The sequence below is a fragment of the Anomaloglossus baeobatrachus genome, chromosome 2, assembly GCF_048569485.1.
Source record: "Anomaloglossus baeobatrachus isolate aAnoBae1 chromosome 2, aAnoBae1.hap1, whole genome shotgun sequence".
NCBI lineage: Eukaryota > Metazoa > Chordata > Amphibia > Anura > Aromobatidae > Anomaloglossus > Anomaloglossus baeobatrachus.
In genome coordinates, this window is record NC_134354.1 from 118,322,475 (window position 1) to 118,466,653 (window position 144,179).

At 45.7% G+C, this 144,179-nt stretch overlaps 3 protein-coding genes across 14 annotated transcripts in view; 2 read left to right on the forward strand and 1 right to left on the reverse strand.

The window, feature by feature from the left end:
• The first annotated feature begins 14,860 nt into the window (after positions 1 to 14,860).
• On the forward strand, positions 14,861 to 48,744 carry EXO5 (exonuclease 5). Its single transcript, XM_075335279.1, has 6 exons — positions 14,861 to 15,056; positions 22,415 to 22,469; positions 33,520 to 33,728; positions 38,869 to 38,973; positions 44,855 to 45,027; positions 47,345 to 48,744. The coding sequence occupies exons 1-6, from the start codon at positions 14,903 to 14,905 to the stop codon at positions 47,810 to 47,812; spliced, it is 1,164 nt and encodes a 387-aa protein (XP_075191394.1). The 5' UTR covers positions 14,861 to 14,902; the 3' UTR covers positions 47,813 to 48,744.
• Positions 48,745 to 52,054: 3,310 nt separating this feature from the next.
• On the forward strand, positions 52,055 to 112,049 carry LOC142284729 (tapasin-related protein-like). Of its 4 annotated transcripts, none has more exons than XM_075333218.1 (9): positions 52,055 to 52,485; positions 63,886 to 64,065; positions 79,349 to 79,594; positions 82,068 to 82,409; positions 86,491 to 86,820; positions 91,205 to 91,285; positions 102,493 to 102,509; positions 104,015 to 104,052; positions 110,363 to 112,049. In XM_075333218.1, exons 1-8 carry the CDS (start codon positions 52,386 to 52,388, stop codon positions 104,027 to 104,029), a joined length of 1,311 nt encoding a protein of 436 aa, XP_075189333.1. In that variant the 5' UTR covers positions 52,055 to 52,385; the 3' UTR covers positions 104,030 to 104,052; positions 110,363 to 112,049. The 4 variants fall into 4 exon arrangements, with proteins under 4 accessions (XP_075189333.1, XP_075189334.1, XP_075189335.1 ...); XM_075333219.1 differs by lacking the exon at positions 110,363 to 112,049 and adding an exon at positions 109,551 to 109,644; XM_075333220.1 differs by lacking the exon at positions 110,363 to 112,049 and adding an exon at positions 109,485 to 109,561.
• A 29,952-nt stretch (positions 112,050 to 142,001) lies between these two features.
• The window catches only part of RAP1GAP2 (RAP1 GTPase activating protein 2), a 1,154,914-nt gene continuing 1,152,736 nt past the window's right edge, over positions 142,002 to 144,179 (reverse strand). For all 9 annotated transcript variants that reach the window (XM_075335284.1, XM_075335285.1, XM_075335283.1 and 6 more), the window contains one exon: positions 142,002 to 143,571. In XM_075335284.1, coding sequence (XP_075191399.1) covers positions 143,569 to 143,571 — 3 coding nt within the window. In that variant the 3' untranslated portion in view covers positions 142,002 to 143,568. The remainder of the gene's footprint in view (positions 143,572 to 144,179) is intronic.

The following is a 144,179-nucleotide window of genomic DNA, read 5'->3' on the forward strand; positions in this document are numbered from 1 at the left end:
TATGAGGAAAAACAAAGAGAGGAACTAGTAAGTGACATCTTACCTTCAGTTTATTTTTACTGCCACTAGAAGGCGCTCAATGCATAGGGATTTATACATCTTCCATTGTCCTGTATAACAGATCAGTATGCAGTGAGCTCCCTCTAGTGGTGGCAATAAGAATGGTCCTATTTAACCCTTCTTGCATAAAATGTTCCAGGGGTGGTGGACGGGGATGTTGCAGGCACTAGGATCTCCTCCTCTGTTCCTCTTGCACTGAGTTGAGTAACAAAACAAAACAATCACTGATCTCGGGGAGACCAGCCAGAGAAAACACTGCCGGCAGCCAGCGAGGGCGCTCAAGACAGTGAAATCCTAGGTACATTGCCCCCTGGGAAATATGCAAATCAAAAAGGTCCGTGGAGCCTCTGTTATGAGTCTCAACACAGAAACCAGCCAGATATATCTCCTGGAAGGGCCCAGCCAAGGGTTGACTCTTTTTAGGAGACCACCATAACCACCATATTAAGTGGCCCTTATAGTCAATATCCAACTTTTTGACAAGTTTAAAGATATGACAAGGGAAATATCGCTGGCTGCCGGCAGTGTTTTCTCTGGCTGGTCTCAATGAAATCAGTGATTGTTTTGTTTTGTTGGTCTACTAGGCATTGCTCCCACCCAGCCAGAATCCTACTCCACACTGATGAGGGGCAATACCCCGAAACAGCTGTCTGTGGATGGATACCTGGCCTTGGTATTTCCCTTGTCATATCTTTAAACTTGTCAAAAAGTTGGATATTGACTATAAGGGCCACTTAATATGGTGGTTATGGTGGTCTCCTAAAAAGAGTCACCGCTTGGCTGGGCCCTTCCCGGAGGGATATCTGGCTGGTTTCTGTGTTGAGATTCAATGAGTTGAGTAATAATACGTTCTTATCTTTTTCTAGCAGTAGAAACAACAAATAGAGAACACAACCTGTAAAGTAAGTATGAAAATTTTATTAAAGAAATAGAGGTAAAAGAAGAGCGTTCTCCCATCAGGACCCCACAGTATTACTGATAGCAAAGATACTCAAAGCTTCAGTTGGTCATTTACCCTTCTGCAGTAAACATTTCCCTCCTGTAATACCAGCTGATTGTGAGAGGACTCATGTGCAGGAATCACCAAAATCATCTGGTGTCTCCAAGATCTGTATGAAGACTATACATAAGCGATTCCCCCAGTAATCCCCTGGTCCTCCCCAGTCTAGACCTTTCTCAGCAGACACTTATATCACCACTAGACCTGTTTCTTCTCATGAAATTCTCACCCTGGTCTTATCTCCTGCAGATTCTTCAGATGCCTCATACAGTGCCTACAAGTAGTCTTCAACCCCCTGCAGGTTTAGCAGGTTTGATAAGATGCAAATAAGTTAGAGCCTGCAAACTTCAAACAAGAGCAGGATTTATGAACAGATGCATAAATCTTACAAACCAACAAGTTATGTTGCTCAGTTAAATTTTAATACATTTTCAACATAAAAGTGTGGGTCAATTATTATTCAACCCCTAGGTTTAATATTTTGTGCAATAACCCTTGTTTGCAATTACAGCTAATAATCGTCTTTTATAAGACCTGATCAGGCCAGCACATGTCTCTGGAGTTATCTTGGCCCACTCCTCCATGCAGATCTTCTCCAAGTTATCTAGGTTCTTTGGGTGTCTCATGTGGACTTTAATCTTGAGCTCCTTCCACAAGTTTTCAATTGGGTTAAGGTCAGGAGACTGACTAGGCCACTGCAACACCTTGATTTTTTCCCTCTTGAACCAGGCCTTGGTTTTCTTGGCTGTGTGCTTTGGGTCGTTGTCTTGTTGGAAGATGAAATGACGACCCATCTTAAGATCCTTGATGGAGGAGCGGAGGTTCTTGGCCAAAATCTCCAGGTAGGCCGTGCTATCCATCTTCCCATGGATGCGGACCAGATGCCCAGGCCCCTTGGCTGAGAAACAGCCCCACAGCATGATGCTGCCACCACCATGCTTGACTGTAGGGATGGTATTCTTGGGGTCGTATGCAGTGCCATCCAGTCTCCAAACGTCACGTGTGTGGTTGGCACCAAAGATCTCGATCTTGGTCTCATCAGACCAGAGAACCTTGAACCAGTCTGTCTCAGAGTCCTCCAAGTGATCATGAGCAAACTGTAGACGAGCCTTGACATGACGCTTTGAAAGTAAAGGTACCTTACGGGCTCGTCTGGAACGGTATTGACTGAAACCAATGTCATGAGATCTTCCCGGAGCTCCTTCCTTGTTGTCCTTGGGTTAGCCTTGACTCTTCGGACAAGCCTGGGCTCGGCACGGGTGGAAACTTTCAAAGGCTGTCCAGGCCGTGGAAGGCTAACAGTAGTTCCATAAGCCTTCCACTTCCGGATGATGCTCCCAACAGTGGAGACAGGTAGGTCCAAGTCCTTGGAAAGGGTTTTGTACCCCTTGCCAGCCTTGTGACCCTCCACGATCTTGTCTCTGATGGCCTTGGAATGCTCCTTTGTCTTTCCCATGTTGACCAAGTATGAGTGCTGTTCACAAGTTTGGGGAGGGTCTTAATTAGTCAGAAAAGGCTGGAAAAAGAGATAATTAATCCAAACATGTGAAGCTCATTGTTCTTTGTGCCTGAAATACTTCTTAATACTTTAGGGGAACCAAACAGAATTCTGGTGGTTTGAGGGGTTGAATAATAAATGACCCTCTGAATAAACTTTTCACAATTTAAAAAAAAAAAAAAAAGAAATATCATTCTTTTTTGCTGCAGTGCATTTCACACTTCCAGGCTGATCTACAGTCCAAATGTCACAATGCCAAGTTAATTCAGAATGTCTAAACCTGCTAAATCTGCAGGGGGTTGAATACTACTTGTAGGCACTGTATGTGGCCCCCAGACTGATGTCAAAGAATGAGGATGTACCATCTCTGGGATCATTACATCAGTTTTGGAGACAGGATCTCAATATCAGGGACAACATCGCGACTGGAACATTGGTGTATCATACATCATTTTTCCCAGACACAGACGTCAATTGACCTTGGGTTCCTGATCCTATCAGTGCCTGTGGTCTGAAATGATAAACTATTATTTATTAATAAAATTTGAAATCCCACCACAACCCAGTGATAAAGTGCATATGACGATACCAAAGAAAAAAAGGGGAGGAGATTGACGCTGCAATAGAGTGTCTATGGTTGAAGAAGATGGGGCTAGAAAAATAGGCCTGCATTTGCACCGACATCTCTACCTCAGCGGATGACATTAGTAGAACATAGAGCTAATTCAAATTTTTTTTTCCAGTGTATTCCGATGCACCCCTTACCACCCCAAAAAATGTGTACGTTTCATACTTTTTTATTTTTCTTGTCCTCCACCATATCCACAGAGTGATCATGTGAGTCTTGCTCATAATTTTTAGAGGGCCAACATGCAGGCCTCAATCAATTGTTAAAGGGCCAGCAGCCTGCTTGTGCTCATAATTTTTAGTGGGCCAGCAGTCGGCTCGTTTTCATAATATTAGAGGGCCAGCAGTTACTCATAGTTTTTAGAGGGCCAGCAGCCGACCCATTCTCATATTATTAGAGGGCCAGATCCCAACCCATTCTCATATTATTAGAGGGCCAGCTGCTGGACCATTCTCAAAATATTAGAGGGCCTGCAGGCAGCCTGTTCTCATAACTTTTACAAGGCCAGTGTCACTACAATGTACACTATACATTGTACACTCTGTATACACTATACATTGTACACTCTGCATATAGCACACTATACATTGTACACTCTGTATACACTATACATTGTACACTCTGTATACACTATACATTGTACATTGTACACTGTATTTACCACACACTATACATTGTACACTCTGTATACACTATACATTGCACACTCTGTATACACTATACAATGTACACTCTGTATACACTATACATTGTACACTCTGCATATAGCACACTATACATTGTACACTCTGTATACACTATACATTGTACACTCTGTATACACTATACATTGTACACTCTGTATACACTATACATTGCACACTCTGTATACACTATACAATGTACACTCTGTATACACTATACATTGTACACTCTGCATATAGCACACTATACATTGTACACTCTGTATACACTATACATTGTACACTCTGTATACACTATACATTGTACATTGTACACTGTATTTACCACACACTATACATTGTACACTCTGTATACACTATACATTGCACACTCTGTATACACTATACAATGTACATTCTGTATACACTATACATTGTACACTCTGTATACGCTATACATTGTACACTCTGTATACACTATACATTGTACACTCTGTATATACCACACACTATACATTGTACACTCTGTATACACTATACATTGTACACTCTGTATATACCACACACTATACATTGTACACTCTGTATACACTATACATTGTACACTCTGTATATACCACACACTATACATTGTACACTCTGTATACCCTATACATTGTACACTCTGTATACACTATACATTGTACATTCTGTATACACTATACATTGCACACTCTGTATACACTATACATTGGACACTCTGTATACACTATACATTGGACACTCTGTATACACTATACATTGGACACTCTGTATACACTATACATTGGACACTCTGTATACACTATACATTGGACACTCTGTATACACTATACATTGGACACTCTGTATTCACTATACATTGCACACTCTGTATACACTATACATTGTACACTCTGTATACACTATACATTGTACAGTCTGTATACACTATACATTGTACACTCTGTATACACTATACATTGCACACTCTGTATACACTATACATTGCACACTCTGTATACACTATACATTACACACTCTGTATACACTATACATTGTACACTCTGTATACACTATACATTGTACACTCTGTATATAGCACACTATACATTGTACACTCTGTATACACTATACATTGCACACTCTGTATACACTATACATTGTACACTCTGTATTCACTATACATTGCACACTCTGTATACACTATACATTGCACACTCTGTATACACTATACATTGCACACTCTGTATACACTATACATTGCACACTCTGTATACACTATACATTGTACACTCTGTATACACTATACACTGTACACTCTGTATACACTATACATTGTACACTCTGTATACACTATACATTGCACACTCTGTATACACTATACATTGCACACTCTGTATACACTATACATTGCACACTCTGTATACACTATACATTGTACACTCTGTATACACTATACACTGTACACTCTGTATACACTATACATTGTACACTCTGTATACACTATACATTGCACACTCTGTATACACTATACATTGTACACTCTGTATACACTATACATTGTACACTCTGTATACACTATACATTGCACACTCTGTATACACTATACATTGGACACTCTGTATACACTATACATTGGACACTCTGTATACACTATACATTGGACACTCTGTATACACTATACATTGGACACTCTGTATACACTATACATTGGACACTCTGTATACACTATACATTGGACACTCTGTATTCACTATACATTGCACACTCTGTATACACTATACATTGTACACTCTGTATACACTATACATTGTACAGTCTGTATACACTATACATTGTACACTCTGTATACACTATACATTGCACACTCTGTATACACTATACATTACACACTCTGTATACACTATACATTGTACACTCTGTATACACTATACATTGTACACTCTGTATATAGCACACTATACATTGTACACTCTGTATACACTATACATTGCACACTCTGTATACACTATACATTGTACACTCTGTATTCACTATACATTGCACACTCTGTATACACTATACATTGCACACTCTGTATACACTATACATTGCACACTCTGTATACACTATACATTGCACACTCTGTATACACTATACATTGTACACTCTGTATACACTATACACTGTACACTCTGTATACACTATACATTGTACACTCTGTATACACTATACATTGCACACTCTGTATACACTATACATTGCACACTCTGTATACACTATACATTGCACACTCTGTATACACTATACATTGTACACTCTGTATACACTATACACTGTACACTCTGTATACACTATACATTGTACACTCTGTATACACTATACATTGCACACTCTGTATACACTATACATTGTACACTCTGTATACACTATACATTGTACACTCTGTATACACTATACATTGCACACTCTGTATACACTATACATTGTACACTCTGTATACACTATACTTTGTACACTCGGTATACACTATACATTGTACACTCTGTATACACTATACATTGCACACTCTGTATACACTATACTTTGTACACTCGGTATACACTATACATTGTACACTCTGTATACACTATACATTGTACACTCTGTATACACTATACATTGTAAACTCTGTATACACTATACATTGCACACTCTGTATACACTATACATTGTACACTCTGTATACACTATACATTGTACACTCTGTATACACTATACATTGTACACTCTGTATACACTATACATTGTACACTCTGTATACACTATACTCCTATACTCTGTACACAGTCACACTGTCTATTAGTGATGTGTCGTTCGCGAACGAGCCGATTCTTTGAGCCGGCTCTTTGAAGTGAACGATATGAGCCGAATCATCAAAGTGAACGAGCCATAAAGAGCCGCTTTTTTTTTTTTTTTCTCTGCTTCAGGGGGAAGCAGGAGATAAGGAGAAGAGTAAAGTAAACACAAGCTCTGGGCAGGAGCTGACACTTAAAGCTATACACATGTAGTGGGTGGGCCTACCCCCTACTAGTCTAGCATAGATAACCCGGCACTGTTGTTATTAAAAATGTTTTACTGTTGTTCTATGATGTGTTAGGGCACCCCCTAGTGGCCGGGTGGGACGGCTGTTGCCACCGGGGAGGAGGAGTCGGCCGGATTGCTAGGCAAGGTCTGAATGTGTGTGAGTTAGAAAGATCCGGGTCAGCGGAGTGTGAACATCTGGAGCGGCAAGTGCGATTGTGTGAGCGGAACATCAGGGGACACCGGAGATAAGGAGGTGGACGCAACCTCAAAGCCTATTCTGCCGGTGTGGGTCCGGTGTATGCTTGGCTGAAGAGTGGGAGTCCAGTGGCGCAACCTCAAAGCCTATTCTGCCGGTGTGGGTCCGGTGTATGCTTGGCTGAAGAGTGGGAGTCCAGTGGCGCAACCTCAAAGCCTATTCTGCCGGTGTGGGTCCGGTGTATGCTTGGCTGAAGAGTGGGAGGAGTACTCTGGGCAAATCCCCATCAGAGGGTGCGTTTGGGCAGGTTGTCCCCAGCTCCACTAATATTGCCGGAATCCGCTGACCGGAGTGTTTTGTCTTTGAGAATAAATGTCGTTTTTATTGCATCTGGACTTTTGCCTGCAGCCTTTTTGTGCATCGGCCGATGAAGACACCGACATACACTCTCTCAACATTAAAGAAGTGATGAAGCCAGGGATGTGCCTTGAATACAGTGCTGCCACGACTACGCAGCCAGAGGCCTCCCTGGCTGGTCATTTCATGTGGCGTAGTCGGCAGGATCCGAGTCCCTTGCCGGAGAACCAGGAGTCTGAAGACCAAGTAATGCCTGAAGCACGGAATTCGGACTATGAAAGAAGTTTCCCAGTTCCCTGGTGGGAAGAAAACGAAGTACCCGCAGCGTTGGACCGGGTACAGGGTGACGACCAGGAAGCCGTTATCTGTGAGGAAGAAAAGGCGCGAAAAGTTGGCGCCGAAAGAAGAGCCTGGGGCTGGCCGGTGCCGAAGAGAAAGCATGGAGTACTCCGCCCAAAGAGGGGAGGCGCCAGCTCCAGGGCACGGAAGAAGAAAAAGAAGTACCTCAGCGGAGGAGTCAAGATGATGCGTGAGGCTGGGGGTGGAGTCCGTTTAAGAGCGGGAAACGAAGACCCGCCTCCACTTCCTCCAGTCTCAGCGTCGACACCACCGCCATTATCAGCGATTCTGTTGAGAACCGAGATGGAGAACTTTGGGCAACCTGCGGAGTTGGCGACGACTATGGCCCTCATCAGCCTTGGCCGAGGCCGACCCCGGTTCGCCCCTGCTAGCGAGGCCGCGATAGCGGATCTTCCCATTGGGCCGGGAGGCTCTACAAGACCGGACAAGGTCTCTTGGAAGACCTCATGGGACGCTCAAACCGGGAGCACCATTACAGAGGTGAAGGCGACCTATGCTACCCCGCCCATGCCAAGCCGTCCGGGGGTTGCTGCTTTCCCATGGGACACCCCGCAGCTTAACGCCGTCGCCACACCATTTGTCCCGGCGCCAGAGTCGGCTGAGGAGTTAGCCGGGCGTCTAGAGGAGGACCACCTGGGCTTCTTCTGGGACCCAGTCATCGCCCCGCCGGAGAAGTCGCACCCCAGGGTTCCGCCCCCGAAGCCTGACCCCGTCCAGGAACGGCTCCTGGCTGAGACCATTGTCCGGGAAATGCTGTCCGGTTCCGGTGGCGAGAAGTTAGCCCAGCAGTTTGTGACCGGGGTGGTAGTCAAGTTTAACCAGCAAGAGGGATACGGCTTCATCCGAGAAGTAGAGACCGGGGATGACTATTTTTATAACCGGGTTCATCTCGATGTCGAAGGACTCCCTAAGCGATTGCACACCCTTTGGCCGGGCGAGAAAGTCACCTTTCTGCCGGACGCCGGTAGCCGCGGCCTGTTTGCTGTCTGTGTCTCCCGCATGCCGACCTCCCGGGAAGCGGAGCAGTGGCAGGAGGAGATTGAGTGGGAGGAGCAGCAAGAGCGGCGCCGGAGTCACGCTAGGCTGAGTCTGTCTGAGCCCTCTCACCCCAGGCGCATCAAGGCTGTCATCCCAGAGGCAGTGGCTGAACCGACCCCCGATCCGGAGAGGGTTCCAGCCGTGGTAGCGGTGACGCAAAATGTCAACAACAGACCGGTTTTCATGCTGGACGCGTCGCCCGCCGCGCCACCACCGTCCCGGGCAGAAACGCCATCACCGCCAAGAGGAGCTGCAGCAGCTGTGCCGGAGGAACCGTCCTACGCCCCGGTGTCTTTCAGGCGAATCCGCCGCCAGCCGGGACAATCTCTGGGGGCCTACATCCAGGCTCAAGCGGAAGAATGGAAGAGAGCCTGGCCCCCAGAGTAAGTTGTTGACTCCAGCACCTGCCGAGACCGGTGTTGTTCAAGACCGGCAAAAAAGTTCTTTTGTTGTTGCAAAGTTTGACGGGCCTGTTGCCCTCCAGCGAAGACCGGGAGCGCTACTGAAGCCTCCGGGCACCCATCTAAGACCGGGAGCGCTGTTGAGCCTCCGGGCGCCCATCTAAGACCGGGAGCGCTGTTGAGCCTCCGGGCGCTATCCAGAGACCGGGAGCGCTGCTGCGCCATCAAGCGCCCCTCAAGACCGGGAGCGCCGCTGAACTGGTGCCGCTGTTGAGGACTGAACCGAAAGGTTTTTATGTGTTTATGTTTTTATGTGTTTAAGAGCCTTGCCGGGAGGCTCGGATTTTAAGAGGGAAGGCATGTAGTGGGTGGGCCTACCCCCTACTAGTCTAGCATAGATAACCCGGCACTGTTGTTATTAAAAATGTTTTACTGTTGTTCTATGATGTGTTAGGGCACCCCCTAGTGGCCGGGTGGGACGGCTGTTGCCACCGGGGAGGAGGAGTCGGCCGGATTGCTAGGCAAGGTCTGAATGTGTGTGAGTTAGAAAGATCCGGGTCAGCGGAGTGTGAACATCTGGAGCGGCAAGTGCGATTGTGTGAGCGGAACATCAGGGGACACCGGAGATAAGGAGGTGGACGCAACCTCAAAGCCTATTCTGCCGGTGTGGGTCCGGTGTATGCTTGGCTGAAGAGTGGGAGTCCAGTGGCGCAACCTCAAAGCCTATTCTGCCGGTGTGGGTCCGGTGTATGCTTGGCTGAAGAGTGGGAGTCCAGTGGCGCAACCTCAAAGCCTATTCTGCCGGTGTGGGTCCGGTGTATGCTTGGCTGAAGAGTGGGAGGAGTACTCTGGGCAAATCCCCATCAGAGGGTGCGTTTGGGCAGGTTGTCCCCAGCTCCACTAATATTGCCGGAATCCGCTGACCGGAGTGTTTTGTCTTTGAGAATAAATGTCGTTTTTATTGCATCTGGACTTTTGCCTGCAGCCTTTTTGTGCATCGGCCGATGAAGACACCGACATACACTCTCTCAACATTAAAGAAGTGATGAAGCCAGGGATGTGCCTTGAATACAGTGCTGCCACGACTACGCAGCCAGAGGCCTCCCTGGCTGGTCATTTCACACACATAGTGGTTCTTCCTTAGTTCAGTGGGACAATTGAGTACCAGGGAATGATGTGCTAGGGTTAAGTTTTCTGACCTCGGCTGGCACATATGGTAATGTGTAGGAGGAGAGGGCTCAGCTTGTTTGCTGATAACAATGATCATCTTCTCTAGTGTGTGCACAGAACAGATGACCCCTGACATGTTCATTTAACCCTGTAAGGTTTTCTTTCTGGCATAAAAAAGAGAAAATCATTGATAATAAGCCATGTCTCCATTCCTTCAATGTTTAGTGGAAGCTGCTGTGTGTGTGTGTGAGTGTCTGTGCATGTATGTGTGTGTGTATGTATGTGTGTGTGTGTGTATTTTTTTTGTGACCACAATTGATATTTTTTTACTAGTTTGGTGACTACATACAACATATTCATTAGCCTCTATATGCATGTCTGTGGCGTTGTGGTGTCACAATTCTCGCAGTTAAGACTTTTTTTCTATTTCTGTTAACAAATCCTGGCATTTTTAGATGTAAATAGATCTGACATCTGCACACATCTATAAAACACTTTTTTTTGTATAGCTTCCTAATTATCAGTGGCGTAACTAGAGTCTGGTGAGCCACAGTGTGAAATGTAGACCTGGGCACTCCCCCACCTGTCACACTCCGCGCACACATGTTGGTCAGATCATATGTATGGGCCCGTGTATATATGTCCCTTATCCTGGTATATATGGTGTTCTCCTCCCACCACAATAGTCATCCAATTATTATAACGCATCCCCATATTCCTCCATATATCACAATGTACCCTCATAGTCATTTATATATTATAATGCATCCCATAGTCCCCCATAGTCATCCAATTATAATAATGCACCCCCATTATCCTCCATATAGTATAATACTGCCTCACAGCCCTCCATATAGTATAATGCAGCCTCACAGCCTTCCACATAGCATAATGCAGCCTCACAACTCGCCATAGACTATAATGCACCCCCCTCCTCCCCCATAATCCTCTGGCGAGCGTGTACTCATTAAAAAATAAATCTGTACTTACCTCTCCTGGTTTCCCCGCAGCCTAATGTGACTCACGATATCGCCACAGCGATGTCACTGTGGCGATATCGTGAGTGCATCGCCACGTGTGACCCGGCAAAATCGCCCCACAATTTATCGCTGGTCGCAGTCGCGAAGTTTTCGGTCCGGACCGAAAACCACGCAACTGCAATCTAGCGACATCGCTGCATGTGACACCTTCACACCAGCGACTTCAGGAGCTGCACTATAGCTCCTGGAGACACTGGTGTGATGCTATGGCATCACACAGCGACATTGCAGGAGAAGTCGCAGGTGAGATCGTCACATATGACATCTCACCCGTGACGTTGATGCGGTGGGCGGGGTCACACGGTCATCAGCGACATGTGTGACAGGGCCCTTACTTTAATTCAGAGATGGGAAACTTCAGGTCTTGAGTGCCACACACAGTGTAGATGATTCAATTATCAACTGTGCAATACTAAAGACCCCGTCAGACAGGGAGGTATCACTGGCGATGTTGCTGCAACTTAGTAGGCATGGTCAAGTTACAATGACATCGCCCGTGTGTCGCCTCATGTGACAGGGCAATTTCCCGCTGCCATCACTCATCTCCTGAATTCGGAGGTTGCCTAGCACTGCTGGGAAACCTGGCGATGAGGAGCAGGCGATCTGAACACATTGCCGCGTGTGACGCAGCAATAGTGTTCTGACACATGACGGGAGCCATACAAAGTATAGCTCCCTGCCTCGCCTGGACTACAGGCATGTTCAGAGGCGATCCTCCACCAGTGTGAAAGTACCATAGGAAATCCTGAACACATGACCTGCACCATCCAGACCTGGAGTTCCTCACCTCTGCTTTAGTTGATCAATGTGTGATTGCTGTAGGGCCGCACCCGACACCTCGGGTCATCAGCTGTTCTTAATGTTGGCCAGATTTGCTGTTATGAAGATGCTCCGTCTTGTATGTAGTGACAGCGGCTAGATACCGCACATCCGCCCTCCAGCCATCACACATTGATTACCTATAGTAAGGCCAGGCCATCAATGTTAGTCAGGACAACCTCTATACATTTGTCTTATGTGCAATACTACCTCAATGACATTTATTGTCACTTAACTGTTAAAAAAGTTGGTATGTAACTAGTGTTGCATTGCCATATTGTGTTCCACTTGCTGGGATTTGTAGTGCTGTGCACCACCAGCAGAAGTTGGACCCATGCTATGTTAGCATTTAAACATTTCTGTTCCAGGTTGTGTTGAAATAAACTGATTTTGCTATTCAGTATCCTATGCTTCCATATTTTGGTGTGCGTACAGTGTGTGTGTACAATGTGTGTATGTACAGTGTGTACAATGTGTGTATGTACAGTGTGTGTGTACAATGTGTGTGTGCATGTGTGTCCTTTGTGTTCAGTATGTACAGTATGTGTGTACAATGTGTGTATGTATGTGTGTACAATGTGTTCAGTATGTACAATGTGTGTATGTATGTGTCCTTTGTGTTCAGTATGTACAGTATGTGTGTACAATGTGTGTATGTATGTGTGTACAATGTGTTCAGTATGTACAGTGTGTGTGTACAATGTGTGTATGTATGTGTGTACAATGTGTTCAGTATGTACAGTGTGTGTATGTATGTGTGTCCTTTGTGTTCAGTATGTACAGTATGTGTGTACAATGTGTGTATGTATGTGTGTACAATGTGTTCAGTATGTACAGTGTGTGTATGTATGTGTGTCCTTTGTGTTCAGTATGTACAGTGTGTGTGTACAATGTGTGTATGTATGTGTGTACAATGTGTTCAGTATGTACAGTGTGTGTATGTATGTGTGTCCTTTGTGTTCAGTATGTACAGTGTGTGTGTACAATGTGTGTATGTATGTGTGTACAATGTGTTCAGTATGTACAGTGTGTGTATGTATGTGTGTCCTTTGTGTTCAGTATGTACAGTGTGTGTGTACAATGTGTGTATGTATGTGTGTACAATGTGTTCAGTATGTACAGTGTGTGTATGTATGTGTGTCCTTTGTGTTCAGTATGTACAGTGTGTGTGTACAATGTGTGTATGTATGTGTGTACAATGTGTTCAGTATGTACAGTGTGTGTATGTATGTGTGTCCTTTGTGTTCAGTATGTACAGTGTGTGTGTACAATGTGTGTATGTATGTGTGTACAATGTGTTCAGTATGTACAGTGTGTGTATGTATGTGTGTCCTTTGTGTTCAGTATGTACAGTGTGTGTGTACAATGTGTGTATGTATGTGTGTACAATGTGTTCAGTATGTACAGTGTGTGTATGTATGTGTGTCCTTTGTGTTCAGTATGTACAGTGTGTGTGTACAATGTGTGTATGTATGTGTGTACAATGTGTTCAGTATGTACAGTGTGTGTATGTATGTGTGTCCTTTGTGTTCAGTATGTACAGTGTGTGTGTACAATGTGTGTATGTATGTGTGTACAATGTGTTCAGTATGTACAGTGTGTGTATGTATGTGTGTCCTTTGTGTTCAGTATGTACAGTGTGTGTGTACAATGTGTGTATGTATGTGTGTACAATGTGTTCAGTATGTACAGTGTGTGTATGTATGTGTGTCCTTTGTGTTCAGTATGTACAGTGTGTGTGTACAATGTGTGTATGTATGTGTGTACAATGTGTTCAGTATGTACAGTGTGTGTATGTATGTGTGTCCTTTGTGTTCAGTATGTACAGTGTGTGTGTACAATGTGTGTATGTATGTGTGTACAATGTGTTCAGTATGTACAGTGTGTGTATGTATGTGTGTCCTTTGTGTTCAGTATGTACAGTATGTGTGTACAATGTGTGTATGTATGTGTGTACAATGTGTTCAGTATGTACAGTGTGTGTGTACAATGTGTGTATGTATGTGTGTACAATGTGTTCAGTATGTACAGTGTGTGTATGTATGTGTGTCCTTTGTGTTCAGTATGTACAGTGTGTGTGTTGCACATATAGTGACAGGCAGCACAGTAATTGCAACTCGCCTTTATTTTCAGGAATTATAATCTTTTGTAGGAGCGACACATATCAGAGCACTGACTAATGTAGAAAGGACATGTACAAAAAACACCACATAAAAGAGGAGCGAGGGCCCTGTCCAGAAGAGCTGACAATCTGAGGAAACGGAAACAATAATGCTAAAAACTGTTTTTACTGCTTCACTAGATACATACAAGGTGTAGAATGAGGTTCCCAATGTACAGGGGAGGTTCTGTATCATCACAAGGTGTAGCAGAGGGTTTTTTTTTAAAAAAAAGAGCCGTTTTTTGAGCCGAAGGAGCCGATTCTTTTTGGTGAGCCGAGCCGAATGAGCCGGCTCATCAAAAAGAGCCGGACTGCCCATCACTACTGTCTATATACTGGAGGGTTTTCATTGGATAAACCAAGATGCGCATGATTATTATCAAAACACAGAAAATGTTTACACCACGTGACTCTGGACACGCCCACATTCGTCACACCAGGTACGCCTGCAGTCCAGGAGGGAGCGCATGATGAGTGTCTCTGGTGACTGCACAGCTTCCCCGGTACCAGAGGCGGACGCTGCAGGGCGCGCACACCGGACACCGTGTGAGGAGACGGAAGACTCTTTCTCCGACATCAGTGACTCTGAGCTCCTGCAGCTTCAGGATGCGGCGGAGGCTGGTGAGTGACGTCACCAGAGGGGCGTGGCCTAGGATCCTGCCTCGGACAAGTCTGGACTCAGTCGGCGCTGTCACGTGACCCAGATGTCGCCTTGTGCTCCTGCGGGTTCTCCTGAGCTGATTCCGCGAGCATCGTGCTTGCTGCGGTTATTTTGCGTTATTACATTAGTGTGACTGGAGCTCAGTGTCTGTGTTCCAAGGATATGTAATTTGCAAATCAGAGGACTGTGACCTCATGGAAGTGACAGTGCTTGTATTGTGCTCCACTTTTCCCTGTTGTCTCTAGACGAAAAAGCCCGGCAAATTTGCAGCTGCCTATTTGCAAGGGCTGCTAACACGGAAGCAGCTGCATCTGGGTCCCAGGGATGGAGAGGGGGCCAACATCAGCGACTGTTGGCTATGTTCACACACTGCACTTTTACTGCGTTTTTGGTGTATTTTTGACGTCACAGAGATGCACCTAAAAACGTGTGTTTCCTTCTCCCAGCAAAGTCTATGAGATTTCTAGTTTGCTGTCCACACTGCATCTTTTTTTGACTGCATCTTGGCAGCGTTTTTGAAGATGCAGCATATCAATTCTTTTTGCGTCTTGTCCCTGCGTTTCGAAGGACTGGCGGATCAATCCCCCGCTGACTCGAGGTTGGCAGGGGATTGATCCCTGGTATCTGACTAGATGCCAATTCCCATAAAGTCAATGGGAACCAGAATCTGGCACAAAGGGGTAGGAGCAAGCACTTCATACTTACAGAATCACTGGCGCGGCTGTCACTGCTCCCGCGGCCGGTCATTCACTTCCCGAGCCGCTCATTACCTTCATTGAATATGCACTGCTTCCCCCGCCCTCTGGTGGCTGTGATTGGTTGCAGTCAGATGCGCCCCCATGCTGAGTAACAGCTGTCTGACTGCAACCAATCACAGCTGCCTGTAGGCGGGTCTATATCATGCCGCACAATAAATAATTAAAAAAACCCCACAAAACTGTGTGCGGTCCCCCCAGTTTCGATACGAACCAAGATAAAGCCTCACAGCTGAGGGCTGGTATTCTCAGACTGGGAAGACCCTTGTTATTGGGAGCCCCCCAGCCTAAAAATATCAGCCAGCAGCCACCCGGAATTGCCGCATCAATTAGATGCGAAAGTCCGGGGACTTTACCCGGCTCATCCCGATTGCCGTAATGTGGTGGCAATCGAGGTAATAAGGAGTTAATGGCAGGCCCATAATTGCCACTAAGTCCTAGATTAGTAATGGCAGGTGTCTACCCGAAACACCCCCTCATCACTAATCTGTAAGTGAAATGACATAAACACAAACACTGAAATAATGCTTTATTTGGAATAAAAGACAAAAAAGCCCCCTCTTTCACCACTTTATTAACCCCAACACAACTTTCCAGGTTCGATGTAATTCACACGACGTCCCACGACGCTTCCAGCACTGCGACATCTGACAATCAGAGCGAGCGCCATAGAACAAAACTGCCTGCTGTGAACTTCAGGTTACAACTGAAGTGAGCCACGTGCTCAGCGGTGACGTCACTCAGGTTAGCCGCAGTCACAGCATGGCCACGCCCTCCACCTGGGTAAGCAAATCACCTGAGTGACGTCCCGCTGATCGCGCAGCTTACTTCAGTCGGGTGATTTGCTGTCACAGGTGGAGGACTCCAGCTGTGGCTGCGAGTAACCTGAGTGATGTCACCACTTATTGCGCGTCTCACTTCAGTTGCTGGGTGGAGCTCACAGCGGCCAGTCTTGTTCTATGGCCGCTCGCTGTGATTGTCAGATATAGCAGATTTGGAAGCAACGTATGACCTCGTCTGGATTACTCCGGACCTGGAGGTGTATTTGGGGATTAATAAAGTGGTGAAAAAGGGTGTTTTTTTGTCTTTTATTTCAAATAAAGGATTTTTTGGGTGTATGTGTTTATTTACTTTCACTTACAGATTAGTGTTGAGGGGGTGTCTCATAGTCACCTGTCATCACTAATCTAGGGCTTAGTAGCAGCTGTGGGCTGTTATTAACTCCTTATTACCCCGATTGCCACTGCACCAGGGCAATGGCAAGAGTCGGGCGGAGCACCATAATCGGCGCATCTTATGAGTGCGCCACGTCTGAGGCTGCTATTGTTACTAAAAATAGTAATTGCAGCACACTCTTCATAGAATACAAAAGTGATATTTAATGGATTTAGAACACACACACACACTATGTACAATTTCAACATGCAAACTGCGACTTAACTGTGACGTTTTGACCCAATTTGGTCTTAATCATACAGTGGCTCTGTTGTGGTAAGCGACCCCAGAAGCTGACACACACTTCCACCTTGTTTGCATCCAAGTCTCTGTATGGACAGTTGGCATTGTAGTATCCCGAGTCCACTACAAGCACCAGCTGCCTTCTTTACCTGCTAACTAGTTTTCTTCTTGTGGCATCCTATTGATTTAAAAAATAACACCTTTAAACACCCATACAACAGAGCGACTGTATGATTAACCTCTTCACGACACATTATGTACTGGGTATGTCATGGATCATGTCAGGTTAATGGCTGCTTGCTGCCGCCGGCAGCGATCGCTGCACATATCAGCTGATTTGAACAGCTGTCATGTGCAGCAATCCAGCACGAGTGGATTCGCTACCCACTCGTGCCTGTTAACCTCTTACAGCGCACTGTGAAAATGTCACAGCACAATGAAATAGCGGACATTCACTGACCCGGCCCCGTCGGAAGTCACGTGATGTGATCATGGGGATCCGATGGTTGTCATAGTAGCACAGGGTCATGTGATGACTCCTGTAGCTATCATGAGTCAGTTCCTCTGAGGTCCGTTTCACACGTCAGTGAAAAAAACAGACGTTTTTCACTGGCGTGTAAAACACGCACATGTCCCTGCGTGTGCCGTGATTCACGGCACACGTGGGTTGTCTAAGTGCAATCCGGGCTCCGTTCTCCGTGGCCCGTGATTGCACTTAGAGATTCACTCACCTGTGCCCGCTCTTGCTCTCCATGGTGCTGAATCCTCCCGCGGTGCAGCATCCGGCCGGCGCTGACCTCTGCAGCAGCTGCTTCCGGGTCGGCTGTGTCGCGCATAATGAATATGCGCGACAGTAATCAGCCGGCTTAGAAGCAGCAGGGAGGACGGGCTGCAGAGGACATCGCTGGAGCCAGGTGAGTTAAAATGTTTTTTATTTTAAAAGCACGTTTTTTTCTGGCACGTGTTTCATGGACCACACCACTGCGTGGTCCATGGGACATCAGTGATGCCAGAAAAAAATGGACAATTCTCCGTGCGGCAAACACGCAGACGCGGGTACACCGCACGGAGACACGTGCAGTGAAAAATCACTGACGTGTGAGCAGACCCATTCATTATAATGGGTCTGCGTATGTCAGTGATTCTGGTACGTGTAAAAAAAAGCACAAACGTCCCAGAATCACTGACATGTGAAAGGGGCCTTACACCCGGCAGAGAGCCGTGTGTGAGAGGAGAGCTGCTTTTCTGCAGATCTGAGCTGTGTAGCTGTGATCTGGAGAAGTGAAAGAATAAAAAAAAAAAGTTTTAAAAGATTTAGAAAAAAATTAAAAAACCTAAAAGTTCAAATCACCCTCCCATTTTCCCCATTGAAAATTAAAGGTTTAAAAAAATAAAAAATATAAATACATTTGGTATCGCCGCTTTCAGAAATGCCCGATCTATCAAAATATAAAATCAATCAATCCGATCGGTAAACGGTGTAGCGGCAAAAAAATTCTAAACTTCAAAATTACATTTTTTGATCGCTGCAAATTTTGCGCAAAATGCAATAACAGGCGATCAAAACGGCGCTTCTGCGCAAAAATGATACCATTAAAAATGTCAGTTGAAGAGGCAAAAAATAAGCTGTCACTGAGCCATATATCCCAAAAAATGAGAGCGCTACGGATCACAGAAAATGGCGTAAAAAGTGCGCCTTTTTTGGACAAATGTTTTTTAACCCCTTAGATAAAAGTAAACCTATACATGTTTGGTGTCTATGAATTAGTACTGACCTCAGGCATCACACCAACATCACTTTTACCATATAGTGAACACTGTGAATAAACTATCCCAAAACCAATCATGTATTCGCACTTTTTTTGCAAATTTTTTTGCACTTGGAATTTTTGTTGCCGTTTGCCAGTACAGTATATGGTAACATTTTTGCTTTGATTTAATAGTAGAACGTGTCCCTCAAAAACTAAGCCCTTATATGGCAAGATTAACAGAAAAATAAAAAATGTTACGGCTCTCGGAAGAAGGGGAGGGAAAAAAATAAACAAAACGGAAAATGGCCCAGGTGTGAAGGGGTTAAGACCAAATTGGGTCTTAACGTCACAGTTAAGTCACAGTTTGTCTGTTGAAATTGTACATAGTGTGTTATAAAGCCATTAAATATCACATTTGCCTTCTATAAGCGTGTGCTGGAATTACTATTTTTAGTATTCATATTGGTTTGGCACCCCCGTGTTGCATGCACCCCGTTTAATATACTATATTTGTGTTCACCATTTTCTACATCTCATACGGCTGCTATTGTTAGGCTGGAAAAAACCAAATAACGATGGCCCTTTCCACCCTAATAATATCAGCCCCTAGTTGTCTGCTGCACCTTGGCTGGTTTTAAAAAAATGGTGGCAAGAAAAAACAAACCAAAACCACAAGCATTTTTATTAGTGTGTTTCTGTTCAAGATGCAGTTTTTAGGTGCAGAAATTTTTATCAGCGTTTGTACATACTCTTAGGCTAGTTTCACATGCGTTGTTTTCCTTCAGTTGCAATCCGCCGTTTTGGAAAACAGCGGAATCCGTTAACGGATTCCGCCGCTTCCCATAGACTTGTATGAACGACGGACTGCGAGTGATGGACCTGCGTTGCTTCCGCTGGCCGACGCTGCATTGCTTCCGCCCGGCGGAAGGAACGCAGCATGTAACGTTTTTTGAGCAGCGGAATCCTTAGGATTTCGCTGCGCATGCTCTCTCTGGCTCCCTGCACACGTAACCAGGGTACACATCGGGTTACTAAGAAAAGCGCTTTGCTTAGAAACCCGACATTTACCCTGGCTACGTGTGCAAGAAGCCAACGCTAAGCGGTGTACGCTGGTGACCAAGGTAAATATCGGGTAACCAAGCAAAGTGCTTTGCTTAGTTACCCGATATTTACCCTGGCTACGTGTGCAGGGAGCCCGACACTTCCCCGCTCAGCTCCGCATGTACACGCACAGACACACACACACACACACACTCACCTGTCCACAGCGATGCAGTCTCCGCGGCACTGACGTCCTCAGCGCCATGGCCCCGCTTGGCTCCACCCACCCCGCACTCCGCCCCCCGCACACATTCTCGGCGGCCGAACGATCAGCTGATAACCCGGCGACCGGTTGCTGTGAGCGATCAGCTGATAACCCGGCGACCGGCTGCTGTGAGCGATCAGCTGATCACCCGGCGACCGGCGGCTGTGAGCGATCAGCTGATCACCCGGCGGCAGACTATTGTGAACGATCAGCTGATCGTTCACAATAGTCTGCCGCCGGTAAAACTGTAAAGAAAAAAAAAAGCAGATTGCGTTATTTTGTACGATCCGTCACACAACGCAATGCTACGGATGCCGTTCAATGCAAGTGTGAAACTAGCTGGATGTGTGTCGTCAGACAGACATTCAGTTATATTGGGGTGCAGGGACGCCACTGGTTCCATGTGCTGCAATGCACGCCATCGGCCAGTCAGAGGTCGACAAATCACGTTAGCATAACAGTGACATCAACTGCTGACTCCTGCGCCAGCTATAGAAGATGCTCGGGCTCAGAGGAAGGTGAGTAGAATCTTTTTTTTTTTCTCTAATGTGTTAGATGAAAATGGGGAATGGGTCCACGATGGAGTGCATTAAACCAGGAAGGTGACCAGGATGGGGGACATTATACCAGGGATGGACCCAGGACGGGGGACATTATACCAGGGATGGCCCCAGGATGGGGGACATTATACCAGGGATGGACCCAGGATGGGGGACATTATACCAGGGATGGCCCCAGGACGGGGGACATTATACCAGGGATGGACCCAGGATGCGGGACATTGTATCTGGGATGGACTCAGGATAGGACACACTATAGCAGGAAAGGAACCAGTATGGGGCACATTACACCAGGATGGGGCACAGTATACCAGGAGTGGGATCACATGGGGCACATTTTCCAAGGAAAGGGCCCAGTATAGGGCACATTATTACTCATAAAGATGCTCAGGATTAGGGACATTATTTTAGAATGGGGACTTCACTATATAGGGGAAACATCTGTTTTTAAAGGGTCTTGAAAGCTACAAGGGCCCATACAGACTACAATGTTGGTGTAGGTACATATATAAAATATAATCTGTAGCTCGGTCGTTTTAAAAGAAAGGGGGAGACCAAACACATTTCATGCACAGGGACCACAAGCCGTCAGTGTCAGCCCCTGCGCACTTGAACTATTGATGAAAAGCTGTTTATTGGTTGTCGCCAAACAGAGAAACATTCCTTTGTATATTTTTTGTATATTATTTACTTTTTTATTTTCTAGCTATATAACTACATTTTATTACACTACATATTACTATACAGGCAGATAAATATCATAGCCAAAAGGTAAAGCATGTGCGGAAATACCAGGCCACGCCCACTAGGTATAGCGCCACACCAAATAACTAGGTATAGCGCCACTTCAGGACCACGCCCATTTCCCCGATACTGCAATATGCCAAAAACAGATGAAAATATTGACATTTTCGTTCCATGGCCAGGAAACTCCCCAGATCTCAGTCCCATTGAGAACCTGTGGCCAAGCCTCAATAAGCAGAGGGGACAAACAAACACAGAAATTGTGATAAACTTCAAGATCTGATTAAGGAAGAAGGTTTTGTCATCAGCCTGTCATCATATTCCCGAAAAAAAATAAATCTGTGGCTCCTGGAAAGCAGGGATCAAAATAGGAAGCTAAAACATAAAAAATGGTCAGATTAGAATATGTAACCTATTTTTCAATATCTTGTGCACTGTAAAGGGTGCTTTACACGCTGCGATATCGCTAGCGATATCGTTAGCGATGTGACGCGCCAGATCGCAGATAAGATTTGCCGAGATCACACATAGGTCATTGTTTGCAGCGCCGGTCAAATGTGCGATCTCGACAAATCGTATGTGCGATCTGGCGTGTTACATCGCTAACGAGATCGCTGTTGCAGCGTGTAAAGCACCCTTTAGTCCCAGTAGTGCAGCCTCAGGCTTGATGTAGATTACAGGATCTTTAGATTTTTTTCCCTAGTAGATGATAACAATGTGCTGTAATCTTATTTCCATTTACAGGAGACAGGCGCTTACAGGATGAGACCGAAGACGGAAGGACAAGTCTGGAATCCTTGTATGACTCTATTTTTATCAAACTAATTATGATAGTGAATATTGTACACATTACCTCTTACCATTCACTCCACCTTCTCAGATATGTATGTATACACAATGCCGTCAGCACACGGGCTCTATGCACACAACACACTTCAGATCCTTAAAGGGGTTGTCCAGTGCTAAAGGTACCGTCACACTTAGCGACGCTCCAGTGATCCCACCAGCGATCTGACCTGGCAGGATTGCTGGAGAATCGCTACATGGTCGTTGGTGAGCTGTCAATCAGGCAGATCTCCACAGCAATCAGAGATCAGCCACCAGCGACCCGTGTAACGACGCTGTGCTTGCTAACCATAGCACACATCGGGTTACTAAGCAAAGCGCTTTGCTTATAGTTACCCGATGTGTACCCTGGCTACGTGTGCAGGGAACCGGCTTCTAGAAGCTGTGGACGCTGGTAACCAAGGTAAATATCGGGTAACCAAGCAAAGTGCTTTGCTTGGTTACCCGATGTGTACCTTGCTTACCAGCGTCCGCAGAAGCCGGCTCCCTGCTCCCTGCACATTCAGATCATTGCTCTCTCTCTGTCAAACACAGCGATGTGTGCTTCACAGCGGGAGAGCAACGACCAAAATATGGTCCAGGACATTCAGCAACGACCGGCGACCTTACAGCAGGGGCCAGGTTATTGTTGGATGTCACACACAGCGACATCGCTAGTAAGATCGCTGTTGCGTCACAAAAACTGTGACTCAGCAGCGACGTCGCTTAGTGAGACGTGGCCTTAAGACAAACCCTTCTCATTTCCCATGTTTGGCCCCATTAAAATAAGAAAGGCTGTATTCATCTCCCGTGTAGACATGGTTCCAGCGCTGCCGGTGCTCGCATTTCCAAGGCTTGTGACATCACGTGAGCCCCATGACCAAACACAACCTTCAGAGGTATGAGTATACCACAGGAAGAGAGAATTGTGACTGGCCAAGTAGTGGACCACTCCATTAATAGAGTGAGGGTCTGCTATGGGCCCATATTTGACCGTCCTGTGGTGCTGATAGTATGCAGTAGCATTACTTCTAGGGTAAACATGCTTTATGGCTAGAGCATTCAGCAACACAGTGCCTATGGGTTCATAATGCAAACTCGTAAGGACATTGTCACCATACAGGTGGCGTTTACATAGCTTTGTAATGAGCATGAGCCCTTATACAAAATAGCGAGTGATGCCTGCTGGTATTATTCTTGATCTCTGGCAGTGTCTGTCATCTTGTGTCACTTGTTGCCAAATAACAGTGAATATTAAAAAGCAAATCTGTAGCGTTAAAGCCATATTTCAATCTTATAAAGTGATGTTATATTTCCTGAACAATTAGCGGCATTGCATCGAAACGCCTGTTTTATCCCTTTTATTTTCAGGCTCAGTCGAGGGCCCATCTGTAAGATATGTTAGGCAGAGTTTTTGCAAATTGATCACAGGAAGATTTGCCATAATCTGTGGCTGATGAAGAAAAGCCTTGAGAACCGCATCTTAGGTCCCTTTCACCCATCCATTTTTTTGCCATCAGTCACAATCTGTTTTCTCGATGGATTAACGGATCCGTCTCAGATTGTGGCTAAACTGATGCAACGGATCCATTTTTCGACAGATCCGACTAGCTGGGGGCTAAATAATAATTGGAGCATGCTCAGTTGAAAAGAACGGAATCCGTCGCCGGATTCCGTCATTTGACGGATGACGACGGATCCTGCCCCCATAGGCTTCCATTCTACCAAACGACGGACGGCGACGGATCTGTCACTGTCTGTTTTTTCGACGAACACAAAAAACATTACTGTGGACGTCGTCTCCATCTGACGGACAAACATTTTTCAACGGATACGTTAGACCATCCTAATACAAGTCAATGAGAAAAAAACGGATCCAGCGGTATTAATCGCTGGATCCTTTTTTTTCAAAATTCGACGGATTGTGACTGATTGCAAAAAAGCGATGTGTGAAAGGGGCCTTACCTGACAGTATCCGCGGTTCTTCTTTTCATTTGCTGGCCTGGTATGACATCACGTGTGCGTTATGCTGCAAAGATGCCTGTGAGGCAAATCCCGGGATATGAAGATGAATTATGACTCCAGTCATAATCCCTCATCACTCCCTGGCAGTGCCCCCTCCCTTCTTGTTCTCAGTGTTCCACTTACACCTCCATGGCCATGTCCTGTGATATGGAAATGAGGTGATGTGGGAACAAAGGACACAGGATGACTCCCTGCCGTCACCCTGTAACAAGAGTTGTATCTCATTAGCAAGGCTATGGAACTAGCTAGACAGAACGACTCCAGTAAAAAATGGTTCATATCTCGCAAGCCATATTTCCGATAAATATGGCAACCATAAAAATGGTGTCTCCGCAGGCGGACGATGCCGGCACACCCTTTTTATGGGAGCAGGACATTGGGAAATGCCCCAGGCGTGATATCAGCCAATGGGGAACTGGCAGACAGGTCATGAGTCCCCTCGTTCTGTAGCTAAATTCATAACTGTCACAATGAGAGCATTGGCGTCTGCCTACGACGCTCCCAGGCAAAGTTATGGCCAATATCCCCTTTGCTGGATAATTCTGATCCATGCAGGGGGAGTGGCAGTGCTTCCCTGTGAGGTCACTAAGGTAGGAGGGGACCTGGATCTGCCCAGGTTGATAACCCTACTTCGGCCATTTTCCAGGGTTCTTTTCGCTGGGGGCACGTGTAGGAAACATCTGTGGGAAGGATCCTAGAAACCTGGGTACAGCGCCCCCCTGTGGCCAGACGCAACAAGGTAACTGCTGGAACTGTGTATGCCTGTTTGTAACCCATGCTTTGATTGTAACTGTACTCTGACATATGTATATTCTGTAGATTCCCTATTGTATATATTGTAGTTTCTAGTGTGCTTTAGGCTGATTAAATTATATAATTAATCTTGGGCTGTTCTGTTATCTCGATCTTGAATCCCACGTCTGTGTGTTCGGCTAATAGTTACCGTAAATCGGTTGGTGGCAGCGAATTGTGCCAAGGATTATTGTGGGGAGGCCAGTGAGATTCGGGGAGATTTTATATATTCCGCCCGCGGAGGTCGGGGGAATATATACCTTACTCTCACCGGGGACCCTTCAATAATCGGCATAAGTAGTATAGCGGCCTCCTTGCTTATGGTCGGGCAATTCCATAATTGGCCTGACTATAAGAGGGGCGCTAGAGAGCGCGTCACGTGCTCTGTCTGTCGGTCGGGAGGTATAAAGGAGGGGTGACCCCCACTTGTTACCCCCCGATTGTGACGTACTGGTAGCCAGCGCGGGGGATTTCTGAGTGACCCCCCCCGGTGGTTTGTGACATATTGGTGGCATAGCGGTGGGATCGAGATAATAGTGTGTGTGAGTGTGAGACCCATACTCCCAGACACTAAAGACTGCCTGCAGCAGCTGTGGCTGCTGGGGTCTTCAGACTAGCTCAACACTAGAGTGTCAGAGTGCAGATACTGTAAGGTGTGTGGAGGCATCAGGTGTCAGTTCTGTGTCAGTGACCAAAAGTCTGCAAGAATGGCTGATGGCACCAGGAGCAGAGCTATGCAACTGGCCAATGCTAAGGCAGGAGCCGAAGAGAGGGAGGACGGTGCTGTGGACAGCAATGAGGAGGTTGCCCACGAGTCCTCCAGGAGCTCGACGCCAGAAAACCGTTCTGCCGAGGACATTGCGCAACCTGGCACTGCTGGACAAGATGAGGAGGAGCTCACCCAAGGTTCCTCAACGAGCCAGATGCCAGCCCTCCGCTCTGAAAGGGACAGTGAATCGTCTAGCTCTGCAGCGTGCCGCAGATCACCACGTGCCATTCCACCGAGCCTGGGAGGCTCGGATAGCCTTCTTCAAATGGCTATGGCCCTTCTCCAGGCTGGAGACCAGAAGGGCTACAAGGAACTCCTGGCAGAGCGCAGGGCAGAGCGGCAGGCAGCGCGTGACGCTGAGGCTGCGGAGCGGCACGCAGAGCGTGAGGCTGCGGAGCGAGAGCGGCAGGCAGCGCGTGAAGAGCGAGAGCGACAGGCAGACCGTGACTACCAGCTGCAGCTAGCTCAGCTCCGGCCCTCATCAGCCACATGTGACCTTCGAGACACCAAACTTCCAAAGGTCCGTGTTGAGGACTTCCCAGTGCTGGAGAAGGATGGAGACTTGGACTCTTTCTTGACTGCTTTTGAACGGACTTGCTTGCAGCACCATCTGGACAAGGACCAGTGGGCCAAATACCTGACCCCCCGTTTAAGGGGCAAGGCCCTGGATGTCCTTGGGGACTTGCCTGCTGAGGCAGATCAGGGCTACGACACCATCAAGCGGGCCCTGATCCAACAGTACAACCTCACTCCAGAGTCCTACCGCAAGAAGTTCCGGAGCCTACAGAAGGGACCAAAGGACTCCTGGGCTGACCACCGGCGGGCACTTGCCCGAGCTGCCGACCACTGGACCCAAGGCCTGCAGCTTTCCACCGGACCGGAGATCCTGGACTTGTTCATCACGGAGCAACTCTTGTGGAACTGCCCTGAGGATCTCCGCCAGTTCATCCGAGACCAGAAGCCAAAGGGGTCCACGGCTACAGCTGCCCTTGCCGATGACTACACCAACAACCGGGCCCCTGAGGCCAGGAGAGCGGCCACCAGCAGCACCTGGAGAGGGGGTAAGATGAATTCTGCGACTGCCCCACCTCCCCCTAGACTGCAGGGGGTGTCCCCCTCAACTCCCCTCTCCAGGCCCGTGGCGGAACCAAGACGGTGCCACCAGTGCAACCTACCTGGACACTTCAAGGCCGTGTGCCCTCAGCGTCCCAAGGCCCCGGCTCCGTCCCCGTCCCAAGGGCCGCCCAAGGTGTATTGTGTGGGTGGGGGTGGTGGTAGGTCCCTGGACAGCTTCCAACCTGTCACCGTCGGCCGGTCTGTGACCATAGGACTGCGAGACAGCGCCTCGGAGGTGACTCTGGTGCGGCCTGAGATGGTGTCCCCCCAAGACTTGATCCCTGGAAAAACCCTCGCTGTCTCCGGGATTGGAGGCACTGACCCGGCGCTGCCTGTTGCTGACATTTATGTGGACTGGGGCGCAGGGTGAGGGAGGTGGGGGTAACTGATCGGATCCCTGCAAACGTGCTACTTGGGACAGATTTGGGGCAGATAACCTCCCAGTTTGGGCCCCCCCCAAGGGCTGAACCTTCAGCCAGTACTGACATGACTCCTGACAATGTTAATGTGTTATCTATGAATGATGTAAGGGAGGAGGGAGTGAACTCTGATATTTCTGCTTGCATAGACACCATAGACACACACACAGCTGCAGCTGTGACAGGGGAGGGGGTCAGAGAAAGGTGTGACAATGCCTCTACAAGTAATCAGCCTGTGAGCTGGGATCTGCTGCCCTCTGCAGGGATAAGCAGAGAGCAGGGTGCTGCAGGGGGAGGACCAGTGTGTGGGGTGGGGGCTACCACAGCAAATGTGGGGTCCCCAGAGATTTCACAGCGGGGTTCTGTTGCTGCAGGAGGGGAACAGGCAGGTGAGATTGGGGCCGGTCCAGGAGCGGAAGTGCTCCCAGGTAAGATCTCGGTGCATGGTTCCCCCACAACCGGGGTGTCAGGAAGCCAGGTCGGCCTGCCTGAACCGGCGACTTGGTCAGGAACGGAGGAGGAGCAGGCACGACCCACGGTCGCAGCGGCTGTGGCCGCCGTCACCCGCAGTGGGAGTGCTGGAAGCCAAGGGGCCTCCCGGAGGTCCGATAGCTCTTCCCCTTCTGACCAAGTGGCAGCCGAGTCAGGTGGAGGCCAGGACACAGGTCCCGGGGTACTGACCGAAGATGTGACAGTCTCGTCGATTCTGGCCACATCTAGTCAGGGGTTTCAGGCAGCGTTAGAAGCTGACGACAGCCTGAAAGCTCTTAAGGAGCAGGCGGCCCAGCCTCCCTCGGACTCGGACCCGGAGCGAGTGGTCTGGGACCAAGGACGGCTGTACCGGGCCACGGTCCAGCAGGGTTCACCGGAGGCGTGGCCCAGGGACCGACAGTTGGTGGTACCCTATCCGTTCCGGACGGAGTTGTTGCGGATCGCACATGAGATTCCGATGGCCGGACACCTAGGGATCGCTAAGACCAAGGCCAGGTTAAACCAGCATTTCTACTGGCCAAAAATGGGGGCCGATGTGGCTGCCTACTGCCGTTCGTGTGAAACCTGTCAGAGAGTGGGGAAGGCGGGGCCACACCCCAAAGCCCCACTAGTATCTCTGCCAATCATCGATGAGCCTTTCAGGAGGGTGGCTGTGGATCTGGTCGGCCCGCTGGCCATCCCCAGCAGCTCCGGGAAACGCTTCATACTGACGGTAGTGGACTATGCCACCCGGTACCCAGAAGCAGTGGCCTTGTCGTCCATTCGGGCTGACAAGGTGGCCACCGCATTGCTGGAGATTTTCTCCCGAGTGGGTTTTCCCCAGGAAATGCTCACTGACCGGGGGACCCAATTCATGTCCCAGCTGATGGAGGCCCTCTGTAAGCAAGTCCAGGTGCGACATCTGGTGGCCAGCCCGTACCATCCACAGACTAATGGCCTGTGCGAGCGGTTTAATGGCACCTTAAAGCAGATGCTTAAGATGTTGGTCGACTCCCATGGGCGTGACTGGGAGCGGTATCTCCCACACCTGTTATTTGCTTACCGGGAGGTTCCACAGGCCTCAACAGGATTCTCACCGTTTGAGCTCCTGTACGGGCGACGTGTGCGGGGCCCCCTGGCTCTGGTGAAAGAGGCTTGGGAAGGGGATTTGGCCACCCCTGGAGTGTCGGTTATCGAGTATGTCATGCGCTTCCGGGACAAAATGCAGGCCTTGACGCAACTGGTACACGACAATATGGCTCAAGCCCAGGCCGATCAGAAGCGTTGGTACGACCAGAACGCTTGTGAGAGGACCTACCAAGTGGGTCAAAAGGTGTGGGTACTGGTCCCCGTACCACAGGACAAGCTTCAGGCAGCCTGGGAAGGCCCATACCTCGTGTACCAGCAGCTCAACCCTGTGACGTACCTGGTCACCCTGGACCCTGCCCGTGGAAGGCGGAAGCCCTTCCATGTGAACATGATGAAGGCACATCATGAGCGGGAGGCATGTGCGCTCCCCGTGTGCAACCTGCCCGAGGAGGGAGAAGCGGAAACCCTCTTGGATATGCTAGCCCAGGTTAGGGCAGGCGGATCCATTGAGGATGTGGAGGTTGGCCACCAGCTCTTGGAGGACCAACGGTCCCAGCTGTGGGCCACCCTCCTCCCCTTCCGGGGGTTGTTTACCAACCAGCCCGGAAGGACTGACTTGGCTGTCCATCACGTGGACACTGGGGATCATCCCCCGATCCGGCGTTCAGCATATCGGGTCTCCCTGGAGGTGCAGCAACACATGCGCCAGGAGATTGACGAGATGCTGAAGCTGGGGGTGATCCAGGCATCCAACAGCGCTTGGGCCTCGCCTGTAGTCCTCGTCCCTAAGAAGGACCGAACCACTCGGTTCTGCGTGGACTACAGGGGGCTCAATGCGGTCACGGTCGCCGATGCGTACCCAATGCCACGCATCGATGACCTGCTCGATCAGTTGGCCGGGGCTCAGTACCTGACCATCATGGATCTGAGCCGGGGATATTGGCAGATCCCCCTGACTCGCAAGGCCAGGGAACGCTCTGCCTTTATTACCCCATTTGGACTGTACGAGTCCACGGTGATGCCATTCGGGATGAGGAATGCCCCTGCCACTTTCCAGCGGATGGTCAACACCCTGCTCAAGGGACTTGAAGGGTACGCGGCCGCGTACCTGGATGACATTGCCGTCTTCAGTCCCACCTGGGAGGACCACCTAGAGCATCTAGCACAGGTGCTCAGGCGGATCCACCGGGCAGGTTTGACCATCAAGCCGGGAAAGTGTCAGCTGGCCATGAGCGAGGTCCAGTACCTCGGTCACCGGGTAGGTGGGAGAACACTGAAGCCCGAGCCTGAGAAAGTGGAAGCCATCGCATCCTGGCCCACCCCCAGGACCAAGAAGCAGGTGATGTCCTTCTTGGGGACCGCTGGGTACTATAGGGGGTTTGTTCCATGCTATAGTAGCCTGGCAAAGCCCTTGACGGACCTCACCAAGAAGAAGCTGCCCTCTGCAGTCGATTGGACAATGGACTGCGAGACAGCCTTCCGGGCCCTAAAGGACGCCCTGTCCAGCCCGCCCGTGCTACAGGCAGCCGACTTCACGCGGCCGTTTGTAGTACAGACCGACGCCAGTGACTTCGGCCTCGGTGCGGTGCTCAGCCAGGTGGACTCTGCGAGCCAAGAGCACCCAGTCTTGTACCTGAGCAGGAAGCTGTTACCAAGGGAAGTTGCCTATTCCACGATGGAGAAGGAGTGCCTGGCCATAGTGTGGGCCCTGCAGCGTCTGCAACCCTATCTATACGGGCGCCACTTCATCGTGGAGACGGACCACAATCCCCTCAGCTGGTTGCACACCGTCTCTGGGACGAATGGGCGATTGTTGCGATGGAGCCTTGCGCTCCAGCAATACAACTTCACCATTCGCCACAAAAGGGGCCGTGACCACGGTAACGCAGACGGGCTGTCCCGACAAGGAGAGGTCGCGGACGGGCGCACGGGGGAACACCGGAGTGTGCTGCCCCCTAGCGCCCTCAAAAGGGGGGAGGTGTGAGGCAAATCCCGGGATATGAAGATGAATTATGACTCCAGTCATAATCCCTCATCACTCCCTGGCAGTGCCCCCTCCCTTCTTGTTCTCAGTGTTCCACTTACACCTCCATGGCCATGTCCTGTGATATGGAAATGAGGTGATGTGGGAACAAAGGACACAGGATGACTCCCTGCCGTCACCCTGTAACAAGAGTTGTATCTCATTAGCAAGGCTATGGAACTAGCTAGACAGAACGACTCCAGTAAAAAATGGTTCATATCTCGCAAGCCATATTTCCGATAAATATGGCAACCATAAAAATGGTGTCTCCGCAGGCGGACGATGCCGGCACACCCTTTTTATGGGAGCAGGACATTGGGAAATGCCCCAGGCGTGATATCAGCCAATGGGGAACTGGCAGACAGGTCATGAGTCCCCTCGTTCTGTAGCTAAATTCATAACTGTCACAATGAGAGCATTGGCGTCTGCCTACGACGCTCCCAGGCAAAGTTATGGCCAATATCCCCTTTGCTGGATAATTCTGATCCATGCAGGGGGAGTGGCAGTGCTTCCCTGTGAGGTCACTAAGGTAGGAGGGGACCTGGATCTGCCCAGGTTGATAACCCTACTTCGGCCATTTTCCAGGGTTCTTTTCGCTGGGGGCACGTGTAGGAAACATCTGTGGGAAGGATCCTAGAAACCTGGGTACAGCGCCCCCCTGTGGCCAGACGCAACAAGGTAACTGCTGGAACTGTGTATGCCTGTTTGTAACCCATGCTTTGATTGTAACTGTACTCTGACATATGTATATTCTGTAGATTCCCTATTGTATATATTGTAGTTTCTAGTGTGCTTTAGGCTGATTAAATTATATAATTAATCTTGGGCTGTTCTGTTATCTCGATCTTGAATCCCACGTCTGTGTGTTCGGCTAATAGTTACCGTAAATCGGTTGGTGGCAGCGAATTGTGCCAAGGATTATTGTGGGGAGGCCAGTGAGATTCGGGGAGATTTTATATATTCCGCCCGCGGAGGTCGGGGGAATATATACCTTACTCTCACCGGGGACCCTTCAATAATCGGCATAAGTAGTATAGCGGCCTCCTTGCTTATGGTCGGGCAATTCCATAATTGGCCTGACTATAAGAGGGGCGCTAGAGAGCGCGTCACGTGCTCTGTCTGTCGGTCGGGAGGTATAAAGGAGGGGTGACCCCCACTTGTTACCCCCCGATTGTGACGTACTGGTAGCCAGCGCGGGGGATTTCTGAGTGACCCCCCCGGTGGTTTGTGACAATGCCGTTGCACTAAACCAGGTAATTAGATGTGCTGCAGGTATCATCAGGTAAGAGGAGTTTCTCAGTGCTTCTGCCCAGTGGTCAAAGCTTACAGACGTGACCAAAGGACTTGATCTTGTAATTAATTCACATTAAAACAAATGTTAATGTACTCACTTTCTGTGAGGTGGATTTTTACCAACCCTGAGATTTTATACCATCCCATTCATTCTCAGGATTAAGGTACCGTCACACATAACGAGATCGCTAGCGAGATCGCAGCTGAGTCACCGTTTGGTGACGTAGTAGCGATCCCATTAGCGATCTCGTTATGTGTGACATCTACCAGCGATCAGGCCCCTGCTGTGAGATCTCTAGTCGTTGCAGAATGGTCCAGGCCATTTTCTTCAAAGGTGATGTCCTGCTGGGCCGGACACATCGCTGTGTTTGACACTGTGTGACAGGGTCACAGTGACTGCGGAGATCGTTATACAGGTCGCTACTGAGACCTGTATCGTTCCTGCATCGCTGGTAAGATCTGACTGTGTGACATCTCACCTGCGATCTCCCAGCGACTTACCTGCGATCCTTATCAGGTCACATCGTTTTCGGGATCGCTGGTAAGTCGTTGTGTGTGACTGGGCCTTTAGTCAAGGTCCAATGTTTGGAATATGTTAGGATATGAGAGGTGGAGGTAGGACCGCCAGAATCCTTACCAATCCTTAGAGTCAAAGGGAACGTGTCGATTCATGCTGCCCAAACCACAGGGAACATGAATCAGAGTCTGGTTGCACATTTACAGTCAGTTATATTCTGCTATATAGCGCTCCAGCTTTCCAGAGAAAATAAAGTTAGATGATCCGTCTGGAAAATAAACTAGTTCAGCGTTGCTTCTCCCTGCGCCACTCCAGATGAGGAACAGGTGTCCTACTATGGAGGTCACCTGTCAATCACCAGGACCATTGTTTGGAGAATCCAGCTGGAGTGCCGCCGGACTAGTTTTGTTTCTACCTATGGTGTTCTATTGCATCTTCTTGCTATATTTTCTCTCCAATAACCGTATTATTATATTTACATTTACTTTGCGGTTTTTTTTTTTTTTTAAGAGATGGGACAAGAATGATGCAAAAAAAAAGAAAATCAGAAGTAGAAACTCCCCTGGAGAAATATTCTCTGAGATATGTGACTGTGACGGACGTCTGTTCCCAGGTCTGGTGTGAACAGCAGATGGTATATAAAATGGAGCGGCCAGCAGAAGTAAAGCCCGAGAGAGCCGCCGCCATGAGCGAAGGATCTAGTATACATTTGGCCAGAGGTTTGCACAGTCTTATATTTGATCTGCAGGAGCTTGAGTTACTGTCTGTGGTTTATACCAGTTTGTATTGCTTGGTTTTCTCATTTCATTCCTTTATTAGCTGCTCAGTTTTTCTCTATGAATCGGCAATTTACTGTATTTTTAAGATTATACGACGCACGTTTCCTCCCAAAAATGTGGGAGGAAAGTGAGGGGTGCGTCTTATAATCTGAATATAGGGTCGCAAGAGGCCAGGGAATGCTGCGGCGGCTGTGCAAGGGGTTGCGGTGGCTGGGCTGATCCGGGGTCTGTGGTGGATGTGCTGGGGCGGCTGTACAGTGTCAGCAGCTACTGTGCGGGGTCTCTGGCTGCTGCAGCAGTTGTGCCGGGGCTGCTATGCGGGATCTCCGGCGGCTTTACTGGCACTGTGGGTCAGGCGGTGAGGACTTCAAATAATGCCGCCCGGAGTCGTCGTGTGCGCAGTTGGAGCTCTTGGGTCAAGCTCTCTTCTGCGCAGGCGCTGCCTCCGGCCCATTGATCTTCCTCCAGCGGACTTCAGGAAAATGGCTCCCGGAGGTGGCGCTTGCGCAGATGAGCTTGGCTTGCCATTGAGCCTAGAGCTCAAGCTACGTTGACTCTGGGCGCTATTTGTTGGAAGCACTCACCATCTGCAGCCACCGTAGCAGCAGCCGCCGCAGCCCGAGCCCCAGCACGGCAGCACCAGCTGCTGCTGCAGCCTGAGCCCCAGCCTCCGCCGCAGTAGTAGACACCGCAGCCCAAGCACAGCTGCCCCAGCACAGCAGCACCAGCCTCCACCGGAGCTTAAGCCCTAGTCTCTGCCGGAGCCCCAGCCTCCACCGCTGCACCAGCACAGCCTCCTCCACCACCGCTACTGCCCCCTCCAGTAAGACACCACCGTATTACAAGACGGACCCCATTTTTTTTTTCAACTTTTCTTGCTTTAAATTTGGAGTGCGTTTTATAATCCGGTGCGTCTTATAAAAGGAAAAATACGGTAAATGATTTGTCTCATCTTTGAACATGAGTAAGCTTAGCAACCTTGCGATTTACTTCTTTTTGTATTAATTAGTTTGATATCGCCACAGTCGTACTGACTGGAGAATCCTACTGCCAGGTTATTATTCCTGCCGAGTGAATGCCATAAAAACAAATCGCAATAAATTATGGCAGAATTGCATTTTTATTTCACTGCAGTTGGAATTTTTTTTCCCGTTTTTCAGCACACTATGTGGTAAAACGGATCGTATTACTCAGAACTACGTTATCCTGCAAAAAACAAGTCTTCATAGTGCTAGGTCGACAAAAAAGGTATGACTCTTGGAACAAGGGGAGGAAAAAAAAGAAAGCGCAAAACTAAAAATGTCTGAATTCTTACGCCTTGGACCCACGTGGCAATTTTTTTTGTGTTGTTTGTGTTTTTTCCTTGCTTTTTTTTTCATAAAAAAGCAAGGAAAAAGCATCCCAGCAAAGTCTATGAGAATCCTGACTTGCTGTGCATACGCTGCTTTTTTTTTTCCCTTCCTGCGTTTGTATAATCCCCTGCAATGCTTTATCACTACAGGAAATTAAAGCGCAGGACTTCTCCTCACAAACTGTGTATACAGTATGGCGTGTGAGGCTCTTCATAGCTCAGTAACCCGGGGTTGTCATGGTGACGACTCAGAGAGTTACTATGGCAGTGATCAGGTCCCTGTGATTGCATTACAGGGACCCAAGTGTCAGGGAAAGGTAAGTGATTCCCCTCCCTGCCTCCTGAATGCTGCAATTGCACTAATCACAGCATTTAGGGGGTTAAACTGCCGGGAGCAGCGTGGGCACCACTCCGGGGCAGTGAGAGCCGGCTCCCAGCTGTAACATTAGCTGGAGACTCGGCGCCAATCGCTGGGGTACAGTGCCTGAACCTCCGCAATAGCCATGACTAAGAAAAAGCACAAAAAGAAGCATGAGAAAACGCATATGAAAAAACACGCAAATGCAATAAAAAAATGCACATTTTTTTCTGCTGCATTTTTCCTGCCAAAACATGTTTTTATGTGCAGAAAAGAAGCACATAAAAAAAGCAACGTGTGCACATAGCCTTAATATTTTCTTATTTCTGTGGCCTCATGTATTACAATATTGCTGTATCTAGAAGGGATTCAACATTGTCCTTGAAGTTCATAAACTACTGTGAAAACTTACAAAGACAAAACAAATGAAGCATAATGGCATAATTGGTAAATCTTTCTTTAAGGGGCATTTAGGCTCTCTGCCCACAATTTAGTTTTTGGTGAATTTTTAGGTTGTGTATTTTCGTGTCAAAAATGCAGCGTCTTAGGCTACGAACACATATCCGGCTTTTCTCACGTTTGTCGGATCCGGCGCGCTCCCGTACAGTTTATACAGTACAGTGGCTGCGTGTCAAGCTCCAGTCACGTTCTGTCATGTGACCGGAGCATGTGGCCAGGAAGTTGCAGCGCAACCACTGTACTGTATAAACTGTACGGTAGCGCGCCGGATCCGACAAACGTGAGAAAAGCCGGATATGTGTTCTTAGCCTTACAGTTCCAGCAAAGTGGATGGGATTTTAACAAATCTCCAGTCTACTGTGCTTCTTATTTTACTCAGTGTAAACTGACCTGTTGAGGGAGTTTCATATCCTCCACTTGTCAATTTCTCTTGTGGGTACATGGAGTTTTATGTGCAGATTTTTCCCATAGACTTACATTAGGTGCGGAAAATCTGCAGGTAAAACACACACACAACAATGCATGTAAAAATGTAAGTACCGTATTTTTCGCTTTATAAGACGCACCGGATTATAAGACGCACCCCCAAATTTGGTGAAGGAATAGAGAATTTTTTTTAATAAATGGGGTCCGTCTTATAATGCCAGTGTCCGTCTAACAAATCATATAGAGTATATGTCCCTCATAGCCCCCCATCCTAAAATTAGCCCCCTTAATCGGATATGGCCACCTTATATTGAATATAGCCCCCCGTGGCTGGCACACACGGCCCCCTGTGGCTGCCACACACGGCCCCCTGTGGCTGGCACACACGGCCCCCTGTGGAAGGCACACACGGCCCCCTGTGGATGGCACACACGGCCCCCTGTGGATGGCACACACGGCCCCATGCTGCTGCTTTTAGTAAAATAAACTCTTTCCTTACCTTCTCCAGCACTGTGCTCCCTCGTGTCTCCCTCCTCGGGGCTGAGCTCCGGCCTCCTGCCTTTCCTGGTTCAGGGTCCCGGTCATGTGATCGGCACAGCAGTGTGACATCTCTGCGTGCATGATCACAGCGGGAGGAGGGAGACCGGGCAGACACGCTGGAGGAGGTGAGTAAAGAGTTTATTATTTTACTATGGGCAGCAGCATGGGGGCCATAGCTAACACAGGGGGAGGGGGCATGTGCGATCAAAGGTAAGCACAGGCAGATAATATGCGCAGCTCCCCCAGCCCATCGCCACGTTGCAGTTTCAGCACCATGGTGATGGACAGCGGCTGTGCATATTATATGAGCGGGTGCAGGAGATCAAACGCTGCCACCCGCAGCTTCACAAGCCTCTACCAGCCCCCCCAGCACCGCTCCAGAGCGGCCCCCACCTCCCCTGGACCCTGCAGTATATAATCCGTATATTTGGTTTATAAGACGCACCCCCTACTTTACCCAAATATTTGGGGGAACAAAAGTGCGTCTTATAAAGCGAAAAATACGGTAACTTAATTTACTTAATAGGCACAGAAATAGTCCAGAAATTCTGCAACATCAAAAGCTCATGTGGGAATGTAGTCTTAAGGTGTTATTTGTGCAATGATATTACTTTTCACAAAGTATCAGCATAGCTATTATTAATATACAGTACATACATGGCCAACTTTAGGTTTCCTATTTGTACCGGTTGCGTATTTTTTTTTTTGTTATCATCTTCTGCCCCTATAGGCATTCAGCTTTACAAAGTTGAATGGGGTGGTCCTAATCTTATCTGCTGAAACTACACTTTGATGCAGCACACTGCTTCTCCCAGTGCTGCATGCCCTCCTTCTGCTTGCATGTGTCACACTAATAAATGGTGTGTAGCCAGTAATATTCTATATTCATTGTATATCTTATTTGTTACATATATCAGTTCTCAGTAGATTAATGCAAAAATTGTTTTTCCTTGTACATAATAGACGTACTAGTATTAATAAATTTCATATAATGTTATATAATAGATTTGTTATTCATGTAATTTGTGAGAGTCCTATAATTATATATGTCAACATAATCATCCAAGCAAATGCCTTGTGAAAATACAGGTGGCTCATTATGAGGATAATTTATGATATTGGGAATAATCCTTTAAATACCGGATAGTTTTTACTTAACCAAAACCACTTTTGATGGATTTCAATGCACTGTTTTATATTTTTGTTTTTTTATAGTGTTCTGTACTGTATACGTTTATGACATCACCAGATATAGAAATAACCCAATGTTGATCTGTACAGTAGAAGCTGCTGAAATGATGCTCTCTACTCTGCCATCACTTCCCGCCGTGCCCCGTGCCGGCCTTCCCGCCCTGCCCCACTCCGGCCTTCCCGCCCTGCCCCACTGCGGCCTTTCCGCCCTGCCCCACTCCGGCCTTTCCGCCCTGCCCCTCGCCGGCCCTGCCCCTTGCCGGTTCTCCCACCCTGCCCCTCGCCGGCCTTCCCGCCCTGCCCCACTCCGGCCTTCCCGCCCTGCCCCACTCCGGCCTTCCTGCCCTGCCCCACTCCGGCCTTCCCGCCCTGCCCCACTCCGGCCTTCCCGCCCTGCCCCACACCGGCCTTCCCGCCCTGCCCCACACCGGCCTTCCCGCCCTGCTTCACTCCGGCCTTCTCGCCCTGCTTCACACCGGCCTTCCCGCCCTGCCCCACTCCGGCCTTCTCGCCCTGCTTCACACCGGCCTTCCCGCCCTGCCCCACTCAGGCCTTCTCGCCCTGCTTCACACCGGCCTTCCCGCCCTGCCCCACTCCGGCCTTCTTGCTATGTTTATAATGTTTTATAATACGAACTATTAATTGTCTATTGATAAATGGCTCATTTGCATCCTATTCCTATCAATGGATCACCAAATGGCTTTGACTCCAGCATATTACAATACTTTTGTCCTTTTATTTTTTTCCTTTTTCAGAGTTAGAGGTTCACGATATTGTATCGGTGACTACACAGACTCGTGAAGACTCCTGGGCTATAAAGTGTCTGAATATTTTAGCAATGATACCAGTTTTGCAGTCTGGTGAGTAACGCAGATGCACTTGAAAGTACATTAATAAATCAAACATTGCTCTGAACTGTGAGTCCATGAACATCTAGTAGTATTTGTTCTCCTTGGCATATTTTATTGAGCTGTTTGCATCTGGAAATATGAAAAAGAACAGATATAGCTTATGGTTACCTTTTTAAAGACCATCTTGGGCTATGTTCACAGCCACGTAATTATTCTTCTGTCATCTATTTTGCATGGCTCTTGCGAGAGTTTTTGCGAACATTTCATAGGATACAATTATTGTGTTGAACACAGGATATCATAAACGTGTAAAACAGCAATTCTGAGGTACAGGAGTAGTTTTTGCAAAATTCTTATGTGATCTAAGGTAATATTTCATTAATAGACAATCCTTTTAAATGCTGAAATTCTGGCTTCCTGAAAGCACCGCAAAGAAGACCTTAGAACAGTAAAGCGATATGCTCAAGCTGTCTTTTGAGCAGCTCATAGCTCTGAAGTCTCCTTTCTTCCTAGCTGCTTGAGGACAGGTGCTCCTCCTTGAGTGACACTTGTGGTAATTTAATTTTGCTACTACACACTACGTTTTAGGTTTGACAACAAAACTGCACCCTCTGGCAGACTTTGGCAACTGTAAAACTGCGTTTGACGGAAAAAGCGAGCTAAAAACACATGCGTTTTTGCCTCGTTTTTACCACATTTTTACCACGTTTTTTGTTAACGCGTTTCTTAAAGGAGAAAAAAAAAAATAGGATATTTGATAGCTAGAATAGATGGCTAAATAGAAAAATAGATAGAAAGGATAGAACATATAGAATAGATAAGAAAGAACATAATAGAAAGAAAGAAACAACAGAATAGCTTGATAGGACGATAGCTAGCCTGGCCAGCTTTTTTCAAGTCTAGCACAGGAACAGCAGCAGCTGCAGGCTGCAACCCTCAGCTGTCTTCTTTATTTTGGTTGGTTGTGAAAAATAGAGGGGATCCCATGCTTTTCTTTCAATTATTTGATTTAAAAAAAAAAAAATGGTGTGGGGTCCCCCTGTTTTTCTAAAACCAGCCAAGATGCAGCAGACAACTGGGGGTTGATATTATTAGGGAGGGTGGAAAGGGCCATCATTATTTGGCCCTTTCCAGCCTAACAGTAGCAGCTCACAGCCACTCCAGAAGTGTGGCGCATCTATTAGATACGCCAATTCTGGCGTTGGGCCCGGCTCTTCCCATTGCCCTGGTGCGGTGGCAATCAGTGTAATAAAGAGTTAATTACAGCCCACAGCTGCTACTAAGCCCTAGCTTAGTGATGGTAGGTGTCTATGAGACACCCCCCCCATCACTAATCTGTAAGTGAAAGTAAATAAACACAAACTCCCAAAAAATCCTTTATTTGAAATAAAAGACAAAAAAGCACCCTCTTTCACCACTTTATTAACCCTTAAAACACCCCTCCAGCTCCGACGTAATCCATACAATGTCCCAAGACGCTTCCAGCACTACTACATGTGACACTCACTGCGAAGGCCATAGCACAAGACTGCTCGCTGTGAGCTCCATGCAGCAACTGAAGTGAGTAGCGCTATCAGTGGTGACATCACTCAGATTAGCCACAGCTGGAGTTCTCCACCTGTGACAGCAAATCACCTGAGTGACTGAAGTGAGCCACGCGATCAGCGGTGCTGTCACTCGGGTGATTTCCGGTCACAGGTGAGTCCTCTACCTGTGACCGCAAATCAGACCGCGACTGAAGTGAGCTGTCACCCCAGCCTGCTTCTGTTGCTGCCCATCCCTCACAGAGGCGAACCCAACTTGTCACTGCCGCGACACATGCCTTACTGCCATGCCCGCAGCTGTGACATGAGAGATTCACCCGAGTTCATTCTGATAGCGCGGCTGGGTCTGCACTGACAGCTGGCAGTCATGATCTATGATTCTTGCTGTGACAGGACAAAGATGTAGCAGAGCTGAATCACCGTGGGACCTCGTGTGGATTACTTCGGACCTGGAGGGGTGTTTGGGGGTTAATAAAGTGGTGAAAGAGGGTTCTTCTTATTTTATTTCAAATAAAGGATTTTTTGGCTGCTTGTGTTTATTTACTTTCACTTACAAATTAGTAATGTGGGGTGTCTCATAGATGCCTGACATCACTAACCTAGGGCTTAGTGGCAGCCATAGGTTGCCATTAACTCCTTATTACCCTGATTACCACCGCAGTAGGGTAATCAGGAAGAGCCGGGTAAAGTCCCGAGACTGTAGCATCTAATGAATGTGGCAATTCTGAGCAGCTGCTGGCTGATATTTTTAGGCTGGGGGGGCTCCCAATAATGTGTGTCTCCCCAACCTGAGAATACTAGCCTTCAGCTGTGTGGCTTTATCTTGGCTGGGTATCAAAAGTGAGAGCCATGATTAAGAGAACTGCTGTGAAAGCTGCCACTACTGGTGTTGCTGTGATTCTACAGGACTGATATGAGCCCTGTCAGGAGCTGAAATGGAGGGGAAAGGAAGTGTGCAGCTATCTGCTATGTAGAAATCAATGGATGGGAGAAAGCTGATTGGAATTTTAGGAGTTAACTCCTCTCCTGGAATGTAACTACTGTGCACACATTGCCAAGCTTTGGTGGCCAAGCTCCTTGGAAACAAGCTGTACACTATGTAAGGCCCCCTTCACACATCCGTGTCTCCGGTACGTGTTAGGCTATGTGCGCACGTTGCGTACAAGCCCTGCAGAAATTTCTGCAGCGATCTGAAGAGCACATGTGCGCTTTAGATCGCTGCAGAAATGTCCGTAGTGAGCGCCGATTCCATGCGCTCTGCCTGCAGCTCCTGCCATAGACAGAGCAGGAGCTGCCGGCAAAGCGCAGGAAAGAAGTGACATGTCACTTCTTTTTGCGCAGCGCTTCGGCAGTAGCCGAAGCGCTGCGCTCTTAGACGCCACGTGCGCACGGCCCCTGCACAATCTCCATAGACTGTGCAGGGGACGCAGGACGCATGCAGTTACGCTGCGCTACAAAGCGCAGCGTAACTGCATGTTTTTACGCAACGTGCGCACATAGCCTTAGGTCCGTTCCTGCACGTACCAGAGACATGGACACACGTGCTCCAATGTTATTCAATGTATGGAGTTACACGTGCATTTTTCCATAAGGTGCGTGTATCCGTGTGCGTGATACGTTTGTTTGTCCGTAAAACACGGATGCATGTCCGTTTTCCTCACGGAACACGCACACACGCACCCAATGAAAGTCTATGGGTCCATTAGCACACGTACGTGACACGGATGCATCTCCGTGTGGTCCGTGTATGTTTTGTGCTTTTTTGATGCGATGTCTGTCAATCCTTTTTTTTTTTTCTGTGTATGTCAGTCAATCTCCCTCAGTCTGTCGGTCTCTCGGGGAGACGCCTGACATGATTAATCTAGGACTTATTGGCAGTTATGGGCTGCCAATAACTCCTTATTACCCCGATTTGCCAATGCACCAGGGTAAATCGGGAAGAGCCGGGTACAGTCCCAGAACTGTCGCATATAATAAATGCGGCAATTCTGGGCGGCTGCTGACTGATATTGTTAGGCTGGGGGGCTACCCATAACGTGGAGCTCCCCATCCTGAGAATACCAGCCTTCAGCCGTATGGCTTTATCTGGCTGGTATTAAAATGGGGGGGGACCGCACGCCGTTTTTTTTAATTATTTATTTATTTATTTTACTGCACAGTATAGACACGCCCACCGGCTGCTGTGATTGGGTGCAGTGAGACACCTGTCACTCAGCGTGGGGGCGTGTCTCACTGCAACCAATCATAGGCGCCTGTGGGCAGGGAAAGTAGGGAATACGAAATTGTTTAATGAGCGGCCGGTTTTTGCAAAATAGTAAAAGCCGCCGCAGCAGTGTGAATGCCGTGCAGCGCCGCGCCGGGGATCGGTGAGTATGAGAGAGGAGGGGAAAATGACCGACAGACTGTGAGAGAGGGACAGAGATAGTGACGGACCGACACAGAGAGAATAGAGACCGAGAGGGAGAGACCAACTGACAGAGAATAGTGATTGACAGATATTGTGACACATCACTCGTTTCCAGTGTTTGACTAGCTAGGTCGTTCTGCAGGTCCGGATCGCTGTTGCGTCGTTTTCCAGGTTTGCCTGTTTGACAGCTCACCAGAGACTCACCAGAGACTTTGTAGCGATCCCGGCCAGGTTGGGATCGCTGGTGGGATCGCTGAAAGTCTCAGTGTGTAAAGGGGCCTTAACAGCAGGAGCCATTGCACAACCTCACAGACCTATCTCCTCTTTACTGCATCTGCTCTCCCCTCTGATACAAGCTTTAGGCCAGAATCACACTTGCTAGTGCCTTGCGTGTAACTCGCGTGAGTCTCTCATTGAATCACCCGGCATGGCCGCACACTATGCATACAGGAGCGTCTTAGCTGCATAGAGATACATGCAACCGGCCCGTTCCTGTCAGGGGAGTGTGGGGCCAAGCCGGGCTCTACCATGAGAGACTCGCGCGAGTTACATGCGAGGCACTAGCAAATGTGATTCTGGCCTTAGAGAGTGAAGGGTGAATGGTGGAGGATCGCATTAGCGTCGCAGAGGAGAGCGAGGTCTGTGAGCATTTGTTTTGGCCACTGGTGTTACATTATGTGCATGTATCCACAGTGTACCCAAACAAGCACTTGCAATCAACACAGAGGGAAGCGGTAGTTCATGCTAATTGAAAGGGTGGGACGGTGCACCAGATCTCTTGGCCACACCCAAGGTCCAAAATTAACCCTCATTTACATAAGACAGAAAATTGTTTTTTTTAGGCACAAAAACACATTATTTAATACAATGGCATGGGTTTTATAGGGGATGAGTCCATTATATAACTGAGCTTTATTTTTGTTATATGGCTCAGAACTTAACAGCTAGTTTCTAACTACCTTCCTGTTCTGCCATGTAACAGTCTCTTAAGGCTCAGAGTGGTCATAGACCATTCCTGCTATTGATTCTCTTGCCTTCTGAGACATCACGTCTACAGAGCAGCTCCTTCTCTTCCACTCTGCTTTTTCTATAGGGCATCGCTGCTGACACATACTGGTTGACTGCAGGTCCTGTTAGGGCCGTTTCACACATCCGGTTTTTCGCCGGATTCAGCGCTCTCTAGTACAGTGTGATACAGTACAATGGCAGCACAACAAGCTCCAGTCACATGCTGTTATGTGACCGGAGCTTGTCGCGCTGCCATTGTACTGTATCACACTGTACTGGAATGCGCCGAATCCAGCGATCCGGTGAAAAGCCGGATGTATGAAACGGCCCTTAGTGATCCACTCTGAGCTGCGAGAGATCATCACAGGGCAGAACATACAGGTAGATAGCAACTACCTACTGATAAGTGCTTAGCCCCATAGTAAAAAAAAAAGTCCTGGATAACCGCTTTAAAGGGAACCTATCGGCTAATTTCATCCTGCTTAATTCAAGTCCAGCCTGTTTGTTTTATTTTGAAATGCTGCAGGGTTTCAGAGAAAACATACTTTCAAAAGTCATCAGTGGTCTGTGTGTTTCGGATGATTAGTTCATGATCCCGCACCCAGGAAGCTTTTCTACTCTCCGCTCCGACTGACAGGTCTCATCCTATGTGTATGTATAAGGAGCAGAATAAGGCAGGGAGAAGCTGATGGGGACTTACCTTGTACTTGTCATCTCGGATGCCGAGGGCCCAGAAAGCTTTTCAAAGTACCATAAGTTGATCTGAAACTGCATCTTTTCAGAGTCAAACATGCATGTCTGCAATAGCGCAGCCAGCATCTGATTCATGCTGCTTGTGATTCAAGCAGCTGTCAATTCAGCTAAATAGGGGAGCTACAGAAAACCATTTAAATGTGAATTATTTTCTATCTGTTACCGTTTTTTCTGATAGGTGGCCGAGTACGGGAATTTCCAGTTTTTAGTGAGCTTGATGGCATATTCGTGGTTGGAGTGATTGATGAATTGGGATACTCTAATAAAGGTGAACTAGAACTTAGAGAGCTAAAAACCCGAGTTAGCCCATCACTACCAACATTTGCGCAGAAGAGAAGTCATGTGATTCAGGTAATGTCACTTTCTATGTCTACACATAAGGGATTCTCTGAGAATTAGATAAAATGGCGTCTCTGGTATAATTCAAATTGCATCCCTTGCTAGTCACGTGTCAGTATGGGCTGCAGACTGAATATATATAACTCCCAAACTTTTGTGTCAACTGACGAGCTGTATCACACATATCTCTGTCAGGTTGTCATATGTGAAGAAATACACAATCTCTTCTTTGCTGAAGACAACAGGTGTTCTGTCCAGGTTCATTCTCCTCAATGTTTGTTTGTTTTCCAGTTGGGCACAGTTTGTTGGGCAGAGTGTCTGACTGACTGACGGAGAAGCTGGAGATCTCCTTGTTAAGCATAACATGAGTTAAAATATTTCTTCACACATCACAGCCAGCATCTGACTTGTGTATGTGTGATACAGCTCTTATGAGTTGAAACACAGGTCTCGGGAGCTGTACATCTTCAGTTTGTAGCCTATGCTGACACGTGACTAATACGGGCTGCAGTTTAAATTATACTAGGAAAGCCATTTTATAAAATTCTCGGAGAACCCATTTAACATTATCAACTGTTCCTTTTGATGTGTTTCTTTCCAGTTTACAAATTGAAGAAAGATAGAGGCATGCCTTCTTAACCTATTTTTTTTTTACTGACAAATTATCTGCCAGTGTAAAGGTCTCTTTTCATGACTAAAGCATGGCTTGTCTCATCAGAACAAATAAAGCTGAACAACAATACCAGCCATATACAGAAGCACCATACTGATTATTAATGTCTGACAGCTAGGTTTTGACAGCTTACTCAATGTCTCCTCTTTATCGTTAATGGCAAAAGTAATTAAAGTAATTGCCAATTTCTGATTTACGACTATGTGGCCATAACTGCCAGCTGCAGCATTTTTACAATGTACTTTAAAAGGCATCTGTACTTTTTTTTATTTTTTATGGAGGGCCATTTCTTCACTTTCACCACATACTATTTGGTACTGTACAGTTGCAAAACAAATAAGTCTTCTATTTAAAGCCAGCATTTTTGTATCATGCTGTCCCTGATGCACTAGCCCTTTGTATATACTCTAATATAACATTCTGTGGTAATAGAATAAGCCAACAGATCAGGACTTTATGCTTTGGACAGTAATGCAGATATACACTGATCATTTCAGTGTATATCTTTTTGGAATGGCACAAGTCGATCCTCGAGGTCACAGAGCCTTCCCTCCACAACATTTATGCTTTCAGATGCCTTTTGACTTCATGTTTGCGCCAAGCAATGTCCTCTTTAATAATGGTACCTTTGACACCTGGTAGGATATAACCATTGCATAGTCACAGCCCAAACTGTGTCCTCAGTGTATGTTCAGACTGACTTTGTGGCAGATCTGTGTCAAGTGTTTGTAAGCCTTGTATCATAGAATGGTAGAGTTAGAAGGGACCTTAAGGGCCATCGGGTTCAAGCCCCTGCAAGTGCAGGTTTTCCTAAATCATCCCAGCTATATGTTTATCCAGTTTCCACTTGAATATTTCCATTGATGGAGAGCTCACTACCTATAAGTGGAGAGCTGACTATCTATATCATCTGGGCCTAGTGGGCTGTCTTCTCTATTTCTCTCTATCAGCCCAAATTCTCTGTCCATTCTCTCCTTATCTTCCATCTCTGGAGCTACTGAATATTTTGAAGTGAGAATATCCATGGTGGGTGGCCTTGCATATTTCTCTAACTTAGCAGCAATCTCCATTAAGCGTTTAGCACATGATCGACACAGGCCACTGATGCAGAAGAGGTGGTGGCACTGTCTTGAACATCCCCATCGTCTTTTAAAGTGCTTTTGCGCCTGTGAGGTATCATTTCACTGAACCAGAGCTCTGTAGTCGAGGTTCCACAGGTGGCAGAGATGGGTTTCAGATGTTTTTGATGGAAGGGTGGCACTAGGTGAAGAGCTTATACAGTATTTTCGCAGGAGCTCTTGCTACATATATCTTTTCGCATCTCTTGCCTGGTCCCACCTGAACCAAAAGCATGTCTCATTTTCTAAAGCTGTTGACATCACTGAACACTGACCGATTTCAATTAGAACATATATATATGATATATCTACCCATCCAGTATAACTATAAGGCCTTGATTTACTTCCAAGGCCAACAGCAGGACCACACAATTAGATTGTTTCCAGAGGATCTGCGCACAGACCAGTTATCACATGAACATGATTCTCTGCATTTAAGTTTGCTTTGGCTTGCTCTTTGCATGGTTTGCTTTTTTATTTGAGGCTTGACACTGTATTGTGTATGATGGCTTATTACAGTGACAGACATGTCTTCTAGGTCTCTCTCTACAAGCTCCTCTTCGATGGCATGGTAAGCGGGGTTCTCCAGCCTGAAGTTTTCATTCAGCATTTGAAGCTGAGACCAGAGCAAGACTTAGGACCTCAAGTGAAGGAGCACGCCATTAAGTCTGGGCTAACTGTGTCTACCTTCAGAGATGTGTTGGAGCTGACTTGTCTGAACCTCACATATAGTGAATTACCTGTGATTGATATTCTGAAGCTTGAATATTGCTATCAAGGAGATGGCTCCTTGCTAGGATCTGATGAAGTGACGTTTGAAAAGGAGAAAATTTTGGAAGAAGTGACTTTTTACTTTTCCTATTGGAAGGGGCTTCGAGACGTCCAGGGTATAGACATTGAGGATGCCTGGAAATGCAGAAGATGTGAATATGCAAGTATCTGTGAATGGAAAGCCAAGAAAACCAAAGGTTTTGCTTTCCGGTCTCTGAACAAGCGACATAAATGATGACCATGACATTCTCTAATTTACTACAGCATCATGAATTTTCTGATACTGATTCTACAGCTATTATTGTATATTATCGTAAAAAGAAAAAAGGTTTCTGGACTGACCGCGTATGCTGGAATCTCCACTATGGAATGAATAGGTGCCACTCTACTGCCAGCTGGCAATACATAGGGAACAAAAATGAAGGAACAGAACTGGCACTTGAAAGAACATTATTTGTAGATTCATTTAAAAAGTTACATACATTGCTCCATATTGCACCTCTGACGTGTTTTAGTCATAACAGCCATTAGGCTGGCTGTTACACCGGAAACGCGTCAGAGGTGCAATATGGAGCCGCACATGTACCTTTTTAAATAAAGAAATAAAGAAAACCTCATTTTTGTTGTTATTGCGAGTGCCAGCTCGCTTTCTTCATTTTCTTTTCTATTGTATATTATAGGCTTATGCCTAACATTGAAAGTTATGATCTATCCACAGGATAGATCATCCCTTTCTGATCTGTGGGGATCCGATTCCAGGAATGGGGATCTGAAATGCTCTGATGAAATGGGACTGCAATGCTAGTGCCGGGCTGTTTGTGGCCGTTTACATCGAGCAGGCATTGAGCTGTAGTACACATTCCTGGTTGCTGATCCATTCCTACCACGCATTTCAGAGCTGTGTTTTCCCCCACCAGTGAGGACCCAACTGATTAGAAATTTACAGCTTTCACTAGTGGCCCCACAGAGAGGGTGAGAATTTTGGAAATAATGTTGGAAGAATCTTTGTGTTTCAAAAGTCATTAACGTATCTTGTCTTGTATGTTACATCAGTATTTTATATTCATATTTTTATAAACATTCTTTTTATGTATTTCCATCCTGCCTCTGATGTGCTGGCATCTTACATAGCTTTGGGTGTATTATAATAAATTTATTTCAGCTATGCTACATTTCATGATGGATAATAACTGCAGAGAATTAGAGGCACCACTATTGATTATAGAAGCTGTTCAGTGTTATGTGCATAAAGGGAACCTGCCAGGTGCAATATGCACCCAGAACCATAAGCATAAAAGTATTTCTAAAGATCCCAAATTATATGCTAATGAGCGCAGGAACTAGTCACAAGAGTGTTACTTCCCCTGGCTAATCTGCCCCCTTAGCATGTTAGTATGCCCCTGTGGGCGTGCTAACATGCTAATGAATGTGAAACATCAGAGGCATGGTCAATCTCTCCTCTTTGCTGCCATCGCGTCTGAATCCTGGATTTTGGTCCTTGTATCTAGTAGCATAGATAAATAGACCTTTAGAAAAAGTATTTCTAAAGACTGTTTATTATATGCGAATGAGGCCAGGGACAAGTCGCAAGGGTGTTTGTTCCCTTGGCTAGTCAGCCCCCTTAGCATCTTAGTATGCCCACAGGGGCGCACTGACATGCTAATGAATAGCAGCGTCAGAGGCTTGGTCGCTCTCGCCTCTGTTGTCATTACTGGTTTTTCGGCTCAGTGCGCACAATAAGAATGTCCGCAAACATCCGGTCATGCGCACTACACCAGTTTGAAGCTAAGACGCGTACACCCAGTTTCATAGAACGCATGACCGCTAGTCCAGGACTTCTGATCATGCACACTGAGCCGAAATCCAGCGTCGGGGCAGGAGCAACAGAGTGCAGTGTGATTGACCATACCTCTGATGCTGCGCATTCATTAGCATGTTAGTATGCCCACAGGGGTGTGCTTACATGTGTGACGCCCCTAAACTAGTCAGGGTGTCACAAGGGTACTGCACTCTTTATCTTTTGGTGCAGGACTCAACCCTCATGGTTCTGGGATCCTAACTTTTGGTATTGCTCAATCAGCATGCAAATCCCAGTCACACCTCACACCATACCCTGTCAGGCACTCCAGTGGATGGTCTAACGGGAACAGGGCCACCCACCTAGGGGTCAGACAGACTGGTGGGAGGGGCAGAGTCAGAACAGTAGTAGCCCTCAAAGAATGAGGAGCTAGGGGGAGTTGTAGCTCCCTGAGAGACGGCTAGGTCGCAGATGGGGTCTGGGACCGAAGGAGTCGGAGACCCGGGCGCAGGGTGTTGGAGAAAGGTGCCAGGCTTCGTTTAGGGGAACGGTCGGCACCGGAGTATCTAGTAACCGAACCGGTACCCAGCACGGCGGGGTACTGGACCCTAGATCAGGGAGTAGCTTCACGCAACCTGATAATTAACCTGCGGAGGATAGTATCTTTATGAACTTTCCCCAAGAGCTTAAAGATCAAAGGCATTAACACAACAAGGGGGATAGGGCTTTCCAGCCAATGCGGCCCACTGAAATCACAAGTGTCAGCCATCGAGAGCACAGCTCCCCTAAACAGTGGGGAGCGGGACCCCGACAGCTTCAAGCATAGGGGTCACTCAGAACGTCTAAAATACAGTGCATGGAGGCAAGGTACAGATCACTAGCAATACCAAAGGACGCGGACTCACAGGCGTGCTCCCCTGAAGTGGCAGCGGCACCCAGAGACTTGGTTTACCTCTGTGTCATAGTCTGATTTGCGGTTGCATCACTACCAACACTGCCTGAGTGAGTACGCTGTCCTCCCCTGCTTCCCACCTGCACCACGCTCCCCTACACCTCCCCCTTCCAGAGTCCCTGGGCCTCCCCTACCCGTGGAGTGAATGTCATCTGGCTGCATCACTCTATATCCCCGGGGTACTCCCATCGGCAGCGGCGGTACTCCCCTTACCGCGAACCACGGGTGGCGTCACAAACGTTTATCCCCTGTAAATACCCCCATTGCATTTGAAGTGGCTGCGAGCCCACGGGTCCGGAGACCCTCGAGCCACAGAAACCCCCGGATCCGACTGGTTCGACCGCTGCAGGGGCGGCACACATGCTAAGGGGGCCGACTAGCCAAGGGAAGTAATGCCCTTGCGCTTAGTCCCTGCGCTCATTAGCATATCATAATGGATCTTTATAAATACTTTTTTCTAAAGAGCTCTTTATGTATGCTACTAGATGCAGGGATTAGAAATATACACCCGGAACTGCTCATGGTTCTCGGTGCATATTGCACCTCACAGGTTCCCTTTAACTTGTACTCTCATCTGGATGTACAGTACCTGTCAAAAGTTCGCACACCTGTTCATGCAGTGGTTTACTTTTTTGCTATTGGAATGTGCACATTGTAGATTAAGAGAGAGGGCAGCAGAACCACAAAGTGACACATGGAAACTAAGAGTAAAAAAACACCATGAGAAATGAACCACCTTAAATTTTTAAGATTACTCCCTTTTACTCTGATGTCAGCTATACACCCCCCATGGCATTCTCTCAAGCAGGTTCATCAGGTAGTCACCAGGAATGGCTTCCAATTAACAGGTATGACTTGTCAAGACTTCATTTGTTTAATTACCTGCATTTAGAAGGTAATTAAAAGGGTTTTCCTCAATACTGATGTTTGTGATACGTCTGCAATATCAGATGTGTGGGAGCATTGCTTCTCCACGATCAGCATTTACCAGTTTCCACAGCGGTACGCCATTGCTCTGTCACAATGTCTAAAGCCCGCTTTACACGCTGCAATGTATCCTGCAATGTGTCGGCGGGGTCACGGCGTAAGTGACGCACATCCGGCATTGTAAGTACATTGCAGTGTGTGACAGGTACGTGCGATTGCGATTGAACGTTAAAAAGTTCATCGCATACACATCGTACCTTTCTCTAGAATTGCATGTCAGGTTGTTCATCGTACCCGGGGTAGCGCACATTGCAGTGTTTGACACCCCGGGAACGATGAACAGATCTTACCTACGTCCTGCGACTCCCGGCCCACAATGCGGAAGGAAGGAGGTGGGCGGGATGTTTACGTCCCGCTTAGCTCCGCCCCTCCGCTTCTATTGGCCGGCTGCCATGTAACGTCACTGGGACGCTGAACGTCCCTCCCACTCCAGGAAGTGGACGTTCGCCGCCCACATCAAAGTTGTATGGACGGGTAAGTACGTGTGACGGGGGTTACTCGTATGTGCGGCACGTTCAACAAATTGAACGTGCCACACATACGATGGGGGCGTTGCAAATCGCATACGAAATCATATGTGAAATTGCAACGTGTAAAGCAGGCTTTACTCTTGGATAATGCAGTTCAGCTCCTTTCTTGTCTTTTTTCCTGACCAATTGTCTACAAAGAAATATCAGAGAAATGGCCAAGTTTGTGGATAAAGCTCTCCTATTAAGTTGAATGAAAAAGAACAACAATGCTCGGATGCCATTCCTGTGTCATCCTAGTGATGTCTGTATATTTAGTTTAATGGGAGAGGAAAGCTTGTAATTTTGGTAAGAATGGACACACACAGCAAAAATGTATGAAAATCGGATCCAGCACATATATATAAAATGATCTGGTCTTTTTTTCCGTCATACAAAAAATACATAATTCTGATTAGGGCCCGATGTTTCCTGAAACCTACAAATTTCATTATATGTCACCCAATGTCTCTGTACATAGTTATACACAGCTGTACACTTCTGTGCTCGGCTGCTCAGACGAGGCAGCTCTTCTCTTCCCGGACACTCCCAGTCATGCAGAGAAATGAAAGTAAAAGTAATGTACAGAGGAGGAGATGGAAACACGTCTAGAATGGAGGGCAGCTGTCCCCGCTCCATTATACTGTGTGTGCTGCTAATAGCTGGTAAGGATTTGTGCATTCATTGTACAGTACTGCTGGTGTGCACCTTCCCGGAATGATCTGTTCGATTACACGTAGACATTATACTCTATTGTAAATGGACTGGGACTTTTCCTGGTTATCTGCTCTGAGCTGCGAGCCCGTTTTCTTATTTTCTGCAGTTATTCTTCCAGTTTTCAGCAGTCTGTACTAAGAGTCTGATTTATTGTCTTTAGGCTGCTGTAAAGCGGTGCTGGCCTGTCCTGAGATAACCATTGAATTATTTTAGCCACTGATGGACATAGACAGAAAAGGGTCTCTGTGCAAGAACATTATATGGGCTCTTTGCAGCCCAAAGGGCTGAGAAAAATGCAAAATTGTACCTTCTTTAGGTGTAGATATGGGCCCCTTTACCTCTTGGTCCCCTTTATGGTTGCACAGTTCGCCCCAATGATATGTCCACCCCTGATTTTAGCCACCAGCTCCGTTGTGTCTGTAGCTTTGGTGCTCATACACAGGATTTCTGTTAATAGGTATGTTCAGGGAAATTGCTAGACTAAGGCTGGTTTCACATCAGCGTTTTCCTGCCGCACTGCCAGATCCGACACAAGTACAGTACAGTTCAATACAGTTCACTGGCAAGCTCCGGGCACATGCGATCATGTGACCAGAGCAAGTGACAGCATGTCACCGGGGCTTGCCGCACTATCTGTGAACTGTATTGAACTGTACTACACTTATGCCGGATCTGGCAGTGCGGCAGGAAAACGCTGATGTGAAACCAGCGTGAGGCCTAAGACACACGGCATGAAAATCGGAGCGAGTGCAATGTGATAAAACATCGCATTCCACTCGGACCAATATTACTCTGTGTCAGCACCCATGAGCAATTATTTTCTCAGCCCTAATCGGACCGAGAAAACAATCACAGCATGCTGCGGGTGCAATGCGATCCTCTTTCTCTTGCACCCATTCAAGTCTATGGGGCGAGAGAAAAATCGTACTGCATCGGTGTACTGCGAGTGCAGAACAAAAATGGTAATAGCTGGCAACGGAGGAGAGGGGGAGATAAATCCCTCCCTCTCCTCCTCTGCGCCGGCCCTCCCCTCCTCAGTACCGGCTTGCCTCGCACAATCGGACCTCAGTTACAATGACACTCACAGGTCACTCGGCTCCTACTGTGCTGCCAGCGTGAGCCAAGTGTCATGCGAGGATCGCAGTAGTCTCTGTGTGGCCCCGGCCTAACAGTTTTCTAAATCTGAATGCACGTGTATGCATCTCCAATGACTCCTTTCCACATCAGAGACTAAAGAGGAAAAGAGATGTATGCCTTCCAATATGGAGGACATCCATACCGCCAAAAAATAGGGCATGCATACCATTAGTATTAAATCAATATACAGGTGCACAACACTATATGGACAATATATAAACATACAATGTGGGAGCACCCTGTAACCAATGATTGCCTGAACTCAAATATTACGGTAAACATTCAAAATTTAAGTTACTTACCACTTTTTAATCAAAGAGGGCAAAAGCCTCCAACCATGTCAAGGTGTACTTAAATATGGATGGCCCCTCAACACTATTGTTCTACCTCTCCATGTGCTAGGTCTCTCCTGAATGAGAAGTGAGAAGAAACCAGGTGCAGCTCGAAATTAACCCCCCAATATGTACTACCAAAAAGAGCAGAGACCATCCATATTCAGGTACATCTCTATATGGTGTGAGGGTTTTGTGCTCTTTGATAAAAAAAAAAAAAAAAAACTAAGTACCTTCCATTTTTCACATGTACAGCAATGTTGGAGTTCAGGTATTCATTGGTGGCAGTGTGCAGATGCATTGTACATCCATACTGCCGTCCAGACTAGAGTTGAGCGCGGTTCGTGGTTCTCCAGTTCGCGGTTCGAGTGATTTTGGGGGCTGTTCTAGATCGAACTAGAACTCGAGCTTTTTGCTAAAGCTCGATAGTTCTAGTTATGTTCGAGAACGGTTCTAGCAGCAAAAAGCCAAGCTAATTACTAGCTGTCTTTCCGCTGTAAGGGTATGTGCGCACGTTGCTTTTTACCTGCTTTTTACCTGCTTTTTTGCTGCTTTTTCTTCTGCGCTGTTTAATGCCAAAATGGATGTGTTCTTCTATTCAAGCAAAGTCTATGGGAATTTAGGTTTCTTGTTCACACTATGTTGTTTAAAATGCTGCCTTTTTGTGGCAGAACTTTGGTCAAAAACTCAGCTTTTCAAAGAAGCAACATGTCAATTGTTTTTGCCATTTGGGTTTTGCACTGCAAAGCTGAGTTTTTGACCAAAGTTCTGCCACAAAAAGGCAGCATTTTGAACAACATAGTGTGAACAAGAAACCCAAATTCCCATAGACTTTGCTTGAATAGAAGAACACATCCATTTTGGCATTAAACAGCGCAGAAGAAAAAGCAGCAAAAAAGCAGGTAAAAAGCAGGTAAAAAGCAACGTGCGCACATACCCTAATAGTGTAAGTCACTCTGTGACTCACACTATTATGAAATTTCAGCGTATAGTGTGCGGGAACAGCGCATTCAGATCACTGCTGCTAGGATAATGGTGATCGCCATTTTTTTTTTTTTTTCCTTGTCTTCCTTCCCTATGCGCGCGCGTGTAGTGGGGCAGGCCAGCATGTCAGCCAATCTCAGACACACACACACAGCTAAGTGGACTTTTAGCCAGAGAAGCAACGGCATGTGTGATAGGAAGTCCATGTCACATGTCCCTGCATTATAAAAACGGGTATCTGCCCGTCCGGACGCCATTATCTGCCTTCTGCGTCTGGGTGTCAGTCACCGCTGGCGTAGCTCCTGTCTCCGATACTGCTGTGTACACTCTACACACAGCGCTATACAGAATAGGGATAGAAGTTTCTATTAGCCCTTGTAAGGGCTAATAATAACAGCAGGCTCAGAGCCATAGGTGACAGTCAGGTCCGTGGAAACAGATTTGAACAGCTACAGATAACAGCATCTGTGTAGCTAAGGTCAGGGACTTCCTCGCTTCATTTTCCCATTAGGAGGGATGGAAAGTGAGGCTTCCATTCCTGTACACTGACCCACAACCCTGCCACTGTACCCTCCTGCCCTTTGCACACTCAAGCTCATTGTTACTAAACCATTATAGTAGAAAACACTGAGTAAACTTAGTGGCATCCTAAAAGTGGCTGTTGGACTTCCATTAGTGTCCCACTAGTGCAAATCTATTTGCAGCACCTCTTCATTGCACACTCAAACTCATTGTTACTAAGCCATTATACTAGCAAACACTGAGTAAACTTAATGGCATCCTAAAAGTGGCTGTTGGACTTCCATTATTGTCCCACTGGTGCAAAGCTATTTGCAGCACCACTGCATTGCACACTCAAGCTCATTGTTACTAAGCCATTATACTAGCAAACTATGCTGCCAGTTTAAGGGCCGTAGTTGCATTGTCAGGGATAGTTATTGTTGTTTATTCTGCTGTTAATAAAGATAGACCACCGCTGCAATCTACACCACCTCTCAATTTTTACTACCACATTTTAAGTGCACAATCTTGTCGCAATCAAAATGAGTGGCAAAATGACAGATGCTGGTGGAAAGGGGAAGAGGCATGTTGGAAAAGGGAAAAAAGGGTTTGTCCATGGGGAAGGTGGCAAAGCCCCATTAACATCTGCTGAAGATAGGCCATCTTCCAGCAAAAGTAAGATGTCTACTACTTACCGTGGACAATCCGATGTGCTCCCTTTTTTACGGACACGAACAACTGGAACAAAGTTAGATGATGGCCAAAAAAAGAAAATGCTTAAATGGATCTCAAGTGGTCCAACAAGTGCCCTCTCCGCCACCTCAACTACCGCATCCAAAAAACACCAGTCCTCTGAGTTGTCATCCCAATCACACTTGCTTTCTCCCAGCTCTGAAGTCTCCATCAGCCCTGCACAGTATGGTGGAACTGACATGGCTGAGTCTGCAGAGCTGTTCAGTCACACTATAGCCTGGGAATCAGAGGTCTGCTCCCAAGCTACAGTGAGTACAGACCAGGAAATGGTCTGCAGTGATGCCCAGAACCTTTGTGACTCTGATTCAGGCCGTGAGGACCAAGTTTCTGAGCATAATGTTGACCCTTATTCACAAACTGTAACACCTGTTGTTATAGACAATGAGGAACATACTGATGACGATGAGACGCAGATACCAGATTGGGATGACAACTTAACTATTCGGTCAGGGCAAGAAGAGGCTCGGTCTGAGGGTGAGGGGAGTGCAAACAACAATTGATGAGGAAGTTCTAGATCCCACCTATTGTCAACCCACAGTCAGGCACTCGAGGAGGTCAACAGAGGCGGTAGAGGAGGATGCAACCGACGACGAATTTACCTTGCGCCTTCCTGGACAGAGTCGGAGTACTGGTAGCACATCTACAACTGCATCCTCAGCCACCACTGTGCCTCTGAGCACTAGTCTGGGTGGATCAGCAGGTCGCATGCCCTCTAAGCCTTGCCTAGCCTGGTCCTTTTTTGACATAGCAAAAGATCGACCAAATTATGTGATCTGTAAAATTTGTCGTGATTCTGTTAGTAAAGGGCAAAACCTCAGCAGTTGGACAACTTCCATGAATCGTCACATGAATAAATATCATATGTCCCAGTGGGAAGCTCACCGTGCTGCAATGCGGCCTAGCGGAGCGAACCATCCACCGCCTGCCCCTTCCAGTGCATCCGCGCGCTCTTCATCTTCTAGGACTGTGGGGACAGCTGTCACACTTGGTTTTCCACGCACAACTTCCACCACTGTAACCGCAACAGGCAGTTTGCTTGGTAGGTCGTCAGTTGGTTTGGAAGGGGAAACAAGTGCGTGTGTACAGCTCTCTCAGACATCGATAGCACCAACGTTGGATGAAGGCAACATCATGGCTACGCCTGCACTTTCCTCACAAACCTGCATTTTTCCAGGGACACCCTACTCACCACCGTCTACACACAGCAGCCATATCTCTGTCCCTCAGATGTGGACCAATAAAAGGCCATTTCCTGCGACCTATGACAAAGCTAAGAGGTTGACTTTATCCCTCTGTAAGCTCTTGGCTTCCGAAATGCTGCCTTTCCGCCTGGTGGACACACAGGATTTTAGAGACCTTATGTCTGTCGCTGTGCCCCAGTACCAGATGCCCAGTCGCCACTACTTCTCTAAGAAAGGTGTGCCTGCGCTACACCAGCATGTCGTACACAACATCACCGCTTCCTTGAGAAACTCTGTGTGAACCGGTGCATTTCACCACCGATACTTGGACCAGTAAGCATGTACAGGGACGTTACATGTCGCTGACTGGGCACTGGGTAACTATGGTGATAGATGGTGAAGGGTCTGCTGCACAAGTCTTGCCGTCCCCACGACTTGTGTGTCAATCCTCTGTCTGTCCAAGTTCCGCCACTGCTTCTGCCTCCTCCACCTCGTCTGGGTCCTCCACCTCCGCCCCAAGCCTGCCCAGTCAGGCCACCAGCGTTCTAACTGCACAGAAGGAATCACGCATCCCTCATTACTATGCTGGCAGCAGAGCGCAACGGCATCAGGCGGTCTTTAGCTTGAAATGTCTTGGAAATAAGAGTCATACAGCGGCTGAGTTGTGGGCAGCTCTGGAGACTGAGTTTAATAAATGGTTGTCTCCACTCAACCTGCAGCCTGGTAAGGCCGTGTGCGACAATGCTGCAAACCTGGGTGCGGCCCTTCGCCTGGGCAAGGTGACACACGTGCCTTGTATGGCTCCCGTGTTGAACCTTGTTGTCCAGCAATTCTTAACACACTATCCCGGCCTAGATGGCCTTCTGAACAGGGCATGAAAACTGTCTGCTCACTTCCGCCGTTCAACCACCGCTGCTGAGCGACTTGCATCGCTCCAGAAGTCTTTCGGCCTGCCGGTTCATTGCCTGAAATGCGATGTGCCGACACGCTGGAATTCGACTCTCCACATGTTACAGCAACTGTGGCAGCACCGTCGAGCCCTGGTGCAATATGTCATGATGGGCCAACGAAATGCAGAGGTGGGGCAGATCACCCTGATGGAGTGGTCTCAGATCAAGGACCTATGCACCCTTCTGCACAGTTTCGACATGGTGACGAATATGTTTAGCGCTGACAATGCCATTATCAGCATGACAATTCCAGTCATTTACATGCTGGAGCACACGCTAAACACTATTCGGAGTCAGGGGGTGGGACAACAGGAAGGGGAGGAACTACAGGAGGATTCATATGCGCAAGACACAACAACATCACCAAGGTCTAGACGTTCATCATCACCAACGCGGCAGGCATGGGACCATGGGGGACAGGGATCAACAAGGGCGCATAGTAGCAGGCGAAATGTTGAGAAAGGTGCAGGAGAACATGAAGAAATGGAGGACGAACTGTCCATGGACATGAAAGACTCAGCGGATGAGGGAGACCTTGGTCAAATTTCTGTTGAAAGAGGTTGGGGGGAGATGTCAGAGGAAGAAAGAACGGTTAGCACCTCTATGCCACAAACACAGCGTGGACTTGGTCCGCATGGTTGCGCAAGACACATGAGCGCCTTCTTGCTGCACTACCTCCAACATGACCCTCGTATTGTCAAAATTAGAAGTGATGATGACTACTGGCTTGCCACACTATTAGATCCCCGGTACAAGTCCAAATTTTGTGACATAATTCCAGCCATAGAAAGGGACGCACGTATGCAGGAGTATCAGCAGAAGCTTTACACGCTACGACGTCGCTAATGCGAACTCATTGGGGTCACGGAATTGGTGACGCACATCCGGCCGCATTAGCGATGCCGTTGCGTGTGACACTGATGAGCGATTTTGCATCGTTGCAAAAACGTGCAAAATCGCTCATCGGTGACATGGGGGTCCATTCTCAAATATCGTTACTGCAGCAGTAATGAGGTTGTTCCTCGTTCCTGCGACAGCACACATCGCTCCGTGTGACACCGCAGGAACGAGGAAGCTCTCCTTACCTGCCTCCCGGCCGTAATGCGGAAGTAAGGAGGTGGGCGGGATGTTACATCCCGCTCAGCTCTGCCCCTCCGCTGCTATTGGGCGGCCGCTCAGTGACGTCGTTGTGACGCCGCACGGACAGCCCCCTTAGAAAGGAGGTGGTTCGCCGGTCACAGCGACGTCGCCGGACAGGTAAGTATGTGTGACGGGTCTGGGCGATGTTGTGCGGCACGGGCAGCGATTTGTCTGTGTCGCGCACCAGATGGGGGCGGGTACCCACACTAGCGATATCGGGACCGATATCGCAGTGTGTAAAGCTCGCTTTAGCTCGGCTTTTCCACCAAACAACCATGGTGCAGGGATTGAATCTCCCAGTTGTAACTTGACAAACATGGGACGGTCTTGTCATCTTCAACAGTCTACCCGTACCAGTAGCATTGTATCTGGTGCTGGTAACAGCAATTTTATTGAATCTTTTCATAATTTTTTTAGACCATCCTTTGCAAAGCCACCAGAAACAACAAGTCTGACACATAGTCAACGGCTGGAGAGGATGATACAGGAGTATCTCCAAATGAACATCGATGCCATGACTTTGCAAATGGAGCCTTGTTCATTTTGGGCTTCAAATGTTGAAAAATGGCCAGAGCTCTCCACTTACGCCTTGGAGATTTTGTCGTGTCCAGCTGCCAGCGTTGTCTCTGAACGTGTCTTCAGTGCTGCTGGGTGTGTGCTGACAGATAAGCGCACGCGTCTGTCCAGTGACAATGTGGACAGACTAACGTTCATCAAAATGAGCAAGTCATGGATCCACAAGGAATTTACTACCCCTGTGTCATCCTGGGGAGAGTAAATGCTTGTGGATTTTGAATGTGCTTGATGCAAATCTACCTGTGAAGTGTACAACTAGGGCACAAGTGCTGCCACTGAAGGGGTGGGTGTCTGTGTGGCCCAATTTTTGGAAAAAAGGGAGACTCCACTTGGAGTAACCCTTGCTTACATTGTTTTTAAAAATGATCCAAGATGAACAGATCTGGGATCAGCAAAGACTTTGCTACTTACCCCGGTGTCATCCTGGGGACGGTTAAGTATGGCGTATTTTTGAATGTGCTTGATGCAAATCTTCCTGTGAAGTGTACAACTGGGGCACAAGTGCTGCCACTGAAGGGGTGGGTGTGTGTGGGGCCCAATTTTTGGAAAAAAGGGAGACTCCGCTTGGAGTAACCCTTGCTTGCTGTGTTTTTAAAAATGAGCCAAGATGAACAAGTCATTTTTCACCAAAGACTTTGCTACCTACCCCGGTGTCATCCTGGGGACGGTTAAGGATGACGTATTTTTGAATGTGCTTGATGCAAATCTAGCTGTGAAGTGTACAACTGGGGCACAAGTGCTGCCACTGAAGGGGTGGGTGTGTGTGGGGCCCAATTTTTGGAAAAAAGGGAGACTCCGCTTGGAGTAACCCTTGCTGTGTTTTTAAAAAGGAGCCAAGATGAACAAGTCATGGTTCAGCAAAGACTTTTCTACCTACCCCGGTGTCATCCTGGGGACGGTTAAGGATGGTGTATTTTTGAATGTGCTTGATGCAAATCTACCTGTGAAGTGTACAACTGGGGCACAAGTGCTGCCACTGAAGGGGTGGGTGTGTGTGTGGCCCAATTTTTGGAAGAAAGGGAGACTCCGCTTTGAGTCACCTTGCGGTGTTTTACATGATTTTAGAACGGCATGCCATGCCTATATCTGTGTCTCATCCTCTTTTTCCTCGTAACGCTGTTTTGTTTTCGCATGAGTTTATGTCCTTGTCACTTTCCCATGTGTTTGTGTTGTGTTGTGAGTTGTTTGTCACCTTTTGGACACCTTTGAGGGTGTTTTCTAGGTGTTTTTATGTGTTTGTGATTGCCTCCCATTGTTTCCTATGCGGTTCGAGCGGTTCGCCGAACCAGTTCGCCGAACTCGAACGAGACCTCCGTTTGGCTAACCGAACTCGAGCCGAACCACGACCGGTTCGCTCATCTCTAGTCCAGACTCCATTGATCTCTGTATGTACAGGAATAGAAAATCCACATATGTGTTCAACAAATCATTTACTCAAAAAAGAGCCATCATACTGCTATATGTTCCTGCCCTAAGAGAAATCCTTCGGACCAGGGCTGCACTTTCCAATATTAATTATTACTGGCCACAAAGCACATACTGCGTACCAGGCTGTAAATATGTTTTTATTACTTCCATTCAAGTTTATATATGTACTATGTGTACAGACTATGCAGCCCATATACCGTCTATGATTTTATTGACAGTAGATTTGTTAGAATATCCCATTCATCTGGATTGGGATTTCCAGTACTGGACAATCCGTAACAGATAAAGTGACTATAATACATCTAAGGCTATGTGCCCACGGTACAATGTAACCGCGGATTTTGCCGCTGAAAACCTGTGAATTTTTCTGCATTTTCTAGATAAATCCGCAGGTTTGCGCAAGTACAGACACTCACCATGTTATCCTATGGGATTTGGGGAGTGCTGTATCAATGCTGCGGATACGTGCGGCTGCGGAAAATGCTGTGGATGTCTTGCAGCCGCACGTAACTGCATGTCAATTATTCATGCGGAAATATCTGCGCATGTCCCGCCTTTCCACTATGGAGATAGAAGGCGGGACATCCGCAGGTATTTCCGCACTTGTCCCGCAGGTTTACCTCAACAAAAATGCTCGAATCCCGCAGCAATGGTTAGCTGCAGATTCCGGGCAGCAGCTGCAGTAAACCTGCGGACATACCTGCAGCAGAATCTGCGGGTACGTTGTCCCTTGGGCACATGGCCTAATAGATAAAGTGACCATAATAAGTCCGCTCTAACAGAATACTGAAAGGCTGCAGTTGATCGGCGGCAGCGGTCAAATGAGATGATGCATTGTCACCGCCGAGAGACTAAGTACCGATAATGGAGGATCGGCGATGGTACAGAAGGTAAGTATTTGGTTCCCTAATTTTAATATGACAAAATATAATTTTAAAGGGTTTGACCAGTATTTGATAAGCCCTTTATTTATGTGTGATGCCCTGACAAAATCAGGGTGTCACAGATGACTGCACCCCTCCTCAAGTGCAGGAATCTCTCCTCCTTGGCACCACAACACCAAACCCACACCCTGGTACACAACATCAGCCAGCAAAGCCTAGTCACCCCCCATAACAATAGGGACACACCAGTGGGCGGGACCAAGCGGATGGTGACGCCCACCTAGGGGTCCTGAGGTGTGATGGGAGGGAACAAGACAGAACAGTGGAACAGTGAGAGTGGAAGCAGACAGAGAGTTCCAGACAGGGAGAGGAAGTGAGAGGAGTGACAGCAAAGTCAGGGGTTGGAGCCTCTGGACTACTGGACTACTGACTAGGTGGCAGTCGGCAGACAGGGCCACAGGCGACGGAGATCCGGTCGCGAGAGACCTTAAGCGGATCGGGGCAGGGTTGTAGCCCGCCGATACTGAGAGCGGGAATCCGTACACAGTCTGGATACCTGGACCCTAGAGCAAAGACAGCTCCAAGCACCTTTCTAACTGACCAGCCGGGGACAAGATTACAGGTCTTGTCCCACAGGAGGCCCAGATAGAGCGAGAGAGAAGCCCAACGAGGGGGATAGGGCTCCGCAATTGCCTGCTAATATCCCACAGGTCAGTTCTCGCGGGCCACAGCTCCCTACACACAGAAATCACCGGGAGTGGACTTCCCCGTTTCAAGCGGAGTAGTCAAACTAAGGACACAAACACTAAGTGCAGGAGGAAGGGACCCCTGTTTGCTGTACCACCAGGGTGTGGGACCCGAATACACCCACCGGAGGTCACCGATCACTGTCAATTTGGTTTACCATTTTGACTCTGTGTGAATTCTTCCAGAACTGAGAGTACACCAATACCACCCGGTCCAACCCTTCAGAATACGCTCCGCAGCATCCTCCCCCATACACCTGGGCCCCGGGACAACACCTCCCCTACCCGTGGAGGGGATACCATCCTGCTGCCCCGCTCCATCAGCCCCGGGCACCCCATACCAAGGCAGCGACGGTGTCACCAACTATCACTGCAATCCACGGGTGGCGTCACTGACAAACTCTCCCCTGTAAATAACCCCTTTTATATAGTTGTAAGGACGGCCGGCTGCACGAGCCTGGGTTCGGCTGCCACTCGAGCCACAGCAACAATCCCGGATCCGAGTGTTCTGAGCAACACCCCTGCGGTGGTCTGTCCCCCATCCGCAACATATGTCTTAACCTCTTCATCATTCATTGATCATCAAGCATTGATTTGCTGTTATCACAAAGTACTCTACTTTATTTCTGCTGCATTTTACTTGAGGCTCTGGTGGGGTTTTTTTCAGAGTAATTTGATTATAAATTATATAATCTGTAAAATAAAAAAAAATAAAATGTTTTTTTTTCTTTTGCAGGTACCTGGTCCATTAAAGAAACATCATTCATAAAATTGCCGTGTCTGTATGAACGTCCGTACCATCATCCGCTGAATGACCAGCCAGCTTCTCCACGTCCAGCCTGGGTGTTGCTGGGAGGTGGACAGGACATTCATGGGGAAAATTTAGATTTTGAGGGAGTTAAATTTCTTTTTAAAGGTAAGTTTACTGCCCTCTACCTACAGACGTCAACGGAGAGGTATCGGCACTTGGTCACTTCTCGATAAGAAGAAAATTAATTGTGATGATCGAGCAGTACCATGCTCGGGTGCTCATAACGGGTAGATGGATCTAACAAAATGGATCTAAGCTCTGGAAGACGGACAATGAAAAAATAAATCGACCCCAGCCCACTACCAATCCTTATTATACCACGAGCTCCAGACCCTTTATCCTAAATTACATGCGTAATATCTAGAAAATGCAAGATTTTAAATAGCTTTTCATATTCTATCTTTATTATATAATGTTCACTTACCGTATTTTTCAGACTATAAGACGCACTTTTTTCCCCCCAAATGTAGGGGTAAAGTGGGGGGTGCGTCTTATAGTCTGAATGTGGCTGCGGGGAATGAGGGTGCTGCGTGTCATTGGGGGCACGAGCAGGCTGTAGCAACGCCTGCCATGACCACGTGGGCCCACTCATTACATATGCACGCCCATCCTCCTGCCCATCATCCCTCAGTGCTGAAGCCAGTGCTGTCAAGTGGGCGGGAGGTGCGCGCATATTTAACAGCCGACCCGCATGATCACTCCTGGCAACTACAGCGTGGAGTGATCATGTGCGGCTGTATTCACTGCTCCCCGCGCATCATCATCAGCGCGAGGTGCAGTGAATATTACGGTATACTCACCGGTCACTTCCCTGCAGCATCCCGATCTCCTCCTGTTTGTGCCGGCCAGCTGATCTGTGTAGAGAGCGGTGAGGCCAGCGATGGCGTTATCGCTGTGCGCACTGCTGGTCTCCACGCAGGGCAGCTGACAGGCAGACAGGAGGACGAGCGATGTTGCAGACAAAGGTGACGGCTCCACACAGATCAGCGCTACTGCTCCACAGACGGGGAGGAGCGATGCTGCATGGAGCGAGGAAAGGTGATTATAAACGTTTTGGGGTTTTTTGTGTGACACAGGATACAGGCCATATAGCAGGATGGTGGTATATAGCAGGATGGATGGGGGTATATAGCAGGATGAGGGCATATTGTAGGATGGCAGTATATAGCAGGATGAGGGTATATAGCAGGATACCAGTATATAGCAGGATAAGGGCATATACCAGGATGAGGGACATATGTATACAAGGATGGGGATCATATTCAAGGCAGGAGGATCATTACCAGGATGGGGTACCTTAGTAGAGAATTTGAGGACATTACCCCCATAACAGTGTCAGCAGCAGATCCTCGCCCCATAACAATGTGTCATGATCAAATTTTTTGCTTAAAATTTTATTTTCCTATTTTCCTCCTCTAAAACCAGGGTGCGTCTTATGGTCCAGTGCGTCTTATAGTCCGAAAAATACGGTGTATGTCCATAGCCTATAAATATAACCGCAGAATGTAACACCTTTTGGTTACAGACAATTTTTGGATTTGCACTTTCATTTTTTTTTCCTCCCTCCTATAGCCATATCAAGTATTTTTTTTTGTAGATTTAAAGGGAACCTGTAGAGGGGATTTACCTCTATAATTTACTAACATTGCTTTATCAGCCTCCTAATAACATTTTTTAATGACCTCTGTATTATCCCTAAACATTGCTGCAGTTTGTATAGGAATGATGGTTAATCTCAATGTACAGTATGTGTACCTGGATTGGTCCAGGACCGCTGCCATCCATCCCTCTAGGTCACTAGTATCGTGTTCACAGCGGCATGATTGAACAGCTCACTTTAAAAGGAATCTCTCACCAGGGTTTTGCCACTTAATCTGAGATCAGCATAACGTAGGGGCAGAGACCCTGATTCCAGCGATGTGTCACTGGGCTGCTTAGTGTAGTTTTGATAAAACTGTTTAATCAGCATTAGAGGACTACTTAGCGTGCTGGCAGGTAGTCCAGCTTATTCATGACCTCTGTGTAACCCTGCTCCCACCACTGATTACAGTGCACACCGAAAAATGCCAATCACTGGTGTGGGCGGAGTTACAGAGCTCCATATTCAAATAGATATGCAGCAGAGATTACAGTAATTTTATCAAAATGACAGCAAACAGCTCAGTAAGTGACACATCACTAGAATCAGGGTCTCTGCCTCTACATTATGCTGCTCTCAGATAGGGAGCAAAAACCTGGTGACAGATTCCCTTTAAATTACACTTTTAATTTTAGCAAATAATATATGAAAAAAATCATAAAAATTTGAAATTGTCTGAAATGATGAGAGAAAAAAAGAATTCCACCTTTTTGTTTTTGCTAGTTCATTTTTCAGTAAAAATGATTTTGTCAGTAATGGCACCAGTGAGAGATGAGCAGATTCCTTTGCGGAAACACGGTCCAGGTCAGTGCTGTCTGATCATAGATAGGAGCTCCTCTAATTTCCTGAGATTTCGGTCTCCCAGGCTCGTCTTTCGATTTGCTGTGCTGGCACATTGTCACCTGTCCACCGCATGGATGACGTCACACCGGGCCGGCAGATCACACATCGCACCGAGGAGCCTGGTGGGTCTGGAAATGTGCACGCGGCCAGAGATCACTGAGCTGGACCAAATCGTGCCAAGATATCTGCTCATCTCATAAAGCTGTCCCAAAACCAGAGACCGTATGTCATACGTAGAGTGTGCGGGTTTGATTTTTTGCGTCAACACAGCTGTCTGAGAATTTGATTTTTGTGGGGCCAGATGAAGAATGGGACTTTTTGATCACTTTTTATTACATGTTTTGTCAGGTAAGGCAATTCTGTTTTTTTCCCATAGAGTAAAATTAATTTATATTTTGACAAATCAGACTTCTCCTGATGTGGCAATACGCTTATTTATTCTTCCTTTTTGATTAGAAAAAGAGGAGGTAATTTAAACTTTTGTGTTAGTTTTACACCTGCCACACCAGTGAGGCCTAAGTAATGACAGGTGTCATCTTCTGTGAAGTCTCTATAGATTTCAGTATTAACCAAAATGATTCTCCGGAATCCTTGGAAGGGGTGTAGTATTCATCTATAGCCAGCAGGTGGCAGCATAACACCATGTATTTTATCATTACCTTTTCCTCAATGATAGTGGGCAGCACTTAAAAAAAAAAAAAAAAAGCTTTCAATACATTAATTGATCATCGCTAACATTATTTGTGGACATTCATAAGAGAAATGTTTATCCTATAAGGGCAGCTACTCATGTTCCTATTATTATTATTATTATTATTATATTACTATTAATAATGATGCTAGAGATGAGGGAATTAATAAAATATGAATATAATTAGTTTCAAATTTCTCTCAAAATTCAGGTTGTAAAGGATCCATATTTTTGAGGATTTCCTCCGCAAATCCAGCAGAACGACAACCAGTTGGCCTCCATTCTACTGTTTTGTGACATCCGGGAAGGGGTTAAAAAGCAATAAACTGTTATGCTTACCTCTCTTCTACTCTCCCAATACCTATCCCACCATCACTTCCCACCCAGTTTTCCAGTTGGCTTCTATTCGATCTTCTCCATTCTCAGGGATTTCTGTGAGCACCGCTCCTTACTAAAGGCTGCTTTACACGCTGCGACATCGCTCAAGCGATCTCGTTGGGGTCACAGAATTTGTGACGCACATCCAGCCGCGTTAGTGATGTTGTTGCGTGTGACACCTATGAGCGATTTTGAATCGTCACAAAAATGTTCAAAATCGCTAATCGGTGACATGCCCCCCTATTCCCAATTATCATTGCTGCTGCAGGTACGATGTTGTTCCTCGGTCCTGCGGCAGCACACATCGCTACATGTGACACCGCAGGAACGAGGAACCTCACCTTACCTGCGGCCGCCGGCAATGAGGAAGGAAGGAGGTGGGTGGGATGTTACGGCCGCTCATCTCTGCCCCTCCGCTTCTATTGGGTGCCTGCTCAGTGACGTCGCTGTGATGCCGAACGAACCGCCAACTTAGAAAGGAGACGGTTCGCCGGTCACAGCGACATCGCTAGGCAGGTAAGTAGTGTGACGGGTCTGAGCGATGTTGTGCACCACGGGCAGCGATTTGCCCATGTCGCACAACCGATAGGGGCGGGTACCCACGCTAGCGATCTCGGTAACGATATCGCAGCTCGTAAAGCGGCCTTTAGTCATACTTCATCCTCTTGGGTGGGCTGCCTATTGACCAGCAATGTGCTTCACATGAAGGACGCATGACATTGACTTCATCACGTGTGTCAAACCAACATGCATGGGATCTAGGCAGTTGTCGTTTCCCGGAATATCCTATGACTGAAACAAAGAAAAAACAATTAACAGGGAACGGCTGTGGTGGCACTGGCACTGAGAAGGCCGCAGAGTGGGAGTATATTTATGTTTTTAACCCTTCTGGTAGATATGATGTTTACTAAATTAAAGAGCTATTCCCATCGCCAATGTCCTAACCCAATATGTAGTAGGTGAATTAATATTATCTAATAACTCCAATTAGAAATGTATAGTTCTCCTGATATAGCTATGTCTCTTACCTCATGTGCAGGGCATTGCAGCTTACTTATCCATGGTTACAACCACGAGTAACTAACTAACTTTTCCTATATTAGTGGTCGTAACTAGAGTTGAGCGCGGTTCGCGGTTCGAGGTTCTCCAGTTCTAGGCTCGAGTGATTTTGGGGCATGTTCTAGATCGAACTAGAACTCGAGCTTTTTGCAAAAGCTCGATAGTTCTAGAAACGTTCGAGAACGGTTCTAGCAGCAAAAAAACAGCTAATTCCTAGCTTGGTTTCCGCTGTAATAGTGTAAGTCCCTCTGTGACTCACACTATTATGACATTTCAGTGTATAGTGTGCGTGAACAGCGCCTTCAGATCACTGCTGTTTTTTTTCCTTGTCTTCCTTCCCTAAGCGCGCGCGTCTTGTGGGGCGGGCCATTATGTCAGCCAATCCCAGACACACACACAGCTAAGTGGACTTTTAGCCAGAGAAGCAACGGCATGTGTGATAGGATGTCCATGTCACATGTCCCTGCATTATAAAAACGAGTATCTGCCCGTCCGGACGCCATTATCTCTTCTGCGTCCTTGGTTTCAGATATCACTGGCGCAGCTCCGTCCTGAGTCCTATCGCTGATACAGCTGTATGCGCTCCATACACAGCGCTGGACAGCATAGGGATAGCACTTTCCATCAGTCCTTTTAAGGGCTCGTACCGGCAGGGTCAGAGCCATAGGTGACAGGTCCTGAAAACAGAGACAGCGTCTGTGTAGCTAAGGTCAGGGATTTCGTCGCTGCATTTCCCCATTAGGAGGGAATAGAAAGGCAGGCTTCCTTTCCTCTACCCAGAGCCCCACAACCCTGGCACTGTACCCTCCTGTCCTCTGCACACGCCAACTCATTATAACTAAGCCATTAAACTAGCAAACACTCAGTGTACCTAGTGGCATCCTAAACGTGGCTATTGGACTTTGCTATAGTCCCACTAGTGCAAAGATATTTGCAGCACGTGTGCCTGCATTGCACACTCAAACTCATTGCTACTTACTAAGACATTATAATACCAAAAATTGAGTAAACTTAGTGGCATACAAGAAGTGGCTGTTGGACTCCATTAGTGCCCCACTGGTGCCAAGCTATTTCTAGCACCTCTGCAGGACACCCTCCTGCTCTGTTTTTAATAAGCTATAATGATAGCAAAAAATACTGCCATTTAGTGGCATCATAGAACTGGATGTTGTATTCCATTAGTGCCCCACTGGTGCCAAGCTATTTCTAGCACCTGTGCAGGACACCCTCCTGCAGATTTTGCTACGCTAATGTTATAGCAAACTCAGGGAATTCATTGCTGCATTTGATAATTCGGAGGGATAGAAAGTGAGGCTTTCTTTAGCTTTTCCTTCTGTTCATAGACAGCATCTCCAAGTCCACACCCGAAGAGCAATTTCTCCTCCACGTTTAAGTGTGGAGAGGCAGCTAGTGCGCATGCGTGTGCCGATTTACCCCAGCTGCAGCCTAACTACAGTGTTTCGCCTAGTGAGTATGCTCAGCCTGACTATGCCATTCCTGACGCTAAGTCTTCATTTCGGGATACAGCGCATGCTCCCACACTTAGTGTGAAAAGCCTCTTTGCACAGGTACTTGCATTCCGTGCCGGGTCTAAGTCCTGTTTTGTGCCGAGACACCATGCTAAAGCTGATAGTCTTTTTTCAGAGACTCTATTTCATGCAACTGACCATGCTCAGGCACTTACTGCATCAGAAACTAGGTCCGGTAATGAACTCTTTGGCCCTGCCCCTGATGTGGGGGGGCCCATATAGACCACAGGGCATCAGGTGTCCTGACGATGTGGCCAGGCCACTCCCAAATGGCTTGCAGAGGCCCGCCCCTAAGACTTGTCACCTCATTATTGATGGTCAGACGATGACTGGTGAGGTGTTTGTGTCGTGGCAGCCATGAGGTCATTATTGAAGTTGCGGTTCCAAATAGGACGCTAGTTATGCCACTCATGACGTGTCACTCTGCTTTTGTCTCCAGGAAATGCATTGTGGTCCACCCTGGTTTGGGGCGGACCCAGGTTATCAAACGGGCTGGAGCCAACAAGGAGGTGCGCAGTCTTCTATTATGCTCCGAAAGAGCACACCTCCATGTGTTGAACCCATTGCGGCTTTAGGCCAGAGGTAGGCAGGGATAGGGCGTCGATGCAGGCCGCCACCACAGTTGGTAACGCAGAACGGTTAAGACCAGCTCCTGTCCTACAAGTCCTGCTTGTGCAGCCCAGTGGCATTAACAGGCCTGCTGCTGCTGATGCGCCTGCTGTCCACAGGTGTGGCCCCAATGCACTCGGTCAGCGTACTGAATGGCCCCTGTGATGTTAACAGAGAGTTCCTGGGCTGGGTGGGCGTGTGGACCCTGTGACGCTAACAGGGCTCCCAGTCTCAAGATCCGAGTGGCGTCTAACTCGGTTCAGGCAACTATTAGTTTCATAGCCACACAGCTCTGTATCCTCCACCTAACCTTCCATTTGCCAACCTCTTCTTTTCCATCTGGGAGCACGGTGGACACTGACTGCTGATGGGGATATATACCTTTCTCTTTCTTTTCTTATTCATTTTCGTTATATAGCGGTAACATAGTATATACCACATTATCCAGATCTGCCAGTCCCACCGTAACAGATGGTGTTTCTTCATCAAATGTTACGTTTGCTTAACCACCAAACCCACGGCCAAAAACTTTTTTTCCCTTTCCAACACACCTGTTCCCCTTTCCACCAGCATTTGTCCTTTTTCAACTCATTTGGTATATGACCAAAAGTGCAACTCTGCAGGGACACTGTAGTGGGTGGGCCTACCCCCTACTAGTAACAGCATAGTTTACCCGGAATTGTAATTATTAAAAATGTTGATTTTTATTATTGTATGTTGTGTTAGGGCACCCCCTAGTGGCCGGGTGGGACGGCTGTTGCCACCGGGGAAGGAGGAGTCAGCTGAATGTCTAGGGAAGGGCTGTGTGTGTGCAAGGTAGTCGGATCCGGGACAGCAGTGTGTGACCATCAGTGGCAGTGTGTCTGAGCGGAACATCAGGGGACGCCGGAGTAACGGAGGAGTACGCAACCTCAAGGTCTAATTCCGCTGGTGTGGGTCCGGTGTGTGCTTGACCTAGGAGTGGGAGCCCGGAGAAGTGGAGTACCCAGGGCATATCCCCACTAGAGGGCGCGTTTGGACAGGTTGTCCCCAGCTCCACAGGAATTGCCGTGCTGTCCGGATTGTATCTGTGAAAAATAAATGTTATCTTTTATTGGCATCAACTTCTGCCTGAGGACTGTTTGTGCACCTTTTGCTGAAGATACTGACACACATTGTCCCACCAAGTCAGTCCCCAACATTGAAGGAGTGGTGGAGCCAGGGTTGTGCCTTGAATTCACTGAGGTCACGACTACACAGCCAGAGGCCTCCCTGTCACAAATCTTCATGTGGCGTAGTCGGCAGGATTCGAGTCCCCTGCCAGGGACCCAAGAAACTGGAGATCAGGTCGTGCCTGGGACACAGGATCCCGACTACGAGGGAAGATTTCCAGTCCCCTGGTGGGAAGAGAACACAGTGCCCGTAGCGTTGGACCGGGTACAAGATGGCGGCAAGAGGGCCGTTATCTGTGAAGTGGAAGAAAAGGCGCGAAAAGTTGGCGCCGAAAGAAGAGCCTGGGGCTGGCCGGTACCAAGGAAGAGGTACAGAGTACTCCGCCCAAAGAGGGGAGGCGCCAGTTCCAGGGCATTGAAGAAAAGATACGAAGTGGGCGGTATTCGGAAGAAAAAGAAGTACCGCCGCGGAGGAGTCAAGAGGATGTATGAGGCTGGGGGAGGATTCTGTTTAAGAGCGGGAAACGAAGGTCCGCCTCCTCTTCCCTCAGTCTCAACTTTGACACAGTCGCCATTGGTCATACAGCCAACAGAGACAGATATGGAGAGGACGGGACAACCGGAAGAGCTCGCCACCACCATGGCTCTGGTCAGTCTAGGCCGTGGGCGGCCTAAGTTTGCGGCTGCAAGTGAAGCCTCCCTTGTGGACCTGCCGATTGGACCGGGAGGTTCCACGCGGCCCGAAAAAGTGTCATGGAAGACAACGTGGGATGCAAAGACCGGAGGCACGATCACGGAGGTCCGGGCAACGTATGCCACGCGCCCCCCTTGGGAGACCCTACAGCCGGGCGCCGTCGCTGCCGCACCAACTGCCTCATATGGAGTGCCGGCCGAAGAGCTAGCTGAGCAGCCGGAGGAGGATCACCTGGGCTTTGTGTGGGATCCGGTCATCGTCCCTTCCCCTGTGCAGCACCCCAGAGCTCCATCCCCGGTACCCGACCCTGTCAGAGAACGCTTGATGGCTGAAACCGTCGTCCGGGAAATGCTGTCCGGTCCCGGCGGCGAGGAGCTGGCCCTGCAGTTCACCACCGGAGTGGTGGTTAAATTTAACCAGCAGGAGGGATACGGGTTCATCCGAGAAGTAGAGACCGGGGACGACTATTTCTATAATAGAGTCCATCTGGATGTGGAGGGGCTGCCCAAGCGACTCCATACACTTTGGCCGGGCGAGAAAGTCCAATTCTTGCCGGACGCAGGAAGTCGCGGCCTGTTTGCCGTTGCCGTCAATCGGATGCCGACCGCCCGGGAAGCGGCCCAGTGGCAGGACGAGCTGGAGTGGGAGGAGCAACAGAAGCGGCGCCGGAGCCATCCAAGACCGGTCCCGTCCGCGCCCTCTCATTCCCGGCGCACCTTGTCTGCTGCCCCGGAAGCATCATCTGGCCCGACCGCTGACCCGGAGAAGGTTCCCCCAGTGGTAACCGTGAGTCAACATGTGACCAATAAACCGGTCATCGTTCTGGACGCGCCGCCACCCGCGCCACCACCATCCCGGGTAGCGACGCCATCACCCCCGCCAGGAGCTGAAGCAGCTGCGTCAGCGGAGCCACCCTTTGCCCCCGTGTCCTTCCGGAGGATCCGCCGCAAGCCGGGGCAGTCTCTGGGAGCCTATATACAGGCACAGGCAGAGGAGTGGAAGCGGTCCTGGCCTCCAGAGTAAACCTCTTCAGTCCACCTGTTTGAAGTCCGGTAGTGTTGTTTAACCGGCAGAAGTTTTTGTTACAAGTTCTTATATCTGTTGCGTCTCCGGGCGCCACCTAAGACCGGGAGCGCTGCTGAGCCTCCGGGCGCCACCTAAGACCGGGAGCGCTGCTGAGCCTCCGGGCGCCACCTAAGACCGGGAGCGCTGCTGAGCCTCCGGGCGCCATCTAAGACCGGGAGCGCTGTTGAGCCTCCGGGCGCCATCTAAGAGACCGGGAGCACTGCCGAGCCGTCGCGCCCTGGACTGGCGTCTCTTTTGTGGACGGGCCGCAGGTGATGGACTGGACTGAGTTTATCGCCATGATGTTTATGTGTTTGCAGTTAAATGTTTTAAACAGAGCCTTGCCGGGAGGCTCGGATTTTAAGAGGGGAGGCATGTAGTGGGTGGGCCTACCCCCTACTAGTAACAGCATAGTTTACCCGGCATTGTAATTATTAAAAATGTTGATTGTTATTATTGTATGTTGTGTTAGGGCACCCCCTAGTGGCCGAGTGGGACGGCTGTTGCCACCGGGGAAGGAGGAGTCGGCTGAATGTCTAGGGAAGGGCTGTGTGTGTGCAAGGTAGTCGGATCCGGGACAGCAGTGTGTGACCATCAGTGGCAGTGTGTCTGAGCGGAACATCAGGGGACGCCGGAGTAACGGAGGAGTACGCAACCTCAAGGTCTAATTCCGCTGGTGTGGGTCCGGTGTGTGCTTGACCTAGGAGTGGGAGCCCGGAGAAGTGGAGTACCCAGGGCATATCCCCACTAGAGGGCGCGTTTGGACAGGTTGTCCCCAGCTCCACAGGAATTGCCGTGCTGTCCGGATTGTATCTGTGAAAAATAAATGTTATCTTTTATTGGCATCAACTTCTGCCTGAGGACTGTTTGTGCACCTTTTGCTGAAGATACTGACACACATTGTCCCAGCAAGTCAGTCCCCAACATTGAAGGAGTGGTGGAGCCAGGGTTGTGCCTTGAATTCACTGAGGTCACGACTACACAGCCAGAGGCCTCCCTGTCACAAATCTTCAACACCGTACTCAATGCCATCGCAGCACAGCAGCCAGCCCTCGGTCCCTCAGATGTGGACAAGTAAAAGACCATTTCCTCCTATCCATGACAAAGCGTTGAGATTCACTCTGTGCAGCACTGGTGTTTAGTGGAAAAGCAGATCTAAGATTGCGTACCACCTTCTGCAGATACTCCTGTATACGTGCGTCCCTTTCTATGGCAGGAATTATTTAGCCAAATTCTGTCTTGTACCGGGGATCTAACAGTGTGGCAACCCAGTAGTTAGCATTACTTCGAATTCGTACAATCCGAGGGTCATGTTGTAGGTAGTGCAGCAAGAAGGCGCTCATGTGTCTTGTGCATCCAGGAGGGCCAAGTCCTTGGTTTGTTGGTGGCAGAGAGGTGAGAATCGTGCCTCCTTCCTCTGCCCTCTCCCCCCAACCTCGCACAACCAAAATGTGAGCAAGCGGTCACTCATCTGCTGAGTCTTCCATGCCCATCGCAAGTTCGTCCTCCATTTCTTCATGGGCTCCTGCACCTTCCTCAACAATTTTTGCTGATACTATGCGCCCTTGTTAATCCCTATCCCCCACCATGACTGCCGCCTAGGTGCCGCTCAACGTATGGAGCTTGTACATCTTATTATCCCTTCTGCATATGACTCCTCCTGTACTTCCTCCCCTTCCTCTTGGACCAACACCTGACTCCGAATAATGCTTACAGTGTGCTCCATCTTGTAGATGACCAGAATTGTCACGCTGAGAATGGCATCGCCAGTGCTAAACATCTTCGTCGACATTTGTAAACTGTGTAGAAGGGTGCATAGGTCCTTGATCTGACACCACTCCAGCAGCGTGATCTGCACCACCTCTGGATCAAGGTAGCCCAGGGTATACGTCATACCGTATTTCAGCAGGGCTCTGCGGTGCTGCCACAGACGCTGCAAAATGTGCAGATTCCAATTCCTGCGTGTCGGAACATCGCATTTCCGGCGTTTAACCGCCAGATCCTAAGACTTCAGGAGCGATGAAAGTTGTTGAGCTGCTGGGTGCGAAGGATGAAAGTGAGCACATAGCAGCGTGCCCGCTGTACAAGGCCATGTAGGCCGGGATGGTATTTTAAAAATTGCTGGAGAATCATATTCAACACGTGAGCCATACAAGGCACGTGTGTCACATTGCCCTGACGAAGGGCCGCAGACAGGTTTGCATCATTGCCGCACACGGCTGTTAAGTCACCAACGTAGTCCACTCAATCAATTTGTACTGCAGTCGCCAGGTGACAACGTGTTCCTTTCGTGCATAGTGCTGATGATGGGAAAGGAGTCGATGCCTGCGGCGCAGGTGGACGCAGGTTATGGTCACCCACTGGGTTGCGTTACCTTGACAGATACAGAACCACAGGCTGAATGTAGGTGGTGGGTATCTCACAGATGAAGTACCATCATTCAGCTACAACCAATGGGAAGACACCACACCCTTTTTTAGGCCCCTCCTGTCTGCAGACCACTGCCAGACAAAGCTATGAACCTCTTGTTACTGTTACCCCCAGTTCAGTTTTATGAGTTTGTGTGCTTGTTACCTGACTACTTTTCCTGCTTGCTGTTTATGTACCTCGTTGGCCGATCTGCATTTCACCTCTGCTTGTTTTCTGATTAAGTCCTGGCCATCCCATTCTGTTCCTCTTCCTCAATTAATGTTTTTGACCCTGCATGACTACTATTCTCTGGAACTGCAGCCTTCCACAGGTATTGATCAACTTGGGCCCTGTGTAATTCCAAATCACTGTATAGGGGTTAAAGGGTTTCAGGGTTCTGGGTGTCCAGCTTGGTGAGTGGCTTGCCTCTAGCCTATCCTTTACAGCCCATCTGAGTGTGTCGATCCAGGCAGGCGTTACACCGTGCCCTCTGCAGAAGGCCATGTAGGCCGGGATAGTGTTTTAAAAATTGCTGGACAACCAGGTTCAACACGTGAGCCATACAAGGCACGTGTGTCACATTGCCCTGAAGAAGGGTCGCAGACTGGTTTGCATCATTGTCGCACCCGACCTTCCCTGACTGCTGGTTGAGTGGAGACAACCATTGATGAAACTCGGTCTCACTCTCCAGAGCTAACCGTCCACAATTCCTCAGCGGTGTCTCACATTTCCCCTACATTTCAAAGTAAACATTTGACCGCCTGATGGCCTTGAGCTCTGCTGCCAGCATAGTAAGGAGGTGTGTGGGATTCCTTGGGCGCAGTTACAAGGAAGGGTGGCCTGACCACACAGGGTTTGGGCCGAGGTGGAGGACCCACACGAGGTTGAGGAGGCAGAAGCAGTGGAGGAACTTGTACATACAGAGGAAGGATTGACACACAAGTCGTGGGGACGGCAAGACTTGTACAGCAAACCCTTCTCCATCTCTCACCATAGTTACCCAGTGCCCAGTCAGCAACATGTAACTCCCCTGTCCATGCTTACTGGTCCAAGTATCTGTGTTGAAATGCACCCTGTCACACACAGAGTTTCTCAAGGAATTGGTGAGGTTGTGTGCGACCTACTGTGGTAGCGCAGGCACGCCTTTCTTGGAGAAGGAGTGACGACTGTCCATCGGCTCTTGGGGCACTGCAATGGGCATAAGGTCTCGAAAATCCTCGGTCTCAAAAGGGTGTAAAGGCAGCCTTTCTGTTGCCAACAAGTTGCAGATGATGAAACTCAACCTCTTAGGCATGTCATGCCCTTCGAAAATCATGTAAAACACAGCGAGGGGACTCCAACCACAGTCTCCCTCGTTGCCACTAATTGGGCCACACACACCACTTGACTGGCATCAGTTGATCCCCCTTTTCAAAATGAAAAAGATGCTTTGCACGAAGCACTTTCAAAAATACGTGTGCCTTTCGCGTCCCCTGGCTGACCCAGGGGAAGAAAAGTCCTCTGAGAGCCATGACTTGTTCATCTTGGTTCTTTTAGAAACACAGCGAGGGGACTCCAACCACAGTCTCCCTCGTTGCCACTAATTGGGCCACACACACCACTTGACTGGCATCAGTTGACCCCCCTTTTCAAAATGAAACAGATGCTTTGCATGAAGCACTCGCAAAAATACGCGTGCCTTTCCCGTCCCCTGGATGACCCAGGGGAAGAAAAGTCCTCTGAGAGCCATGACTTGTTCATTTTGGTTCTTTTAGAAACACAGCGAGGGGACTCCAACCACAGTCTCCCTCGTTGCCACTAATTGGGCCACACACACCACTTGACTGGCATCAGTTGATCCCCCTTTTCAAAATGAAAAAGATGCTTTGCACGAAGCACTTTCAAAAATACGTGTGCCTTTCGCGTCCCCTGGCTGACCCAGGGGAAGAAAAGTCCTCTGAGAGCCATGACTTGTTCATCTTGGTTCTTTTAGAAACACAGCGAGGGGACTCCAACCACAGTCTCCCTCGTTGCCACTAATTGGGCCACACACACCACTTGACTGGCATCAGTTGACCCCCCTTTTCAAAATGAAACAGATGCTTTGCATGAAGCACTCGCAAAAATACGCGTGCCTTTCCCGTCCCCTGGATGACCCAGGGGAAGAAAAGTCCTCTGAGAGCCATGACTTGTTCATTTTGGTTCTTTTAGAAACACAGCGAGGGGACTCCAACCACAGTCTCCCTCGTTGCCACTAATTGGGCCACACACACCACTTGACTGGCATCAGTTGACCCCCCTTTTCAAAATGAAACAGATGCTTTGCATGAAGCACTCTCAAAAATACGCGTGCCTTTCCTGTCCCCTGGCTGACCCAGGGTAAGAAAAGTCCTCTGAGAGCCATGTCCACATTGTCAGTGGACAGACACGTGTGCTTATCTGCCAGCAGACCCCCAGCAGCACTGAAGACATGTTCCGAGAGAACGCTGGCTGCAGGACATGACAAGACCCCCAAGGCGTACGTGGCGAGCTCAGGCAATTTATCCAGATTGGAAGCCTAAAATGAGCAGGGCTCAAGTTGCACAATAATGTAATCGATGTTTCCTTGCATATGCTCATATATCTGTGTGTCCTCCTCTTTTTCATTGTCCAGCTCTTTTGTTTTCGCATGAGTATATGTCCTTGTCACTTTCCCATGTGTTTGTGTTGTGTTGTGAGTTGTTTGTCACCTTTTGGACACCTTTGAGGGTGTTTTCTAGGTGTTTTTATGTGTTTGTGAATGCCTGCCATAGTTTCCTATGCGGTTCGAGTTCGGTTCGTCGAACGTTCGACGAACCGAACTCGAACGGGACCTCCGTTCGGCGAACCGACCTCAAGCCGAACCAGGACCGGTTCGCTCATCTCTAGTCGTAACCATGGATACCTCAGCTACTGCAATGCCCTGCACATGAGGTAAGAGGCAAGGCTATATCAGAAGAACTATATTACATTTCTAATTGAAGGTATTTCCTAATATTATTATTATTATTTATTACACCTACTTTATATTGGGATAGGATCATGAAGATGGGAATACCCATTTAATCTGATGCAGACTATAATCCTTCTGCCCAAATCGAATTTTCAGATTTGCTGAACTCTAATAATAACTTTTATTTTTCTCTTCTGTTTAAGAACCACAAATAACACAAGCATTGCCCATCAGTCGTAGTACAAAGTGGGAGCGGCTCCTGCCCATAAGAGTGTGCGGTCTACAAGATTTGTGCTGATTTATCTTTGCACTATGGTCGGTTTATTTTTCGGTCTGATTTAGTATACCGTTTTTTTTTTTTCTTTTTCCAGATTCTCCAGTAAATCTGATGCCGTTTTTGAAGGATGGTTTAGAAGACGTGAAATGTGACATTGCTCCATATTTCACAGCCAACACCCAGATTTTATGGCCCGGTGTTATAAATCCAGACAATGCAGTTGATTCCTGGTATATCTATAGGGTTCAGCACAATGGTGGCAAATTTCATACTGCAACGTTTTTCACAAAACTGCCTGAGACGCCAGAGAAGGACGAAGAGGACAGACATCTTGTGTTGGGTAAGTGCAGGCGTTAAATAATAGGACAGGGACTTCTACCAGCAGTGCGGGGAAAGTCCTAGACATTGCACTACTATGGTATTGTTTTCTGGCCGCCCCTCAATCAGACATGGCCGTACAAACAAGAAAGTTGTCTAAAGCTGGCACTATGAGGTTGGCCGATCACTTTGCATAGGGGCACACATACAGTACTATGCCTTGCAGCACATGTCTGGGTAGGGGCGATTAGACATATAGCTTTCCATATGCCTGATCTTTTATTCCTGCAGGAGATAAGACCAGGTGCCAGATATTTTACAGCAGCTTAGTAGTCTCTCCCTATTGAATGATGTAGGTGACAAGATGGCAGCAATCAGTCTAGTACTGCAGACATTCAAAGTGACTACGAAAAGCCACCCTACACAAATAGCGTAGAGCACCGTGCCTGCTATTCCTATAGCTTAGTGCAGGCCCCATCATGTTGGCGATTGCTACATGTGAAGTAAGTGTATACCTTAGGGACTTACAGCTCCCATTGAACTCACTAATAAATCTGTATATAATAAACACCCAATATTTCCCTAATGGGGGCTGCAGGTAGCCAAAATGATCATTTAGGGCCGTTTCATACATCCGGCGCACTCCAGTACAGTGTAATACAGTATAATGGCATCGCGCCAACCTCCAGTCACATGCTCTCATGTGACCGGAGCATGTGACCGGAGCTTGCCGCGATGCCATTGTACAGTATTAAGACTGTACTTGAGTATGCCGAATCCGGCGAAATGCCGAATGTGTGAAACGACCCTTAGCCACTTAAGGAATGGGCAATTTTTATTATTATTGTTATTATATATATATATATATATATATATATATATATATATAAAATATTTTTTTTTTTAGCTTTTTTCCCCCCATAATCCAGGAGCCACAACTTTTATTTATTTTTCTGTCATCATAGCAGTGTGGACATTGTTTATTTTTCCCAGAAATTACATTCTTTAATTTAATTGACACCAGTCATTTTATTACATAATGTACTAAAAAATGGGGAAAAAATCCAAGTAGGGAGAAATAGTTGAAAAAAAAATGCTTTTTTGTGTGTGTGTGCGGGGGGGGGGAGGGAGGGCAATTGTATGGCATGCAATGCACCCAAAAAATTGATTTGCCAACGTGAATTCTTTAGCAGAGTATGATTATGATGATACCATATAAGATTCATTTTATTTATTCTTTATTTCTTTTTTTTTTTTTAGTGGTTATAGTGGATCTGTCACCAGGTTTTTGTTCCTTCATCTGAGAGCAGCATAACGTAGGGGCAGAGACCCTGATTCCAGCGATGTTTCACTTACTGAGTTACTTGCCATAATTTGATAAAATCATTATTTTATCTGCTTGCTGCAGGTTTACCAGTTCTCTGAATGTGGTGCTCTATTACTCCGCCCCCTCCTGTGATTGACAGTTTTCTACACCTGTACTGTGTACACAGAAAACTGTTAGTGGTGAGGTGGAGTCATACAGAGTTCATGAATATGGAGAACTACCTGGCAGCAGGTTTTTAGTAGACCACTAATGACAATCTCTTGCTGATAAAACAATGATTGTAGCAAAACTTTACTAAGCAGCCTTTTTTTCACTTTTTATTGTATTTTTTTTGCAGAGGTGCAGTCAATAAAAAATATAAAATCCGACATTTTTCTTTAATTTTTTTATGTGAGCATTCACTTATATGATGAATATTTTTAAATGTTATTACTTTGGGCAATCACACACACTTCAATAGCAAGTATGTTTATTTTTGATGTTTTGATTTTTTCATTTGCTGAAAATGGGGTGATATAAACTTTCATATTTTTCTCCCTGAGCCCTCTCCATTTAGTGCTGGTGCGTGTACAACCACAGTTGACAAGGGGTTAAAGGGAATCTGTCACCAGGTTTTTTTCTACCGTTTCTGAGAGCAACATAATGCAGAGACCCCGATTCCAGCGATGTGTCACTTACTGAGCGGTTTGCTGTCATTTTGATAAAATCAATGTTTTCTCTGCTGCAGATCTAGCAGTTATACAGAGCTCATGAATATGTTGGACTACCTGCAGCACGCCAAGTAGTCCCCAAATGATAATCTCCTGCTGATTAAACTGTGATTTTATCAAAACTACACTAAGCAGTTCAGCAAGTGACCCATCGCTGGAATCAGCGTCTCTGCCCCTACGTATGCTGCTTTCAGATTAGGAGGTAAAAGCCTGGTGACACATTCCCTTCAAGTCTATGGGGGTGTAAAAATTGTATATTAGGAAGTTTTTCAGCAGAATGTGAACCATTTCTACTAAATAGAATAAAATGTGGATTTTCACTTTTCTGTGAATAGCTGGAGACAGATTGCGTGATATGATGGACGATGATCTGAGAAGTCCTATAAATAAAATATTCATTGTCCATAGTAAATGCTGTAATGATATTTCTGTCTCCTTTATCACATTTTTGTTTGCAGCTACTTTCATGATAAGTACCAAAACCCCAAATATCTACGCGACACTAGCGGACAGCGCGCTCCTGGATTGTGCCTTCGCGGTGGATCACCGGGCTGAAGTCTTGGTGACTTGGAGTTATCTAGGTCGGGGAAGTCTAGAAGTAAAATTACTTTCTTATAATGGAGTCACAAAAAAGCTGGAACATAAGAGGAAAGACGTTTATATGCAGGAGGAAGAGTTACAGAACGGACGCGCCTCGCTAATTGTTAATAATCTGGCGCTAACAAGTGAAGGACTTTACACCTGCTCCGTATCTGTAGCTTCTCTCTTCGCAGAGCAGCAGATCCGTCTACAAATCAGAGGTCTGTGCTTTGTGCTTTTCTCATCGGCTTTAGATAGAATTATAATAATGTGTGAAATGCAACTATATAAATATTATTATTGCTGGTATTTAAAGCACCACACCGATGTTTTGATTTTTTTTCACTGCTGGAGTGCCACTTTGAATCTAAGCCCCCTGCCGCCTGTCATATATTCATCTTCCGGCGGCTCCACCGTTTATAGATGCTGCTCCAATCCCTCGGTGCCATCTTGTAACTGTAACTTCTGATTGGCTGGAAGTCAGAGGTTATTTTACTCTTAATGCAAGTCTATTAGAGTCAGGACAAGGCTCTCATAGAGTTGTATTGAGTTTTCATCTCCGGCTCCATCAAACATTGGAGTTGGTGGCAGGTTACAAATCACAGGAGACCAACCGAAGAGGTGCTAGCCACAGATGAAGCCGCTAGAAGGTAAATATATGTAAAAGGTCAGGGGACTTAAGCGGGCTTTACACGCTGCGACATCGTTAGCCGATGCTAGCGATTTCGAGCGTGATAGTCCCTGCCCCCATCGTACGGCCGATATGTCGTGATCGCTGCCGTAGCTAACATTATTGCTACCGCAGCATCACACGCACATACCTGCTCTGCGACGTCGCTGTGACCGGCGAACCGCCTCCTTTCTAAGGGGGGCGGTTCGTTCAGTGTCACAGCGACGTCACTAAGCGGCCGCCCAATCAAAGTGGAGGGGCGGAGAAGAGCGGGACGAACATCCCGCCCACCTCCTTCCTTTCTCATTGCTGGCGGGACTCAGGTAAGGAGAGGTTCCTCGTTCCTGCGGCGTCACACATAGCGATGTGTGCTGCCGCAGGAACGAGGTACAACATCGTTACTGCAGCAACAACGATAGTTGGGAATAGGGGGGGCATGTCACCCATTAGCGATTTTGAACGTTTTTGCAACGATTCAAAATCGCTAATAGGTGTCACATGCAATGACATCGCTAAAGCGGCCGGATGTGCGTCACAAATTCCGTGACCCCAACGAGATCGCTTTAGCGATCTCGTAGCATGTAAAGCAGCCTTTAGATTTAAAGCAACAGTCCTACAGTGCAATAACAAAAACCCTGAAATGATGCCTTAAGGCTAAAATACATAGAGAATTGGAAGATTTCCAGCGATAAAATGTTATTTTGATTTATTTCCCTAACATCACGTATAAACAATTCATGGAATTTGGTTAAATGGCTTTGTCTTAATTTTGTGTAAATCTCCAAATTTCACTTCATAGAATTAAAGCTTATTTAATGCAACTTAACTCCTGTATTTTTTAACTAGAAATGTAATTTGTATATATTCTGTTATAGTGTTATTTATCCTATGTTGAAGCCTTCGTGGAGAAAATAGATGCTGATCTGTTCTGTACCAAGTGCATAGAGCCGTACTCCTTATTTAGATTATTAATCTCCCACATACAAGTGCAGGAGGAGCAGTGTGTGCACTCTAAGGCCCCCTTCACACGTCCGTGTCTCCGGTACGTGTTTGGTCCGTTTCCTCATGTGCCGGAGACACGGGCACACGTAGACCCATTAAAATCAATGGGTCTGCACTCACGTGTGTGTTCTGCCATGGAACGTGTGTCCATGTGAAGCATACGTGTGCCCGTGTGCTCCACACGTAGACATGTCCGTTTTTCTCTGGCATCACGGGTGTCACATGGAACGCAAATGGCCATATGGAGGTGTTCCGTGTGACACGCACCGGAGAAAACACACGTGTCTGAGAAAAAAATAAAAACCTTTACTCACCTTCTCCAGTTCTGCTGTCTCTGCCGCTGCTGTCACTTGCTTCCGACCGCCGCTCATTATGTTCATTGCATATTCACTTCACTGCGGCCGGAAGCAGCAGCAGCGGGGAGTCAGCAGGACCGGAGACCGAAGATCAGCACCATGGACCGCAACGTCAGGGACAGGTGAGCAGAAAGTTACCATTCTCCGTGTGTTTTCATGAATAACACACAGAGAACACACGTGTGCCATAAACACGGCTCACGGAGGGCAATACGCACCTTTGACACGTCCGTGAAAAACGTGCATGATTTTCACGGATGTGTGAAAGAGGCCTAAGGCGGTATCATTGAACTAGTGAGGATCCTGGTGAGCTTGTAGGGAAAGCAGTCGGGCAGTCTGTGGTCCAGTGACAAGAAGGATTGTCGTGTGTTCTCTCCTATACTAGGGTGTGTTGTGAAAAACAGATTCTTGTCGGTGAAAGCACAGTGCAGACCCAGTTTCGGACCTCCCCTCACTGTGACTGCTATATATGAGAGACTGCACATACTATGAAGGCTCAACCCCCTCCCTACACACTATGAAGACTCTGTTCTTCCTCACACTCAGAATTGGAACTTCTGTACTCCAGATATGGAATAAGGATCTAAGGGCTCATGCGCACGTAATTGCTGAATATTCTGCAGCGATTTGACAGCACATGTGCGCTTCAAATCGCTGCAGAAACACTGCATAATGGATGCAGTTTTTTTGTAGAAAAAAGCCGATTTCACGTACTCTAGCTGCTGTCCCCACCATAGACAGAGTGGGAGCTGTATCCATAGTGCACGGAATAATTGACATGCTCATTTTATGACTGTACGGATTTGGGCCAAAATTTTAGCACCAAAATCGCTGCGTTCATAAAAGCATTGTGAGCACGTACCATGCACAATCTTCATAGATTGTGCAGGGGACGCAGGACGCGTGCATTTCGCAGCATAAATGCATGCAATTACGCAACGTGTGCATGAGCCCTAAATCCTTGGAAAAGCACATATTAGCACCTATTTGTTCCATGAAGGCAGCAAAGTAAGATGACTAATAGTGATGAGCGGGCACTACCATGCTCGGGTGCTCGGTACTTGTAACGAGCTGACAGATGTTCGACTGGGCTCGACTCGTTTACCAAGTATGCTGGAAGTCAGTGGGAAAATCGAGCATTTTTCCTGTAGATCTTTCAGAAAACCGCTTGAGTTCCCCATTGACTTTCATCATACTCAGTACACGAGTCGAGCCCGTGCCAGCGTCCAACTGCTTATTGAGTACTGAGCACCAGAACATGGTAGCACTCGCTCATCGCTAACGACAAACCCTATTGCAAAATGTATTTAAATAACATTTCTAGTAGTTAGGCTATGTGCTTATGCTGTAGAAAAGTTGTTCACAAAAAAACTGCTCCTTGTAGCAGAAAAACGCACCTTGTGCCAGGAAACGCAACAAAAAAAAACCCATGTGTTTTTGCGCTTTTTTTTTCCTATGCATTTTTTATTTTTTTTTTATTTTTTTAGTGAAGTCAAGGGCTGGAAGACCTAAAAAAAAAAAAAGCACACACAAAGAATTCACATGCTGAAGGTTTTTTGTCAACCCAAAACTGCGGGCAAAAAAAAAAGCAACGTGTGCTCAGCAAATCTGAATTCTCATAGACTTTGGGAGAAGGGAACAAATGCAGTTTTGGGCAACAAACTGAACCAAAAACGCGGCTAAAACACAGCAAAAAACGCAGCGTGAGCACACAGCTTTACTTTTGAAGTTATATAGGTGGAGTTTATTGCTCTAAACATAGGGAGAGACTGCGATGCTCCAGCACAAGAACATCATTGTCAATAGTATTCTACATTTAGGCCCGTTTCACACATCCGGCTTTTCGCAGGATTGCCGGATCCGTCACACTCCAGTACAGTGTAATACTGTACAATGGCATCGTGGCAAGCTCCGGTCACCTGCTCCGGTCACATGACAGCATGTGACCGGAGCTTACCGCGTTGTCATTGTACTGTATACACTGTACTGGAGCGTGCCGGATCCGGCAATCCTGCGAAATGCCGGATGTGTGAAACTGGCCTTAGCTGCATTTCTACTTCGGCCTCCTTTAAAATAGAGGCTCTTTTTATTCTGTGTACATATCACACCTTGTTTGTGAAGTATTTTACAAATGTACAAATGTGACTGATACATTACTGTCCTGAATATGGGTGACGTATTCATCACTTATTGCAGATTCTAGCCCAAACATGACTTTCACCAATAAATGATCAGTTTCTTAATACCTGCTATGAAAGACATCTTTTCTTACAGAAAGCCCCACAGTTAGTCTAAATGTGGACTCCATCCTTACTCTGACAGAAGGCGATGAGATCAAGTTTGCTTGTGATGCCTCCAATTACTATCCACTGGACGTCACCATCGAGTGGCTGCGCGAGCTCCCAAACACTGCACTGCTGCCATCTGTAATGTCCAATGTCATCTACAGCAGCCACAGGATCAACCGGAATGGCACCTACAGCCTCACTGGTTTCTTCCTGCTCAAAGTGTCCCTCCCAGACAATGGAGTCAAATTCACCTGCCGTGTGGAACATGAGAGTCTGAAGAAACCAATCCGGAAGAGCGTGACGCTCATAGTATCAGGTACTATATATATTATTACTTTGGGGGGGGGTTAACACCATGCAATTTTGTGTACTGTATACATCTATAAACGTATGTGGGCTACTGGAGAAAATAATTCAGAGGTCCTTTCTTCCATCCATGCAGAAGAACAGGGCGTATCATCTGTAACATCAAATAGGCTGTTTGTAAATGAATCCATAAGAAATACACTCTGATTAATTGATCTAAAGCCTGCTTTACACGTTACAATTCTGCATATGATATCGTATGCGATCGTAACCGCCCCCATCGTATGTGCGGCATGTTCAATTTTGTTGAATGTGCCGCACATACGATTAACCCCCGTCACACGTACTTACCCGTCCATATGACCTCGATGTGGGCGGCGAACGTCCACTTCCTGGAGTGGGAGGGACGTTCGGCGTCACATCGACGTCACGCGGCAGCCGGCCAATAGAAGCGGAGGGGCGGAGCTGAGCGGGACGTAAACATCCCGCCCACCTCCTTCATTCCGCATTGCCGGTGGGAGCTGCAGGACGCAGGTAAGATCTGTTCATCGTTCCCGGGGTGTCACACACTTCGATGTGTGCTACCCCCGGTACAATGAACAACCGGACGTTCAATTCATGAGGAATGAACGACGTGTATGCGATGAACGTTTTACCGTTCATTCGCAATCGCACGTACCTGTCACACACTACAATGTAACCTACGATGCCGGATGTGCGTCACTTACGACGTGACCCCGCCGACACATCGTAAGATATATTGTAGTGTGTAAAGCGGGCTTTAGTCATCTCCGGATGGAGTTGTCCTCTATTGGACCTTTGGTCTTTGGTGGTGTCAGAGCAAGGCCTCATCAAATGCACTGGTTTAACTCATTCTGTGTGGGTGTTGCTCAGACAGGGCGTATCAACTGTAACGTCAAATAGGTTGTTTGTAAATTTATCCATAAGAAATAGACACTGATAAATTGATCTACCGTATTTTTCGGACTATAAGACGCACCTGACCATAAGACGCACCCTGGTTTTAGAGGAGGAAAATAGGAAAATTAAAATTTTAACCAAAAAATATGGTCATGACACACTGTTATGGGGCGAGGATCTGCTGCTGACACTGTTATGGGGGTAATGTCCCCAAATTCTCTACTAAGGTACCCCATTCTGGTAATGATCCTCCTGCCTTGTATATGATCCTGCTCATATACCCCCATCCTGCTCATAATATACCACCCATCCATCCTGCTCATAATATACCCCCCATCCATCCTGCTCATAATATACCCCCCATCCATCCTGCTCATGATATACCCCCATCCATCCTGCTCATGCTATAACCCCATCCATCCTGCTCATAATATACCCCCCATCCATCCTGCTCATAATATACCCCCCATCCATCCTGCTCATGATATACCCCCATCCATCCTGCTCATGATATACCCCCATCCATCCTGCTCATAATATACCCCCCATCCATCCTGCTCATGATATACCCCCATCCATCCTGCTCATGATATACCCCCATCCATCCTGCTCATGATATACCCCCATCCATCCTGCTCATGATATACCCCCATCCATCCTGCTCATAATATACCCCCCATCCATCCTGCTCATGATATACCCCCATCCATCCTGCTCATGATATACCCCCCATCCATCCTGCTCATGATATACCCCCATCCATCTTGCTCATAATATACCCCCCATCCATCCTGCTCATGATATACCCCCATCCATCCTGCTCATGATATACCCCCATCCATCCTGCTCATGATATACCCCCATCCTGGTATATGGCCTGTGGCACAGAAAAAAAAATAAACGTTTATACTCACCTTTCCTCACTCCCTGAAGCACCGATCTCTGTCTCAGCTGCAGCACCGCTGTGTGGAGCCGTCACCGCGTGTGGAGCCGTCACCGTTGTCTGCAGCATCGCGAATCGATGTCTTCCTGTCTGTGCCGGTCAGCTGAGCTGGTGGACACTAGCGGCGCGCACAGCGATGACGTCATCGCTGTGCGCGCCGCTAGTGTCCAGATCAGCTGACCGGCACAGACAGGAAGACATCGCGTGATGCTGCAGGGGGACGGCTCCACACGCGGTGACGGGTGAGTGTACTGATTCACTGCACCCCGCACTGATAATGACGCACGGGGGGCAGTGAATACAGCCGCACATGATCACTCCAGGCTGTAGTTGCCAGGGGTGATCACGTCCGGCTGTTAATTATGCGCGCACCCCCCCCCCTGCCCATCACCCCGCCCACCTGTCAGCGCCGGTTTCGCTGAGAGATGATGGGCGAGAGGATGGGCGTGCATATGTAATGAGCGGGCCCACGTGGTCACGGCAGGTGCTGCTGCAGCCTGCTCGTGCCCCCGATGGCCCGCTCCACCGCAGCACCCACATTCCCGGCCGCAGCCCTATAGTCAGACCATAAGACGCACCCCCCACTTTCCCCCAACATTTGGGGGGAAAAAAGTGTGTCTTATGGTCCGAAAAATACGGTAAGTCATCTCCAGATGGAGTTGTCTTTTTTTTTGGACCTTTGGTCTTTAGTGGTGTCAGAGCAAGGCCTAATCAAATGCACTGGTCTACCACATTTTTGTGTGGGTGTTGCTCAGGCAGGGCGTATCATGCATCATGCAGAAGAAGGACAGGGTGTATCATCTGTAACGTAAAATGGGTTGTTTGTAAATAGATCCATAAGAAATAGATTCTAATAAATTGCTCTAAGCCATCTTTGGATGGAGTTTGTCTTCTGTTGGACCTTTGGTGGTGTCAGAGGAAGCCTTCATCAGAGAGGTTTGCACTGGTCTAACTTATTTGGTGTGGGTTTTTCTCTTAATTACGCTAACAGAATCTAAAAGAAAAACTTGACATAAATGATACATAAGATATATGGAAGATTTGTGTGCTAAAATGTTGAAGAAATCCCTTTCAGGCCGGGTTCAGGTGGCCATATGTCACAGTCTATATATGGACCACTGTCTGGACTGAAGGAGGGTCTCTTGTCCCGAAATTACAGCCTGATGTCAGGTATACAGACTGTGCAATAAAGCTGTCTGAACCCGGGCTCACTGTAATCCTGAGCATGTGAAGAGTAAATGAAAGGCTATAAGCCAATTTTTTGGAATAGGGACATTTAAACTTTCATACACACTTCAGTGACACTAAAACTTGCAACTTCTTATGCCATTTTGGAAACGTGGCCAAAAACATTTGCAGAATTGGGCAGAGGCGGTAGGACCACTAAAATTTAAAACTCATATTGGCATAAATTATACCTCAGTTTTTCACTTGCTCATGACCACTGAGGAAGGATTCTCCGGTCGTGATGTTTTCACGATACCCCAAACTTAACCTTAATAAATAATACACCGACTGCATGAGACTTGGTTAATAAATGGCCACAGCAACCTTTATTACCTATTATTAACACTCTAACACAAGGGGGCGCCGTCCAACGGGCGACCCCAAACAAATAATAATAGGTAACACATAAATAACAAACAGTATAATGTAACCCTATGTAGGCCTGGTCCAGAAACTACTTCTTACACCAATATCCCTGGCCGCAACACTCTGACCCAGAGATAAGGTATTAATCACCCCACGGATTAATACCCCCCCAAACTTTGCAGAACCCCGTGCCTGCAATTCCCAGAACCCGGAGACACCATACCAAGATAGTGTCTCTCGGTCCAGCTACCAATCCCTTAAAACCGCCTCTGGACCAGACCTACCCCCGCTGCTGCGACAAACACATTTCCCCTTCATGTTTTTATTTATTTATTTATTATTTTTTTTTGACAGACATAGCTTAATTAAAACTCAAAACCACAAGGGAGGGTGGGTGGGAATCCGTCGCTGTCCAGAGTCACAAGGGAGGTAAGACCCCTCCCCAGTTCTTTATATACTCCCCCCCCCTCCTCCTGTAGGGACCCTTTTCCTGACCAATCCCATATAGCGTCCCATAATGCACCCTATTTCTTTTATTAACCCCATCCCTCCTTCCCTTCCCTTTGGTCATGTCGCCCCTCCCTCCTATGAGGTCCATGGCTTTCTAATCGGGCATAGATTTATTTTCAGGTGTCTGAACAGCCCAAGATGCTCCAGGATTATTAAGGAGTTGCACCTGTTTGGAAATGTAACATCTCTTACTCCAGTGCTATACGGATTACAACTGATGTATAAAATACCAGTCCTAAATGATCTCTGCCAGTGACCCTCTCCATGGACAATGCCAAACCAGTCACCATATGAACCAGTTTCACAGTACCACCATCATGGCTGCCTTCATATATATACAGTCCACATAAAACTAAGAGAACAAAGCAATCTGCAAATTCTGCCAAAGTGTTTGTCATTTACAATATTTTTTGTTGTCGCCTGACAGAATCTCCACCTTGGTTTCTCATGGTCTTCATTACCTTTCTGATTCTGGCTCTTCTCTACTTTGTGAGAATGTTCTGTAAAGGTAATAAGTGCACTTTTTATGACTTTCTACTTTCAACTTTACAGTAGATGTGAAATCTAAATATATTTCTTTTTTATGTCTTTATAGGTATTTAAAATATGTTCTGTGTAAAATATAATATAATGAAATAATTATCTGATATTATTATTTATTATTATCATTATTATTTATTACTATAGCGCCATTTATTCCATGGCGCTTTAGAAGTGAAAGAGGGTATACGTACAACAATCATTAACAATACAAAACAGACTGGTACAGGAGGAGAGAGGACCCTGCCCGCGAGGGCTCACAGTCTACAGGGAATGGGTGATGGTACAATAGGTGAGGACAGAGCTGGTTGCGCAGTGGTCTACTGGACTGAGGGCTATTGTAGGTTGTAGGCTTGTTGGAAGAGGTGGGTCTTGAGGTTCCTCTTGAAGCTTTCCACGGTAGGGGAGAGTCTGATATGCTGAGGTAGAGCGTTCCAGAGTATAGGAGAGGAACGGGAGAAATCTTGTACGCGATTGTGGGAAGAGGAGATAAGAGAGGACTAGAGAAGGAGATATTGTGAGGATCTAAGGTTGCGTGCAGGTAGGTACCAGGAGACTAGGTCACAGATGTAAGGAGGAGACAGGTTGTGGATGGCTTTGTATGTCATGGTTAATGTTTTGAACTGGAGTCGTTGGGCGATGGGAAGCCAGTGAAGGGATTGGCAGAGAGCGAGGCTGGGGAATAGCAAGGGGAGAGGTTGATTAAGCAGGCCACAGAGTTTAGGATAGATTGGAGGGGTGCAGGAGTGTTCGAAGGGAAGCCAGAGAGCAGGAGGTTGCAGTACTCGAGGCGGGAGATGATGAGGGCATGCACTAATGTTTTTGCTGATTCTTGGTTAAGGAAAGCACGGATCCCGGAGATATTTTTGAGTTGTAGTCGGCATGAAGTGAAGAGGGCTTGAATTTATGGCTAGAAGGATAGAGCAGAGTCGAGGGTTACTCCAAGGCAACGAGCTTGAGAGACTGGGGAGAGTGAGCAGCCTTCAAGTTTGATGGAAAGGCTTGTTAAAGGAGTTGAGTGAGGAGGAGGAGAAGGAGGAAAGACAATGAATTCTGTTTTGTCCATATTAAGCTTTAGGATTCTCGCAGAGAAGAAAGATGAAATAGCAGACCGACATTGTGGAATTTTGGTTAGTAGAGAGGTAATGTCAGGTCCAGAGAGGTAGATCCGAGATTAGAGTGTATCACAATTTCTGTTTTTTGTTTGTCCACCCACATTTTGAAGATTGACCACAAAATCCATAAGATTGAGTTCTGGGAAGTTTTTTGGCCATCGACACAAAATTTTTAATGATTGTTCACTAAACCACTTAGTTATTAAGGTAGCAAGAAAGCTAATAAACAGACTCACCACGTAACGCTAATATATTAACGGGGGGCAATGTATTATGGTTGAGAGACCGCTGACATTCCAATAGATATCCCATTAAAGGGAAATACCATCCCTTATCCAGAGATAGTGGCAACCAAGGAACTAAGATCCACTATCCCAAAAAGTCCAGAGGGAAAACCTGGAAAACCCAGAAAAAAGAGCACAAGAGTGATTGGTAACTAACAAGCTGCAACCCCCTGACTATTTAAACACAACTAGAAATAGTGGTGGAGCATGCCTACTCTACCTAGATACGTCATCACCGCCTAAGAAACTAGCTGGCCTCAGAGATGAAGGAAGGAATCCTAACTTGCCTCAGGGCAGCCCCAAATGGATAGTTAAAGCCCCCAACATATATTGACGATGATATAAGAAGCAAACAATACACAGTTGGTTAGGAATAGACTTGAGCAAAGAAAGGCCCTGCTAACTAAGACGCCAAAGAATAGGATAGATCACTGGGTGCAGCCAGCAAAACAATAATATATGCCAACTCCTGATGATCAAAATTTCCTTAGGACCGCACGATCCTCCACCCACTACATCAAAGAACTCTTGTGCAGGACACCAGACAGGATTAGCATCCAAGAGACGTCTCAAAAATCGGCAAAGTAGCAACTGCCATAGTCTGAAAAATATTCGATGTCCTACAGGACTAATAGTGAGCAGTTCATTCATGTGGTCTAATAAACTGTATATTAAGTACAACAAAAGTAAATATGCAAAAAATGATGGAAAAAGGTCTTCACTGAATTCTCAGCAAGGTCCCTTTGTTAAAGTTCATCAGTGGGAACCCAATGGAGCACAAACGCATATATGACCAAAAAACGCAGGCTCATGTTCAGACAGAGAGAAAAAACTCCACTTTATGTTTTTCACTGTAAATGAATAGTCTTCATAGCACTTCAAACAGATTGACAAAGAATCAAAATAAACATAATAGAAAAATGCATGGAAACTGTTCAGTCACAGGCTACAAAACAAAGTACTTGAGCAAAAATGCAGAAGACCATACTCAATAATTTCCCGAGGGTCCTATATGTCCTAGGGCCACGCGGGTCGCACAAACTCAGTCATATTGAGGGAAGGGGAACGAAACGAGTTTTTAAAGTGCAAAAGTACATGATTTATTGAAAACCAGGTGACAATTCTTGTAAAAGTTGGTAAAAGGTGATTAAAATACCTAGATCAATCTGGATACTACAAATATATATAACATTGAGTCCCCAGTATTGAAAAATAGTCAATTCAATATACAGTGTCAGGGAATCTTTTCTGCAGGGTATTTCTATCGCTTATAAGACCATGTCAATGTAAGTGTAATCATAGTGAAACATATATAAACCCAGCCGTCAAAGAAGACCCTGACTGATTTCAGTATATGACAAATGTACAGATCCAATCGGTATCACACAGGGTATATCACCAAATTATCAAAATATAGTCCATTGCAAGTCTAGGATTTAGTCCATCATATATCCCTTCCCCTGAAGAAGAATTTATACGTCTATCGAAACGTACATCGGGAAGCCTTGGGGCCACCTTCCTTTGACTATCCGTCACTTCCAGCACTACGACATTGAATAAAGGGTATGACCCCTGCTTTGGCAGGAATCATATATGATGGACTAAATCCTGGACTTGCAATGGACTATATTTTGATAATTTGGTGATATACCCTGTGTCTCTGTCGGGTGCCGGTACCAGCTGAAGAACACAGCGATTCCAATGCAGAGTAGAAAGGCAGTTTCCAGACATGTCAGCTTTAAAATGGATCCTGCTTAAATTTTAAAACCTGGAATAAACTTTTGATTTTATTATTGTACGGATTGTGCTGGGAATTGCCTTTCTATTCTGCACTTAGTTATTACTTTTGCCTTGCAGCATGGTCTGTATCATGCCGGAAAATACTATAGAACTTTCTTCTAATTTCAGGCAAGACATTTTAAAATGTTTATTTTAGTATATACTTATATTATACATATTCTTGGGCATCTTATCTTAGAACTCTACATTGTGCAGTTTTTCTGTTTTTTCCAGATGTGTTAAACAGTCTGAACAAAATAACTTCAGGAAGTACAGCTATTGGTTATTTTCTCTGATGACATCCCCTTCAGACTATTTGCGACATCTGGAAGAATTATTGTTCAGACAGAAAAAAGTACCGTATTTTTCAGACTATAAGACGCACTGGACCATAAGACGCACCCTGGTTTTAGAGAAAGAGAAAGAAAATAGGAGTATAAACGTTTACGCAAAAAATGTGGTCATGACTAGAGATGAGCGAACCGGTCGCGGTTCGGCTCGAGGTCGGTTCGCCGAACGGGGGTCCCGTTCGAGTTCGGTTCGTCGAACGTTCGACGAACCGAACTCGAGCCAATAGGCTATAATGGGAGGCAATCACAAACACATAAAAATGCATTATAAATGTACACAAACAGTTAATAAACATTGCCATAACACTTACCGGTCCTCGCGATCCCTTCTGCACTCTGTCTCCTGCCGCTATTCCATCCGATGATCGCTGAATCCTCCCGGTGACGGCACTGCCAGCAGAGATGCAGGACCTATCGTGACGTAAAAATAGCCATGTGACCAGTCACGTGGCTATTATCTCATTGGCTACGGACTGGTCACATGACTATGACGCGTCATGTAGGACCTGCGAGTGCATCTCTCCGGTACACGGTGCACATATGTGTATCGCCGTGTACCGGCGACATGCTCTAGCACACGGTCGACTCCCCGTTCCGTTAGGGACTGGCTGACACAGCCGGTCATTAACGGAGATCACCGTTGCCATAGCAATGCAGTTAGCGGTGACGTCACTGCTAACCGCGGCTCCGAGAGCACCGTTGCTATGGTAACGCGTCTGTCAGCGTTACCGCTGTTACCGCTGACAGCCAGCACTGATCACTCACGGAGTGAAGGCTGCACGCTGCTTCCCGATTGTAGTGAGGATTGTAGTGAGGATGAGGTTCCCCAGCCCCAAGTGATGAGCTGGTGAACCTCATCCTCACTACAATCGTCACTACTACTACACTAGTGAGGATTGTAGTGAGGATGAGGTTCCCCAGCCCCAAGTGATGAGCTGGTGAACCTCATCCTCACTACAATCGTCACTACTACTACACTAGTGAGGATTGTAGTGAGGATGAGGTTCCCCAGCTCATCAAGTGATGAGCTGGGGAACCTCATCCTCACTACAATCGTCACTACTACTACACTAGTGAGGATTGTAGTGAGGATGAGGTTCCCCAGCCCCAAGTGATGAGCTGGTGAACCTCATCCTCACTACAATCGTCACTACTACTACACTAGTGAGGATTGTAGTGAGGATGAGGTTCCCCAGCCCCAAGTGATGAGCTGGGGAACCTCATCCTCACTACAATCGTCACTACTACTACACTAGAAAGAAAGAAGACAGAAGAGCAGGATCGTGAAGGGCTGACGGGGTAATAAAGATGGAGTCTCTAATGTGTCTGTGTATTTATTTCTATTAAAGTATTTTTTCTCTGTGTGGTGTTTTTTTTTAACCCTTTATTGGAGATTCTTAATGGCCGGGTCAAACGTGCCTGACATTAAGAATCTCTGGCTTAATACTGGCTAGTAAAACAAAGCCAGTATTAACTCATGATTACCCAACAAGCCACCCGGCTCCAGGGCTGTTGGAAGAGTTGGATACAGCGCCAGATGATGGCGCTTCTATGAGAGCGCCATTTTCTGGGACGGCTGCGGACTGAAATCCGCAGCAGAGGCGCCCAGAAACCTTGGGCTAACCTGTGCTGCGGATTCCAATCCCCAGCTGCCTAGGTGTACCCGGCTGGACACAAAAATGGGGCGAAGCCCACGTCATTTGTTTTTTAATTATTTCATGAAATAAGTGAAATAATTAAAAAAAAACAGGCTTCCCTATATTTTTGGTTCCCAGCCGGGTACAAATAGGCAACTGGGGGTTGGAGGCAGCCCGTGGCTGCCTGCTGTACCTGGCTAGCATACAAAAATATGGCGAAGCCCACGTCATTTTTTTGGTGGGCAAAAAAATGCTGCATACAGTCCTGGATGGAGTATGCTGAGCCTTGTAGTTCTGCAGCTGCTGTCTGCTCTTCTCCATACAGACAGACAGCAGCTGCAGAACTACAAGGCTCAGCATACTCCATCCAGGACTGTATGCAGAAGTTTTTTGCCCCCTGAAAAAATTATGTGGGCTTCGCCATATTTTTGTATGCTAGCCAGGTACAGCAGGCAGGTACGGCTGCCCCCAACCCCCAGTTGCCTATTTGTACCCGGCTGGGAACCAAAAATAAAGGGAAGCCCTTTTTTTATTATTTCATGAATTTCATGAAATAATTAGAAAACAAATGACGTAGGCTTCGCCCCATTTTTGTGTCCAGTCAGGTACAACTAGGCAGCAGGGGATTGGAATCCGCAGCACAGGTTGGCCTGAGCTTTCTGGGCCCCACTGCTGCGAATTGCAGTCTGCAGCCGCCTCAGAAAATGGCATTTTCATAGAAGCGCCATCTTCTGGCGCTGTATCCAACTCTTCCAGCACCTGCCTGCTATACCTGGCTAGCATACAAAAATATGGCGAAGCTCACGTCCTTTTTTTGTAGTTTTTTTGGCAAAAAAATAAAAAATGCTTCCCTGGAATTTCCATTGCCAGTGAAGGTAACACCAAGCAGTGGGGGTTAGCAGCCAGTAGCTGCATGGATTACCCTTAGCTAGCAATACAAAAAATGCAGCAGGAGCCCATGTATATTTTTTTTAATTATTTATTTAAATTACTAAAAATAAAATGGGCTTCCCTGTATTTTGATTGCTGGACATCACAGTGCTGTAAAAATAAATCTTTAAAAAAATGACGTAGCGCTGCGCGGTATTTTTGATTCTCAGCGCAGATAAAGCAGACAGCTATGGGTTGCCACCCCCATCTGCCTGCCGTTACCTTGGTTGGCAATCAAAATACAGGGAAGCCCATTAATTTTTTCTATTTAAAAAATAGTTAAAAAAAAAAATGACGTTGGGTCCCCCCATTTTTGATAGCCAGCTAGGGTAAAGCAGACGGCTGTAGCCTGAAAACCACAGCTGGCAGCTTTACCGTGGTTGGGGATCCAATGTGGAGGTCCCTTCAGGCTCTTTTTTATAATTATTTTATAAATATTAATAATTACACAATAAAAGTAGGGTCCCCCACAAATTGGATCACCAGCCAAGGTAAAGTGGACAGCTGTGGTCTGGTATTCTCAGGGTGGGAAGGTCCATAGTTATTGGGCCTTCACAGCCTAAAAATAGCAGGCCGCAGGCACCCCAGATGTGGCGCATCCACTAGATGCGCCAATCCTGGCGCTTCACCCCAGCTCATCCCGTGCCCTGGTCCAGTGGCAAACGGGGTAATAAATGGGGTTGATACTAGCTGTAAAGTAACCTGAGATCAAGCCCAGCAGTTTGTGATGTCATGGCATCTATTAGATACCCAACATCATAAACTGTCAGTACTAACAAAAAAAAAATCGACAAAAGAAATTTATTTGAAAAAACAGTCCCCAAAACATTTCCTCTTTCACCAATATATTGTAAGAAAAAAAATAAAGGGGTCCCACGACGACTCTGGACCGTCTAGAATATGGGGGGGAGACACTCAGGGAACGTATCCCCCATTTTCTAGGAGTGCGGACCCTTCATGTGAGGAGTGTGGGTGTAATGAATCTGCACTCACTCTTCTCGGGTCCACAGCAGCAGAGTCCATGTCGTAATGGTTGCTACCAAAGCTGCAATGCCCTGCTCATGAGGTAAGGGCATGCCTAATCAGGAGAACTACTGTAGAGGAAGCTCTGCTCACTGGTATATAGGTGCTCAGAGGTAATAATAGATAAAATTAGTGAGTAACCTCGGCACTCTAAATCTCCCAGACTAAGTCAGTAAGTCACAACGTATAGTAATGCAAAATCACTCTTTATTGGTCCGTATTAAGAAAAAAAATCTTTTCATAAGCATATATGTTTTTGTCCAAAACAAATTACAAATGACGTTTCAGCCTGAGCCTTCGTCAGATTGGACTTATCTGCATGTAATTATGAAAAATGACAATAATCAGTATCACATAAGAGTGAGAGAACAATAACATAAACTCGAACAATGTAGAGGTACAATTGGGATGCAGCAAAAAAATTGCAACACAGCAAGAAATGAAACACATGATACAAATGTCATAATACAGTACAAGGACAATATAGTAATGACAAATATGGGGTCAGAGTAGGCTTGGACAGCTCTGGTACGAAAGAGATGTCAATCATAAAGTAACATGTGCACTAGGTGTAGAGCTACACTATGCATGGCAGAGCTAATGGGTAGACCGACCATAGAAAAAGAACGGAGAATAAGTGGAGAAAAAGTGGAGAAAAAGTGGAGAAAAAGTGGAGAAAAAAATGGAGAAAAAGTGGAGAAAAAGTGGAGAAAAAGTGGAGAAAAGGTGGAGAAAAAGTGGAGAAAAAATGGAGAAAAAGTGGAGAAAAAAATGGAGAAAAAGTGGAGAAAAAGTGGAGAAAAAGTGGAGAAAAAGTGGAGAAAAAATGTAGAAAAAAGTGGAGAAAAAGTGGAGAAAAAAATGTAGAAAAAGTGGAGAAAAAAATGTAGAAAAAGTGTAGAAAAAAGTGGAGAAAAAGTGGAGAAAAAGTGGAGAAAAAAGTGGAGAAAAAATGGAGAAAAAAATGTAGAAAAAGTGGAGAAAAAATGTAGAAAAAGTGGAGAAAAAAGTGGAGAAAAAAGTGGAGAAAAAAGTGGAGAAAAAAGTGGAGAAAAAAGTGTAGAAAAAGTGGAGAAAAAGTGGAGCACCCTTTGGTGCCTTTCATGTGGCACTAAGGGGTGCTTAGCTTTGTATTTAGCCAAAAAAATGAAAAAAAAAAATGACGTAGGGTTCCCCCTAGTTTTGTAGCCAGCTAGAGTAAAGCAGACGGCTGCAGCCTGCAGACCACAGCTGGCAACCTCACCTTGGCTGGTAATCCAAAACTGAGGGCACCCCACGCTGTTATTTTAAATTAAATAAATAATTTAAAAAAAAAACACGTAGGGGTCCCCCAAAATTGGATCACCAGCCAAGGTAAAGCAGACAGCTGGGGCCTGATATTCTCAGACTAGGGAGGTCCATGGTTATTGGACTCTCCCCAGCCTAAAAATGGCAGGCCGCAGCCGCCCCAGAAGTGGCGCATCCATTAGATGCGCCAATCCTGGTGCTTCGCCCCAGCTCATCCCGCGCCCTGGTGCGGTGGCAAACGGGGTAATATATGGGGTTAATACCAGATGTGTAATGTCACCTGGCATCAAGCCCTGGGGTTGGTGAGGTCAGGCGTCTATCAGATACCCGACATCACCAACCCAGTCAGTAATATAAAAAATAGACGACAAACACATTTTTATTTGAAAAAACACTCCCCAAAACATTCCCTCTTTAACCAATTTATTAGAATGAAAAACAAATCCAGGTCTGGTGTAATCCAAGGGGTTGCCATGACGATCCTCACTGTCCCAGTCAATGAAGAGCAGGATGTTCCCCATTGGCTGGGAGAGCAGTGCAGTGACCTGAGCTAACATCAATGGGTCAGCCCAGGTCACTGCAGGGCATGACAAGTGCTGCTGTCAGCGAGGTACATTACCTGCGCTGATCTCCAGCACACTGACAGCCCCTGTCACTGAGTTCAATGACCGGCGCCTTCACACCAAGTATCGCGAGAGGCCCGTGACGTCACCGCTAGTCAGTCTCGGGTCGGAAGCGAGAGAAGGTGATGTGACAAGCGGCGGCCATGGAGGACAGTGACAGCGCTGAGGTCGGGATGGCGGGACTTCATCACCGCAGGTAAGCCGAGCAGGACCATGTGTGCAGAGTGTGTGTGTGTGTGTGTGTGTGTGTGTGTGTGTGTGTGTGTGTGTGTGTGTGCACGTGTGTACATGCCGCGGGCAGGAGGGGGCGGAGTGAGCTGAGCGGGGAAGTGTGGGCTTCCTGCACGTAACTAGGATAAACATCGGGTCACTAACCAAAGCGCTTTGCTTGGATACCCTATGTTTATCTTGGTTACCAGCTTCTGGCAGGCTGCCAGCGATGGCTCCTGCACACTGTAGCTGTAAAAAGCCCTGCTTTTTGCTGCTAGAACCGTTCTCGAACGTATCTAGAACTATCGAGCTTTTGCAAAAAGATCGAGTTCTAGTTCGATCTCGAACAGCCCCCAAAATCACTCGAGCCTAGAACTGGAGAACCTCGAACCGCGCTCAACTCTAGTCATGACACACTGTTATGGGGCGAGGATCTGCTGCTGACACTGCTATGGGGGTAATGTCTCCAAATTCTTTACTAAGGTATCCCATCCTGGTAATGATCCTCCTGCCTTGTATATGATTCCCATCCTTGTATATATGTCCACCATCCTGCTATGTGCCCACATCCAGGTACCGTATATGCCCCCATCCAGGTATATGCCTACATCCTGATATTCTGATATGTGCCCCTATTCTGCTATATACCCCCATCCTGGTATATGGCCCGCATCCTATGGCACACAAAAAAATAAATGTTTATACTCACCTTTCCTCGCTCTGCAGCATCGCTCGTCTTCCTGTTTGTGCCAGCAGCAGCGCCGCTGACCTATGTGGAGCCATGTGCACAGCAATGACATCATCGCTGTGTGCACTGCTCTCCACACACATCAGTGGGCCGGCAGACAGGAGGATATCTGGTGATGCTGTAGGGATCGGTGGCCAGTGAGTATGCCGTACTTATTCACTGCCCCCTGCGCTGATGATGATGTGCGGGGGGGCAGTCAATATAGCCACACATGATCACTCCAGGCTGTAGTTGCCAGGGATGATCACACGGGCCGGCTGTTAATTACGTATGCATCCCCCGCCCATCATCACGCCCACCTGTCTACGCTAGCTTCAAAGCTGAGAGATGCTGGGCAGGAGGATGCAGTGCATATGAAAAGAAGCTAATGAGCGGGCCCACGTCGTCACGGTAGGCGCTGCTACAGCCTGCTCATGCCGTCGATGACCCGCTCCACCACAGCACCCTCATTCCCCGTAGCAGACATTCAGACTATAAGACGCACCACCTACTTTTCCCCAACATTTGGGGGGGGGAAGTGCGTCTTATAGTTCGAAAAATACGGTAAGTGCTACAGTACCATGAGTCCTGTGTCCTGCCAACTGTATGGCACCCTGAAACCATTCATGAATGGGGGCTTTTCATCCATGAAAGAGGTTCACACATAATTGTACCTAAGAGCACTACAAGGAATAAAAATTGGATCTAAGCATCTTCCAAGAACAACTTCTCCCAATTTTTCAGCATGATGGAGATCATGTCACAAATAAAAAGTGATAACTTCATGTCTCAGTGAACAAAATATTGACATTTTGTATTCCTGGCCAGGAAACTCCAAGATCTCAGTTCCGTTGAGAACGTTTGGTCAATCCTCATAAAGCAGGTAGACAAACAAAAGCAGTAATTCTGATAAACTCCAAGCACTGTTTAGACCAGAATGTGTTGTCATCAGTCAGAATTTGGCAAAGAAGCTGATAACCAGCCATGAGGGCGAAGGGCAGTAGTCTTGACAAATGTCGTTTTGACTTTGCTGTGTATTCTCTTAATTTTATGGGGAACATTTTTGATGCTTTTTTTAGAAAGATTCCTGGTGGAATCCACCTAAAAAAGACGTTGTGTGCACTTAGCTTTAGACTACTAATTAGAAGACTTTATTGTCCAAAACAAAGTCAATTTTAATATATGTTGTTGTTTTTGGGGTTTTTTTCAGCGAGAAATGCAAGCAAGGTAGGCCCATATGTTTATTACATTTCTTATAGTTTTAAATTAAATACTTTTTGCCAAAACTTCATGTCTATTACATGTTTAAGCACCACTTTAGCGTTTCTTTTATTTTTCAGCCCTGGAGTAGCATATTAAATGTAAAGCGGGCTTTACACGCTGCAACATAACTAGCCGATGCTAGCGATGGCGAGCATGATAGCACCCGCCCCTATCGTTATGCCGATATTTGGTGATCACTGCCGCAGCTAAGATTATCACTACGGCAGCGTCACACGCACTTACCTGGTCGGCGGCGTCGCTGTGACTGCCGAAGAATCCCTCCCTCAAGGGGGAGGGACGTTCGGCATCACAGCGACGTCACCGCGACGTCACTAAGCGGCCAGCCAATCAAAGAGGAGGGGCGGAGATGAGCGGGACGAACATCCCGCCCACCTCCTTCTTTCCTCATTGCTGGCGTGTGGCAGGTAAGGAGAGGTTCCTCATTCCTGCGGCGTCACACGTAGCGATGTGTGCTGCCGCAGGGACGAGGATCAATTTCGCCCCCACGCGACAGTAGCGATATTTGAGAATGGACCCTCATGTCAACGAGGAGCGATTTTGAACGTTTTTGCAACGATCCAAAATCGCTCCTAGGAGTCACAACGAGATCGCTACAGCGCCACTTTGGTCCCGTTGTGTCATCTTGGGACTATCATTTCTGATAGGCCGAAAGTTAGACGTTACATCATAAGGTCTCAATGGAAGTCTGAGTGCCAGGACAAGGCTCTCACAGAGATATATTGAGTTGTGACCTCCGGCGCAATCAGAGGAGACCTACCGGAGAGACGCTTGAAAAAGATGAAGACAGTGAAAAATTAGTATAAGGCCTCCTTCACACGTCCGTGTTTACGGTACGTGTCCTGTCCATTTTCACACGGACACACGTAGACCCATTAAATTCAATGCATTTGCGTACATGTCCATCTTTTCAAACAGATCATGTGTCCATGTGGAGCACACGTGTGTATATATGCTCCACACAGCGACATGTCTTTTATGCTGGCAGCACTGGTGTCACACAGACTGCACATTGATTTGCTCTCTGTGACATCAGTGTGACATGTACCGGAGGAAACACCTGTCCCTTAAAAAAAAAAAATAATTTTTATACTTACCTGTCTCCGGCGCTGCTGTTGCTTCCGGGTCCTGCTCATTAAGCTCATGCATATTCACTGCACTGGCCGCAGATCTGGAAGTAACAGCAGTACCGGAGACAGGTAAGCATACCAGCTCATGCTGTCTGTGTGCTATCCAGATAGCACACGGAGAACATACACACAGACACACATACTGACCTGCCCCACAGACCGTCACACACGTGCGTTTAATGCAAGGACGTGTGAAAGAGGCCTAAAAAAACTCCAATTATCAGCGTTGAAATAAAGAAAAAAATGCTGTAGTGCTTTAATATCAAGACGATGAGTTACGATGTCTTAGCTAAAAAGAATTTCCTTTATGTATCTGTTTAGGCAAAACCCTATTAAGGAGCAGTGAAAACATACTTAAAGTAAGTGTCTTGGAACTGAATATGCAAATATTTATAGTATTTTGATGTCTATGTGGGCTTTAGTAGACAGGTTTTATTGTCACAATGCATCTACAGTGCAATCCTGAAGGAAAACCTGTTAGAGGCTGCAAAACACTTCAGACCGGGGTGAGGTTCACAGGACAACGACCCTAAACATATTAACATAGCTATAATGGAATGATTGAGAACAAAGCATATTGATGTTTGTGAATGATTCATAGTTCAGATCTAAATCCCAGTGAGAATTTGTGCCAAGACTTGATCTAAATGTTTTTATGCCCGAAAAAAGACAGAAGCATTGTAGGATGGTTAGCCAATGAAGGTATCACTAATACAACACTTTTATCTTTTTTGGGGTATACAAGTATTTACATTTATTTTTTTGGCTATCTTGGTACCACAATATACCGTACTTTTCAGATTATAATACACAGTTTTTTTTCCCTCAAAATTGGGGGGAAAATGGGGGTGCATCTTATAAGTAGAATGTAGCTAACCGGGTGGTGCAGGAGTGTGTCATAGGAAGCTGATGGTGGCACAAGTGGGGCAATACTGCAGGCCCTGGACTGGTAGGAGGGGGTGTACTGTCAGCTCGAGGCAGGCGCCGTTAATCTCCCAGTGACGGACGCAGTGGACTTGAGGAAAATAGCGTTGGAGACGGTGCATGCGTGTATTGAGATCTTGGCTCTCTGAGATCTCAATCTACACATGAGCCCCTCTAGCACCATTTTCCTGAAGTCCATCACCAGGATTGTAATGGGACCTGCCTTGCACCACCAAAACACCCTCCTCCCAGCCCAGGACCCACAGGTTCGCCCTAGTTGTGCCGCCGCCAGCTTCCTATGATCCCGCTACACCACCTCTGCGTCCCCCGGTAAGCCAGATTCAGCTTATAAGACGGACCAAAAGACTACAAGACTCCCATTTATACACTTAAAATCTGTTTTGTCCTATTTCCTCCTCTAAATTTGGAGTGTGTTTTATAGTCCGGTGTATCATGTGAAAAATACAGTAATTTTTTTAATTTATGCCAAAACTTGAAAATTACTGTTCAGAGACGTTCTCCAGCTAGCTGGAGCTACTTTTTAAATCGGCAACAATATCAGTGGAGATGGGCAAAACTGGTAGAGACAGACCCCAAAAGACTTGCAGCAATAATTGCAATATAAGGCTATGTGCGCACTTTGCATTTTTACCTGCGTTTCCGCAGCGTTTTGAACTGCAGCATTTTCATGCCAAAATGCATGCGTTTTGATTTTCCGGCAAAGTCTATGGGACATGGGGATTTCTTGTCAGCACTTTGCTGTTCAAAATTCAGCGTTTAACTTGCATATTTTTGGGCAAAAACTCAGCGTTCAAAAAAGCAGCATGTCAATTTTTTTTGCCATTTGGCTGCGTTTTGCTAACATTGAAGTCAATGAGAAGTTGCAAAAAGCAAGAAACATCAAAATTCCAGCGTTTTACATGCTTTTTAGCTGCACAAAACATGCCTTTTGGACTATATAAATGCATGCGTTTCTGACATCAAAATAATGGAATGATATGTCCCTTTACACACATACATAGTCCGACAATTAAATGAATGAAAAATATTAATTTATTGTTATTTTAGTCATAAAAAGTATAAAACCGCTATAATTTTATTAAATATAACTATTTTCGTTATGATTTACATACTTATATTTGTTTTCTTTTTTTTTTTCCTTTTTTCATAGTGTTTGACTGTTTAAACTTTATTTAGCAGTGTCTTTATGTTCAAAACGCATCTGTCTTTACGCAATGGAAAAGCATGTAAAAAGCGCTGAAAACGCGGCTAAAACGTGGTAAATATGCACACGTATTTATCACGGTTCTGTGGTCAAAATCAACTTTGGCAAAAACCATTTCTGCCACAGGATGCGTTTAGAATTGCAAATACCTCGACGCAAAGTGCGGACATAGCCTAAGGTGGTTCTCCAAAGTATTGACTCAAGGGGCTGAAAACAAATGCACATCACAATATTCAGATTTATATTTTTAAGATATTGCAAAAACCATGTATCATTTCCTTTTACACTTCACAAATATTTGCTACTTGTTGGTACATTGCATAAAATCCTAGTAAAATGCATTTAAGTTTGTGGGTATAATTGAAATTGTGTTTTCCGAGGTTACAGGTTCCCTTTTAAGAGGTGGATTATTCACTGTGCACAGTTATTATGCAGTGAATATATTTACTGCTCGGCTGCCAATAAAGGTCTTAAAGATGAAAAAGTATTGGCACGGCCCCTTAGTCACCTGATCTAACTAAACCCTATTGAGAACTTTTGGGCTATTCTTGAATGGAAGTTTATGGTAAAGGAAAACAGTCACCTCTCTGATCAGTGTCTGGGAGGCTGTGGTTGCTGCTGTCCAAAAAGTTGATCAGTAACAGATTAAGAAACTGACAAACTACGTGGATGGAAGACTTATGACTGGTATTAAAAAGAAAAGATTATATATATATATATAATGTGTATATATATATACAGTCATATGAAAAAGTTTGGGCGCCCCTATTAATGTTAACCTTTTTTCTTTATAACAATTTGGGGTTTTGCAACAGCTATTTCAGTTTCATATATCTAATAACTGATGGACTGAGTAATATTTCTGGATTGAAATGAGGTTTATTGTACTAACAGAAAATGTGCAATCCGCATTTAAACAAAATTTGACCACTGCAAAAGTATGGGCACCCTTATCAATTTCTTGATTTGAACACTCCTAACTACTTTTTACTGACTTACTAAAGCACTAAATTGGTTTTGTAACCTCATTGAGCTTTGAACTTCATAGGCAGGTGTATCCAATCATGAGAAAAGGTATTTAAGGTGGCCACTTGCAAGTTGTTCTCCTATTTGAATCTCCTATGAAGAGTGGCATCATGGGCTCCTCAAAACAACTCTCAAATGATCTGAAAACAAAGATTATTCAACATAGTTGTTCAGGGGAAGGATACAAATAGTTGTCTCAGAGATTTAAACTGTCAGTTTCCACTGTGAGGAACATAGTAAGGAAATGGAAGAACACAGGTACAGTTCTTGTTAAGCCCAGAAGTGGCAGGCCAAGAAAAATATCAGAAAGGCAGAGAAGAAGAATGGTGAGAACAGTCAAGGACAATCCACAGACCACCTCCAAAGACCTGCAGCATCATATTGCTGCAGATGGTGTCACTGTGCATTGGTCAACAATACAGCGCACGTTGCACAAGGAGAAGCTGTATGGGAGAGTGATGCGAAAGAAGCCGTTTCTGCAAGCACGCCACAATCCGAGTCGCCTGAGGTATGCAAAAGCACATTTGGACAAGCCAGTTACATTTTGGAAGAAGGTCCTGCAGACTGATGAAACAAAGATTGAGTTGTTTGGTCATACAAAAAGGCGTTATGGATGGAGGCAAAAAAACACGGCATTCCAAGAAAAGCACTTGCTACCCACAGTAACATTTGGAGGTTCCATCATGCTTTGGGGCTGTGTGGCCAATGCCGGCATCGGGAATCTTGTTAAAGTTGAGGGACGCATGGATTCAACACAGTATCAGCAGATTCTTGACACTAATGTGCAAGAATCAGTGACGAAGTTGAAGTTACGCAGGGGATGGATATTTCAGCAAGACAATGATCCAAAACACCGCTCCAAATCTACTCAGGCATTCATGCAGAGGAACAATTACAATGTTCTGGAATGGCCATCCCAGTTCCCAGACCTGAATATCATTGAACATCTGTGGGATGATTTGAAGCGGATGTCCATGCTCGGCGACCATCAAACTTAACTGAACTGGAATTGTTTTGTAAACAGAAATGGTCAAATATACCTTCATCCAGGATCCAGCAACTCATTAAAAGCTACAGGAAGCGACTAGAGGCTGTTATTTTTGCAAAAGGAGGATCTACAAAATATTAATGTCACTTTTATGTTGAGGTGCCCATACTTTTGCACCGGTCAAATTTTGTTTAAATGCGGATTGCACATTTTCTGTTAGTACAATAAACCTCATTTCAATCCAGAAATATTACTCAGTCCATCAGTTATTAGATATATGAAACTGAAATAGCTGTTGCAAAAACCCAAATTGTTATAAAGAAAAAAGCTTAACATTAATAGGGGTGCCCAAACTTTTTCATATGACTGTATTATATATATATATATACACACACACACACACACACATTATATATATATATATATATATATATATATATATATATATATATATATATATAGCATACAAACATATACACACTATACACATATACATTATTATTATAATATATATATATATATATATATATATATATATATATATATATATATATATATATATATATATGTGTGTGTGTATATATACATGTGTTGGCACCCTTGAAAGCATTACAGAAATTGTAGTACTTCTCCTGAAAAACGTATTGCCACAATATATGTTAATTTCCTATAACCATCAACAAGCTTCTTACACCTTGCACCTGGAATTTTGGACTCTTCTTTTGCAAACTGCTCCAGGTCTCTCATATTTGGTGGGCGCCTTGCCCCCCAACAGCAATTTTAAGATCTCTTCACAGGCATTTTATGGGACTTATATCTGAATTCATTGCTGGCCACTTCAGGACTCTCCAGCGCTTTGTTTCTATGAATTTGAGGGGTTCCTTGAAATATATTTGGGGTAATTGTCCTGCTGGAAGACCCATGAGCTGGGACACAAACCCAGCTTTCTGACACTGGACAGAACATTGCAATTTAAAACCCTTTGGTAATCTTCAGATTTCATGATCACTTGCACACAGTCAAGGCACTCAGTGCCAGAGGCACTCCACCTCCACCATATTTTACTGTAGGTACTGTGTTCTTTTCTTTGTAGGCCTCATTACATTTTTGTAAAGAACATAATAATGTGCTTTACTAAAAAGCTCTATCTTGGGCTCATCTGTCCAAAACGATTTTTTCCAGAAGGATTTTGGCTTGTTCATGTACATTTTGGCAAACTACAGTCTAGTTTTATTAATGTCTCTGTATTAGCAGTGGGGTCCTTCTGGGTCTCCTGCCTTAGCGTTTCATTTAATTCAAATGTCGACCGTTCTCGCTGATACTGATGCACCCTGAGTCTTAAGGACAGCTTGAATTTCTCTGAACCTTGATCAGGGCTACTAATCCACCATTTGGACTATCCTACGTTGCAACTTTTCATCAGTTTTTCCTCTACCGTCCATGTCCAGGAAGATTAGCTACAGTTCCATGGGTTGTAAACTTTTGATTATATTGAACACTGCAGTAAAGAGATCATTAATATCTCTGGAGATGGACTTGTAACCTTGAGATTGTTGATATTTTTCAACAATTTTGGTTGTTAGGTCCTCATGCAGTTCTCTTTTCCTCTTTCTGTTCTCCATGCTTAGTGTGGCACACTCAGACAAACAATTCAAAGACTGAGTCAGCTTCTTCCCTTTTCACCTTGTTTTCAGGAGTGATTTTCATATTGCCCATAGCTGTTGCTTGCCACAGGTGAGTTTGAATGAGTATCACATGCTTGAAACAAAGTTGTTTACTCACAATTTTGGAAAGGTGCAAATAATTTTGTTTGGCCCATTGTAGGGGTTTTGTGTGACATTATGTCAAATTTGCCTTTTTTTTGTCTTTTTTTTGTGTTGTTCCAATGCACACAAAGAAAATAAACATGTATAACAAAAAGTGTGTAATTGCGATAATTTTCTGGGAGAAATATTTAATTTTCTCTAACAATTTCAAAACTTTCGGTCATGACTGTATAAACTGATTGTGTACACAGTGTAATAGAGGGGAAAAATTAATACTTAAGGTTTTGACTGTTTTTTTTCTTGTTGATTTTTACAATTGTCATAAAGTGGTATAAAATAATTAATTTCTTATTTCCTTATTATCTTTCACTTTCAAAGATATCCTCAATGAGGAAACAAGCAAGATGAACAACTAACTGATATCTTTTCTGAAAAAGCAGAAAGCTGTAGAGGATAAATGGAGCGAAATGCGCCTGCCCTAGTTGAATTTTAATAAGTTATATTTTACAGTCACAAAAAAAGCGGCAGAGTCCCTCACCATTCCCAAAAAATATGTATGGAAGAAAGAAGTCTGTGCTTAAAAAAAAAAAGAAGACAATTTTTACATTGCGCATTGTAATACCACTGAATTTTTGTTTTCTAGAATGTAAAGTTGTAGAATTTCCTGATATAATCGCAACGTATTCTTGTTTTTTTTAAAAAAAAAAAATTCTAATGTATTATTGACCTTTCTGTTAAAGTGTAACCTGCAATGTGTTGTAAAAGGTCATCCATGAACCCACAGAGACTCTGACCGATATGGATATTACAGCAGATCTGTGAAGACAAGCACTGAAATATGAAGCACTACAACGGGAGATCGTTTTACCAAGAACAAATCTTTAGAAACCCACATCAATTATTGCTCTTTGAATCGAACTTTTATTGTATAAATAGATGTGAGTTGACGTGTAAGGGACTTTTTATGTGTTATAGTACATTTGCATGTATTAAAGTTTTTTTTCATGCTCTTCACAAATTTCTATGTGACTGCAGTTTGCTGAATCGTAACAGTGTGCAATGTCCACACTGTCACGTTTCTCTTATATTCCCAGCGTGAGTGGGTGCTCACTGTTCTATCGAGAGCAGCGGATGAACATAGTGTCAGTGTATGACTGCAGGTATCTGACCTCCCACTTCCGCTATCAATACAGAGGAATTGTGACAGTGTGCACATTGTGCATGTCACGATGAGGTCATCTACACTCATATAGCATGACTGCAGAAATTTGTCTAGAACCTGGAAACCTATTAATGGTACGTACTAGTGCATATTGGGAGTGAGTATGAAACTTCTAATTCAACAAGAAAGAGAGATAAAATAAATAATCAAAAAGAAATTGAGCATAGCAGTAAATTTAGAAATGTACTTGATTACATGTAATGTAAGTAACTGCCCCAAAAGTCATTGTATGATCCATTAAAGAGCCATGAAATATAAGGAATATCAAACAAACCTCTTTATATTAACCTATCGGTGGCATTCGAGAGAGACGACTTCCTTCCTTTTGGAGAAGAGGTAGTTTCCATACTTTTTTCAGACAAAAGTGTCAATAAGATTTGCATTTCCAGCAAGATGTCCACAGGAAAAACATTCCACCCAAATACTATGAGAGTAATGAAGAGAAATTATCTGAATTCCTAATTGACCCCAAAAATGGATACAAACTCCCAGAAACATTATCAAATTGACCACATAGCTTTGAAACTACAACCATACAATGACATCTGTTATATGTGTCTGTGAAGCTATGAGGTTTTGGGTTATATTAATCACCTATGCAGATTAACAATGCACTTATTTTTATTTCTCCCTTCCACCGTCTTACAGCAACTCCAGGTAGATGGCTAAAATGAAATGCCCCCAGTCCACAAGATTCCAAATTGGGACCTGTAGTTCCACTACTCCGTACCAGGTGATATCCACTGTCTCCGAAATTTTGGTTGGCCCACAGTTTTTGTGTCTATCGCCGGCATAATCTGCATTCACAGGCTATGCTCCTCCAGAAGACCTAATCATGACTGTAGAGTGTGTATCCAGCCAGGAACAACCCCCCATCCTCTCGTTGGTGTCTTTAGTATCCCAAGCCACCCCAAGGGATCGAGCCTGGCCTCGGGAAAACACTCCTTCCCCCCCCAAAAAAAAAAAGCTAGCTGTGCACTGGGAGAGGTTTTTTCCTGACACTGAGTCGCTCACCCAGGACTGCATGTGAGACCACTGTGGAGATGGCTCCACTGGATCTACAATCCTCTTCCACAGAATGGGACTAGTGGCTGGGAGAACAGTGGTTTAATTGAGGCGCTTGGGACACTAACTAAAGTACTAAAATGATTGCTTTAATCTAATTACCAATCTTGTGCCTGTCCTTCTGTGTACCTTGCACTGACAAGCAAGAAAATATCTAATAAAACACCACAATGAGAATAACAATGAGATCAACGTCACCAGCGCTCTTTGTTGGAAAAAGTCTGCATCCCTTAGAGCCGTGGACTGCGCGCTATGTCCATTGATCCATTAGTCTTTAGTCCGCAGCCAACTCCTCACAATGTCCTATATAAACAGTAGCATTTAAATATGCCAGGGTAAAAATCTTTAATTTTGTTTTTAATCTTTTTTTACTTGAACACATAGGAAGAATAATAAGGACGGTAAGGAGAATGTCCATTATTTTTCATAACTGTGTTTTATAAAACTAAATTCAAAGTTAATTGTAAGAGTTATTTTTCTCTGATACTTATCTGCAAAGTAACCTCCCTCTTGTAGTAGCTGCAGTTAGGAAATACACTGTGTGGAGAAATATTAGGCAAATTAGTATGTTGACCGTATCACTTTGTATGCAGTTTCCAATGCCAAGCAGTATAAACTTGAATGCTTATTAGATGAAGCAGATCAGGTGATGTGTATTTGTGTAATGAGGGAGGGTGCGGCCTAAGGATACAACTTGTTTTCCCCTAGGAAAATGGGCCAAAAAAAAAAGATTTAACTGACTCTGAAAAGTCAAAAATTGTTCCAAGTCTTACAGAGGGATGGAGCACTCTTTAAATTGCTAACATATTGGTACGATCACAGAACCATCAATCGTTTTGTATACTCAACAGAGTTCTGATAAAAGATGCACTTTACCTGCCAAAGATTTGAGAAGAATCAAACGTGAAGCAACCAGGAACTCATTATCCTCCAGTGCTGTTATATTCAAGACCTGCAACCTCCCTAGAGAGCCCAGAAATACAAAGTGCACAGATATATGGCCAAGGTAAGGAACGCTGAAACCTGACCACCACTTTACAAGATACAAGAGTGGAAACGTAAAGGCTGGGCCAAAAATGATCTGAAGACAGATTTTTCAAAGGTTTTATGGATTGATATGATGAAAGTGGCTCTTGAGCGACCAGATGTATTGGTCTATGGATCAGTAATGGCCATAGACCTCCATTTCGACTCAGATGTAAATAAGGTGGAGGTGGGTACTACTATTGGTTGATATTAATAAAAATGAACTAGTTGGACATTTTCAGGTTGAGGATGGATTCAAAAATTAAAATCCCAAACCTACTGCCAGTTTTTAGAAGTCAGATTCTTCAAGTAGAGGTATGGAAAAAGTCTGCACCTTTCAAGAAAACCACAATTTTTATGCAGGACAATGTTCTCCACTTCTTCACTAGCCAGTAAAGGCCTTAAAGATGAGATAATATTGCCATGGCCCCTTCCTTAACGAACGTAAGCCATATCAAGAATTAGAGGGCCCTTTTTTAATGGGAAATTTCTGGTGAAGTAAAACAATCACTTCTCTGATCACTGGGAGGCTGAGGTTGGTGCTGCCCAAAAAGTTGATCGGCAACAAATTAAGAAACTGACAGTCTATGCATGGAAGGCTTATGACTGTTATTGACCAGAAGAGTGGTTATATAAGTCACATACCTTTTTTTTTGAAATGTCAGAAATGTATTTGTGTACATTGAGGTTTTTGGTTATTATTCTCATTTTAAAGAGAACCAGATAGCTGATATATGCTTCCCAAACCATGCATCGGGCACAGGTTGGATGATCTCAGACAGGTATGTTTGACTCTGAAACGCTGTTATGTTTCAGAGAAAATCATATTTTAGTAACCAGACAGTATCCAAGCCACCCGGCAAATTAGACGGACTGGTGGGTGCCTGATGTCTTCTCACCGCCCGTACCCCTAGATTCCATGTACTACGACTCGCCTGTCCAACTAGTTTGCCATGTGGCTCAGTCCCCATGCAGCTATTAAAGTATGATTTTCTCTGAAACGCCATGGCGGTTCAGAGTCAAAGATACCTGGCAGAGATCATACAGTCAGTGCATGATACATGCTGTGCGCAGATCAGGCAGCAGACAGTATATTTGCTGCTGAGTTCACGTGAACAGATAAAGATAAACAGTTAAGATGGGAAGTTTACATTTTTCATTAAGTTGCATAATTTTGCACACTGTTAGCTTCCCAATAATTGTGCTCAAATAAATATTCTCCTAAGAAAGACAAAACCATACAATTAAATATTCAGGTTTATTAAAGGGAAGGAGCCATCATTTTTTTTTTTTTTATAACTGAAAAATATAAATTATTAATCTTTTAATGTCTTGTTTAAATATAATTTTTGTTTTTAATGGAGCAAAATATGAAAAAAATATTTTAAAAGTTTGATATGTTTCAATTTTAAACACTCAGGGGAGCAGCTGCTGAAAACCAAGTGTACAACTAGCCTGGAATACAACTACAGTAAAAGTGGGAAGAATCTGCTCTCCTGTGTGTGATGTCACGCCTCCGACCTCCCTATCTCAGTGTTTCCAAAAGGATAAGGGAGGATGACATTTAGGATCACAGTGCGGAGCCATTTTGTTGGGGACTGCAAAGTGATCTTAACATGTCTGAAGTGTCACCAAGGACAGCAGACACAGTGCTCCACAATACTGTGCCCCATAATATACAGGGTCAGACATAAGTGTGGATCCACCCTCATAAAATCGAAGTGGTTGCAGATATCCCCTTACCATTTGTGGCATATTAGTACATGGGAGGGGCCAAACATTTGAGGCCAGGTGACGCCCATCTCGGCCATCTGCAAAGCTACCATTTTGAATTTAACTAATATTTTCAATGGGAAGGGGGTCATGTGATACATCAAACACATAGAGAATTGCACAAGAAAAACAATGGTGTGCTCATTTTTAATGTAGCTTTATTCATTATCACGTTATTGACACATTTGTGACATGGAACAACGACAGTTACCCACTAAAGGATGTGCTCAAAGTGCTGCCCATTGTGTTGAATTGTCAACCCAATTCTCTTCTCCCACTCGATATATATTTATTATAAATATATTTGTACTTTATATTATTTTTATGCATAATGCAGCCAAACCCATTTCAGTCTTGGATAATATGGTGTCTGTCCCACTGGGGTGCACTTACAGAGTACTGTGCAAGCCTGCCTTATCTGATAGTATGGGCATCACTAATAGGTTGTAAGCCAGACACTGTGCACCAACATGTGTGTGACCAGTGCCCTATAAAAGCCTTATCTTTGTGCATTGTGCATCTGTGTTGCCTCCACCTTTAGCAAGTTGGGCTGCGGAATACTGTTAATGCATTAGTTTCTGTTGCCTTTTTTGCTGTGTTAATACTCTGCAGCTTATAAGGTATTGTCATGTGTGACACCGGTGGTCCGGTTGCCACAGTAGCGTTGCCCTCTTCACAGGGGGTAATGTCATGCCTGGAAGCAAGAAGAGAGTCTCCCTAGGTAACACCAGCAGTCAACACTTTCCTGACTCCAGACCAGAAGGGGGAGCTGAAGAACCCAGTTTAAGGGGAGCTTCCCTATACATTCTGGCCTGGGGGAGGGGTCAGAAACAGGGAAGAGGAGAGCAGAGCAGAATCAAGCAGTCTCTGGAGAAAGAGCATGGGGAGCGGAGCAGGAACAGAGCTTGCCCCAGAGCAGAGCACTAGGGACAGGACGCCGGAGTCCTTGGTTCTCTGGGTACTGAAGGCCCAGCAGCTTAATCAGGAGGGCAGGAGACTGCATGTCTTCTGGCCACACAACGCCCGGGGCAAAGCAGCACACTAGAGCCCGGAGTCGCTACCAGAGCAGCGGCACCTGTAAAAGGCTCGCGCCACCTGCCTTATGAGTGAGAAACAGTACCAACACCTGTTACGGGGGGCTGTCTGATAATAAAACCCAAAGGAATATCAGACAGTCAGGGTCCACCGTGCAAAGATTCTGCTGCAGACTATGGCAGAGGATAAGGGGTATATAAGTGTGCCACTGTAAATAGTAATAGCACAAGTGCAGAGTGCAATACCTCTGTTAAACTCACAGAGGAATATAATTAGAAAATAAAGCAATTCCTTCCATACTTGGAGGGTGTGTGGTGTGGTCTCTGTTAATGGTCACAGAGACAAAAGCAGTGAGTGTGAAATGGCACCTACCTAGGTCCGTTCCTCTAGCGGTACCAGGAGACGGACAGCAGCGTAAGCCGCACAAAGCTCCTACCTGTGTTCGCTCCACTAGTGTGCGAGGACACGAGCCACTGGATATGGCACCTGCCTAGGTCCGCTCTACTAGTGGTGCAAAAGAGACGGACAGCAGCATAAGCCGCACAAAGCTCCTACCTATGTTCGCTCCCCTAGTGTGCGAGGATACGAACAACTGCCAGACGCAGAATAAGGAACGTTACCCTAGCAGCAACATCCACCTACGAGTAGAATCACAAGGCCATGCCGGACCATGTGCCTCAGGCACCTGCCTATGTCCGCTACACTAAGAGGTAAGGATACGGACCGCAGCCGAAGCTGTAAGGTATAAGAACGCTACCCTGCCGGTAGCGCTCACCTAACAGATGCCTAGAGGAACGTGCACAGAGCGTCTTCTCTCATGCATGAACCAAGAGGACTGAGCGCCGGGCGGCATGCGTCAGGGTCTTATATAGACTCTGTGCCTCATCCAAGATGGAGGACACCAGAGCCAATCCGCTGCTAGAATGACAGCAATGACGTCACGCTGGCCTATCACCGAGCAAAGCGTCACAAGCACATGTCCAGCGACCAATCGGCATAGAAGGTGTCAGAGACATGTGACCACGTGTCACAAGCACATGACCAGCGGCCAATCAGCTTAGAAGGTGTCAGAGACATGTGACCTCGTGTCAGCGATGATGTCACCCACACATGTGCAATGGCTCCAAGATAGGAGTTAGTCTCCAGCGCTTGCACATGTGCAGTAGCAAGAAATCCAAACATAGTCTCCAGTGCTCGCACATGTGCAGTAGCAAGAAATCCGAACATAGTCTCCAGTGCCACAGCAACCGTAACAGTACCTCCCCCTCAAGGGCCCCCCTCCCGGCGACGCAGGTAATCGGCAACTAAGTCGGGAGCATGGACAGCCTCCTCAGGCTCCCAAGAGCGATGTTCCGGGCCGTAGCCCTCCCAATCTATCAAGAAGAATCTGCGCCCTCTAACCATCTTAGAACCAACTATGGCTCGTACCTCATAGCTAGAGCGAGAGGAATCAGAGGCAGGAGAGTGCATTTCACGAGCGTGAGGTAAAATAGCCGGCTTTAGCAGTGAAACATGGAATTTGTCATGAATCCTAAGATGGACGGGTAACTTCAATTGGTAGACTACAGGATTTACCTATCGAAGAACCTCATAAGGACCCAGGAAGCGAGGAGCAAATTTGACAGAGCTCACTCTAAGTTTCACGTGTTTTGCAGAGAGCCACACAAATTCCCCTGGAGAAAAGACAGGAGCCGGGCGACGAAACCGATTGGACACCGTCTTCATACGGTCCTTAGCTGCTTGGATCGACTCTTGAGTCCGATCCCAAACCTCTCTGGCATTAGTTGCCCAGTCGGCCACAAGAGGAGGAGGTGCAGCAGCGGGAAACGGTACCGGTACCCTAGGGTGTTGCCCATTATTGAGTACGAACGGTGTCTGCCCAGTGGCCTCAGCCAGCGAATTGTTAAGGGCAAATTCTGCCCAGGGTAGGAGGGAGGACCAGTTATCGTGGTTCTCAGCAACAAAGTGTCGAAGGTATATAATCATGGATTGATTGGTACGCTCAACCAAACCATTGGTCTACGGATGGTATTCCGAAGAGAGATTCAACTCAATTTGCAGAAGGCTACAAAGATCTCGCCAGAAACTGGAAGGAAATTGCGGGCCTCTATTACAAATGATACGATCTGGCATCCCGTGAAGCCTAAAGACATGCTTGAGGAATAGTTTGGCTAATACCCTGGAAGATGGCATTCTCGATAATGGTACGAGATGAACCATCCGGGAGAAATGGTCCGTAATGACCCACACAAATCTATGTCCCTGTGAACACGGAAGATCATCCACAAAGTCCATGCCTACCACCTCCGAAGGTCTATCTGGCACTGGTAAAGGATGCAAGAGCCCAGCCGGTCTCTGCCGTAATGGACGGTTGTGAGCACACGAGTAGCAGGAACCGACATATCTCTTGACGAGGCTGGCTAAGTGTCGCCACCAATACCACCTCTCGAGTAACTCTTGTGTCTGTCTAATTCCAAAATGCCCACCCACCTTTGAGGTGTGGGCCCACGACAGTATATCATTCTGTCGATCCGGCGGAACAAAGGTCTTGCCCGGTGGGATTTGGTCTAATGTCACAGGGGAAAGCGTATGAAAAACCCTGGAGGGAAGGATAAGACGAGGTTCGTCAATCTCTTCCTGGGTAGAAACCATAGAGCGAGACAGGGCGTCTGCCTTTTTATTCTTACTCCCAGACAGATAGTTGATGGAGAAGTGAAAGCGGGAGAAAAACAAGGACCAGCGGGCTTGGCGAGGATTCAGACGCTGAGCGGTTTGTAAGTACGTCAGATTCTTATGGTCTGTATAGACCTGGAAAGGATGTTTCACTCCTTCTAGCAAGTGACGCCACTCCTCCAAGGCTAATCTCAGGGCGAGCAGTTCCCTATCCCCAATGGTATAGTTCCTCTCTGCCGGTGAAAAGGTTTTAGCAAAGAAGAAACACGGCCTTTTTCTACCTACACCGTTCTTTTGATACAAGACCGCACCAGCACCCACTGAAGAGGCATCAACCTCCAAGAGGAAGGGCTTATTCTCATCGGGTCTTTGAAGAACGGGAGCAGTTGAAAAGTGTCTTTTTACTGCCTCAAAAGCCTGGGATGTCTCAGTAGACCAGACTTTTGGATTAGCACCTTTCTTAGTCAAGGCCACCAAAGGGGCCACCAAAGTGGAGAAATGGGGTATGAACTGCCGGTAATAATTTATGAATCCTAAGAAGCGTTGCACCGCCTTCAAGGAATGAGGTTCGGACCATTCCAGGACAGCAGAGAGCTTCGCAGGATCCATAACCAGACCCTCTTGTGAGATAATGTAACCCAAAAAAGGCAAGGATGACTGCTCGAATACACACTTTTCGAGTTTAGCAAACAATGAGTGCTCCCTTAAACGGGAAAGGACACGAACGACATCCTGACGATGAGTCTCCAGATCAGGAGAAAAAATCAGGATGTCGTCCAGATACACCACTACGGAGGATAACAGTAAATCCCTGAACACATTGTTTACAAAGTCCTGAAATACTGCGGGGGCATTACATAAACCAAAAGGCATGACGAGGTATTCTTAGTGACCATCTCGGGTGTTAAAAGCGGTCTTCCATTCGTCACCCTCTCGAATTTGTACCAAGTTATACGCACCCCGCAGATCCAACTTCGTAAAAACCTGAGCTCCCCTCAGTCTGTCAAATAGCTCCGAAATTAAAGGTAACGGGTATTTGTTCTTTATTGTGATTGCGTTGAGACCCCTGTAATCTATGCAGGGACGCAAATCACCCTCTTTCTTCCGAACAAAGAAAAACCCAGCTCCCACGGGAGAGACAGACTTACGAATGAACCCCTTCTCTAAACTCTCTCATATAGGTCGACATGGCATCTGACTCAGGTATTGACAGGGGGTAAACCCTGCCCTTAGGTGGAACCGAACCTGGGATAAGGTCTATGGCGCAGTCATACGGCCTATGGGCTGGAAGAACCTCAGCACCCTGTTTGGAGAACACGTCAGCGAAATCCAAATAGTGTAGGTATGGGAGAGAGATCAGTTGATGCAACCGCAACAACCTTAGATGGTAAGGGAAGACATCGGGACTGAGATTTCGAACCACAACTAATAATGCTGTCGGACTCCCAGTCAATTAGAGGAGCATGGGTCCGAAGCCATGGGAGACCCAAAAGAAAGTCGTCTATACCCTCAGGCAAAACAAGAAAAGAAATCTCTTCTATGTGACCCTGAGACAGGGAAAGGCGCAAGGGAACTGTCCTCAATGTAATGGAGTCAGACAACATAGTGCCATTAACAACATGGACAGGAATAGGCGCCTCTAACATGATAGAGGGAATATTGTGTCTCTTTACAAATCCTGAGGACACAAAAGTCCCGTCAGCTCCGGAATCCACAAAAGCCATAATAGGCCATGTATTCTCAGAGAATGAGAGCTGACCTGGGATACTACACTTAGAGGGTGCAGAAGACGTCTCTAGTAACCCCCCTCTAATGGTTACTAGGCCTGGGAGTTTCCCTGACGGCTAGGACACTTGTTGGCATAGTGCCCAGCCTGACGACATACGTAACATATAGGAGGACCAGACCTGCATAGTCTGGAGGACATATGACCTAACTCCATAGGAGTGGGAGATGTCTCAGATGCTGAGGAAGATGGTAGTGGACCCTCAACAACTGGAATACCCCGATGCTTAGGGCGTGAGGAAGAGACCTCGAGTCTGCGTTCCTTATGGCGTAAGTCGATCCTTGTTGCTACAGTGATTAAGTCCTCCAGAGAAGCAGGGACCTCACGAGTAGCAAGGGCATCCTTGACATAGCCTGTCAACCCTCTCCAGAAGATAGAAATCAACACCTTTTCTGGCCAATCTAGTTCTGCCACCAGAGTTCTAAAAGCAATGGCATAAGAACTAGTGGATAACGAACCCTGAGATAGATCTAACAGTCTCAGGGCCGCATCGTGGGTAACCTGCGGACCCATGAATACCGCTTTAAGAGCTTCAAGAAAGTCTTGATGTCTCAGAGTAACCACATCAGAGCGCTCCCATAGGGGAGTCGCCCATTCTAAGGCTTTGTCCTGAAGTAAGGATATGATAAAGCCTACTCTGGACCTCTCCATAGAGAAGCCGAGAAGAGTTGACCTCTAGGTGTATCTGACACTGACTAATGAAACCACGACATGATCTGGCATCGCCAGAATACCTGTTTGGCAGAGCAAGTTGAGGATCATGTGCAGATGTCACCATGGTCTGAGGTTTATCCTCAATAGTCTTGAGCCACGACTCAAGTACTTGTATGTAACGGTGTAACTGCTGATATTCTGCCATAACTGCCAGACCCTTGGCTCAGTCCTAATGTTACGGGGGGCTGTCTGATAATAAAACCCAAAGGAATATCAGACAGTCAGGGTCCACCATGCAAAGACTCTGCTGCAGACTATGGCAGAGGATAAGGGGTATGTAAGTGTGCCACTGTAAATAGTAATAGCACAAGTGCAGAGTGCAATACCTCTGTTAAACTCACAGAGGAATATAATTAGAAAATAAAGCAATTCCTTCCATACTTGGAGGGTGTGTGGTGTGGTCTCTGTTAATGGTCACAGAGACAAAAGCAGTGAGTGTGAAATGGCACCTACCTAGGTCCGTTCCTCTAGCGGTGCCAGGAGACGGACAGCAGCGTAAGCCGCACAAAGCTTCTACCTGTGTTCACTCCACTAGTGTGCGAGGACACGAGCCACTGGATATGGCACCTGCCTAGGTCCGCTCTACTAGTGGTGCAAAAGAGATGGACAGCAGCATAAGCCGCACAAAGCTCCTACCTATGTTTGCTCCCCTAGTGTGCGAGGATACGAACAACTGCCAGACGCAGTATAAGGAACGTTACCCTAGCGGCAACGTCCACCTACGAGTAGAATCACAAGGTCCAGCCGGACCATGTGCCTCAGGCACCTGCCTATGTCCGCTCCACTAAGAGGTAAGGATACGGACCACAGCCGAAGCTTTAAGGTATAAGAACACTACCCTGCCGGTAGCGCTCACCTAACATAGACAGAGAGATGCCTAGAGGGACGTGCACAGAGCGTCTACTCTCATGCATGAACCAAGAGGACTGAGCCCCGGGCGGCATGCGTCAGGGTCTTATATAGACTCTGTGCCTCATCCAAGATGGAGGACACCAGAGCCAATCTGCTGCTAGAATGACAGCAATGATGTCACGCTGGCCTATCACCGAGCAAAGCGTCACAAGCACATGTCCAGCGACCAATCGGCATAGAAGGTGTCAGAGACATGTGACCACGTGTCACAAGCACATGACCAGCGGCCAATCAGCTTAGAAGGTGTCAGAGACATGTGACCTCGTGTCAGCGATGATGTCACCCGCACATGTGCAATGGCTCCAAGATAGGAGTTAGTCTCCAGCGCTTGCACATGTGCAGTAGCAAGAAATCCAAACATAGTCTCCAGTGCTCGCACATATGCAGAAGCAAGAAATCCAAACATAGTCTCCAGTGCCACAGCAACCGTAACAACACCAGGAAGAGGGCCACAGCATAGCTTTAAGCATCAGGGACCTACACAGGACAACGCAGAAGTCAGGCCTCCAAACCCACCGGCAAGGTGGATCCCCAATTGCTTCCAGGCTGCCCGGACCTCCGTTACCATCCAAACTAATTTCCCTAGCCTGCACCATTCACTACCAAGTAAAAAGGTAAAGGAAACTACAGTCCCTATTTCATCCAGTTATTGGCTGCATCTTCGGTCCTGCACCCCAACGTTAACTCCTCCATCATAAACTATAATGGTTGCCCTGGCACCCTGCTCCACCTGTGGGAGCTGTACCATCATTGCTGCATCACCATCTACCCCAGCGGTCCCATACAGCAGCGTCAGCCATACATTGCCGAGTACCACTGGTGGCGTCACAACTTATCCCCTGTAATTATCCCTCATTTAAACAACACCACCAGGGTCACGGACTTGGGCCCTGCCGGTTCCGAGTGCCCCACGGCTCTCGTGGGCGTGTCACATGACATGCGTCTTGTCATGATGTCATGACATTCTTGAGTCTACTAAATGGCAGAAGTGACCAAGATGCTGGCAGAGGATAGCCGGCACAGCAGTGAACAGTGTCCTGGTCTGGTTGCCACAGAGAGCTAAACTGGATGCCATATCGAGATACTTTGAATATTTTTTCTCATAAGTTAGCTTAATTTTAATTTGGCCATTCTTCTGAACACTGTCCTGGTCCGCCAGCCACTGGATGGCGGGCTTAGTTCAAAACTTTTTGCTTATGTCTACTAGAGTACCAATAGTATACAAGAGAAAAAAAAGAGACAGCGTATTTCCTACCACAAAAAAAAATCTGGGGACCCCTTTTGTGGGTTGCAATTTGCTTATTTTGGCTAAAATATGGACGAATACCTCATGTATTTTTTCATTATTTCATTGCACATTTTATATGCAGGATGCAGTCCCTTTAGTGTTGGTCGGGTGAATTGGAGTGTCGGTCATTGTGCAGTGCACTAATATAGTGCTGGGCATCCCTCCTGATCTAATAGTATTGGTGTCATCAATAGACTGTAAAGGCTACTTTACACACTGCGATATCGGTCCCGATATCGCTAGTGTGCGTACCCGCCCCCATCTGTTGCGCGACACGGGCATATCGCTGCCCGTGCCGCACAACATCGCCCAGAGCCGTCACACATACTTACCTGTCCGGCGACGTCGCTGTGACCGGTGAACCGCCTCCTTTCTAAGGGGGCGGTCCGTGCGGCGTCACAGCGACGTCACTGAACCGCCGCCCAATCGCAGCGGAGGGGCGGAGATGAGCGGGACGTAACATCCCGCCCACCTCCTTCCTTCCGCATAGCGGCCGGGAGGCAGGTAGGGAGACGTTCCTCGCTCCTGCGGCGTCACACGCAGCGATGTGTGATGCCGCAGGAACGAGGAACAACCTCGTTACTGCTGAAGTAACGATAATTGGGAATGGACCCCCGTGTCGCCGATTAGCGATTTTTCACTGTTTTGCAACGATGCAAAATCGCTAATCGATGTCACACGCAACGGCATCGCTAATGCGGCCGGATGTGCGTCACGAATTCCGTGACCCCAACGACTCCGCATTAGCGATGTCGTAGCGTGTAAAGCCCGCTTAAGCCAAACACTGAATCACATCACTGTGTGACTGGAGCCCTATGCACACCTCATCTGCAAAACTAAAGGCTGCTTTACACGCAGCGACATCGCTAGTAATGTCGCTCGTGAAAGCACCCGGCCCCGTCGTTTGTGCGTCACGGGCAAGTAGCTGTCCGTGGCGTACAAAATCGCTAGTACCCGTCACACATACTTACCTTCCTAGCGGTGTCGCTGTGGCTGGCAAACAGCCTCTTTTCTAAGGGGGCGGTTTGTGCGGCGTCACAGCGACGTCACACGGCAGGCGTCCAATAGAAGCGGAGGGGCAGAGAGCAGCCGCATGAAAGTCACGCCCACCTCGTTGCTGGAGGACGCAGGTACGGTGTTGTTCGTCATTCCTGGGGTGTCATATGTAGCGATGTGTGCTACCTCAGGAGCGACGAACAACCTGCGTCCAAAATCAGCAACGACATTTGGGAAATGGACGACGTGTCAACAATCAACGATTTGGTGAGTATTTTGCATCGTTAGCAGTCGCTCATACGTGTCACACGCAACAACGTCCCTAACAATGTGCGTCACGAATTCCGTGACCCCAACGACATCTCGTTAGCGATGTCGTTGCATGTAAAGCCCTCTTAAGGAAGGAAATCTTACAACTCAGACTTATGGGAAACCCACATCCTCAAACTCATTCTTGAGATAGTAAAGTAGCCATCCCTTCCCACTAAAAAGAGGCATTCCCAATCCTAAGGACCAGTATCTAAGGATCCGAAGGAACTGTTCAGATAATGCCCTTTTCAAAACACACACGATTTTAGAATTAGTTTCGTGGAGAGAGGTTACCCTGAAATGATCCTAAAAGAAGCTCGCTAGTCTGTATTGATTGCTATTGTGCCACTGACAATGAAAGAAGACATGTTTCGGGTTCATATAGAAAGGGAATATTTATGGCTTATGGATCCTCCATCTGGGGTATTGTGTAGAGCAGTGGTCCCCAGCCTTTATGACCTTGAGAGCCACGTTCAGGTCTGAGAGAGGGTCGCGAGTCACATCCAGCTCTGAGAGAGGGTTGCGAGACACATCCAGCTCTGAGAGAGGGTTGCAAACCACATTCAGCTCCCTCACCCCTTATAGTAATGACACCCAAAGCCTTCATTACCAGTATAGTGACAGATAAAGCTTCTCCACAGAAATCACACTGAATTTGTATACCAAGATCGAGGTGATCCTAGCCTACATCCTTCCAGATCTGCTTTTCTGTGTGGAGTTACTCACAAAACTCACCATCTGGAGACCTGGTCTTCATAGCTGTTTGTCAGACCAGGTGCTTATGCATCAAGCTGGTAGACAGCCATGACCAACACATCACGGGCTCGTGAGCCACATGTGGCTCCCATGCTACAGGTTGGGGACACCTGGTGTAGAGGTTGTTATGCCCTCCCCTTCTCTTAGGATTGCACCATAATTTATGGACATCCTCAAGTACTCACAAGAGATACCAATTATGGGTGAGATTGTTCCAAGCTCTAGTATATGGTTTTATCATGTTGTGGATTATAATTTTTTGCACTTGACACTTTTCCCCGTTATTTCTGGAATACAGTCAGCATTTCACGCTAACTCAGGACTTATTTATTTATGTGTGTGTGTCTGGCGTATTGCAGGAGATTTAGTCTTTATGAAAAGTTATATTTTAAGGGTCTTCTTTTGCTACAGTTAGTTAGGTCTACTGAACTGTCTATGCAGTGAATTGGGAATTGTGTATAAAAAAATACTGTTCTAACTGCTACAAATATAAGAAATTAATCAGCATAGGGTGTTTATGAGCCAACCAGAGAGCTTATTTGTTCTCTTGCTTCTCAGCAGCACAGAAGAGGAATCTGATTATCACTGTACGGCATGTTATATGTTAGCGAGGAGAAAGAAACTTGAAGAAAATTAGGGAGGAAGAATTATGTTCTCTGTTCATTACTAATGAGGTTCATGACAGAGCAGATCAGTTTATATGTGGCGCCCCTGAGGCTTCAGTCGTCACAGGGTACTGCATCTCATTTAAGGTGCAGTATTCATCTCGGGTGAGGAGGAAGTTAATCACTGATGTTTCCATATTTCACTTTACATACACCTTAGTTGCCTTCTCACTGGGGACTGGACTAGGGTAGGCTGGGGGTGGCCATCACGAGGCATGGGAATTTCCCGATCACTAGGACAACCACCTGGGGGGTGGGTACCACTTGGGGCAGAAGTAGGAGCAACCTTTACACAATCTTCAGTCAAGTTGGGACTACAGTTCTGGCAACGTGACACCATTCTCTTCAACTTCTTTCTTCACAGAGCCTGAGGCTTAGAGCAGGAAGCTCAGCTCAGGATCTTCACTTCATCAAGGGGTAACCCCTGTTAAAGGACACACTCTGACACTGGTGGTGACCTCTGACTTATTCGGGATTGGCTGGGGCCCATCACGGCAGAAACAGGCACTCTGTGGCTGGCTATCATACAGTGAGTAAAGACCTTGAACCGCAACGACTGTGTCAGCCCATCCATGCCGGCACCATTGCCCCGCGCTTCGGCGCCAACAGCCATTACCATCACCATCATCCTCTCCTGGGGCCTGGCTCTACCTGTGGGGAGTTGAACCATCGGAGCTGCAACACCATCCGCCCCAGAGGACAGCACCCACAGCAGCGGTTATTCCCTGGCCACACACCACAGGTGGCATCACAAGACAACTACTCCCAACATCCCCATCATCAATCCCATCGTCCATCCCTCTTATTGATACCGACGGGTGTCACAAAACCGGGCAGGGCCACCTGTGACATCCTCTGACCCTCACCGGCCCGGTGACGAGTATTCCCAAGCCCCATGGGGCCCGTCGTATAGAGGAGTGCATTTATTTGGTTAATCTCAAGTCAAACATAACGGAGTTTCCAGGTATAGCTTTTTTACTGCCTTGCATAAAAATAACAACCCCCTTTCTGCTCCATCACTGCTTTTTCCTCACTGACCCCTGTTCACAAGCTGCAGTAGTGACCACAGTAATCAATCACTGATCTCAGTGGTCCTGTGGTGTGTGTATATCAGCACAAGCCCAGTGTTTGGCTGCAGCAGACATGTATTTTAGTCATGAATGATATCACAACTGCAGCTGGTCAACTAATTGGCTACATATTGCCCACATTTAAACATTCCCCATGGTTTTCTATGTAACCATGGTAGCGCCTCCCAGGCCCCGGCAGGGGCACTCCTTTTCTCAGCTACCCGGTTCCTGAGTGGTCTCCATGCGCGCCCCTGCTCTCAATCTCTGGTGGGGGTGTCTTTCCTCTCTCCTGCCCCGCAGCTTCCTCTCCTGCTCCGGGCCTTCCGCAGCCTTCTCACACTCCCAGGCTGCGAGTTCTGCTTCTGCGTCTGTTCCTAGGGTGCGCGCGGCCACTGCCCCTCTCATAAAGAGCCGGTGTCTCATTACCCAGAAGCTGTCCTGAGATCACCTATTACCTTAGAGGTATTTAAATCCTCCTCCCCTGACAGGAGGCGCCTGAGCAATGTTGCCTATAGTGCGTTGCTAGTTCTCAGGTCCCCGTTTGTTATTGTGTTTAGTCTCAGTACCAATCTCTTGTTACTAACCATTTTCTCTTCCTAGAGCCTGCTCACCTGCACTGTCTGTGTGCCGTCCCGTCTGTACCTTTTACTGAGTGCAGAATGTGCCCAGGAGGAGAAAATATTTACCAGGAGGACCCCAGGATTGGCTATATATACCAGGATGGGGACAAATAAACCAGGATGGGGACACATATACCAGGAGTGGCCCAGGGAGAGGATATATACCAGGAGGTGGACTATATGCTAGGAAGGAGACAAACCAGGATAGGTCCAGGAGGGGGACATATAAACCATGAGGACATATATACCAGGAAGTTATTATACAGAGGGGCAGTGTGTGTGGGGGATAGTATACAGAGGGGTAGTGTGTGGAGGGTGATATACTGAGGGGCAGTGTGTGTGGAGGAAATAATATGAGACAGTGTGTGTGGGACAGACATTATATAGAGGGATAGAGTGTATGTGGATATTATACATAGGGGCAGTGTGGGAGAGATATAAAGGAGGGAGGCAGTGTGAAAGGTGTATTTTGGAGAGAAGCGGTGTAGAGGGTGTACTATGGAGAGGGGTGGTGTAGAGGGTGTGTCATGGAGAGAGGCGGTGTAGATCCTGTATTATGGAAGGCCGTTGTGTCGAGGGTGTATTATGGAGAGGGGCAGTGGGGAAGGTGTATTATGGAGAGGGGCACTATAGAGGGTGTATTATGGAAAGAGGCGGTGTAGAAAATGTGTTATGTAGAGGGGAGTTTAGAGGGTGTGCTAAGGAAAGAGGCGGTGTACACGGTGCATTATGGAGAAAGGAGGTGTAGAAGGTGTGTTAGAGAAAGAGGCAGTGTAGAAGGTGTGTTTGTCGAGGGGCAGTGTAAAAGGTGTATTCATTGTTTTGAGGGGAAATACTTAATTCTCTCGAACAACTTCAAGGGTGCTAACACTTTTGGCCATGACTGTGTGTGTGTATATATATATATATATAGTATATATATATATATATATATATATATATATATATATAAAATATATACCGAGTTTTTCCAAAAACAAGACACTGTCTTATATTTTTTTGCCCCCCAAAAAAGCACTAGGGCTTATTTTTGGAGGTCGTCTTATTCTTGGAGAAACACGGTTAGGGGTAAGTTTACCCCAGAAAAAAGAAGACCCCCCACTTCCCAGGAGACTCATACTCACCAGACCAGGACGTCTGCGTGGTTCCCAGGTCCTCCTGTGATCTCCGGTCGGTGCTGCACGCCGTCCTACCCTGCTGCTAGCTGACATACTGACACACACACACACACAGCCGATCACACACACACACACACAGCAGATCGCACACACACACAGCCGATCACACACACACACAGCAGATCACACACAGCAGATCACACACACAGCAGATCACACACAAACACAGCAGATCACACACACAAACACAGCAGATCACACACACACACACATAGCAGATCACCCACACACAGCAGATCACACAGCAGATCACACACAGCAGATCGCAGGCACACACAGCCGATCACAGATACACACAGCCGATCACAGATACACACATCCGATCGCAGGCACACACACACAGCAGATCACACACACACACAGCAGATCACAGATATACACAGCAGATCACACACAGCAGATCGCAGGCACACTCAGCCGATCACAGATACACACATCCGATCGCAGGCACACACAGCTGATCACAGGCAAAACACAGCCAATCACAGATACACACAGCCGAACGCAGACACACAGCCGATCACAGATACAGCCGATCACAGGCCCACACACAGCCGATTGCAGTCACACAGCAGATCACACACACTCACATCACATCCAGCACTTACGGCCGCAGGGAATGAAGCAAGTCATGTGTCCGGCCGCAGGTCCTGTTTGTTGCGCTCCACTGCACTGCACAGGATTCTGCCGGCGAGAAGAGATCAGTGTCGCTGGATGAGGTGAGTGTGTATGCGATCCAATGTGTGTGCGATCCGATGTTTGTGTGTGCGATCTGATTATGTGTGCGATCCGATGTTTGTGTGTGAGATCTGGTGTGTGTGTGAGATCTGGGGTGTGTGTGTGTGTATATGTGCGCGGGTGTGTGATCACTGCAGGTCCTGCTGCTCGGCGTCTGGTGAGTGTAATTGCCGGGTGCCGCTGTGTATAATGAAGTGTCCTGCAGTATCTGTATCTTTTTTAGCTGCACGGACACTTCATTATTGATCGGCGACTAGGGCTTATTTTCGGGGGAGGGCGGCTTATATTTAAGCCTTTCTCCGAAAATGCTGAAAATCCCTGCTTGGGCTTATTTTTGGGAGAGGTCTTATTTTTGGAAAAACACGGTATATGTAATCATATGTGTTTCCAAGAGTGGCAGCGGACTGTGGAAGGTAGGAGGGGTGGAGCCTGGGTGGAATCTCAAGGGGACCCCAACATTTTGCCAGTATGGGGCTCTGAAAGTCCTAGTGGCAGCCCTGTTTAGGGTTGATATCAATGTTAGTTTTGGACCACCCCTTTAAATCACATTTTAGATGTAGTAGGTGTAAACTACGTTAGCAATCATAGTCTACATAAGATGTTTACTTTCTGAATAGTAATGCTCTGCAGAATATGTTGGTGCTATAGAAATAACGATTAATATCATTATTTACTTTCCTGTGTCTTCATTGATTTGTTGCATTCGGAAGATGCAGTATCAGCCGCATTGTAATTTTGAGAATATTTTAGTTCTTAAAGACAAAATAAGAAAACATTTTGTGCACATAAAATAGGTCATTTATTGTGAATCTTGCAAAGACACATTTAAGCAACAAAATATACATTTGTGAACTTTAGATTTCATTCTATACATTACTAGACCAAAGCAATAAATTAAATGTACATTATTTACAGACAGAGGTCACCGGAGACTTACAATAAGCACCACCTATCTAAAAAGAATACAAATAGATGTACAGTATAGCGTTTCCCCTTCACTTAATCCACAGACTTAAAAATCATTTTATACTCTAAAATTAGAAACCAACTCTGCTTATTTGCATTTTGTCTAGTGCTACATTTAGGTAGAAATGATATATATTTGTATCCGCATGCTTTTTATTTACACAGTTCTCTTTCATATTTTATCTTTGAAAAAAAATATCTGACAAAATACAGTTCTAGGAAACTGATCCATGTTGGTATCTCATTAACGGGCGATTCTTTCCATGGTCACCAAAGGCCTTAGTAACACATAGGCAAAGACAGAAAAATGAAAGTGGATTATAAATTAAATAATGTGGGAAAATTGGATTAAATAATAACATACAAGCTGAATTACAGAAATTTAAATAGACAAATGCATCAATATCATTTTTTTTGTTTTTCAAACAAATTGTTTAATAAAAACACAAGTGAAGAAACTTTTCTGAAAATAATATATATATATATATATATGTACATATATATATGTATGTATATTTATATATATATAATATACTGTATATATATTATATTTATATATATATATATATATATATATATATATGTGTAATTTATTATATATATATGTATATGTATATATATATATATATATATATATATATATATATATATATATTTATATATATATATATATATATACATATCTATACATATATCTGTATATATACTGTATATATATTATAAAATTTATTTTTTTATTTATTTTTTTAAATGTTCGGTGTGCCCTAAGGATATCTACCAAATAATTACCGTAGATCTAGCTTTACAATGAGTATAAGATGTCCTAGGAGGGAGAATTGTATGAATTTTGAGTGGATAGACTTTCCTGGTTAGACTAGGTGGGTATTATGTAACTAAATATTGTGTTATCTCATAATATACATATAATGTGGTTTGAGTTTGTTTTCTTATACGAACCACAAATTCCTTCCATAGATTGAATTAAGGGATATAAATCTAGCTGACTTCAGCCACCACTAGAGGGAGCTTTGAAGTTTTAAAGGGAGCCTGTCAGCTTGATACATGCTATCAAAACCATGAGCAGTATGTAACCGGCACGGGCTGTATTATTCCAGCCAGGAATGTTCGACACTGAAACACAGTGACAATCCATCCAGGCACACCAAAAACTTTAATAACCATCAGGCTATATTAGTTGGACAGACCGATCCCCGGTGGCTCCTCCCCAACTGTTGCCCTCAACTGACAGGTATCTGCATAAATGCACATGTAAGCAAAGACCCATCAGTCGCTATCAACAGGCAGGGAGAAGCCTTAAAGGGAATTTGTCAACGGGTTTTGTTATGTTATGTGACAGCAGCATGAGGTAAACACAGAGACACTGATTCCAGAGATGTATCACTTACTGGGTGCAGCAGTTGTTTTCTTTGCTGCAGATCTAGCAGAGCTCAGATGTTGTTCCATATGTAACCCCGCCCACAGTACTGGGGGCGTGGTTGGACTAGAAGGCAAGGGGCCAGTTGTCCTATAGTTTTAATATTCTGCTGATAAAACACTGATTGTATTGAAACAGAAAAGCACAGCCCAGTAAGTGGCACATCATTGTAATCAGGCGTTTTTCCACTACATCATGGTGCTCTCAGATTGTATAGCAAATACCTGCTAAAAGATTCCCTTTAATGATTGAATTCTGTTTTATATTCAGTCACATTGCTACAGGTGTATAAAAACCAGCCCTCACCATGCAATCTGCCATTATAAAAATTTGTGAAAGAATGGGTCATTAAAGAGCTCAGTGAATTTTTATATGGTAATAGGATGTCACAAGTCAGTTCATGGAATTTCTTTCTTCCTAAATATTCCACCATCACCTGTGAGTGCTATAATTGAAAAGTTAAAGTGTTTGGGAGTCAGAGAAAATCAGCAACAAAGTAAGGATCTTGTAACGTTCTATATCAGTCGCCAAGGTTTTCCTAACTCAATAACTTCAGAGATCCTAACCTCCTCAGGCATTAACATCAGCTCGAAAAATGGTCCCTGAGCTTGATGGCTTAGGCTTTCAAAACCAAGCAGCTGCATGTAAGTCTTACATCACCAAACAAAATCCAAAATGTTGGATGAAGTTATATAAAGTGCACCAACACTGGACATTAGAGCAGTAGAGTTGTGTTCTGTGGAGTGACAAATCACACTTCTCTATCATGGAAGAGTCTGGGTTTAGCAAATATCAAGATAATATTACCTGTGTGACTGCATTGTGCGAACTGTAAAGTTTGGAGCAGGAGTGATAATGATATGGGACTGTTTATCAGAGTTCCACCTAGGTCCCTTAGTTCTATTTAACTGAGATCTTACTGCTCCATCATAGCAAGACATCTTGAACAATTTTATGCGTCCAACTTTGTGGGAACAGTTTGGGGAAGACATTTTTATCCTCCAACATGACTGTACCCCAGTGCACAAAGCAGACTCCATAAACGCATGGTTGGGTGAATCTGGTGTGAAAGAACTTGATTGAACCTCACAAAGCCTTGACCATAACCCCACCGGATACCTAACCGATGAACGAGAACAGAAATTACAAGTTATGCACTCTCGTCCAATATTAGAGTCTCACCTCACAAATGCTATTCTGGATAATTGGACAACAAATCCCATATAAATCAAGTTCCAAAATCTTGTAGAAAGCTTTAACAAAAAAATTGTAATGTATTATAGATGCCAAGGAGGGGTGTGGGTAAACCTTAATAATATTAACTATGGAATTACAAGGAGATGTCATAACAGTTTTGTAGGTGTAAGTGTCACAACATTTTTGTCCATATCATGTATATTATACCATTTTTAAAAGGTTTGTGTTTATTTTAAGGTAGTTTTATGGTGTCCTATTGACCCTTTGCTCTGAGCCGTTTCCAGGCACCCTTCTAATAAGAGCAAGTGCTACAGGCCAAAGCTCTTACTCTACAATACCAAGGTGTCTCTGCATTAAATCATCATGTAACATACAACTGCAGCAGCCCCACGTGGAAAGATGAGTGTATCAGTGGAGAATGGGTTAAACGCAGTGCTGTCATAGAGATGAATCCGGATGAAGTTCAAGTGATTTATTTTTCAACGCATTTTGGAGAACACTTTCTCCTTCTTCAGGACTAAAAATCACATGATGATTTTTGTTCCTGAAGAAGAAGAAATATAAATCACTTGAACTTCATCTGGATTCAGCTATATGACAGTCTGCGTTTAATCCATTCTCCACATGTGTTAGAATGGGTGTGACTCTTCACAACCCTACAAGGTGATCCTCTCCACTGATTATACCATTAATTTATTTCAAGATAAGACCCTATTGTGCTCCCCCTTGTTGTTCCTCTCTGCTAATTTAAATTTCATGAAATGATCTCTTATGGATAGAGATGAGCGGACCCGTTCGGTTTGGTGGGTTGAGATGGACTTTAAATAAAGTTTGGTTTGGGACCCAGACTTGACCTAACCCCAATGTAAATCACAAATTGGGCAGTTTGGGTCTCTGCTCACATACAGCCAACCATAAACAGATCACTTCCAGGGACGGGTGAGAGGGGTTTTTCCTTTTTTTTGGTGCACACTACATCTGATCACACTGTTGTTACTCCCAGAGTAAATCGATCAAACACTGTAAGCGGCTTGCACTGGGCTGAGCCCCGAGTGTATCCGAGCACAGTGATGCTGGCGTGAGTGGTTTGCATACGTAAAGCACCCGATCTCTGTCTTTTTTTTGTAAAGTCTCTGTTTGGTACGAACACTGAACCTTGGGTTTGCTCACCTCTAGCAATGGTTTATTATAGCAGTCCTTTCTCTAAACAGGACATATTCTGAAATTTATAGTGTTAGATATTTAACAAACATACTCTATGTACATCCACGTTTGCTACATGCCTCTGATGGATGCCATCCATTAAGTTCATATGTTCAAAAAATACATTTAATTTAAGGATTTTTTTAATTGATTTTGAATTAGTGCCATAAATTACATGACGTTACACAATTAAAGAAACATTAAAGGTGGACGAGCTCATGAGCTGGAACTCAGTAGTAGGACATTTTTTGATCCCTTTCACTTTTCAAGTCATAAATACAGGATGATCAGTAGAAATAGGCCAATGCCCATTGCATGGTTTTATGTCTACTAAATGGACCAGTGGATTTATTACATTTTATTACACAAAATAAATAAAATCATGAGTATTACTTCCAATTAGAGATGAGTTGATATCTTCATGCAGACCTGGTTTACAGTGCAAATCAGTGCTCTCTGGCCGTGGACAGCCGATGTGCAAATTTCCAGGTTCCTCCATGCTGCATTTGATTTGCTGGCTTGGTTTGATGACAACTGTGCAGAACATCATTATAAACCAAGCCAGGAAACCTGGAGGGTGAAGAATTGTGCGCAGATCCTTTCCACAGCCCGAGAGCACGGACCTGGCTTGTGGATCTGGATTACGCAAAGCGATCTTCTCACCTCTACTTCTGATACCAACAACCGATTGTCGTCTAAAGTGACATTTAAAAGAATATTTAAGTCAAATAGAGTTAACATATGTCAAAATATAAATGTAGGAAACAAAATAAAATTCAGAGAACAAAAAAAACAAACAAAATAATTTTTAAAATGCCCTGATAATGTTCATAAATTAAATTCCTGTTTGAAATATCAGATAATACACTGTAAACATTGGATTCCAATCCGTATAATCAAACTCTTCTGCAATATACCTTACATAGTTTAGCAGATAAAGAGGACTCAGATGAGATCTACTATAAGTGAGGGCAGTATAGCATACAGGAGGAAATGCAGCTATTGGGGATAAATAATATTTGAATTTTTTTTGTAAAAACCTGTTCAAATGCCAGCAGGATTCATTGAAAAAGCCTATGAGTCTGGCTTTCCCCGCCCACACAGAGTGATTGACAGCTCTCCCTGGTTGCAAACCTAGACAGAAAAGGCTGCATGGGTGGGAGGGGGAAGAAGGACTCACAGGCTTTTTCTATGAATCATGTCAGGATTTGAAAAGCATTTTACATGTATATTCGAAGTTAAAAGCATTGCTGCCCACAGGTTCAAAGGGGATTGTCATTTCTCCTACCTTTAAGCTTCTAAACTGACACATGGCTGCTTGTACGGTAAACGCTGTGGTCTGATCTATTTATTTTTTGTTCTACCTTGTACCCAAAATCAAATAGTTTATTTCAAATTACATCGAGCCGTATGTCACACAGGGGAATTTACTCTTTTAAAGATTTTTTCTAAGTATTTTTTTTAAATTGTAAAATGATATATAAACCATTAAATCAAATAACGCCTTGCAGTACAGCACAGAATACCTTGTGACGTGTGCCGGCTCAGCCCTCGCTCAACAAGTTATGGAAATTACTCCAAAATTTTAGTGTACAAGTAGTCATAGAGACAGAACGGGACGGGCTTGTTTTTAATGTTGATAACTGACTTTCTTGACAGGAAGTCTAATCATCTAATCAAATCTTATGGCCTGAGCAAAAGAGCTATCAAATAGAACTGGACAAAAAACATGCATTACAATAATCAAAGAGCATTAACGATGAGCGGATCGATTGTAATTTGGTTTCTTTGCTGAATAGTCACAAAAAATGTGATTGCTCCATATTATGCTCTGGGCTCTGAAAAGATAAAGAAAAGCTGAAACCAAAGGGCCGACACACTTGTTGTTGGTATCAGTTCTATGTGTAGATGCATGTTCACACTGTGGCTATTAAGAGAGAAAACCTAGGGTAAAACAGAAAAAAATGACAATTTTGACAATTTCAGACAAAACCTCAAAATAGGCTGGACAAAATTGTTGGCACTTTCCAAAATCTTTTCAGCATGTAATGCTTGTCTAAGTAACAGGTGTGGGCAATATGAAAATCACACCTGAAACCAGATAAAAAAGGGAGAAGTTGACTCAGTCTTTACATAGTGTGCTGTGTGTGCCACACTAAGCATGGAGAACATAAAGACAACAGAACTGTCTGAGGACTTGAGAACCAAAATTGTTGAAAAATATCAACAATCTCAAGGTTGCAAGTCCATATTAAGAGATTTAGATGTTCCTTTTTCCACAGTGCGCAACATAATCAAGAAGTTTACAACCCATGGCATTGTAGCTAATCTCACTCTATGTGGATGGCAGAGAAAAATTGATGAAAGGTTGCAATGCAGGATAGTCCGGATGGTGGATAAGCAGCCACAATCAAGTTCCAAAGAAATTCAAGCTGTCCTTCAGGTTCAGAGTGCACGAGTGTCAGCACAAACTATCCTTCAACATTTAAATGAAATAAAATGTTATGGCAGGAGACTCAGGAGGACCCACTGCTGAGACAGAGACATTAAAAAGCTAGACTGCAGTTTGCCAAAATCCTTCTAGGAAAGCATCTTGTGGACAGATAAGACCAAGTTAGAGCTTTTTGGTAAACCACATTATTCTACTATTTACCAAAAATGGAATGAGGCCTACAAAGAAAAAAAAAAAGGGCACAGTAACTACAGTCAAATATGGTGGAGGTTCAAAGATGTTTTGTTGTTGTTCTTCTGCCTCTGACACTGGGTTTGACTGTGTGAAAGTGATCATGAAATCTGAAGATTACCAAAGGATTTTTGGTTACAATGCAGTGCCCAGTGTCAGAAAGCTTGGTCTGCATTCTAAGTCATGGGTCTTTTAGCAGGACATTGACCCCAAACATACTTCAAGAAGCCCCCCAGAAAGGTTTGGAAACAAAACACTGGAGAGTTCAGAAGTGGCAGCAATGAATCCAGATCTAAATCCCATTGAACACCTGGGAGAGATCTTAAAATTGCTCTTGGGAGAAGGTGCCTTCAAATATAAGAGACCTGGAGCAGTTTGAAAAAGAAGAGTCCAAAATTCCAGTTGAAAGGTGTAAGAAGCTTGTTGATAGTTATAGGAAGTGACTGATTGCAGTTTTTTATTCCAAGGGGTATAAAACCACATATTAACTTGAGGGTGCCAACAATTTTGTCCGGCCCATATTTGAGGCTTTTTTTTAATTAAATCCAATATTTCTTTAAAAAAAAAATAAACATGTGTATGACAAAACATGTGTAATTTAAATAATTTTCCAGGAGAAATACTTAATTTTATGGAAAAATTTCACGGGTGCTATCACTTTTGGCCATGACTGTAGCTTTTCATGTACAGATGCATAGTGGTCAGGTCTGGGTCCTGCACTGAGGTCTGCTGGCTCTTAGACAAGTTAATAATTTAGAGATAGGATCATCCTTAATGGGTACACCTTGTCGCGGTGATTTGGCTTTTACGCTATAGTAGTGACTAAGTGTCCTATGTTATTTACATTTACTATTTGTATATTTATTTACTGCAGGGTATTTGATATCTGGTTTTATTCTTGTTTTTCAAGATATAATAAATGTAAGATATGAAAACTTAGGATATAAACAAAATAAAATCCTCTCTGGTTGCCCCGCTGCTTAGTTTGTGCCACCCATTCTTCCTTCTGCCATCACGAGTCACATCTCTGGCCTCTTCACTATAGGCCAGGACTTCCAACCCAACCACTGAACCTTCTCAGGTTGTAGTGCCTGTAAAGACGCCATGTCTTTGCAATTCTTTGACTTTTAGTGACCCCAAGGACTGATCGCAGCTGGAAGTCCTTGCCTTAGAGAAGAGGCCGAAGATGCAGCATGTGACGGAAGTAAAAACAGAACCCGACAGGAAGCATTGGGTTATCCCACGAGGTGTTTGGTGAGGTACTAGGGTTTTTTTAACCATTGGACAGCCCTAAAAGATTTACCATAATGGTGGCCAGGTATTTTTTTTGGAATAGAATTTTAAGGTGTTCAAAAATTCGACTCCACAAATCGATCTTTCCGGGTAAAGACACCAATATGTATTTTCTGTAAAATAGTAATTGGAGGAGGTTTTATTTTATTTTCTTAGAACTAGGTTTTATGTACCTCTATTTTTCCTCTTGGGAATTTTTGTACTGTATGAACGAATTGACAACGGTTCATTACCAGTAAGTTTTCCACTCCACGTAAACAGGTGCAGTCCACTATGGTCACACTGTATAGGGGAAAAGCTCAGTGATATGAGGAATAATAACATCCACTCTATAGTTCATTGAAAAGGTGTATATATACATGTGTATATATATATATATATATATATACACACACATGTATATATACCTTTTCAAATTTAGCTGCATGTTTAGCCCATGCTACTGGAAAAGGTTCTGACAGGGCTCATTTTATATATATATATATATATATATATATATATATATAGATATATATAGATATATATATTTATATATATATATATACTGTATATATATAAATAGGTATATATAAAATGAGCGCTGTCAGAACCTTTTACAAATAGCATGGGCTAAACATGCAGCTAAATTTACTCTATAATTATACAATACAGTAAGGTGTATATAAACATTGTACTTCTGCATTTCTTCCAGACACCGGTAGAGGGCAGTCACCACTAAAAAAACATCCGAGTCGTCATGGGCGAAGATGTATTTGCATATTATTAACATAGCTTAACAAAAAAATTACATTTTAGATGTCAACCGTCCAAGCAGCAAGATGTCTGTGCATTAGAAACCAGCGGTGACCTTTATTATTTAATACTAACGGTCTTTTTTATGCATGGGCACAGATTTACGTTAAATAATTCAGTACCAGATGAGAAATGGTGTGTCACCATCTAGGAGGGTACGGTGCGCAGCAGCTGTCAGTCTGGGTATAAACAGTCTTCGTGGTATCATTCTATGACTGGTACATGTGTATATAGAATATTGTAGGACTGGTAACGGAAAGAAACATGTAGAAATTCTTGTGGGGCCATTTGTTTCCCATTCTTGGCGCAGTCACCCTAGGTCTCCACCAAGTATATGAGGTCCAGTTATACCCCCTATACAAACCACAAATATATCGATGTAAAAAGTTATTTTACTTCAATTTATATAAAATGGGAAAATATCACAAGAGATTGCAAAACGTAAAAATTGTCTTATAACAGAAAGGAAGAATTTTTGACTTGAGCTCTCCCGAATTTTTGGTATGAATTTTTGCATGTATCAAGGGACAAATCCTGTAATGGAAGTGGTGATATTGGGACGTCTTACCTCGTCTGTGTAGGGTAAAGAGTTTATTTTTCATTCTTTATGGAGAACTAACCAACACTACAATCTTTACCAAGTATTTGAGAATAAAATAGAATAAACCAAATGTAAGTAGTGCAAAGCTAAATAATTTATATACCTAAGTTTAACGTTGACTGAAATGATAAAATGACCCTTTTTTTGTCAGCATGAAAAAAATGGAAATCTCCATTTGGATAATTCCATACTGGTTTAATCAAAATGACAAGATCTTTGGAAAATATATAAATTTGGATATATAAAGGGTTAGTAGAATTTTGATTAAATACTAATGTAGCAGAGCTGAGTTTAAGCATCCACAATTGGATATCTTTATAAAAAGTGATCCTGTTCTGAGATAATGTTATACATATTCCATGTTATGTACTGTGTAATGGCCGTGTCTGACCGTACAGGGATATGGTCTGATCATACATCTCCTGGATTCTTTTTGTGAGGTAAAACATTTCTCTGTCTGTTTTTAAAACATGTTTTACCTCAAAGAAAGAATTATTTGCCATCCTGTGCTGTAATATTTTCCTACCCAAGAGATGTGGTATGATTAGACCATGACACTGTATGGTCAGACACGGCCATTACACAGTACATAGCAGGGACATATATATATATATATATATATATATATATATATATATAAGATTATCTCAGCACAGGAACATTTTTTTTATACGCATCCAATTGTGGAGCTTAATATTATTCCAAGATCTATTGACTAAATGAACTTTGTTCATGGGAAAACCCCTTTAAATCTGAAGTTTGCTCAGAGCTGCACTGTATATAGATTTAACTGCAATTCTATGGAAAGTCCCTGATGACACTGAGGACGTTATGAGCATTTACAGGGATCCTGTAGGTGGGAAAGTAAAACTAAAGGATGGCGGGAGAAGATGAAGCTGATGAAGAGGCCACTTTTTGCTAATAAGATAATATATATAATATATTTAATATATTCACATCTATTACTGATTTATGCAAAAAATAGGAAAATAGAGTATTTCTGATTTTTTTTATAGCAATCTTCAATCAATGGTGCATATATAGTTCAGCATACTGATCGCATTTGCATTTTTAATAGAACGGACATATGGAAATGTGATATGTTTTCTAGTTATAAAGTAATTTATATTTGCTATTTGATGCCTAAATAATATCCAAAAATATAATCCTTCTATTTTAATTAAAGACCCTTAAAATATAGCTCTACTGAGAAACTTATGAGGATTTTGACCCCTAAACCACCAACCAAGCTGTTATCCAGGATTGAAACCGGCTGACCACAATGTGGTTTTGTATTCTTTATAATGTAGAAATAGAATTTGGAAGTCATTGCACATCAAATTCAAAAGGCCAGAATTTCACCATGAGGATGGAGCTGTGCATAGCCATGGTGGCTGATAGCCTCTTGGCTTAATTGGCGTCCTATAGGCTACGTCACCACAATCCACCTCCAGTTCATCATGAGGATGGAGCTGCTCATAGCCATGGTAGCTGATAGCCTCTTGGCTTAATTGACGTCCTAGAGGCTACGTCACCACAATCCACCTCCAGATGCGCCCTTGTTTAGTGAAGCAACATGTACTAGCCTCATCTTTAGTTGAACATGCTCTAGATAGCATTAGTGGGTTCTTGTTATAATGTATCTGGCATGTGAGATGTCAGCCAACCCAGGAGTGGGATCTGCCAGCATCAATATTTGGAGGAGCAGCCCCTCTCCCATGAATCCCTAGATGTTATTAAAATGTGCATAATAATACTTACCCTTTGCTAACTTCTGCAGTTTCCAGTGCTACTTCACTCATGTGACCTCAGTTGTGGCCAGTCGGCTCATACAACGCCTTCTGTGTGTTCCGGAGGTCACTTTCTCAATGAACATCTATAATACTCAGAATGAGGCTCCCATAGACTAACATTAAAAAAGAAACTAACCAGAGCTGACCAGAAAGAGCTGCAGACACATGATACAGGAGAGGACTGGAGCTGCACTGCAAACGGCAGAAGACAGCGATAAGTACGTATTATAATGGACACTGTAATACATTATTGATGGCTAATGGAGAGAGAAATAAAATACTTTAAGGTTCAAATTAGGTTTTTGTCTATCACCATCCAATATATATCTTCAATCCACGAAAAACTTTTTCATTTTAAAAATTATATTTTTATTGTGCATATTTAAAAAACATTTTATCCTTGAAAAACACATGTCCATCCGTTCTTACTCGTATCGAGCTCCTAGGAGCTCTTATAGCAATGAGTAAGAGCTCCTAGGAGCTCAAACGCGTAAGAACGGATGGACATGTGTTTTTAAAGGATAATTTATTTTTTTTTTAAATATGCACAATAAAAATATAATTTTTAAAGTGAAAAAGTTTTTCGTGGATTGAAGATATATATTGGATGGTGATAGACAAAAACCTAGTTTGAACCTTAAAGAATCTTCACCCAGGAGCCAGCCTGCTATCTGCCCGTGCACTGACCACTGAATATGGACTTGTAATTGGTGAGCTGAATCCTTCAATTTTTTTTTTTCTTTGTGATTTAGAGAAATAAAATAACTGTTGGGGTGCTCCTTTAAAATTATCTTTCTATGTCAAGTGAAATTAGCCAGAATATAGTAGAAAATCATTTTTAACCCGTTAGGCCGGATGCTCCTGTTCTTCACTCGACGGGAACTTCTATATGAATTCCAGACATGCCACTAATGAAGCCATCGACTTCAACTAGGCAAGTACAAAATGTGAATTTTGGACTCTGTTTACCTTTTTTTCCTGCCGTGCCTGTCTTCTTACCAGACAACAGAATAGTAAGAGATTTTGCACAGACACAGTCTTCTCCTGGCCACTACAGACTGGTGGTTCTTTTAGGGTAAAATTCCTTATTACAGTTTCCCTTTAAAATTGACGGCAGGAGACGCTGCGGAGGAAGCAAGCCAGTTGGCAAGGTAAATATTGGACCAGTTACAATATATACTAATTCTGAGTAAGTTGAATAATTCTCAGTATTGGCTTTTCAGTCCACTTTTCAATCCAAAGATTATGTTACGGTTAACCATGCCAGACAAATCCCCAAGATGCAATTCCCACCTCAATATGAGGGTCTCCTCAGATTTAGAGAAGGTTGTATCTTCCACGAGATGACTTGCCTACACTCGAGTATCAATGAACGCCAGTCAAACATTCATACACATTCATTTTATAACACAAACAAAAACACAACATATATTGGAGAAGGTGACCTACAGAATTATGCGCCTTCGAAAACTTGTACTGCTCCTGTCAGATGACTAAAACCAAGATACCTTGATTTATAGTGGTAGTAGTATACAATGTTGGATTGGTTCTTCAAGCCATTGCACATTCAGATACATTTGTGCGTATACGTTGCATAAGATGCCGAAAAAGCAGCCATGTTTAATGAACTGTTCAATTCTACAGGTCATTCAATTGGATTGAATGGCCATCAAGAGACTGTGTGACCTGCAGGAAGATCCTCAGGTATCTAGGTAGATGGAACAGCAGCATTTGGTAATTTCACTGTATCAAACATCATGTACCACCTATGGAGAATGCCCAAAATTGTGGCAAAAATTCCAGTGAACTTCATTCATAAATAGACTTGGCACTCGGTGATCTGGTGCTGTCGCGTAGAAAGACTGTGCACGTAGGATGCTTCACATAAAAAAGAAATTCTCTTTTCTTCCAGAAACAAAAAAAATAAGTCAATTCCACTACTGGACAAGACAGGTCATACTATAAACTCCGTTCACAAGACACGTGTCACGGGACACAAGGAGTGCACTAAGATGGCAGTTCTTCTTTCATTGGTGGGAAACAGCTTGGGAGTTAAACATTTCCATGAATGCATTGTGGCAGTAATTATTCGTGGAGTGACAATACCCTTGCAGGCCAGTATTGAAGTTGGTAGTTCCCCTTGGAGAAGGCATCATCTCACTGCAACACAAAGTGAACAGTCGTCAGAAACAATGAGTGAGGTGATGGGTTCTGTGTGCGATATCACAGCGAAGCATAGCATTCAGCGCCTAGTGTTTTGTTAGTCACAGTAACAACATGCTGAATGACACACAGCAAGACAAAGACGTAGACGGTAAAGACCTGGCGCATACAGAAAGCTGTCATCAGGCAATGCAGAGTAATGGCAAATATATGGATTTCTTCCAACTATTTGTCTGAACTCAGTTGTGCTAAATTCTAATAAGAAGACTATACAAATGAAGAAAATGTGTCTCAGTAAATAAGTATCTGGTTAAAAACATTCATATAATAATCCATTATTTTAAAGACACCTCCTAATTTTGTTTGTGTACACCTGTGTATATATGTAGTGTATGTCAATATACTCTATTTCCACTGTCTTGTCTGGGATTCAGTGCCATTCTGCTCCTCTTCTCAGTAATGTCACCACTCTTGAGACTCTTTGCATCACACTGTGCTCTGCAGGACCCAAAAGTGTATTTTATATTGTAAGTCTATGGAGCATCAGAACAAGGCTCCATAGACTTGTCTTGTAAGGCTGAGTTCACATGTCCTCTAATCATCCG

Bases quoted from the DNA above. Each gene is read 5' to 3' on its own strand.
- LOC142284729 (XM_075333218.1), top strand. From the start codon at position 52,386: ATGAAAGTAAAAGTAATGTACAGAGGAGGAGATGGAAACACGTCTAGA. The intron at 64,066-79,348 runs GTAAGTTTACTG...TTCTTTTTCCAG, and splicing joins AGTTAAATTTCTTTTTAAAG to ATTCTCCAGTAAATCTGATG. The intron at 79,595-82,067 runs GTAAGTGCAGGC...TTTTGTTTGCAG, and splicing joins GGACAGACATCTTGTGTTGG to CTACTTTCATGATAAGTACC.
- EXO5 (XM_075335279.1), top strand. From the start codon at position 14,903: ATGATGAGTGTCTCTGGTGACTGCACAGCTTCCCCGGTACCAGAGGCG. The intron at 22,470-33,519 runs GTATGACTCTAT...TTTTTTTTTAAG, and splicing joins AGGACAAGTCTGGAATCCTT to AGATGGGACAAGAATGATGC. The intron at 45,028-47,344 runs GTAATGTCACTT...CATGTCTTCTAG, and splicing joins AGAGAAGTCATGTGATTCAG to GTCTCTCTCTACAAGCTCCT.